The sequence below is a fragment of the Vulpes vulpes genome, chromosome 3 (assembly GCF_048418805.1).
Source record: "Vulpes vulpes isolate BD-2025 chromosome 3, VulVul3, whole genome shotgun sequence".
NCBI lineage: Eukaryota > Metazoa > Chordata > Mammalia > Carnivora > Canidae > Vulpes > Vulpes vulpes.
The window spans coordinates 61,460,178-61,604,356 of record NC_132782.1 but is presented as its reverse complement, the minus strand read 5'-3'; the positions used below and the strand labels follow the sequence as shown (position 1 = coordinate 61,604,356).

The following is a 144,179-nucleotide window of genomic DNA, read 5'->3' as shown; positions in this document are numbered from 1 at the left end:
CATCCCTGTCATGTTCCTGATCTTAGGGGAAGGGCTCCCAGTGTTTCCAATCATTGAGATGATATTTGCTGTGGGCTTTTCATAGATGACTTTTAAGGTGGTGAGGAATATTCCCTCCTCTTTACACTCTGAAGAGTTTTGATCAGGAATGGATGCTGTATTTTGTCAAATGCTTTCTCTGTGACCCCCCTGGGTGGATCAGTGGTTTAGCGCCACCTACAGCCCAGGGCCTGATCCTGGAGTCCCAGGATTGAGTCCATCTTGGGCTCCTTCAGTGGAGCCTCCTTCTCCCTCTGCCTGTGTCTCTGCCTCTCTCTCTCTGTGTGTATGTGTGTGTGTCTCCTGAAGAAATAAAATCTTTTAAAAAATGTTTTCTGCATCTATTGAGAGGATCATATCGTTCTTGTTTTTTCTCTTGTTGATATGATCTATCACATTGATAGCTTTACGAGTGTTGAACCAGCCTTGCATTCCAGGGATAAATCCTGCTTGGTCATGGTGAATAATCTTCTTTATGTACTGTTGGATCCTATTGGCTAGTATATTCATGAGAATTTTTGCAGCTGTGTTAATCAGGGATATTGGTCTATAATTCTCCTTTTTGGTGGGATCTTTGGTTTTGGAATTAAGGTGATGCCGCCTTCATAAAATGAGTCTGGAAGTATTCCGTCCCTTTCTATCTTTCAGAACAGCTTTAGTAGAATAGGTTTTGTTTCTTCTTTAAATATTTGATAGAATTCCCCTGGGAAGCCATCTGGCCCTGGACTTTTGTGTCTTGGGAGGTTTTTGATGACTGCTTCAATTTCCTCCCTGGTTATTGGCCTGTTCAGGTTTTCTGTTTCTTCCTGTTCCAGGTTTCGTACTTTGTGGTTTTCCAGAAATGTGTCTGTTTCCTCTAGATTGCCTAATTTATTGGTGTATATCTGCTTATAATATTTTTTTAAATTTTTAATTTTGCATTTCATTGGTATTGATTGTGATTTCTCCACTTTCATTCATAATTTTATAATTTGAGTCCTTTCTCCTTTCTTTTCAATAAGGCTGACTAATGGTTTATCTCTCTTACAAATTCTTTCAAAGAACCAACTCCTGGTTTTGTTGATCTGTTCTACCGTTCTTCTGGTCTCTACTTCATTGAGTTCTGCTCGAATCTTTATTAACTCTCTTCTTCTACTTGGTATAGGTTTATTTGCTGTCCTTTCTGCAATTCCTTTAGGTGCAAGGTTAGCTTGTGTATTTGATTTTTCCAAGTTTTTGAGGGATACTTATATTGTGATGTATTTCCCTCTCAGGACTCCTTTTGCTGTATCCCAAAGATTTTGAATGGTTGTATCTTCATTCTCATTAGTTTCCATGAATCTTTTTTAATTCTTCTCTAATTTCCTGGTTGACCCTTTCATCTTTTAGCAGGCTGCTCTTTAACCTCCATGTGTTTGAGTTTCTTCCAGATTTCTTCTTGTGATTGAGGTCAAGTTTCAAAGCATCGTGGTTTGAAAATATGCAGGGAACAATCCCAATCTTTTGATATTGGCTGAGACCTGATTTGTGACCCAATATATGGTCTATTCCAGAGAAAGTCCCCTGTGCACTTGAAAAGAATGTGTATTCAGTTGTGTTTGGATGTAAAGTTCTGTAGATATCTGTGAAATCCATCTGGTCCAGTGTATCATATAAGCTCTTGTTTCTTTGGTGATGTTGTGCTTAGAATATCTGTCATTTGCTGCAAGTGCCAGGTTGAAGTCTCCTACTATTGGTGTATTATAATTTAATATGTCTTTACTTTGGTTATTAATTGTTTGATATACTTGGCAGCTCCCACATTAGGGGCGTAAATATTCATGATTGTTAGGTCTTCTTGTTCGATAGACCCTTTGAGTATGACATAGTGTCCCTCTTCATCTCTTACTACAGTCTTTGGGATAAACTTTATCTGATAGGAGGATTGCCACCCCAGCTTTCTTTTGAGGACCATTTGAATGTTAATGGTTCTCCACCCTTTAATTTTCAGGTTGGAGGTGTCCTTAGGTCTCAAATGAGTCTCTTGTAGACAGCAAATGGATGGGCCTTGCTTTTTTATCCAGCATGAAACCCTGTGTCTTTTCATGGGATCATTTAGCCCATTCATGTTCAGAGTAACTATTGATAGATATGAACTTAGTGTCATCATAATACCTATTCAGTCCTTGTTTTTGTGGGTTAGTTCTTTGGGCTTCCTATTTATTTTACAGGGTCCCCCTTAATATTTCTTGCAGAGCTAGTTTAGTGGTCACATATTCTTCCAGTTTCTGCATCTCTTGGAAGCTCTTTATTTCTCCTTCTATTATGAATGAGAGCCTTGCTGGATAGAGTATTCTCAGCTGTGTGTTCTTCTCATTTAGGACCCTGAATGTATCCTGCCAGCCCTTTCTGGCCTCCCAGGTCTTTGTGGAGAGGTCTGCTGTTAATCTGATATTTTTCCCCATATAAGATAGGGATCTCTTGTCTCTTACCACCTTAAGGATTTTCTCTTTATCTTTGAAATTTGCAAGTTTCACTATTAAATATTGAGGTGTTTATTGGTTTTTATTGATTTTTTTTGGGGGGGGGAGGATATCTCTGTCTCCTGGATCTGAATGCCTGTTTCCCTCCCCAAATTAGGGAAGTTCTCAGTTTTGATTTGTTCAATATGTAGATTTTTCCTTCTGAGGCTATCATTTATTTCCCTTAACCTTTCCTCATGGTCTTTTAATTGTTTTTCTCTTTTTTCCTCAGCTTCCTCCTTGCCATAAACTTGTGTTGTATATCTCTCACTCTTTCTTCCACCTCATTAACCCTCATCATTAGGACCTCCAGTTTGGATTGCATTTCATTTAATTGATTTTTAATATCATCCTTTTTAGATCTAATTTCTGCAGTTATGAAGTCTCTTGAATCCTTCATGCTTTTTTTCCAGAGCCACTAGTAGCTTTATAATTGTGCTTCTGAATTGACTTTCTGATACTGAATTGTAATCTAAATTCTGTAACTCTGGCAGAGAGTACTGTTTCTGATTCTTTCTTTTGTGTTGAATTCTTCTAGTCATTTTGCTCAGTACAGAGTGGCTGTATGAGTGGGCTGAGTCAAGAATATCAACCATGACCTAAGTAAATTTCACCCTAGATGATTCTGACAAGGTCAAAGACCAGAAGTTGAAAAAATATGGAATGCTGCATGTTATCCTTGTGCAAGGGCCATGCTAATCTTCTCTGTATCGTTCTGATTTTAGTATATTTACTGCTGAAGTGAGCACCATCACTTTGGTTCTCCAAATGGCTCTCACTCTGGCTCTTAGCTAAGAGCTCTGTTCAGGTACTTACACTCCCCAAACCACAGCTTACCATGATCCCTGCCTTAATTGCTATGAGCTCCTTTCCCCCTCTCCATCTCTGATACTTGAAAGTTTATGCTATTTATTTCTCCAGTGGACCCTGTGAGATGAGACTGAAGTGTAGGCATCCTTAGAAGCACTCATAACAGTGGAGAAGCTGGATACCCTCCCTTGGGCTTTTTCACACTGGAGAAATCAGAGGTTTCTGGGAGTATATCTTTGTGCTGTACTGCACTGGTTTTGGGAAAGGGTGATTAGGTCAAAGTAAAACTGCTCCCTTTACCCTTCAAATGCATTATTTTATTATTATTATTTTTCTGAGTCAAGTAGATACTCCAGCCTCATCCTTGGTTCTGGGACTTTCACAAAGATGCCTTGACTATGGATACCCCAGTTGGTGTTTCTCTGAGGGAACTGGAGAAGATCATTTTTCTTGCCATCTTGGTGATATCATTATGACTTTTATGATTAAAAAGGCTTTCTCTATCCATGTTCATATAAAATTCACATATGTTGTCTACTATATGTCAGTAGTTTCATTGTTTCACATTTATGCCTTTAATTCATCTGGGAATTTATTTTGATAAATGTTATGAGAAAAAACCCTTTTTTCTTTAATAACTAATCACTTTAACACTTTTTTATATAGACATACCTTATTTTATCATGCTTCACACGTATCTTCTTTTTTTGTTTTTGTTGTTGTTGTTGTTGTTGTTTTTTACAAATTGAAGTTTGTGGCAACCGTGCATTGAGCAAGTCTTTTAGTGTTATTTTTATTTCTACAGGACTTCTCACTTCATGTCTCTGTGTCCTTCTTGCAGTTCAAACTTACTCATTATTACTTCATTTGTTACGTGGATCTATGATCAGTGATTGCAATCAACTGAAAGTTCACAAGATGGTTAGCATTTGTTAGTAATAAAAGTATTTTTATTTTTTAAAGATTTTAATTATTTATTCATGAGAGATGCAGAAAGAGAACGAGGCATAGACCTAGGCATAGGGAGAAGCAGATTCCCTGTGGGGAACCCCATGTGGGACTCCATCCTGGGACTCCAAGATCATGCCCTGAGCTGAAGGCAGACGCTCAACCACTGGACCACCCATGCATCCCAGTAATAAAGTATTTTTAAATTTAAGTTATATACATTGTGTTTTTTGGACATAATGCTATTGCACACTTTTAATAGACTTCAATGTTGTATACACATAACCTTTATATGCAGCGCAAAACCAAAAAAAAAAATTCAATTGATTCACTTTACTGAGATACTTGCTTCATTTTGGTGGTCTGGAATTGAAGACACAATATCTCCAAGGTGTGCCTATAAATGCAATCTGGTTTAATTTACTATAATTTGTCACTGAATGATGTGTAGCCCTAGGTGATGAAATCTGCCTCTTGATCCTGGTGTCTTTCTGTTGCTAGCACTTAATGATGTACATGTTGAGTAGAATCAGTCAAAGCCCAAACTTTTACATATACCCAGGGATCTGATTTTATGCTGCCACGTCATTAAACCATGCACCTACTTGGAGCTCTTCACCCAACAATGAATACATGTGACTACATTCATTAAACCTACCTTACTAGTTTGTTCTTACATGGGAATCTCTCCCTTTAGAAACAACCAGCTCTTTCCATCTTGCAGGATTAGGACTGACAAGTTCAAGAACCAACTTTTTTGTCAGTATAACAACTAAAGGAAGCTAACATCATTATTTAGGGTTGCTCTTGGCCTATGTCTTCTGTGATGCTTCTCTAATTCTAATTTGATGCCTTTTTTTTTTGAAGAGTATCCCTGGACTCTGGGTACCTCATTTCCTTCATGTTTGGGTTATCTGACTTTTCTACCCAGGTATTTATTACTACAGACTTGGAAGTAATGCCCCTGTATCCAGATCTGTGGCCATTACTCTAATTCCTACTGAGATGATTCTGATTTGGGAACCAGAGAATTTGCCTATAGGTGGCAGCGTAGAACAGAGTTTCTGTTCTTGTGTTAGTTTCCCGTGGCTGCTGTAACAAAATATCACAAACTTGGAGGCTTTAAACAATAGAAAACAATTTTTCCAAGTTCCAGAGGCCAAAAGTCTGAAATAAATATCACTGAGCCAAAAGCAAGGTATTGTTTCCCTCTGAAGGCTCTGGTAGCTGCTGCCATTTCTTGGTTTGTAGTCACATCACTCCCATCTTCTGCCCCCTGGTCACATTGCCCCCTCCTCTAGTGTCTGTGTCAAGGTGAGGAGGACGGGGAGTGGGGGTGATGGGGTTGTGGGCACTGAGGGGGGCACGTGACGGGATGAGCACTGGGTGTTATTCTGTATGTTGGCAAATTGAACACCAATAAAAAATAGAATTTTATTAGAAAAAATGAAAAAGAAAGAAAGAAAGAAAGAAAGAAAGAAAGAAAGAAGAAAGAAAGAAAAGAAGAAAAAGAAGAAAGAAAGAAAGAAAGAAAGAAGAAGAAAAAGAAGAAAGAAGAAAAGAAAGAAAGAAAGAAAGAAAGAAAGAAAGAAAGAAAGAAAGAAAGAAAATGAAAAGACCTGGAAAGAACAGGTATATGTCGCTTTGCCCCCTCAAATTCCCCTTGGTCTTTTAGACTCAGCAAAAATCAGAACCACTGAAATAATCCTTAAAGTTTCCAGAAGTGTGTGAGCGTGTTATGTGTGTGAGAGATAAATGAAAACTGATTCATTGAATTTGCTGATGAAATTCAGTGAGATCTGGCTAGAGAGCTGGGAAGGAAAATTGAGTAATTAGGTAGAGAATCCAAACATTGGGTGATTATGAGACTTCTCCCTGGAAGAGTTGGGAAGTGAGTGGATTTTTAGGTACAAGTGTATGGGTGAAGTTAGAGAAAGAAAACAAAAACAAAAACACCTCCCTTTTAAGATTAAGTTGGGAGAAAATGGTCATGCCGTGAGCCTGTGACATGACTGTCTTGTATCACTGGGACAAGAATGAGTATGAAGGAAGCCCTCACATGAGGCTCAGGACGGGAGAAACAGTATCTTCAGGGTGCCCCACACTTCTGCAAGTAATGGTAGGTCTGGTGGAATGTGCATACTTATAGGTACATGGATTCTTTAAGAGACACATGTATTCAAGAGAAGTGATTCTGGGTAAATAACCATGGACACTGAGGAACACAAGGAGGTGGCCGTTTTAATACATGCAACGAATCCATGACCCAATTTACAAACAGAAGAATTTAGAAAGATTATGCCATAAAGTACATATCATGCCATTGACTTGCCTCCTGCCTCTACCCCTAAGCTGGAAGTGCAGGGAAACACCTGTTACATTCGAGGTCTTTTTTCTTCTTCTTCTCAATTGGTGGTAAACAATTCCACCAATTGCACAATGAAAAAATTCTGTGAGCCTGGAACCCAGATCTGGATCTCTCAGTTGCTCTTGCTGCCAAAGGTCAATCCAATGTGTCTGCTTTTGACATATTTTAGCCAAAGAATGCTAATGACATTTTCCAAAACGCTGTGCTGTTCCACCTTGCGTCCCGCCCCGGAAATTTGGGATTTCTAAAACGCAGAGATATCTTCAATGCCAAAAAAGCCACAATAGGTAGAGATATGGCCAGCTTTTCAAGCTTTCTGACCATTTTAGGAACCCACTAAAACACTGACAAGATGACAAGAACGCACTGCCTCCAAACCAAAGAGAAAACAGTGAAACTAAAAGCGATAAACGTTTGTTTGCATATCAACAAAACATAACTCACTGTCAACTTTACTCATCGTTCTATTTAGTCCCTTGATAATCTTTGTACCTCAAGAAATGCTGTGGATTAGATTTTTTTCACATTGCAATGACACCCTCACGTGCAAGATGATGGCCCAAAATTCACAGGCACAGATAAATGAATTTACTTGCACTCGAAGAGTTTGGGCAGCAAAATTATAAAAGCTCTTTAGCTTTCTGTTGCCAGAAAAAAATTTTAATTCGATGTGCAAGATGAATGCATATTAATATCTTTGGTAGTTTGTGGGATGGGAGCTACTAAGACAAAAATATGAAGGTTTTAAAATGACTCATCACTACTCCCGTTGCTAAAGAAAGTCACTAAACTTGTAGAGAAATTCTTCCATGTTCATTGACCTATCTCTTCCGATTTCTTTTCCTTATCTTTTTCCAGCTTATTAACAAAGTTAAACACAAGAACAAGAACAAGCCAGGAAGGGAAAATCTGCCATTGTTAACACGAAGTCTAGTTGTCCTAATAATAATAATGTTTAAAAGCAGTGGTTAAAAAAAAAAAAAAGCAGTGGTTAATTTTTTGGAATAACTTTTAAAAAGGACATCAGAATTTTATGCTTTTTCAGAATTTCCTGCCTTATTCTGAAACACAACATCCTTATTTCTAATGGTTCGGTTTGAATTGGTATGCACAGCAAGGGACAAGAGGCCTAGGGGCTGAAAGCCAAGGCTGAGGGTAATTCAGGAGTGTCACAACCCTTCCAGGGACGAGTACCAAGTCAAAAAAAAAAAAGTTTTTCTCATCACTTGAGAAGAGGTGAAGAAATGAAACATCGTAAGTATGTCAGATGGGTTTTTTGTATGATACACTAGAAAACAATCTCTGAAATTTTATTCCAAGCTTTGTACACACTCCTTCTTATCCACTCGAAACTAGCTAAGAGCTTAAAAGTATATTTGCTTGAATGCTGAGTCACCTCAACAGGAGCTATAGTCAGGGTGCCACCACCCAATTTATGTGAGTGATAAGTTTTAAAAGGGGCAATATGAGAGTTTACAGACATCGATAATAGCTTCAAATGTGACTCACATATGTAAGGAAACCTTTTAAGGTATCTTAACTGGTTCCAGAAACCCAGATAGTTAGTATTCTGTTTTCCATTTTCCTTTTCATTAAATCGTCAACAATCAGCAATGTGACTAAGATAAATAGCAGTACATGAGATAAAAATGGGAAGGCTTCTCAAAAACTCCTTAAATTCTATGCATGATTCATATTCAGCTTGAAAACCATTAGTTAAGAATGAAATAGCCAAAGATTCTAGCATATGAAGTGTGATGTATACCAACTTCTTAACCCTACAATATAATGGTAGGAAAGCTAACTCTGAAACAAAAACTCCATACCTAAAATAATTAGTACCAATACTTAGAATATAGCAAGATTTATTTTTCTTCCATTGTCTCTTACTTTCCACACAATAAGACAGGACATTACCAGGGTTGCCTGAATATGTATGTAGTCAAGTCTATTTTTTCTATCTGGCTATCATTCATAAAAACAAAATTCAAGGTTCTATTTACTTTATTTTCAAAAATACATTTTATTTATTTATTCATGAGAGACACTGAGACAGAGAGGCAGAGACGTAGGCAGAGAGTGAAGCAAACTTTGTGCAGGGAGCCTGACGTGGGACTGGATCCCGGGACTCCAGGATAATTCCCTGAGCTGAAGGCGGACGCTCAACCGCTGAGCCACCCAGGTGTCCCTCTATTTACTTTCATTAATTCGGCTAATAGGAGCTTTTGGGGGAATAAGAAGGGTACTCAGTGAGAAAAAGAGAGAAAGATAACGGTTGTGCTTATGTGTCCCGGAGAAGTAATTCTCTTCCTCCTCGTACTCCATATACTATAGTTACTATAGTATTCTTTTCTCATGTTTTAAAGGCTACTATTCAGCAATTTAGGGATTTTAAGGATTTATAACCTCCAGTCAAAATAGTATTTCATCTATCAATTGTCATTTCCATATTGGCACTAGCTCCTAGTTTCATTCACAAAACTAGGGTTGTCAGGGCCTTAAGGAGGCAATCCTTCTGCCTCCATCACCCCACTGGTTAGGCCACACACATGCCTACCCATTCAGTTCTGAAACCACCTGCAGAGAGGAAGTTAAATGAAGAAAAGGAAAGCATCACACTGTCACCATCTTTGGATAAGCTCTAATTTTACCCAAAGGAGAAAACTTTAACCACAATAACAAAGCTGGCAATGACCATGATTAAATGATGCCTGTCATTCTGTCCTACCCCTGGGAGCTGCTCTCCACCCACTCCCAGGTGATGGATGTGTTTCTCTTGGGACACTGGGTTTAAATTGGCAAAGGAAGCAGACAGTTAAATTCATCAATCACCAGAGTGGGCAAAGCAGTATTTGATCTGCTCTGGAGAAAGGATGGGGACCTGAACAAAACTCATTGACAGCACAAAACCAAGGTCATCTCCCAGTACCACGAATACATCAAAGCAGGCTCATTTAGTCTCAAAGTGTGAGTCACAAATACTAAGCATGGAAGAGATCTTAGAGAACCTGAAACCAATCCATTGACACACAAATCAGAGAATTCCCTCCCTCCACAAAAATAAAACAAAACCAGAATCCATGTGTCAGCATTTATTATCCATACTCTTGAAATTTGTGATCTATTAGATGTCGATGTTCTGAATTCCAAAGCTATATCCAGTTACTGATCCCACATGGTATATACTTCCTGACCAGTAAATCTACACGAAAAAAAAAAGTTTAAATGTGAACAAATTTGCTGCTTATATCAACATGAAAAACAAAACAAAAGAATCCAACTTATCTCTGTCAACCCCCTCTTTTTTTTTCCTTTTCCAAATTGCTTTTTAATGTCTGAAATTTGAAAACCAACAGCTACTTCTATAGGCTTTTTCAAGACCCTGAAAACAGTGACTTACTAGTAAATCTCTTATTAGTATCCTATAGATTCACAAGCTCAAGAAAACTCAAGATGACAGGTTTCATGAAGATTTTCTTTCAAAAACTTTATAGTTTAAGCATCCCATGAAAAATAAATCTCTTTATTATGATATCCTGCTAAAGAGATAGACCCAAAAGTGTGTCCCTTTGTACAAGTATGTACTTCTTAACAGTGGCCACAAAGGAACAATAGGCATGCAAAACCAAATACTATATTTCCAAATATCTGAAAAAAAAAAAAGAATCATACCACCACCTATTTTGTTTTCCTCATTACCTATCACTCTTTTTTAGGGATAAATGGCCTGATGATTTTCTTACAATAGTTCCACAGCTTAAAGCAGCAAAAAACATTTAAAATTTTTTTTTTAAAAAGCAAAAAAGTTATGATTTCAAAACAGAAATGAGAAATTCACTTTTGTTATTTGAATGTGTGCTGCATGGAAAATCATTATGATCCTTCCACTTGCAAATGTTTCGGACCCTTCGGTAAATATGTTTTCTAATTAAACAGTAACTCTGTTTAAAATAAAAATTGGTATGATAGGTCCATGTCCATTTTCAAAAAGTGTATTTTTCAATGGCATCCAAGATAGGTCAGCATTTTCCCACTACTGCAAAAAACAGCAATGTGTATCCTCAACGCAGGTATTACAACACATAAATACACTGTTGCCCTGGCTCTCCCTCTGGTTCCATCTGCTCTCTTGCTGTGCAACAGCTATAGCATAAAAAAGCCTATTCTCACACGCTTTTGATATTACACTATTTAATCACATACAGCTGTGGCTTACGAGACTGTTACAAAACACAATTTTAATGTAGTACTCGAAGCCAATTGTGGATAAACATCAACCATTTACTCCGAATAAGAAGTCAGACACTAAAAAGATTTTCTTTTAAAGGAAAAGACTGGTTTTCTTAGAATTTGGCATGGACGTAATTGTGACTGAGCCCTCTCTCTGCCAAAAAGACTGATAATGTCAAAAAGGATTGTGCAAAATCATATTAGTGCAATAATGAAGCTTTCCAGAATTCCTGGAGCCAGAAAGACCTGAAATGAACTTACATCCTACTTCTCTTCTTTTGCTTCCCTCCCTGCAAATCACCCCTACCTCCAACCCTCTAATAGATTTAATTACTTCAGAGAAATAATTTTGATTTATAATTCTATTGTTCTTTTCCCAAACTGAGAGAAAGCGAAAGGAAGCTGTTAGGAAGATACTGTTAGAACAAATTGACATGAGGTTTCTTTTGAATTAAGAATGATTCTGGAGAGAAAGACAACAACAACATGAACTTTTTACATATCTCCTCCTTTTAGCTAGGCACTAAACTTAGTACTGTGAAAACAATGACTGCATTATAGAAAAGACAATTCCAAAGATAATTTAACATGGGGGGGGGGGTAAAGAAAACAGGACAACTAGAAAGGGAGAGTGGCCCCTTGTTACTATTTTTCTCTTATTCAAAACCAATTAAAATTGTGTACATTCTCAAATGAGACAAACAAGATTTATCATAGTTTCATGCTATCATATTACCGCCTGAGGCAAAAGAAATATTTGGAGTTGTACCTCAAAGTTCTCTTGCTGGACAATTTTTAGAAAACCAGTTTTGTATGTTTCAGCCTTTCAAAGGAAAACAGAACTTGGGAGTTCTCAAGGCTGTTTTCAAACTGTCAAGTTACCAACTCTGGCTATCAATGCAAATCTGAGGCAGGAAGTACTAAGGAAATTCTAAACTCTTTCCCTCCCTCTGCAAGATTTTCAACATTTTCATGTGCAAGAAGTGTGTTAAGGGGTTGTCCTGTTTTGCTTTTGAAGGATCTGTACAGTCACATCTTTGAGAATATCCCTTGCCCCATAGGAGCCTCTCTCTTCCTTTCCCTACTCCTTAGTCCTTCGTGTTTCAAGTGTTTGCTCTTTCTATGGCACAATCACTCGGGCTCTAGCTAGACTTTGAGAGATGGGCAGCTGTCCAGGCTGCAGATGGTTGGAAACTCAGCCTGAAGTCAGTGTGCAGTTGATGAGTTACTCCCTATACCTGACCCCATCTTCACACCAGGTTCTGAATACGATCTGAGTACCACCAGCCAGAAAAACTCTGTTGGGTCCCACAGATCTTTCTGCAAGATCTTCAGGGGCAGCAGATGGTCAAAGGCGGGAAAGCAGTAGGCTGATGGAAAAGCAGCGTGAGTAGAAACCATGCCCTGGATCGGTAGAAACATCATGACCTGCTCAGGGTAAGGAAATGGAAGGAAGGACTAGCTGCTGTGTGCGTTTGGATGCATTTTAAAGTTTTGGGAAGATGATAAAGTTTTCCAGGTACCACACATGAGGGAAATATCTTTCTCAGCAACAAAGTATCAATTCACCAGGCTGTGACCATGTTTTACTCTTTTTAGCTTTCCTAGTTACGATTAAGTTGCTTTTCCAAGAAACCCCCCACAAAATAACTCAGATTGCCATTCACCCTGGGTCTCACAAGGCAATAGCAACAGGTTGCTTGCTTTGAATGGGCTATAACAAAATTGCTGAGAAATATTAGGTTATGACTCAATCAAATGTGATTATGGATATTATCATCAAGCTAACGAGCTATTTTTTGGTCCCCTTTCTCTAAAGTTTGCTGATTATTCTGGTGGCCTTCAAACAGCAAATTCGTTTTGATGAAGATTTTTTTTTTTTAAATCTGGCTATGGCTCTTATGTAAATATTAAAACATTTCATCAAGATTGCTTCTTTTCTGCTCTATCACAAACAATGTTTCTTTTTTAAATTGCTTCTTTTAATAGGGGGGAAATGGCCAAAAGAAAACTGACAAATGACAGCTTTTAATGCGAGGTCTTGGAAAGCATGCCTACTAGAACAATACCGCTACAAGATAGCTATCAGCGAGTCATTGGGTTTTCATTTTACTTCTATGTACATTTATCTAATATAATAATTTAAGCATTTGGAAAATTATTCAAAGGGAGGAAAGCATAAGTAACTTATTTCTAATTTCTTTTTCTTTTTAAGCAACAAAGGTAGTGAATTAGTTCTAAAGTAATGGGAAAATAAGAGGAGCAGAGAAAGCAGGGAAGTGCCCCAAGTTTTTCTAAAACTTTAATTGCATTTGAGGAAAGGGAAACCTTTCCATTTGTTTAAACATCCTACTCTCATTTTGTTTTATCATAAGAAAACAGCAGCTGTAGCTAACACACACATTTAAGTAGAAAGAAAAGGTTCAGTATTTTGTACTGTCTGAATAAATGCAATAATACACCTTTGAGTTCTTTAAGAACCCCATAAAGACTTTTCACCCCAAACTAATGTCAGTAAGTGGCTTTTGTTGATTAGTTAAAAACACCTGGTTTTACAGGACAGCTTAAGTTATGATGTCACCAGAATATGACTTTTATAGTCAACCACAGAGCTCTATTTTTATCAACCATAAATATTCTTTATGTATCAGTATCATTTTAAATAGCTCTGATTTTTAAAATAGATTATAACTATAAGGCAAGTCTAGGACTAGATTTTGTGAATTCCACCAAGGCTTGCTTACCAAATAAACATGAGCAGCATGTATTCCCCTCAGAATTATTATAGGTAATATTTTAAGATAAAAATATAAAAGGAGCAAAAAGACAACACTGAAATACCCAGTTGTTTTCATGCTGTACTGGGTCATGATAGTACTTTCTTACATAGTATTCATGCTGCCAGAAATTCCCCACATTTTAAAGTATGACTGACCCTTATTCTCATTCCCTGTGTGCCCAAGTTTCAAACCAGGGCACGTCTTCACATGTTCAGCTTCCAGGAATGTTATTAATGTCTATCATTTCAGAGCCACCGAAACAGTATTCGACAACTTCACAGCTTTGTTGAAAGTTTACAACATAATAATCAATATGAACTACCATGATACCCAAAGTAGCTGATCCTATATTCCCCACCACCCTAATCTGATTACCCGAATATCAGTTGAGGTCACCTAATGGATCTAGCTTCTTTAAAAATGTTCCAGAAGTTGATGGCTTTGACTAGCTTGAAAGTAACAAGATCCAGATGCCGCCTGTCTACACAACACTAAACTACACAGGACCCCAAAACAGATTTTTTTTAAATTCCCTCTATGTTTTTCAGGCTCTCCTCTTTTCCCTCACCACTGCACTTTCTCTCTTTACCTCAATCTCTCTCTCTCTCTCTCTCTCTCTCTCTCTCCCGGTCTCTCTCTTTCACACACCCACGCACACGCACACACACACTTCCCATCAGTGTAGCTCATCCAACATCCTGTCCTTAATATAATGTGCACGACATTATTTCCTGCTAGCAATAAGGTAAAAGAAATCTCAGGCAGGAAAGCAATTATTCCATTCATTTTAATCTAAAGTTTCCTTTCTGAATACACTTCATAGTCAAAAACAAGAACCAAAAAGAAAGCATGAATTTTGAAACATTTGGAAAAATTTAGCCAAATGAGTAAAAGGGATGGAATGTCTGATATTTTTCTTTTCTTTTTATTTATGATAGCCACACAGAGAGAGAGAGAGACAGGCAGAGACACAGGCAGAGGGTGAAGCAGGCTCCATGTACCGGGAGCCCAACGTGGGATTCGAGCCCGGGTCTCCAGGATCGCACCCTGGGCCAAAGGCAGGCGCCAAACCGCTGCGCCACCCAGGGATCCCTGTCTGATATTTTTCTTGGAACCCTTGGGTTTGTTGTTTTTATTTCTTGGGGGGGGGGGGGGATGAGGAATGACTATAATTTCCTCTTTTAGACTTGCCCTTGCTTTGCCATTTCCTTGAGGAAGGTAGTCAGCATTCTCCACCCAATCCCCCAAAGAGTTAAAACTCACCGCACTGCACGGGAGCAGGAGGGCTGGTCTACTAAAGCAGCAGCCCCACAAACTCAATGCTCACAAGGGCAAAAAGCAATGTGAGTAGACCTTGCAGGGGCAGGGCGAGTCATGGAGCGATTGAAAAAGAAAGAAAAAAAGCACAATTTTTAATAGAATTCTGAAAGTCTGCTGCCTCGTCTGGTTTACAAATAGGCATTGTTGGAGGAGACAGAATAAATAAGAGCTAACTACAGCATGAATTACCAAACACTAATCCCATCAACGAGCCCCGGTGGCAGCACAGATCACTCAGGCACGCCTTGTTCACTCTCCGCATATTTATTTATGAAGAAGACAGTGAGTCCCGCTAATGCGATACAAAATTAATATCACCTGTAAAGAAACACAAGCCATATATTCGAAGCGGTAACTACCGACACCCCCCCACCCCCAGCTCAATCAAGTCCAATTTAACTGACAAATTGAAGCAGTGATTTCACACCTGGGAGCCTTTCATGTCTGAACTGCAGGATCAAGTTCATGGTCGGCACTGCCCACTGCTTAGTTACGTGGGCTTTCCACTGGCCCCGTAATGATCATTCGCGCACACGCATAAAGACTAAAGTATTTAACCAATTCGTGTCCAATTATCATCAGTTATATTTCATCCCGTTTCAAGACCCACAGGCCTCCTGATGGCAGCCAGCACAGAAAAACAGAGCTTCGAAAAGTAAAGAACATCTATTGTAAAGCTCCAAACTTCAGTCTCTAGAGTCTTGATCACCCTCCATATAAGATAAAATATGTAAGGCAAATACACAAAAACAAAAGCACACCCAAACAAACTCTAAGGGACGTCAGTTAGTCGTACTATGCCTTCCCACACCCTTCTTTCATTCTATACTCCGTGATTAAAAGTTTGAGTTGCCCCTACGCTGGTGCATCCTATCCAGTGAGAAAAACCCTTTAAGAGCCACAAAGAACAGCTCACCCGAAAAGCCTCTGAAATTGTATTGTTGTTCCTGATAATCACTGTCACAATCTCCTTTCTAACAACCCTGTCCATCTGCAAAGCACTTTACTACGGATATCAGGAACATTTTTATGTTGCCAAATAACAACAAAGGAACACGAGCGAAACTATTATCTCTGCTGAAAGAGAAAAACCACAATCCCAGGGCTTGCTTTCTTCTCATATTCTCCTCTGCCTCATTAACTCCATTGGTATGTTCCTAATTTTAAAGAAGCAGGAAGAGGTGATGGGAAAGGGGAGGTAAATAATAATCCACATGCCTGTTTCCCATCCCAAGTGCAGGATACCACACTGCTTGCCAGACTGTGGGTCGAGCCATACCTTGGTTTAGAGACAGTGAGGATAGTAATAAGTGTACTGGGGGTACATTTGTGGCTGATCCAGGCGTTTGCCCATGTAGCTGGAATCTTTATGTCCGAGGCAGGGAACTCGATGACAGGGTATAGTGCCCCAGGCCGAGCGTCCTCTTAAACCACTATTCCTGATGGTCCTGATGACTGATGAGGCTTCAGAGATCCTTCGTCTTCCACCACTCGCTAGTTCCAAGATGGCAGGAATTTAAAAAAGAAACACACCCCCCCCAAAAAAAGAAAGAAAGAAAGAAAGAAAGAAAGAAAGAAAGAAAAAGAGAAAAAAGGAAAGGTATTGGTAGAACAACACTCACACACACACGCACACACACACACAGCCTTCCCAGATCGTGCCTTCCTTCCTGCAGCTGCCAGGGTCCACTTGGGATGAGGCACTTTGTTCTTTACCCAGGCTGTCTGTAGTCATGTCAATTGCCAGCGTTTGTAAAGAGAGAGAAAAGAAAAAAATCATAGTCTTTTTAGCACAACTCTGAATCCTTGCAGATCAGCTTCCTGTCTCCTGTTTGTCTCTTTCCCCACCTTAAAGAAAAAGGAAAAAAAAGAAAGAAATAAAGAAAGAAAGAAGAAACAAAGAAAGAAAGAAAGAAAGAAAGAAGAAAGAAGGAAGAAGAAGAAAGAAAGAAAGAAAGAAAGAAAGAAAGGAAGAAAGAAAGAAAGAAAACAAAAAGAAAAAGAAAAAGAAAGAGAAAGGGGAAAAGAAAAAAAAAAAACAAAACAACCTTGCACAGCCTGGTTGCTGCTGTCTCCCTTCCAGAGTGACAAGGTGTTCTGGCTCATCCTGTCCTTTCATTCCTTCCTCTCCTTCCAGCTGGTGGGTGGAACCTCTCCAGGGAGCAGGGTATGCAGTCCAGAAGGCTGCAGGATTTCCTCCAAGAAAAAAAAAAAAAAAAAAAGCCTGCTTCAACCCCTGCTGCAAGCAAAGTTCTGATTCCCTCTGCTGGCTACCTCGAATGGCAAAGCAATTTTTGCAGCAAAGCTGCTGCCACTGGAACTGAACCCAGGGAACTCAAATTCGGGCAGTGGATTCTCATCCTTCCCTCCATCCACCCCACACAAGAGCTGCCTTTTTTTTTCTTGCCAAGTTGCAAGGTAAGCCACACTGCTAAACCAAACACAGAAGACCACGGGAGGGAAGAGAGGACGAAGGGAGGAGGAAGAGAAAGACAAAAATAAAAGCAGACGGACGACCCGTGCTGGTTAAAATGGAACAAGTGTGTCCCAGATGCTTTCAAAAGCTGTTAACATACGAAAGCCACATGAATCCAAGACCCGGTTCAGAAACTAACCTTTTACTTCTCGGAGGACACGGAGGATGCTAAGTATTGAAGAAATTTGAGAGTCTGTGCCAGGACTACTATTAGCAAGCCCTGCATCATCAGCTCACAATGACCAACTTACCATAGCCGAAATGATCATTCTTATCCTTACATCCATTTTGTAAGCATCCAAGGAGGTATCCCATTAGGTTTACAGGCGTCTTTATAAATAAAATCACTGGTTCTCTCACTGTGTATCTATGATGATTTTGATTCAGGGATGCTTTAATCACTTTCCCGATGTCATCACAAAAAAAAGCACAATTACTTGACAGAGTTTTTCCCCACCTATAGTAAGTAATATTCTGACATGTCTATCAGCTATTACATTATAATACAAATGGTTTCAGCGAAAATATATTTCCTTTAAGGGTCCCTTTTCAAGGCAGTCAAGGCTAAAATTGGACATGCCAGCTGTGTTTTGCTGTGAGTGCTCACGCATGCCCAAAGCGTGGGCTGACCAATATTGAGCGCCTCTCCACTTCGTCAAACCAGCTCTGTTCTCCACAGCAAAGAGTTACCTTTTCAGATAAGAGGTTCCTGGTACAAATCCAGCTTCCTAGTGAAGAAGAACAGAGAATTCCAGCCCAGTGCACAATATGGTATCCATCCACATACAAGCCCTGCCACCCGTGAGGTCACTGGCTTCCACTCAGGGGGCTGGTTATTAGAAGCTGTGTGAGTGCATGGATATTCCTTGGAAAAAGTTAAGGATGGTGGATAAATAGCTTTATGTTTGACAAGAATAACACCAGAAAGAAGGAAGGAGAGAGGGTGGGAGGGTAGGAGTTAGAAGCCCTGATATCCCTGTCATGAAGAGAATTAAATCAACTCCACCAACATTGAAATGTGTTCTTCTGGGCCTTTTTCGTCCCATCCAGAGAGTGGAAATGCTGCCAACTTATCTGGCTGAAGGTGGTAAACGGAATCAGATACTAAATCAAAACTACATTTATTTAAAAATCATTCAGTGGCATCTCAATGCTCAGACAATAAAGTCTTGACTCCTTGGAATAGTTTTCAAAACCCTTGAAAACCCAACTTTATTCTCCAGCCTCAGACAGTAAAGTCTGGTCCTCGTAGTCTATATCTGAGTCACAGTGAACTGCTTTTAAAGTGGAATGTGCGGGGGATCCCTGGGTGGCTCAGCAGTTTAGCCCAGGGCCTGAATCCGGAGTTCTGGGATCTAGTCCCACGCCGGGCTCCTTGCATGGAGCCTGCTTCTCCCTCTGCCTGTGTCTCTCTGCCCCTCTCTCTGTGTCTCTATGTCTCTCATGAATAAATAAGTAAAATCTTTAAAAAAATAATAAACTGGAATGTGCTCTCTCAGGGACTTCTGTCATCTGCTCTGCCCCAGAATGGTCTTGCATCCCCATTCAGCCCATCCTTCAGCTCTCAACATGGATATCACCCCTCGGAATAGCTTTCCCTAAAGCCTCCCTTCCCTGCTGCACCTTATATTTGCCCTAAAAGGACGCTTATCCTGGGCAACTGTCTGTTAATTGCACGCTCGTTTCTTCTAGGATGCCGGAAAAGCATCAGGAAAAGCAGAAAAGGAGGAGTCCCCATCATTCTCATTCACGTTCCTATTTCCACAAACTGTCATGGAATCTGACACAACATGGTGCTCTGCAAGTGTTTGAAGAGTAAGATACCTTAAACCCGATAAAACTTCTAACTCAATTCATATCCTCTCTCAGTACATTTCAGTACATTTCTGAAAGATTTATTTGTTCATAGATTTTACCTAAAAAACAGATACATTATATACTTATATATATTTAAGTAACTCCCTAAGTAGTCTTTATTTATCCATGTGATAAATTTTGAGGTTAAAAATAGAACATTTGCAAATCTCATCTTTGAGAACCAAGCTTCCTTTTCTATCTACCTGTCCATCTATGCTGGGCATAGAGCCCAGTGCTTTTATCTTTTATAAATAGAAATGAATAGATTTCACAGTTTTTTTTAAGGCATATCCTTTTTTTTTCTTATTTATGGTTTTTGCTTCTCCTAAGTTTTCTGCTTCTAAGATACCTGCTTTTCCATTTCAGGACTCATATGAACGAGCAAAACATATCTTGAAGACTCATGCAAAAGAGCATAAGAATCTAGCAGAAGCTTTACTAACCTATGAGACTTTGGATGCCAAAGAGATTCAAATTGTTCTTGAGGGAAAGAAATTGGAAGTGAGATGATAATTCTTAAAATGGATGCATTGCTGGTTTTACTGCAAGAATATATAAGTAGCATTTCAGTAGTCTCCTTTTGCAATGCTTTTCTTTCATTCTTGACTTGATATCACTCAAGGGTGTGAAACACTTTGTCTCTTGTCACGTTTAGTCTAGTTTTGGTTAGTCTCATGATGACACCTATTGCAAGTTATCAACTCAGCAAATATGTTAAAGAAAATAAAGGACTGTTAGGATTGAAAATAGCTTGTTAGAGACATGTCAGTTATTCAGTTGAAAATAAGTAATGATTTCATGGTTGGTTCCTCTACTAGATGCGAATAAAAATTGTGCTTTTAGCACTTGGAAAGTATTTTTACTTGGCAAAGTAAAATTGTTGAAGGAGTGTCTTTGTTTTTAGATAGTACCATTTGTTGGTGAACCATACTTCTATTCATGTCAGTGGAAACGTCATTAAGATGCACTTAATTATGTTCCAGGTTGTCCGTAATATAAAATAGTTCTGCTTTTGTTTTTGTCTATCTAAAAGTAGAGAACTGTAAATGTAAAGATATAATCATAATTTAAATGATTATAACCTTTTAGAGATGCAGCTTGCATTTTCATTGTCTTTTTTTAACATCATCATCATTCTTACTAATGAAATTTATTTCAGAGCAGCAAGTATTTCATTAAATAAAAAGTGAGTCGCTTCAAAATCTGAATTATTATATAATTATGCTTGGTATTGAAAAAAATTAACCCCAAATCCCAGTCCCTTCAAAGTGAACTTTGAATTACCACGTTAGAAATGGAAAGTTGTTTGCTTTTCATTCAGATTTTGTGAATATGAACATATTACAGGATTTACAGATGACTTTATTAACTGAACAAAAAAATTTTTAGAGCTCATTGTATTGGTTTTACAACCAAATTATATTCTTGAAGTTATTTTATTAAAGTTACCTACAGTTTTCTAATAATTCTTAAGCTGTATATGGTCTTCATTGAAGAAGTTGATGGAGTTTGCTATATAATATCTTTGCCTTTTTTTTTTAAATTTTACAGTTTGATCTGATTTCAAACTTACAGAAATATTACTGGAATAATACAAGGAAGTCCCGTATACCTTGGTCCAGATTCATTATCTCACTTTTTAATTGCCCACCTCTCTTTCCCCTTTTGTTTCTCCTTCGTCCTTCTTTCCCTCCTTCCCTCTCCCTGTGTGTATACATGTCATTGTGTGGATATATGTTTTCATTTTTCTTGGATAGACTTCTAGGATTGAAATTGCTGGGTTGCGTAGTAAGTTTCTGCTTACTTTTTAAAGAACCTGATGCATCATTCTCTACATCTGTTACAGTATGTTTTTATGGCCTTTTTGATAAAGTCATTTTAGTGTGAGTGAAATAATATCTCATGGATTAATATACATTTATCTACACTAGTGATACCTCCCCTGTTTTATGACCATTTGTATATTTTCTTTGGAGAAATGTTCATTCAGACGACCCTCACCATCACTTTTGGGTTGTCTTATATGTTGTAAGAGATTGTATATTCTGAATACAAGTGCTTTATTGAAGGATCGTACTTTTTTCTTTTTTTAAAGATTTTATTTATGTATTCATAAGAGAGAGAGACACAGGCAGAGGGAGAAGCAGGCTCCATGCATGGAGCCCGATGTGGGACTCAATCCCAGGACTCTAGGATCATGCCCTGGGCTGAAGGCAGGCACTAAACCTCTGAGCCACCAGGGATCCCCGGATCTTGTTTTTTTTTATCCAGTCCAACCATCTCTATTCATTGTAGTGTTTAGTTAATTCAAATTTAGTATTGATATAATTGTTTTTGCACCTCCTATTTTGCTTTTTTTTCCCTGTTTTTCTCATATATAAATAGATCCTTCTCTTCCTTTTTGAATTACATCTTAGTGGTTGATCTAGGGATGGCCATAGGCATTAAAGTAGACCATCAGTCTACTTTAATTCTGGTTAAATGTAGGAACTTTGTTTCAGTCTATCTCATCTTCTTCTCTGTGCTCTTAGTGTCATGTTATATCTGTGCATGTTACAGCAGTTCAACAATACAGTGACAAAACTTGTGCTTTATATAATCTTATTTCCTCAGTCTTTCTCTGGGAATGTCTTTTATTTTTCCTTTTTGTAAGTATAGTGTTGCTGGATATAGAATACATGATTGCCTCTTTTTTTAAAATTTTATTCATGAGAGACACAGAGAGAGGGAGAGAGGGAGTCAGAGACACCGAGAGAGAAGCAGGTTCCATGCAGGGACAGGGACCCTGATGTGGGACTTGATCCTGGGTCTCCAGGATCACACCTGGGCCGAAGGCAGGAACTAAACCACTGAGCCATCCAGGGATCCTGACTTTTTTTTTTTCTTTAATCATTTTGAATATGTTATCCCATAGACTCCTGGCTTTTTTATTTTATTTTTGTGTGTGTGTGTGTGTGTGTGTGAGGAGTCAGCTGTTAATCATAATTTTGGTTTCCTTTTCTGATAGGTTGTTTTTTTTTTCTCTTGATGATTTCAAAGTTTTGTTTTGTTTTTGTTTGCTTATCCTTATCTTTTACCAGTTTGACTATGATGATGTGTTGAGGTGTGGATGTCCCTGTGTTTTTACTGTTTGGGATTTATTGGGTTTCATGGATCTGTAGAGTAGCTTTTTATCAAATTTAAGCAGTTTTTGGCAGTTATTTCTTCAGATACATTTATCTGTCTTTTTCTGTCTTGTCCTTCTGGGAGTCTCCTTACATGTGTGTTGGTACAGTTAATGTTGATATGGTCTCTGAGGCTTTGTTCATTTTCTTCATTGTTTTTTCTCCCTCTCTACTTAAGATTGAATAATTTCTATTGATTATTGAAGTTCACTGATACTTCTGTCATCTCAAATCAGTTGAATTTTCATTTCAGGTACTGTATTTTTTAGCTCTAAGTTGCTATTCAATTCTTTAATTTACTTTGTATATTATTTATTTATTTATTTATTTATTTATTTATTTATTTTTATGATAGTCACACACACACACACACACACACACACACGCACACAGAGGCAGAGACATAGGCAGATGGAGAAGCAGGCTCCATGCACCGGAAGCCCGATGTGGGATTCGATCCCGGGTCTCCAGGATTGCGCCCTGGGGCAAAGGCAGGTGCTAAACTGTTGCGCCACCCAGAGATCCCTACCTTGTATCTTTTTTATTGAGATTCTTCTTGCATTGCATCATTTTCATCATGGTTTTCATTAATTCATTAAACATGACTTCCATTACTTTTTTGACCATGTCCATATAGCTGCTTTTAAATCTTTACTAAATCTACCATCTGGAAATGGACAGTTTCTACTTAATGCTTTTTTTCGTTAGTAAGGGAAAGTATTTCTTCCCCAGAGGATTTTCTTGTTATGTTTAGTAACTTGCCTCCAATAAATTTATGAAGTCATCTCTACTACAGTATGTAGCCATTGATGTCTCTGTTCATTTTTAAAATGTTTTAATCTTGCTTCCTAAGGATTGCTTTGTCTGCAGACCTTAACATTTAGCCAAAGATTGGGCAGAGTTTGTGTTCCGACCCCATCATTCTTGCCTTCTACTCTGCTGATGGATCTGTGTGGGATTGCAAGTCCATTCAACATTTGGGTCATTTTCAGGTCTTCCCTGGTTTTTGTTTTTTTGCTACTCCTTTGTGTGGATGTGTACACCTTGGCAACAGTGGGATGTGGGTGGCTTGAACCAATTTCAGTTTCTGTTCTGCATGCCTCTGGTAAATCTGAAGTGTATGGAGTGCTTATCAAATCCAGATGGCTGTCTTACCTCTCAGAACTTCCAGTTAAATACCTTTCTACTCTTACCGTGTTTGCCCTTAACAGGATTGCAGCCTCAGGCGAGAGAACCCTGTGTGCTTAGCATAGAGGTCACCCTTTGACTTACTCTGCATCAGGTCAAGCAAGTCCCTTCTGGCAGTGACAAGTTCTGGCATGGGAAGTGAGAGCACAGCACCACAGACTTAATGCAGCTCTCACCAAACTTACGTGGTTTTCATGAAGAAACAGTTTGCTGTAGGTCTTGGGTAGATTTCCAGAGTGCTGAAGTGGTTGTTTTTAAAATAATTTTATTCAACTTTATAGTTGCCTTTTTAAAAATGGGAATGATTTGTCTGCCTCCATTCATCATTGTACTGAAAGTGAATCTCTCTCACTTATTTTGAATCATACTCCAACCAAAGCAGTTTAATAAGAATAGACCTACAGAGGACTGGTAAACTTTTCAGAGCTATCCATTCAAAGCTACCAGAGTGCCAGAGTTTGACATGTAACCTTTATTTATTTATTATTTTTGGTCACGGATACATGTTTTATGTTTGGATATTACTTTTATTTGTTTATATTCATTTTTAAGTAAATACCAAGTCACTTCAGTCCAGCTGGTTATGAGTATGTTTCTTAAGTATGCAGCATTTCAGTAAAATATGTTGGAATGTAGACTTGGTCTTTGGATTGAAAAAATAACACCTAGCTGTGGACATAAGAATTGGGAGAGTTGGGTAGCACTGGTGGTGCAGCGGTTTAGCGCCGCCTGCAGCTCAGGGTGTGATCCTGGAGACCTGGGATGGAGTCCCATATCAGGCTCCCTGCATGGAGCCTGCTTCTCCCTCTGCTTGTGTCTCTGCCCCCCCCCCTCTGTCTCTCATGAATACATAAATAAAATTAAAAAAAAAAAGAATCGGGAGAGTTGATATATATATGAACTGAGGACTTTATTTCTGTGCAAATTCTCTCTTGCCCTCTTCCTATTACAGGTGAATACACATCCTTTTAGACAAGAATGTGGATCCCCAACTCCATTTAGGCGATGGGCTTAATTTAGTTATATGTAAATGCTGTGTTGTCTTCAGTCTTGCATCATATGGTAGTATGATGAGTAGATAATCTTATGAATTTAAGAATGCATTTAATGAGAAAGAAAATTACAAAGCTAATTACAAAGCTGCCTGAGTGGGAGGGTGAGCAGGTACGTATTTCTCAAAACTAGTTTGGAGAGCTTGATAGGAATCTCTTGCCATTCTGGAAGTATGACTGTTTCCTTATATTCAGGAAACCTGGAATCTGAGAGGGCTGGTAAGGTGCTTTGGCTAATGAAGGGAGATTAAGCTGTTCTGCACTCTCAGCATTTGGTTTGACAAAAACTGCTTGAGTGCTTATGAAGGGCCAGATACTAAGTGTGGAGAGTGAGCCCTCATGGGGACTCTATTTTAGATACTGTATAAAAGGGTTGCTTGGAGGTGCAGAGGCTTCAGAAGACGACAGTCCAGGATGGATATGTGGATTCCTTAAGAGCTAAGAAGAAAGAAAGCCTGACCGAATGAACTGTATTCACTCAGGTCAAGGGAATTGCAGATCAGATCAGCTGTGGGTACCAAAGTGGCCCTGAGAGAGTCAGCTTTAAAATAATTGCTGAGCACCTGGCTGGCTCTGTCAGTAGAGCATGTGACTCTTCATCTTGGGGTCATGAGTGTAAGCCCCATATTGGGCGTGGAGCCTGCTTTAAAACAAAAACCTAGGGATGCCTGGGTGGCTCAGTGGTTGAGTGCTTCCCTTCAGCCCAGGGCATGATCCTGGAGTCCCGGGATCGAGTCCTGCATCGGCCTCCCTGCATGGAGCCTGCTTCTCTCTCTGTCTCTGCATCTCTCTCTGTCTCTCATGAATAAATAAAATTAAAAAAAAAACTAAAAAAAAAAACCCTGCCAAATCCAGCCTGCTTAAAACCATCTTACAGCCAGGAGAGCCTGGGTGGCTCAGTCTGTTAAGTGGCTGCATTTGGCTCAGGTCTTGATCGCAGGGTCCTGGGATGGAGACCCTGTGTGAGACTCCCTGCTCAGTGGGAAGCCTGCTTCTCCCTCATTCTGCTTATGCTCTCTTGTGCAATCTCTCTCTCTCTCTCTCTCTCTTTCTCTCTGTCTCTCTCAAATAAATCTTTCAAAGAAACCAAACAGTAGCATCAGCCAGATAAGAACTCAACCACTCCCTAGTTTTGACCCTGGCAAAGTCAGACCAGAAAGCCAGCTGTGAGAGGAGAGATGGAATTAAGCAGGAAAGAAGAAAAGGCCATGCCAGCCTTCTCCCCCTACCCTAATCACCTACTGCAGGTGGTTAACCTGTAGCCTGGCCTGGCTAATTAACTCTTGCCTTTGGGTGTTTCAATACTGACATGGGGCTGGACATTCTGTTTCAGTGCCATTTTAAGTAAAGTTTTTCAACCTGGATTGAGAGAAAAATACCTGAATATTTAAAAGACTACCAGGAGATGATTTTGCTGTGTGATAATATCCTATGAATCAAAAATAGTGGTTACAGGGATGCCTGGGTGGCTCAGCAGTTTAGTGCCTACCTTCAGCCCTGGGCATGATTCTGGAGACCTGGGATCGAGTCCCACGTCAGGCTCCCTGCATGGAGCCTGCTTCTCCCTCTGCCTGTGTCTTGGCCTCTCTCTCTCCCCATGTCTCTCGTGAATAAATAAAAAAATCTTTTTTTAAAAAAATAGTGGTTACATATATTAAGATTTTTGGGGTGCCTGGCTGGCTCAGTCTAAAGAGTGTGACTCCTGTCTTGAGGTTGTGAGTTCAAGCCCCATATTGGGTTGTAGAGATTACTAAGAAAAAATAAGTTTAAAGAAATTTGAACTTTTTTTGTGGTATAATTTCATTTGTATGATTTTTCAAAATCTGAAATAGTTCTGTCATAATATTCACATAAATGTGAATATATGTCATCTTTAACTTTTTAAACAAAATATTATTGCTAAATTAATAAGCAAGAGAAATCCCTTCTGATGACTGCTTTTAGTTGGCTGCAGCTCTTATTTCCCCTTTCATCCTGTTGATAACATTTCTATGATTATGTTAAAACTCAGAAATTATCTTGTGAGGTCCTTCTTTACTCTTTCATATTGGTAAACTTAAGGTTATTTCTTTGGTTCTTTAGGCTTCTATTTTCTTCTGTTGTCTGTATGCCTGTGATTTCTTAGTCTTTCTCTCCAGCCCTTCTGTTAAGGGTTGGCTACATGGCCAACCGTTTTCTCTGTTTCTCCTTTTTTTCTAAAGGTTGACAAAAATTACCTGGGGAAAAATTTTTTCACAAACCTCCAGACTATTCCCTATGTACCTAATAATATTAGCATGAAGTAATCCATATAATCAGTAACCATGGTGATCTGTAAGGTAGTAAGTATATCAAAATTCCTGTGGATTAATATGACAGAACTGAAGAGCAGGGGCACCTGGGTGGCTCAGTGGTTGAACCATCTGCCTTTGGATATTCGTTTATATTTCCTTGGTATTGGTGGTGATCTCTTCTTTTTCATTCGTGATTTTATTAGTGTATTTTCTCTTTTGCTTTTAATAAGACTGGCTAATGGTTTATCTACCCTACTGATTCTTTCAAAGAACCAACTCCTAGTTTTGTTTATTTCTTCCACAGTACTTTTGCTAGTTCATGGAGTTCTGCTCAAATCTGTATTAACTCTCTTCTTCTGCTGGGTGTAGGTTTTTTGCTGTCCTTTCTCCAGTTCCTTTAGGAGCAAGTTTAGCTTGTGTATTTGAGGGTTCTTTTTTCCATTTTTTTGAGGGATGCTTGCATTGCGATGTATTTCCCTCTTACGACTGCTTTTGCTGTATCCCAAAGATTTTGAACGGTTGTATCTTCATTTTCACTAGTTTCCATGAAACGTTTTCATTCTTCTCTAATTTACTGGTTTTCCCATTCATCTTTTAGCAGGGTGCTCTTTCACCTTCATGTGTTTGAGTTTCTTCCAAATATCTTCTTGTGATTTAGTTCTAGTTTCAAAGCATTATGGTCTGAAAATAAGCAGGTGAAAATCCCAATCTTTTGGTATCGGTTAAGACCTGATTTGTGACCCAGTATGTGGTCTATTCTGGAGAAAGTTCCATGTACACTTGAGAAGAATGTGTATTTGGTTGCGTTTAGATGTAAAGTTCTGTAAATATCTGTGAAATCATCTGGTGCAGTGTATCATTTAAAGCTCTTGTTTCTTTGGAAATGTTGTGCTTAGAAGATGTGTCATTTGCACAAAGCTCTGTGTTGAAGTCTCCCAGTATTAGTGTATTATTATCTAAGTATGTTGAAACTTTGGTTATTCATTGATTGACCAGCTCCCATATTAGGTACATAAATATTCATGATTGTTAGGTCCTCTTGTTGGATAGATCCTTTTAGTGTGATATAGTGTCCCTCTTAATCTCTCACTACAGTCTTCAGGGTAGATTTTAGTTTATCTGATATAAGGATGGCTACCCCTGCTTTCTTTTGAGGACCGTTTGAATGGTAAATGGTTCTCCAACCTTTTATTTTCAGGCTGTGATGTCCTTACGTCTAAAATGAGTCTCTTGTAGACAGCAAATAGATGGGTCTTGCTTTTTTTTGGGGGGGGGGCAGGTTGCTTTTTTGTCCAGTCTGAAACCCTGCACCTTTTGTTGGGGTCATTAAGGCCATTCACGTTCAGAGTTACTACTGAAAGATATGTATTTAGTGTCATCATAATACCTATTCAGACCCTGTTATTGTGGATTGTTTCCTTGGACTTCCTCTTTCTGTTACAGAGTCCCCCTTAATATTTTTGCAGAGCTGGTTTGGTGGTCATGTATTCTTTCAGTTTCTGCCTATCTTGGAAGCTCTTTATCTCTCCTTCCATTCTGAATGAGAGCCTTGTTGGATAAAGTATTCTTGGCTGCAGATTCTTCTCATTTAGGACCCTGAATGTATCCTGCCAGCCCTTTGTGTCCTGCCAGGTGTCTGTGGAGAGGTCTGCTGTTACCCTAATACTCCTCCCCATAAAAGTTAGGGATTTTTGTCTCTTGCTGCTTTAAGGATCTTCTCTTTATCTTTGGAATTTGCAAGTTCACTATTAAATGTCAGGGTGTTGAATGTTGTTTATTGATTTTGGGGGGAATCTCTCTACCTCCTGAATCTGAATGCCTGTTTCCCTTCCCAAGTTAAGGAAGGTCTCACCTATAATTTTTCAAATACACTTTCTGGTCCTCTGTCCCTCTCAGCACCCTCTGGAACCCCAATTAAATGTAGATTTTTCCTTCTGAGGCTGTCATTTATTTCCCTTAACCTTTCCTCATGATATTTATTTATTTATTTATTTATTTATTTATTTATTTATTTATGATAGTCACAGAGAGAGAGAGGCAGAGACACAGGCAGAGGGAGAAGCAGGCTCCATGCACCGGGAGCCAGACGTGGAATTCGATCCCGGGTCTCCAGGATCGTGCCCTGGGCCAAAGGCAGGCGCCAAACCACTGCGCCACCCAGGGATCCCAACCTCAATGTTTATAGTAGCAATGTCCACAATACCCAAACTGTGGAAGGAGCCAAGATGTCCTTCAACAGAGGAATGGATAAAGAAGTTGTGGTATGGGACCCCTGGGTGGCTCAGTGGTTGAGCGTCTGCCTTTGGCTCAGGGCATGATGCTGGGATCCGGGAAGAGTCCCATGTCCCGCTCCCTGCATGGAGCCTGCTTCTCCCCCTGCCTGTGTCTCTGCCTCTCTCTCTCATGAGTAAATAGATGAATTCTTTTTAAAAAAAGATGTGGTATACATACAAAATGGAATATTACTCAGACATCAGAAAGGATGAATACCTACCACTTACATCAATGGGCATGGAACTAGAGGATACCAGGCTGAAACAAGTCAACTGGAGAAAGACAATGATCATATGGTCTCCCTCATAGGTGGAATATAAGAAATGGTGCAAGGAGGGGAAACTGAATGGGGAAAAATCAGAGAGGAAGACAAACCATGAGAGACTCAACTCCAGAAAACATACTGAAGGTTGTTGAAAGGGAAGTGAATGGGGGGATGGGGTAAATCGGTGATGGTCATGAAGGAGGGCATGTGACGTGATGAGCAACTGATGAATTATCAAAAACTCTATCTGAAAATGATGATCCTTCTAAATGATGGCAACTTGAATTTACATTTAAAAACATAATGTATCCTTAACATAGTTTGAATGGGTGTACTTATATGCCAATTTTTAAAAAACACAGTACTGTATTTTCTCTTCCTTCTGATTTTTCTTAATAACAATTTTCTCTAGCTTACTTTATAAGGAGAATATAGTATGCAATACATATAACACACAAAACATAGGTTAATTGACTGTTTTGGTACAATAAATATTCTGGTCAACAGCAGATTAGTAGTAGTTAAGTGCCAGGGAGTCAAAAGTTCACAGATTTTCACACAGAGGATCAGAGCCCCTAAGCTCCACATTATTCAAGGGACAATTGTATTAGTGTTGATTTTCTGATTGGCAGGGTTGTACGGTAGCTATGTGGAATGTACTGACTTGCAGGATATAGGAGCCACAGGAATTGGACACAATTTAACAATTTACTTCCAAACCATTCTGGAGGGAAAAGGTCATTTTCTCTATTTTTTTCTTTTCTCTAATTTTAAGACTCTTCTCAAAAAGTAAATTAAAAAAAAAGAAAAGAAAAGATAAAAAGCCTTAGGCATATCTTTTTCACCATGAGGAAAGAGCTATGAATAATAAGTATTTAAAATTAAAATTATCAGGTTTTATGGCACTATAAAAATTGAAATACATACAAACATTGGTGATAGCTTTAGCAGCAGTATATCAAAATGATATGTGTCTAAATCCGTATGTCTAGTAATAAAACATGGAAAATAAAAAAAAACTATCAATTACCATCCCCCAAACATTATTGACAACTTGGTCTGATCTACTTGGGCAGATTGGAGCCTATAAAACTCAATAATGCTGGTTTCCATGTACAAAATATGCTTAAAAGTTAATCAGATGCAAGAAACATAGCTTAAAATAATATATAAACTTTCATTACACATGATATAACAAAATTTCCTTTAATAAAGATTTTTTGTACATCAGACATTTACTGGGAAACAATTCAAATGTTATGTTAAACATCTAGGTAATAAACTTTTACTATGTATCTTTCAGATCATATACTTTCTCTTGAAAATCTCTACATATTCTTGTGATGCTTGCAGTACTAGATCTTGATTTACATTTGATTCATCAGTAGGTCCTAAAGGAGAGGATCTACAGAATCCTGATTGTAATTCACGAGCAACTGAAAAAGAGAAAGAATAATATTCTTTATCTGAAACACTTTGTAGTTAACTAGAAGTTAGTAAAAAAAAGTTGGAATCTTCTGAGTGTTAAAAGAATGAAAAATATCTACATATAGCTACAATATAAAATACAAGATTACTATTAAATCAAGTTTGCTCACGATTGCCCATTGAATTAATTACTACTGTGGAAAAATACTAGAGCTTCTGGTTTTCTCATTACAAGATGAGATTGCAAGCTGATGGCACAGTCCACCCCTGAACAATCATATACTATCAACTGAAAAATCAAAGAGGCAATACCTGGAGTCAAATATACCATGACAGGTTTAAGAAAATACATTATAAGAACACACAGAAGGGACATCCTGGTTTTCTATCAATATTGTCTGCTTTTCGGTGGAGGGAATAGGAAGGCTGATCCCTGAAAGATTACTCTCTGCAAAGCACAGAGAAGGCTCACCAATGTGGCAAGAACCAAATTGATTTGGGTGTTTGTATTCCATGCTAAGAAACCTGGAATTTTACCCTATGGCAAAACCAGTGGCTGGAGATTGAAATGTCACCTGTCAAGGGACAGCTATATGAACTATATAATTGCTTAACTAAGTATTGCTAAGACAAGTCTGGTCTGTTTGGTCTTTTTTTTTTTTTTTTTTTTTTGATTTTTTTTTTTTGTTGTTTGGTCTTCTACCACTAGCAGAAACAAGAATTTGAGAACGCCCACATTTTCAGATTGACAGTTCCATAGCCATGGCACAAGTGAAGGAAGATTACAGCCAAAAGTGCTAAGAGGCACACAGGCTGCAGATTTTTAAAAAAGGTATGAAACACGATGACCAAATGAGGAATAAGTCTGTTATTCATTATGTTTGTTTTACATTTTTATTAGATATATCTAGACAAAATTTTAACAAGGGGAAGGGATGCCAGTTACTATTTGTGGTTTATTTCAGAAATTAATGACCATCTAAATTTGTACATTTGGCAACATACCTTCTTTTAGTTCTCCGGTTATACTGTCTTCCAATTCCTGCAGCATCTGAAATAAGTCAAACGTTACTTACAATGTTCAAGTTAAACAAGAGACATTACTGTAGGAATTTTATTTTGCTTATGAAACGTGGTCTGGAAATGATACTTTTAGAGAGTAAAAGTTACAATTTGCTTAAATGGAAAGGTAATCACATAAATAAAATTAATCCCTACTTATTTTAATCTGGATAACTGAGAAGAAACCTAAAATGCTGTTTAGAGGAGTCTAATGAAAAGTACATTTAATATTGATCAATCGAATATACAGAATTTCTGGAAGAAGAGGACGATGGTGGAGGAGTAGGAGACCCTAGTTTTGTCTGGTGTCTGGGATTCAGCTACATAGGTATCAAATCATTCTGAACACCTGTGGACTCAGACAGAGATCCATGAAAAGATTTGTTGCAATTCTACTAATAGAACAGTGACCGCTTTCTGCAAGGTAGGAGCTGTGGAGAAATGAATCACAGGCATATATCAGAAGATTAAACCAGGGGGGCAGGGAGCCTCTGGAAGCCAGAAGGCAAGTCCTGCGAAGTGATATAGCAGCAGAGTGCACAACCAGAACTTTTAAGAGGTCTGTTCCAGTGAGGACATCCCTGTCTGAAAGGTGCTCAGGTGGCAACGGGGGGCAGCATCCTAAGTGGGGCGGACAGTGTGGTCTCAGGATCCCGGGGGGGGGGGGTGTCACAGAAGGAATGGGGGCGGTGCCTGAGTATGGCAGTTGCCAAGGCATTTGGCAGGGAAGCCAGTTGCAATCAGTGAGCCCAGGAGTGGGCATTCAGTTCAGCGTTGCCATAAACCCCAAACCGAGGAACAGTCAGGTGACCACTTTCCAAGCAGGGGTACAGCAAGTGGCAAAACTGGGCAAGACCTCCTCCTTCCCCCTGGAGGCACAGTGTGAATGGGGGCTACAGGGGTCTGCAAAGTTTGGAAAATCGAAAGGGGTCTGTGCTGGAGATAAAAATGCTTGGTCACAGGCTGGGTGAATACAGAGTGCAGACAGAAACCAGGGAGACACAGTAGGGAGTGAGATCTTTCTATTCCAGGGCTGGAGATTAGGAGGCCATCCTCTAAAGCTGCCCAGAAAGCCTTCAGGGAACAAAAGCCACAGAGAGCAATCTGGAGCTGCTTACCTGGCCTGGCCCCCTGGCAAGGGTGGTGCAATCCCACCCTAAGCAAAGACACCTAAGAATCAGTGCAACAGGCCTCTCCTTCAGGAGGTCAGCAACAACATCCTGCTAAGGCCAACTTTACTCATCATACAGAGCTGCAGAACTCCAGTGCTAGGGGCAAACAGTATATAGAACTCATGGCTATTTCTCATGACTCCTTAGTCTTTCTATTTTAAATTTCTTTTTGCTTTCAACCAATTTCTTCATTTATCAACTCTTACAATTTACCTTTTTAAACTTGCATTCAATCCTTTCACTGCTCTTAATATTATTCCTATATATATTGAACTTTTTCTTTCTATAACATTTCGGGAAGTAGTTCCTTCTAAGAAATAGACTAAAGTACAACCAGAATCTACTATACTGCTCTATTCTCTTCATCTGTCTGATTATATTATTTTTAAAATCTATCTTAATTTTCATCTTTACATTCTATCTCCTTTCATTGCATTTAATTTTATTTTTGCATATAATGAAGTTTTTCATCCTTTACAATTTTGCGATGTAGTCTCTTCTAACAAACACACAAACCAAAATATACTTAGGATATAGTATATTGCTCTGTTGTGTTCAACTGGCTGATAATATCCTTTTTATTTTGACTTTTAATTTCCATTTTTATACTTACATTATATCCATTCATTGTATTTAATTATATTTTTGTATATATACAAGGTTTTCTCTTAACCATTTGGGGATGCAATTTCCTAACAAAAAGACCAAAATTCACATAGGATCCAGTGTACTGCTCTGCTCTCTTCAGATATCTAATTCTATTATCTCCTTTGTTAACCTTTAAACTGGCTTCAGGTCTCTTCTGATTTCTTTAGTATATTTATGTGGGGTCATTCTTGATATTTTTATATTTTGTTCTCTCATTCATTTATTCTTCTCTGGACAGAATGACAAGATGAAAATATCACCACAAAGAACGAGAGGTAGTACTGACTGCCCGGAACCTAATCAGCATGGATAGAAGGAAGAGGCTGGAGCGAGAGTTCAGAATAATGACCATCAAGATAATAGCTGGGCTTAAAAGACACACAGAGGACACTAGAGAATGCCTTTCTGGAGAAATAAAACAACTGATATCTAATCAAGTTGAAATAAAAAAGGTTAATCTTAGTGAGATGCAATAAAAAATGAAGGTTCTAACTGCTAGGATGAATGAGGCTTCACAGAGAAGTAGTGATATAGAAGACAAAACAATGGAGAATAAAGAAGCTGAGGAAAAGCGAGAGAAACAACCACTGGAGTCTGACAGGAGAATTTGAGAGATGAGTCTTACCACACAGCAAAACAATGTTAGAATAATGGGGATCCCAGAGAAAGAGGGGAAGGAGGGGGCAGAAGGCATATTTGAGCAAATTATAGCAGAAATCTTCCCTCATCTGGGGAAAGAAACAGGCACTCAAGTGCCAGGAGGCACAGAGAACCTTCCTCAAAATCAATAAAAAACAGGTCAATATCTCAACATATAATAGCAAAGCTTGCAAATTTCAGACACAAAGAGAAAATCCTGAAAGCAGCTTGGAACACGAGGCCCTGAACCAAGAAGGAGAGAAATATTCAACTGGCAGCAGATCTATCCAGAGAGACCTACCTAGCAGGCCAGAGAGAGCTGGCATGATATACTCAGGGTGCTCAATGAGAGGAATCTACAGCCAAGAATTTTATCCAGCAAGGCTCTCATTCAAAATACAAGGGGAGATAAAAAGCTTCCAGGACAAACAGAAACTAAAAGAATTTGTGATCCCTAAAACAGCCCTGCAAGAAGTGGTAAAGGGGAATCTTTAAGCAAACACAGAGCCCAAAAGTAACACAGACCAGAAAGGAACAGACACAATACACCAAAACACGGACTTTACACGTAATACAATGGCCCTACATCCATATCTTTCAATCGTTACTCTGAATGTAAACAAGCCAAATGCCCCAACCAAAACACACAGGGTATCCCAGTGGATTAAAAAAAAAAAAAAAAAAGCAAGACCCATCGATATGCTGTCTGCAAGAGACTCATTTTAGACACAAAGAGAACCCAGATTGAAGGTGAGGGGGTGGAAAACCATTTTGTCATATTAAAGGAGATTTAAAAAAACTGGATTGGCAATCTTGGTATCAGACAATTGTATTTTAAACCAAAGACTGCATTAGGAGATGAAGAAAGACACTATGCCATAATTAAAGGGTCTATCCAAAGAGAAAATTGAACAACTATAAGTTTTAATGCCTCTAAGGTAGGAGCAGCCAACGATACAAACCAATTTTCTGTTAAGATTTCATTTATTTATTTATTTGACACAGAGAGAGAACAGAAGCACGGGCAGCAGGAGAGGGAGAAGCAGACTCCCCACTGAACAGGGAGCCTGATGAGGGCTTGATCCCAGGACCCTGAGAACATGACCTGACCAAAGGCAAGGGCTTAACTGACTGAGCCACCCAGGCCTCCCTTATGAACCAATTAATATCAAAATTAAAGGAACACAATGATAGTCATACAATAATAGTAGGCACTTTAACACACCACTCACTGTAACGGCCAGATCATCTAAGCAGAAGATCCACAAGGGCACAAGGGCTTTGAATGACACACTGCACAAAATGGACTTCACAGATAACTTCAGAGCATTCCATCCTACAGCAACAGAATACACATTCTTCTCGGGTGCACATGGAACATGTTCCACACTAGATCACGTACTGGGTCATCAATGAGGTCTCAACTGATACCAAAAGATTGGGATCATTCCCTGCATACTTTCAGACCACAATGCTTTGAAACTAGAACTTGATCACAAGAGGAAATTTGGAAAGAATTCAAATACACGGAGGTTAAAGAAGCCAGGGAATTAAAGCACGGTTTTAAAGACCTCATAGAAACGAACGAAAATGGATACACAACTGCTCAAAACATCTGGGATGCAGCAAAGGTCATCCTAAGAGGGAAGTATATAGCAATACAAGCCTTTCTCAAGAAACGAGAAAGGTCCTAAGTACACAACCTAACCTTACACCTACATATGGCCAACAGACACATGAAAACATGCTCAATATCAGTTGGCCCCAGAGAAATACAAATCAAAACCACGGTGAGTTTCCCCCTCACGCCTTTCATAATGGAAATGACAGATTTTGGTGGGAATGCAGAGAAAGGGGGAATTCTCTTATGATGTTGGTGGGAATGCAACCTGGTGCAGCCACTCTGGAAATCAGTACAAGAGGTTTCTCAAAAAGTTGAAAAAGGAGCTACCTATGTAACACCCAGCAATTGCGCTAGAAGTTATGAATCCCAAAGATCACTTTGGTCAGGATCCAGAGGGGCACCTGCACCCATATGTTTATACCAGTAATAGCCAAACTGAGAGGTATGGATGTTCTTTGAAACATCCCATAAAGCATAAAGAAGATGTAATGTAGAAATAAATAAATAAATAAATAAATAAATAAATAAATAAATAATCATATTTATTTATTAGAGAGAGGGAGGGAGAATGAGAACAGAATATTACTCAGCCAATAAATAATGAAATTTTTGGACCTTTGGGTGGTTCAGTGGCTGAGAGTAGGCCTCTGTCTCAGGGCATGATATAATATATATATATATATATATATCATAACATTATAAGCTAATTAATTGAATTTAAATAAAAAATAGTATAGAAACCAATGGAGCTAGGAATGTCAAATAAAAGAATATACATAACTTCTGAAGGATCCTGTTTGATCTTACTGTTACAAAAAGTGTAACAAGAGTCAACTTAAATACTTTGTGATTTTCAGAAAAAGTGCCCTTTATGAGAGTTTGATCAGTTGTTTAATAAATTATTCCTCCAAATGAGCTTTCCACTTTTGCACTTTTAGAAAAACAAAATCTTAAGGTATGTTGTATGCTCTATTTTTCAGCACAGACTCTTAAATACATAAAACAATGGAAGTGGGACTACAAAAAGTTATGTGGAAATTCTGCTGGCAATACTGAGTAAAAATATTTTGTTATCTATATGATGACTGATGTACTTCTTTTCATGTGAACACAGAGATTTCAGAAAATCTGCTTCAGGAAAGGAAAAAATATAAGCTAGCACCAGTTTTCCAACTTAGTTTCACATTGATAAGTTTCTAGAATTAGAAACAAGGAAAAGAAATTTTTACTGTAACTTTGTTTCGTTTCTATGAATTAGGACCAATTTTTGAAACACCTGACTTACTATAGTTATCATAATCTGCTTAATTATGAAATATTTGGGAATATTTCAAACTACAGTTGACCTTTGAGCAACACAGTGGTTAGGTGCACTTAAACCGTGCAGTCAAAACTATAATTTCTGATTCTCCCAAAATTTAATGACTAATAGCCTACTGGTGATGGGAAGCCTTACCAATAACACAGTCCATTAACACATGGTTTGTACATTACATGTGTTATATAATATATTCTTTTTTTAAATTTTTTTTTAATTTTTTAAATTTATTTATGATAGTCACAGAGAGAGAGAGAGTTGAGAGAGAGAGAGAGGCAGAGACACAGGCAGAGGGAGAAGCAGCCTCCATGCACTGGGAGCCCGACGTGGGACTCGATCCTGGGTCTCCAGGATCGTGCCCTGGGCCAAAGGCAGGCGCCAAACCGCTGCGCCACCCAGGGTTCCCTATATAATATATTCTTAAAATAAAGTAAGCTAGAGAAAAAAAAAAGGTTATTGAGAAAAACATAAGAGAAAATACAGTACAACACAACAGCCAAGAAAGTCCATGTGTAGGCAAACTAGACCTGCAGCTTCAATTCCATGTTGGTCAAGGATCAAATGTGCATTACAAATATTCCCATCTAGAACGCTCTTATTTCTTATAAAAGGTATCCTCTCATTGAATTCCCAAAATAGGGTCTAAATACGGTACTAAGGGGTGCCAGGGTGGCCCAGTCACTTAAGTGCCTGCCTTCATTTCCTTAAGGAACGATCAACGTAATGTAATTATCTTTTCCCCAAAAGTCTTTTCCTAAATACTTGCTTCTGTGACCCTGGTTTATTTCCAGGTGAGAATTGAGTTAGATGGTAGAAATAGCTTGCAATCCATTGATAAAGAGAACATATTTGCGATTGTATTTATACTTTTCCATTTATCAAAAACATAGGAGGGTAAGAAAATTATACACATAAAAACAACGTATCAGCAAATTTTAATTCGAAGACTCATTAATTAGAAGGATTTTCTCAAAACAGTTTGTTTCCAAACTACCAATCATAGAAATCTAAGGTTCCATTGGGGATACTGTAGGATTGAGGGACAAAAGTCTACAGCTGTAGTCTCATCTCTCTTTTAGCTACACAGCTCCACTTGTCTCGGTTCTGTATAATATAGTTTAATGCAAAAACAGAAACAAACAAACAAAAAAAAACAAAACAAAAACAAATTAAGTTCCATTCTTTGAAAAACATATTTTTTCCCAAAAGGTATCAAAGTCACTAATTTAGTCAAAGTCCCTACTTTTACATAAGAGACAAGAAGGCCTCAGAAAGATGGCAGTTTGCTTCAGGTCAAAAGACCAAAGAGTTGCAGGCCAGGAATGTGCTTTAGGTCCTCCTGAGCTGAGAGTTTTTATGCCAGTTACTTCATCATCTTCAGGAAAAATACCTACATTTTTTTAATACCTACATTTTTAACTAAAACTGACTGAAAATGAACACATAAAAGTTTGTCATGTGGCTCAATAACGACTGAGGCACAAAACAGCTTTCTAATTAAATTATAAATTTTAAACTCTAAAGTGTAATTTACATTACAAATTGTAATGCTTTATGGGTAAAAATACAGGAATGGAAATGATCTTTACTCCTATTAGGAACAGTTAATAGACTGCATTTATAAGCACAAATTTTTTAAACCACAAGACATGGAATTTGAAGGAGAAAATCTTTAGTTGAACCAAAGAGGCTGAAATGGAGGAAACTCTTCCTGGAAAGAATTATTCTTTTCCTCCAGATAAAACTTGGTTTACCAAAATCAATCAACAAATGAGTTACCTATGTTGTGGATTATTAAACACACAACAGATTTCTCTTTACCACCTAGTATGCTCTGTCCAACCTCTCATCATTATGAGAGTTGGTATGTACAAAAGGCAGGACTAACTTTAATTTAAATCCAGCCAGAAATTAGAGGTAAACCATCATTACCCACAAGTGGATTTATCTCTACCTCCCTCACAGCAGGAAGGGAGATTTACCTCATGAGTGAATTGGGGAGAAGGCACTAGGCAGTGCTTATGAGATTCCAAATCTCTTTTTTGAAAAGATGTGCTCACCCATGGTAACATGAATTCAGGTCCGCTCTCATCTTCGTGGGATGGGCATCAAACATTTGTTTCCTCCATTTACAACTGTGTGGGGAAGTGCCTAATTTGGGATAAAGAACTGGGAAGCCCACTGTGGCTACATACCCACCCAAACCACATCCTCCGATCCGTTAGCATGTATTAGTAACAAAGCTACTAAGTTTAACTCCATCTGCCTGACTCCTGTGCTCTTAACTCAGAAAAAGAAGAGCACTGTCATCTGCCACCTACACCACCACAGCTCCAATGAGAGAAATGACCAGACAATACTTTGAAAAATGTTTCTTCTTGCTTGACTTTATAACTAACATTCATTGTTCAGAGCAACATATTTTGAAGAGGGAAAAGTTGGAAAGAACAATTTTAGAAACAAACAGAGAAAGTCAGACAAAACGAGGAGACAGAGGAGTATGTTCCAAATGAAAGAATAAGGCCACGAGACAGAGCCTCAGAAAAATAACGAAATGAAACAGAGATAAGGAGTCAGCCTGATAAAGAGTTCAAAGTAATGGTCACAGAGATGCTCAGCAAACTTGGAAGAATGGACGGATTCAGTGAGAACTTCAACAAAGAGAAAATATACAAAAGAACCAATTAGGGCTGCAGAATACAATAACTGAAATGAAAAATACACCAGACACAATCGACAGCAGATTAAAAGATGTGAAGAACAGATCAGCAATCTGCAAGAAAGGGTAGTAAAAATCATCCAAGCTGAAAAGCAAAAAGAAGAAAGAATTTGAAAAATTAAGATACACGGACCTCTGGAACAGCATCAAGTGTAATAAAACTCACATTAGAGAGGTCCCAGAAAAAGAAGAGAGAAAAGGGTGAAGAACTTATTTGAAGAAAGAATACCTAAAAACTTCCCTAACCTGGGGAAGAAAACAGACCTCCAGGCCCAGGAAGCATTGCCAGTCTCAAATAAAAGGAACCCAAAGACTTTCACACCAAGACACATAATAACAAGTCAAAATTGAAAGAGAAAAGGAGAATCTTACAAGCAGAAAAGAAAAGAAAAGAAAAGAAAAGAAAAGAAAAGAAAAGCAATTAGTTATATAAAAGCGAACCACTACAGGGATATCAGTGGATTTTTCAGCCGAAATTGTGGCATGCACTCTGGAAAACTGTGTGGAGGTTCCTCAAAGCATTAAAAATAGACCTGCCCTACCACCCAGCAATTGCACTGCTGGGGATTTACCTCAAAGATACAGATGCAGTGAAAGGGCAGGACACCTGCACCCTGATGTTTATAGCAGCAATGTCCATAATAGCCAAACTGTGGAAGGAGCCTCGGTGTCCATCGAAAGATGAATGGATAAAGATGTGGTCTATGTATACAATGGAATATTACTCAGCCATTAGAAATGACAAATACCCACCGTTTGCTTTGACGTGGAGGGACCTCAAGGCGATTGTGCTGAGTGAAATAAGTCCATCGGAGAAGGACAAACATTATAATGGTCTCATTCAATTGGGGAATATAAAATTTAGTGAAAGGGAATAAAGGGAAAGGAGAGAAAATGAGTGAAAATATCGGTGAGGGTGACAAAACATGAGAGACACCTACCTCTGGGAAGTGAACAAGGTGTAGTGTAAGGGGAGGTGGGCGGAGGGTTGGGGTGACTGGGTGATAGGCACTGAGCGGGGCATTTGGGATGAGCACTGGGTGTCATGCTAAATGTTGGCAAATTGAACTCCAATTAAAATCAGAGAAGGACAAACATTATATGGTCTCATTCATTTGGGGAATACAAATAATAGTGAAAGGGAATAGAAGGGAAGGGAGAAGAAATGGGTAGGAAATATCAGAAAGGGAGACAGAACGTGAAGACTCCTACCCCGGGGAAACGAACTAGGGGTGGTGGAAGGGGAGGAGGGCAGGGGATGGGGGTGAATGGGTGATGGGCACTGAGGGGGGCACTTGACGGGATGAGCATTGGGTGTTATTCTGTATGTTGGCAAATTGAACACCAATAAAAAATAAATTTATTATATAAAAAGAAAGTTAAAAAAAAAAGAAAAGAAATTATGGCATGATATTTTCCAAGTGCTAAGAGGAAAAAACCTAGGATATTTTTGGCAGGTTTATAATTCAGAACTGAAAGAAAGATAAAGAGTTTCCCACACAAAAGTTAAAGAAGTTCATCACCACTAAATAGGTCTTATAAGAGATGTTAAAAGGACTTCTTTAATCAGAAAAGGCCGGGGTACTTGGATGGCTGTCAGTGAACAGTCTCCCAGAACCCTGGGATCAAGCTCTGCAAGGGACTCTCTGTTTGTTCCCTGCTCAGAGAGGAGCCTGCTTCTCCCTCTCCCTCTGCCCCTCCCTCCCCTTCACTTTGGTTCTCACTCACTCTGCTTCTGAAAGAAAGAAAGAAAGAAAGAAAGAAAGAAAGAAAGAAAGAGAAAGAAAGAAAGACCATAACTAGAAATAAGAAAATAATGAGACAGTTTTATCGTAAAAGCAAACATACAGTAAAGGTAATAGACCAATCATTTTTATAAAGCCAGTATGAGGGTTACAAGACAAAAGGAATAATATCCATTAGATCTACAGTAACTAGTTAAGGGATACACAAAATACAAAGGTGTAAACTAGGACATCAAATTTATAAAATAAGGCAGGGTGTAAAAATGCAGTGTTTTTAAAGTCTGTTTGAACTGAAGTAACCATCAACTTAAAAGAGATTGCTATACATACACAGGATGTTATATATGAACTTCATGGTAATCAAAAACCAAATATTTATAACGGATACACAAAAGGAAGAAAAGCATCCAAACGTAATACTGAAAGTCATCGAATCAGAAGAGAATAGAGCAAGAAAACAAGGAAGTCAAATGAAAGAACAAGACTAAGGCTTCATTTAACATGAGTCTATGCTACATTTTTCTACATTAATAAAACCATGAATATACTATCAAAATCATAAGCCTATGTGCATTGATTGAAATGGGTATTTTAACAGCAATGATACACAATGGAAATGAGTTGTTATTAAAGGCTCCCTATCACTGCCATCTTAGTCATCAATCATTCAAGTGATGGCATCAAGGTAAATATATGTGAATTTCATTTGAAATATCCAATTATTTGTGGGGTGCCTGGGTGGCTCAGTCAGTTAAGTGTCAGAATCTTGATTTTGGCCCAGGTCATGATCTTAGAGTCATGAGATCCGGCTCCACTCAGAGCATGGAGCCTGCCCAATAGTCTCTCTTCTCTCTTTCCCATTGCCCTTTACCACTGCTTGCTTTCCTTCATTTTCTCTCTCTCTCTCACTCTCTCTCTCTCTCTCTCTTTCTCTCTCTATCTCTAAAAAAAAGAATCAAATATTTCCTTGACTTATTTAGAAAATGTCTACAGTTGCTCAGCAAGCCATTTTATAAAAATTGAAATAGAAGTAATATAAGTTAAAAAAAGTGTTATAAGAAAGCAATTAGGGATGTGCTCTTATGTAAGAAAATGCCAAAACTTACAACTTTTTAAAAACTGTTTTATTTATTTATTCATAAAAAGTACAGAGAGAGAAGCACAGACATAGGCAGAGGGAGAAGCAGGCTCCCTATTGGGATCCTGTTGCGCGACTCAATCCCAGGACCCCTGGATCATGACCTGAGCCAAAGGCAGATACATGCTAAACCACTGAGTCACACAGGTGCCCCCAAAACATAGAACTATCAATTTAGTGTTACAAGTTTATTTAATTCATAAAAAGGAATTACTGTGGAATCGTTAAAATAATAAATATCCCTACAGGGTTAAGCGTTTGGATTCTAATCATTCACTTATGCATAGGGGTGGAAAATTGGGTTACAGCAAACTTTAAACATATTATAAACTATTGCTAATCAGAGAATAAGTCAAAGCATCTAAGTGTACTTTGGGTTCGTAGGTAATAATATTTACTTTCCAAAATCCAATTTAACATAGCTTTTCAAGGAAATGGGTCTGTTTGGGGGTGCCTTGGTAACTCAGTTGGTTAAGCATCCAACTCTTGATTCCAGCTCAGATCATCATCTCGGAGTCATGGGATCAAGCCCTGAGTCAGGCTCCACACTCAGTGGGGAGCCTGCTTGAGATTCTCCCCCTCTCTCTGCCTCTCTCCCCACTAGTGGGCACACTCTCTTCTCTCTCAGATACATAAAATCTTTAAAAAATAAGAAGAAAAAATGTGACAGTTTCGTTGTATTTATTGAATAAAGGTAATAATAGGTATCTCTTGACAATAAGCGCTCCAGGAGCTTAAAAAAAATACCATAAAATTTCTGTCCCATTTCCTTATTAGCACAAAGCAGTATAACTTTTACTTAATGAGTATTATTCAGTTAACTCAGAATTTCACCAAATTAAAAACAAAAATTTTATTGGAAATCTGAAACACAAGAGAAGAAAGATAATATAACTAACCTTGATCAAGTGAGTTTCAATGCTGCGAACTGAAGTCTGCGGCCTTGAGGTAGGAATCATTACATTTTCTCTTGGAGTAACATTTCTATCCAGCAGTAAACTACTAGTCAAATTTCCAACATAAGGCCCTTCCAAGACTGGTCCCATAGTAGGAGTGCTGTGGAAAGGTCTGTTCTGCTGTCTCTCCACCAGATATTTGGTAGTGGTATCTTCCAGCCTCTCGTTAGTCCTGTGAAGATTACGCAACACAAGTGCTTAGTATTTCATTTCTACCCAAATCATTCCTGCACGACCTGCATTTTTTTAAGTTTCCATAATAGCAAACAGACTGCCAGTAAACAGTGTTTTAACACTGAAAATGTGACAGAGCAGAGCTACTCTATATACTTATAGGTTTAAAATTATTCCAAAGGAGTATATATGATTCCAGGGATAACTAACTAACAAATTAGGGGAGGGAAAGAAATGGCTGACAGTGATGTACATAGATTGACAGGTAATACTTGCTACCTTCTGGAATGGCTGTAATTACAAGATTCTGGAGAATGCCGTTACACATATTTGTATTTAGTAAACCAGGTCAGAACATAAAAATAAACCATCCCTCAAAGACATTTTCAAGGATGTGCTTTCACCACTCTTGTACATTTTACTCATTGCCTCAGAGAAATTGAGGGTTTCGCACTGAGGAATACCTCAGACCAACAACCTCTAGGGGCCAGGTAGATGGCAGAGCAGTGATCAGAAGGACTGAACCAGCTCCAGAGGCAATTAGCTGATAACACACTTACCAAGGCCCTGGAAGTAGAATCTGCCCTTTTTGTCTTCCACACACCTCCTCATGCCCACCATGATGCTATTTTTAGCCACGTTGGGATTTATACTGCCTTTCACCCCAATGTGAATCTTTCTCTATTTCACAGGTATACTTTTTTTTTTTTTAAAGCTATTGCATGAATAGCCTAGCTTTTATTTTTTTTATTTATGATAGTCACACAGAGAGAGAGAGAGAGAGATAGGCAGAGACATAGGCCGAGGGAGAAGCAGGCTCCATGCACCAGGAGCCCGACGTGGGATTCGATCCCGGGTCTCCAGGATCGCGCCCTGAGCCAAAGGCAGGCGCTAAACCGCTGCGCCACCCAGGGATCCCGACAGGTATACTTTTATATAAAGTAGAAAACCTACAAAGGTTTCCCCCACCCTCAGGCTCTCTAGTGATAATACCAAAGACACAATCAAGAAAGTTAATTTACCAACCTGCCAGGATGTATAGAATTGGCACTTGATCTTTTGGGTTAAAGGTGTAATCTTCCAAAAATGAACTCATTAATATTTCTATTTAGGGTAATTCTGACAAAAAACTTTACAGTAATATGCTGTCTAAATACACACTACTTGCTTCGACGTGATTGGAACTGGAGGGTATTATGCTGAGTGAAATAAATCAATCGGAAAAGGACAAACATTATATGGTCTCATTCATTTAGGGAATATAAAAATTAGTGAAAGGGAATAAAGGGAAAGGAGAGAAAATGAGTGAAAATATCAGTGACGGTGACAAAACACGAGACACACCTAACTTGGGAAACAAACAAGGGATGGTGGAAAGGGAGGTGGGCAGGGGGTTGGGGTGACTGGGTGATGGGCACTGACGGGGGCACTTGGGCGGGATGAGCACTGGTTGTTATGCAATATGTTGGCAAATTGTTATGCAGCATGTTGGCAAATTGAACTCCCCCCCCCAAAATTTAAAAAAACAACAACTTTTAAGTAGGGTTGTAAAGATGCAGGTATGTGAATCTGCTTTTTCCACTATAAGTTTTATGAAGTTTAAATATAGACACGTATTCCCAATGAAAATTTAGTGTTCTAATTGAAATATACCATAATTGTAAAATACATGCTGGATTTTTAAGACTTCGAATGAAAAAAAATATGAAATATCTCAGTAATAATTTTATATTGATCACAAGTTGAAAGGATATTTTTTGATGTATTGTGTTAAATAAAATATATCAACTTTAAAAAACTAATATGCTGTCTAAATTATAAAGTTTTAAACAATTAGTTTGTAAAGACAACAAGATAGAGTAACTGAAAATATTAACGGGAAAAAGTAAAATCATATAAACCACCCCCCCTCCAAAAAAAGAGGAGAGAGGCAAACTATCCTGGATGAACATAAAATGGTAAGTTTATTTACAAAAGTTATTTTTCAAAATTATACTATCCAGTTGGCTTTCACTTCCTACTAATCTCATGAACCCATCTCCATAAAAATTATGCTTTAGAGGCAAATCAATAAGCTAAATCTATTTTCATTGATTCTGTTTTAACTTACTTGCTCAGTTTTTTTGTCAATGACATTCGCATTTCTGATTCTTCTAGGTAGAGTTGCCTGTACTTTTCCAATTCTATTTTAAGTTCCTGAGAATTTCTTATTTTGGATTGAAGTTCAGATTCCAGCTCTTCAATTCTGAGTGCCACTTGACTTCTTATTGAAGCATCATGACTTGCTCTTAACTGCTCTAAGTTTTCTTGAGATGCTGCTTGTCTCTAAAGCAAATTAAAAGCACAGTTTTAAAACAGCTAAAACTTGAGTAATTATAGTATATTTCTTTCCTTTAGTTGGGAGTCAATGATTCAGAGAGCAATTTTAAATGTGTAAAAAAAGCTGAAGTGTAAAATATTTATCACCAATGTCACCTGAATTAAATCTGAATGATAAAAATAAAGTTTAATCATTCTTATATTAGTACTCATGCAATCTGATACTTCAAAGAACAAGAGAATCAATTAAAAATTTTAAAAAGTGCATAATACAACTTGAGAATAACCCGCTTCTTGATTTCTGCTCAGAGCATGTTCTCAGTCAGAGGTCCTGAGGCCAAGCCCTGTGTCGCACCCAGTATAGAGTCTACCCAGGATTCATTCTCTGTCTCTGTCTCTCGGTCTCTCTCTCTCTCTCTCTCTCTCTCTCTCTCTCTCTCTCTCCTCTGCCAATCCCCCTGCTCATGTTCAATAAATAAATAAGGAAATAAATAAATAAATGAAATCTTCAAAAAGGAAGAATAACCCAGGAATGGAACATGGAGCCCAATGCAGGGTTTGATTTCACAAACCTGAGACCAAGACCTGAGCTGAGATCAAGAGTCTGCTGCTTAACCAACTGAGCCACCCAGATACTCCATGGTAAAAGTTTTATTTTTTTTAATTTATTTATTTTTAAAGATTTTATTTTATTTATTCATGAGAGCCAGAGAGAGAGAGAGAGAGAGGCAGAGACACGGGCAGAGAAGAAGGAGGCTCCACACTGGGAGCCCAATGTGGGACTCGATCCCGGGACTCCAGGATCATGCCCTGGGCCAAAGGCAGGTGCTAAAACCACTGGGCCACCCAGGAATCCCCATGGTAAAAGTTGTATTTTATTTTATTTTTTTCCCCATGGTAAAAGTTTTAAATCACAATTTTTTCTTTTCCTCTTAATAGTCTTGTTTCAGGGGATCCCTGGGTGGCTCAGCGGTTTACCACCTGCCTGCGGCCCAGGGTGTGATCCTGGAGTCCCGGGATCAAGTCCCACATCAGGCTCCCTGCATGGAGCCTGCTTCTCCCTCTGCCTGCGTCTCTGCTTCTCTCTCCCTCTCTATGTGTATCTACTGAATACATAAATAAAATCTTAGAAAAATAGTCTTGTTTCATACATACTGGTCATAAAAATAAAAATGATTCTCTCCTGAGAATCATTCTGAAAGATCAATTTAGTGAGAATAATGATGAAAACTGAAATCTTTATAGGGAGGAATGAATGCCTCCAGAAATATACCAAACAGATTGCTGTAAAGGAAGCAGAGGAAACATACACAATGCATATAACCAAAGTGTAATTTGTAATGAAATAAATGAAAGCATATCACAGATCAATAAACTAACTTGTAAAAATAGATTGACTTCTTTTAATCTTTCTTCTGCAATCAATCTTGCTCTCTGGTCAATCTCCCACTTATAATACTTTTCTACTTGAATGCCTTCTACCACATTGACTTCTGCATGACTTCTGAGGTTTACTACTTTTTCTTCCAAGTTCTTTTTAATCCGTTTTAGTTTTTCACATTCCCTCTCTGTTGCTATCATAGATAATAACTCCTGTTGAAGAACTTGATTTTTTGCATCCAGGTGTAGACATCTTGAAGATTCAGTTTCCAATCTTCCTCTAAGATCACCAATCTGCATGAATAGAACAATACAGTTTGGAAATGGAATGAAATTAGTTTAACTCAAAACTATAACCAACATTTTAAAAAAACATTTTATGTTTAAGTCTCTGCACTGAACCGTAGGCTCGAATTCATAACATCAAGATCAAGAGTCATATGCTCTACTGACTGAGTCAGCCAGGTGCTCCCATTTTAAAATAAATTCATTTGCAATAAAATATAATCTATATTGTAGTAGTCTTAGAATGTGGAACCCTGAAGCACTTCGAAAATTAAGAGCAAAGTTAAAACCACTAGGAGTTAACTAAAAAAAGATCTCTGCTCTCATTGTCTTTGCCATACAACATTTGTACTTCATTTTATGCTTTTATTTTTCTATGACTGCTTCAGATCTTTCCTCCATAAAATAACTGTAAGTCACCTCTTAGTATAAAGTCTCTTATATAGGCAAATTGAATTCAAATAAAATTTTAAAAAAGAAAAGAAAGTCTCTGGCCCCTTCCCCCATCCTAACACACCATAATTTTTAAAAATTATTTATTCATGAGACACATAGAGAGAGGCAGAGATATAGGCAGAGGGACAAGCTCCACAGGGAGCCCAATGAAGGACTCGATCCCAAGGCCCTAGGATCATGCCCTGAACCAAAGACAGATACGCAAACCACTGAGCCACTCGAGTGTCCCAATGAATACTCCCATTAATTTTTAAAAAGTTTTAGTAATATCATATTGACTTATGTAGGTCTGAACCAATAAATGCTTCCTAAGAGAAGACTTTGAAAATAAGACTCTAATTATTGAATCTATAAATACTGATTCTAAGCCACAAGCCTTTTTCTGAATTACAAATGATTTCCATTAATTTGAATTGCATTCCCAGGAGAAATGATTCTCAGGATTAAGAAACCACACCTCTCAGTATAAGTGAGATGAACCATATGCTTTTGAACAACAACAACAACAAGAAAACCCCCACCTAATTGAATAGTATTATCTTATAATACTCTGTTACTTCCCACAAAACAAGGGAACATACTAAGCACCAAAAACCACCACCGAAAAACCTGACAGGGTTTCAGTGATGATGAGTTGGGAAGAACTTCTTTCTTCTGGATATGACTGATAAGACAGGGTAAGTGGATGTGGTGGTTTTATAAATTCTTTGACACTTCTCCCATGATAATCTCACCCCTTAAAATGTGCTGACCTTAGTAATTGGTTTCCAGTGAATAGAATTCGGCAGAACTGCTGCATGATTTTTTAAGGCTAGGTTAAAAAATGTGATATAGCTTCCATTGACATTCTTCTTCTAGGGAAATTAACCCTTAGAATCTAGCTGCTGTGGGGAAGCCCAGGCCACCTGGTGTGTCTTCATGTAGACATTTCAGCTGAGACTGACCCAGCTAACGTCCTTGCCAAAAGCCAGCCTCAACAGCCAAACATTTGCATGAACATGATTTTAGATGATTCTAGTCCCCAGCTTCCAGTCATCTCAGCTGACACCAAATGAAGAAGAAATGAGTTGGCTTTACTCGGCTTTGCCTAAACTAAACACTTGTGAACCAAATAAATGCTGTTTTGAGCAACTAGGTTTTGAGGTGGTTTATTATGCCACAATAAATAACTGGCACAGGTACTGATATTAAACATGGGGTGCTGCCATTAAAATATTTAAACCTGAACCTCCTTTGAACTGAGAGGTAGGTAGTAACGGAAAGGATGTAGGGGAGAGTAAGAATGAAAACCAAAAGGGCTTCTAACAGACTGTTAATGGAAACCTGATGGCCCTTGAAGAGGCTGACAGCAAAGGTTCCAGGCGAGTGAAGAAAATGACACTAGCGGAAAAGGAACTCGCGCCACAAACCACTTGAAAGTAAAACGGGACACAAAAGATAAACTAAACAAGGTCTATGCAGTATGAAAGACCCGGACTAACTGGGTGCAAATATTTTTTCCACATTTGTACCCTTTCCATATGCTGAAATGTCAAATAATGCTAAAATAAAGAAATGCATTCTGGGTCAAGAGCAAATCTGGGAAAACATGGCCTATGGATGAAGCCAAGATTATAAAACCTTTTGTTAAGGCCTCAGAAGGATTTCAGGTATGCCTCAAACTTATTTAAGGATCTTAGGAGTATGAGCTTCATAGGAGAGGCCAGTTGAAAAGTTTATCTCAAAAAGACCCAGGAGAGTGGCTTTTCTACTGACATAAAATCAATCCACTGATTTTCACAGAAAAACTCAAGAAGTTAAGAAAATTATAGCATCAAAAACACTGTTTGCGAGCTTGGACTAAAAGAGACCTAGATAGCACAGACTGAAAATAGGCTTTTGGGTCTTAGAAGTCCCCACAGGGAGGTAGCAGGCTGAAAACATAGCTGCAAACACAGGTCATTTCTTGAAGGACAGAACCAAGAGCTCAGAGACGATAGACAGCAAAGAGCCATGGAGAAGAATTTCCATGGTTTCAGACTGAGTCTGACTGAAAAATGGACACATGCATCAGGCTGCATCTCAAACCTGCTATGGACTAGTGTGATTTCCATCTTCTTTCTGAATGGAAGAGTCTTTAGCAAGTTACCAGAATGTTGTGTTTTCAATAGTAGAGAACTGTTCTCTTTAATTCTCAAGTCTTCATTCCTATTGAGAGAACCTGCACTCAAGGGACTAAAATTTAGGCAACATAACCCTGGCACCTTATCCCCGCTGCATCTGATTAAGATGGCAAGATCTTGGACTCCATCCTGAACCCGATGCCATGATAACTGAGATTTGTCGGAGGTACTGGGAGGAGGTGAGTGCATTTTTCATGTGAAAGGAATATAGAACACTGTGGCCGGTGGGTAAATTACACTAAAAATTGCATTCTTCATGTGTTCATAGGTGTTCCAGTATTCCACTAAAACAAAACAAAACAAAAAGACTGTGGGCTAACCTTAGTGACTTGCTACTAACGAACAGAATATGGTCAATGTGATGTTGTGTGTATTCCAAGGCTAGGCTACGAAAGGCAACACAGCTTCTGCCCTGTTCTGTATCTCAGCCTGCTTACTTGGAATTTAGCCCCTCCTTTTGTGAGGAGGCTCAGGCCACAAAGAGAGTCCAGGTGTGCCAGTGTAAGCATTTTGGCTGCCTGCCCTAACTATAAATCTAGGCAACAGCCAGCATCAACAACACCAGACATGAACTTTTTCTCTTGGTTTTTCCCCATTTAGGAGGATATTATCTGTGCATTTTTTCATATATTCCCTTTATTATGTTGAGCTATGTTCCCTCTTAAACCTACTTTGTGGAGGGTTTTTATCATGCATGGATATTGTACTTCATCAAATGCTTTTCCTACATCTATGGAAATTATGATGATTCTCCTTTCTTTTATTAATATGGTGCATCACACTGATTGATTTGCAGATACTGAATCACCCGTGTAACCCAGGAATAAATCCCATTTGATCATGGCGGTGATTTTCTTAATGTATTGTTAGATTCAGTTTGCTACTATTTTGTTAAGGATTTTTGCACTAAAAATTGGCCTGTAATTCTCTTTGTGGTGTCTTTATCTGGTCTTGGTATCAGGGTAATGCTGGCCTCATCAAATGAATTTGGAAGTTTTCCTTCCTCTTCTGTTTTTTTTTTTTGGGACAGTTTGAGAAGAACGCATACTAACTCTTTCTTTAAAGGCTTGGTAGAATTTGCCTCTGAAGCCATCTGGTCCTGGACTTGCGTTTGTTCCAGGTTTTTGGAGGAGTGATTCAATTTCTTGGCTGGTTAGCGTTCTGTTCTACTTCCTTCCTGCTTCAGTTTTGGTAATTTATATGTTTCTAGGAACTTATCCATTTCTTCTAGGTTGTCCAATTTGTTGACATATATTTTTCCTAATATTCTTTTATAATTGTTTGGATTTCTGCAGTGTTGGTTATTCTCCTCTGTCATGTGTGATTTTATTTGGGTCCTTTCCCTTTTCTTTTTGAGAACTATGGCTAGAGCCTTATCAATTTTATTAAATTTTTCAAAGAACCAGCTACTGTTGATCTGTTCTATTTTTATTTGTGTTTAGTTTCTATATCATTTATTTCCACTCTAATGTTTTTTTAAAGATTTATTTATTGGGGCAGGGGGGAGGGGCAAAGGAAAAGGGAGAGAGAGAATCCTCCAGTAGACTGAGGTTGGAGGCTGAAGCAGGCCTCAATCCCAGGACCCTGAGGACGTGACCTTAGCGAAAATCAAAGAGTTGGCCAGTTAACCAACTCAGCCACCCAGGACCCCTATTTTTCCTCTAATTTTTATCATCTCCTTCCTTCTGCTGGCTTTAGGTTTCATTTGTTGTTCTTTTTCTAGCTTCTTTAGGTGTAAGGTCAGGTTGTGTTGAGATTTTGTTTTTGCTTCTTGAGGTAGGCCTGTGTTGCTATATATACTTCCCTCTTAGAGTCACTTTGGCTGCATCTCAAAGGTTTTGGACAATTGTGTTTTCATTTTCATTTGTTTCCATGTATTTTGAAATTTCTTCATTTATTTTCTGGTTGGCCCACACATTGATAGTACGATGTTATTTCACCTCCATGTATTTGTGGTCTTTTCAGACGGTTTTTTGTAGTCCACTTCTAGTTTCATAGTATTGTGGTCAGGAACGGTGCATGGTAGGACTTCAATCTTTGTACTTCCTAAGGCCGGTTTTGTGGCCTAATGTATGATCTAGTCTAGAGAATATTCCAGATCTGTATTCTAATTTCATTTATTGCACTCTTCATCTCAGATTCTTTTTTAACTCTTCTATCTCTGTTGTAAGGGTCTCACTAATGTCTTCCATTATTACTCAAGTCCACTGAACATCCTTATGGTCACTGCTTTAAATCCTCCACCAGGCACGTTATTTCTCTCTCTCTCTCACTTAGATCTCTGGCCCTGTGGCATTATCCTGTTCTTTCATTTGAGATAAATTCCTCTGTCTTCTCATTTTGTCTAGGTCTCTGACAGTTTCTCTGGGTTAGAAAAGCCAGTTATGTCACTTGTTCCTGAAAGTAATGGACCACTGAAAATGGTCCCGTAGTGCCCAGGGACTGGTGCTTCAGGGAGGGTCTCCAGGGTGTGGGGAATGCACTCTGCTACTGGGTTCTGGCTCCTCTATCCCTCAGGCCAGTCATCTGAGAGATAGGCTCTCAGTATCTGCTGCGGGCAGTGTTTGGTACTTGGCCTGAATCTAGCAGGGTTTAACTAGCTTGCGAAATGAGACCTGTCACACTCCACTAGAACTGAGACCCTGCAAAACTCTGGTCGGGACACATGGTGTCCGCAGGGGTTTGTACTGGTCTTCTGGGGGAAGGGCTTGCTGTGCTGGAACTGAGGCAAGCATGATTGAAAAGGGCAGTTCCCCTGGAGTGCAAACGGGTGGTGGCTGGTGTAAGCAAGTTAGGCAGGTGGTGTCAGAGTGGCACTGATTCCCACAGGTGGCTCTGTGTTTGTGCTCAGGGCCAGGGGAGGGAAATGGCACCAGCCAGCTGGTTCCATGCTGTGTGCCTCTCTCCAAGTATAGTGCCCTACAGATTCTACTGCAGCCAAGCCCAATAACCTTTAAAATTCCAGGCTTTAAGCCCCCCGTAGTTGCAAGAACTCAGGAAATTCAGCCCCTCTCCTTTTCCAAGCCAGCAGCTATGTGCATTCCCATGTATTCTTCTCTCCTGCCCTTCGCTGGGGCCACTACTCCCTCCCATCTGCTGCAGATAGGATCTCTTTCTCTTCTAAACTATGTCTCTGTACTTCTGACTTTCTTTGAAGTGGCCTCTTCTCTCTCTTTAATTGTGACCTTCATTCTGTCAGTATTCAGGTAGATTTCTGGGGTATGTAGGATGAGTTGATAGGTATCTAGTTGTATTCGTGGGACGAGGTGAGTCTAGACTCCTCCTCCCCTGCCACCATCTTCCTTTCTCTAAGACATTTTTCTAAAGAATCCCTTCAATTACAAATTATTGAAACTAGGCAAGAACTCCTCTTTTAAATTTCCCCTCAAGTTAGGGGAGAAAAACGACTGGCAAGCAGAGAGACACGTGATTTGAAGTATAACAGCTGAACAACTAGTAAAAGTTTAATAAGCAAAACGGAACCTTTTATCTGAATTCAATTAACTGCAATTCTGAAAGAAAGAGGCAGCATCGAGTGCTTTTGAATCAATAATCTTCATTCTCCCTTCATCAGTGATGAAATAAGGAGAACGTTATGGAATAATTTCTAATCTTTTCATTAGCGAAACAAATGTATTGTCCTTTGGCACACTTAAATTAAATATAATTTCTCCTTTATCTTACTGCAAGCTTATTTTTCAGGGGAGGTAAGTAAGACTATCTCATCTTTATATCGTACTAGAATGCTTCTCCATATCATACAGGTTCACTTTGAAATTTTTTTGTGATTCAAATTGCTTGCCTACTATTTGTCTCTGATAATTTGATTATTTTTAAAATTTTTTAATTTATTCATTCATGAGAGACACACACAGAGAGACAGAGGCAGAGACACAGGCAGCGAGAGAAGCAGGCTCCTTGAAAGGAGCTTGATGTGGGACTCAATCCTGGGTCTCCAGGATCACACCCTGGGCTGAAGGCAGTGCTAAACCACTGAGGCACCCGGGCTTCCCTGATAATTCAATTAAATGCAACAGGATATTTTACAGGTGTATTCTTGACATAATGTAATGAAATGTTTATTCCATTAATTATGTATTGACCTATCAAAGTACAGCTATGCACATCTTTCTATTTCAGTAAAAGAAGATGGATACAGGCAACTCTGTTTTCCAAGAATGTACGATCTGTGCCAAGAACGGGATCGGTGCCAGTCTTGTGTGCACAAGAACCAGGTCAAAAGAGTATCTAATTGTGAACTTTAAGATGATGTATCAGCAAGACTTCCAAACAGGAAGGCTGATAACCCAGAGTTAATCCTTTATATCCTAGATGGTGAAATCTATGGGTGAGTCTATGCATTATAACAAGTTAATAAAACACAACGAAGTACATAGTAGACAGTGGATCCTACAACCAAGATTTGACGGAAATGGATGCGGGAGGCACTGAGTGAGAAACTACAGGTATTACTGGAGAAGAGAAACGGGACTCTATCTTTTTGAGTCTGGCTTCTCATTGTGTCAGGTAGTCAGCAAGGCATAAGCTGGCAAAAGGCTCCTTCAAAAAGTATAAGTCTTTACAGGAGTAAAGTTAGGTTCTACTACATTGACTTATTACATAATTGTAATATAAATGAGTGGCAATTTGCAAGAGGACTAGGAAAGAATTCTCATAAAATCTGATTTGGTAGTGGCATAAGGATAAACATATAGGTCAATGTATTAGAATTGAGAATCTAAAAGTTTCTAGAATTTAAATTGCCAAAATTTACTTGGGAAATACAGACAGAGGTTTTTAATCCATATTAATGAAAAAATCTTTAACGTGGCTATACTTACATTTGAGTTTCTAGAGATGTCCTAGAAGCAGTTTCACCAATATATTAAGATACTCTGGGTTTTGTGAGATCACAGCTTATTAAGATACAGTCTCTGAAAAATTCCCATACCGTTCCCATTATAATTTTGATGATTATCTGACTTTGGGATGAGATACTCTCCTTCTCTGCAAGCATTTCAAACATTTCTCTGCAAGATTTCAATTTCTTCTTTTCTATTGACCACTTTTCTCTCTAAATAAAATTCAAGCCTTCCCACTATTCTATCAAAACGTTTCCTTACTCTTGCAGCATTTTCGATCATCTTGCTTTTCCCCTTTCACTGGACTCGAACATTCTTTCATGTGTCATCTCAGGCACAGATTCATCTTTTCATCGCGTCTTTTACACTAAAATCTGACTTTCAATCCTGGAATTCCACTGAAAATTTTTGACAATCATCAAGGATCTGTTTTTACAAGTCCTGATCCTGCTTTACTTCTCAGCAGCAGCTGAAAACAATGCCACATCTTCCCTCTGCTCCTCTAATCCCATTTCATTTCTAAATGACAGCAAACGCTGACATTCAGTCCTTGGACCCTTGCTATTCCTCTTTTTCACATCCTCTCAGAGTTCTCCAAATCAGAAAAAAACAGCATCCGATTGAACACTTTGTCTGGTCGGATTAAATGCTTTCAGTTTTACACTTAACTGCTTAAAATACATTTAGAATACAGCTTTGTTATGTCAATGTGTTTCAATCAGAAATTACTGCTATGGTATAAAGTACTTAATTTTATCCTAAAAACTGTTAAGATATTCTCAAATTTAGGCAAGGACAGGTACCATACACATAAAATATTTTCCCTCTTAGATGCATTTGTACATAGGAAGACAGAATCATCGCTCATGAAAAAAAAATAAAAACAATGTAAAATAAAGGACTAAACTGGTCTGCACAGACTAGATAATACGGGTGAAGAAAGTAAGTTCACGGGGGAGTTAGAATAATCAGAAAAGCCTCATGGAGAATGAGAGACAATGAGCCAGGACTCAATAGTGTACGATTAGGCAAGAGGAAGGGAAACTAAAAAGACAGAAGGGTAGAATGAGTAAAAAAAAAAAAAAAAAGGGTGAGAGATGGTAAAATCACCCCAATTAACTTAAAGGATAAAACCTGATGGCAGAGAAATACAAACAGATGCCAGACAACAACTAAATCAATGTTCACAGCAGCATTATTAATGGCCACAAAGTGGAAATAACCCAAAGGTGCATTAAATGATGAATGAACAAGGGCGTTAGCCCACAATGGAGGACTGTCTAACCAGAAAAATAAATGAAGCACTGACATATGCTAGAACACAGGCGAACCCTGAAAACAGGAAGTGAAAGAAGCGAGTCACAAAGGACCACACATGGTGTGACTCCCTTTATGTGAAACATTCACAATAGGCAACTCTATGGAGACAAGAAGTAGACTTCTGGTTGCCGGAGGTCAAGGGCAACAGCTGAGGGGTTTTTTTCAGGGTGATGAAAATGTTCTGATGGCAGTGATAGTTGCAAAACCCTATAAATATACTCAGCGACAACAACACATGTTAAATGGGTCAACTGTATGGTAGGTGTATTTATAGCTCAATAAAGCTTTTAAAAAGAGTCAATGGCAGGACCTAGATAATTTTCTTAATTCTCGCTTTTGGCTGTATATACATCATCTGAGTATTTCCATGCATTTTTAATATATAAATATTAAAAATATAAATATTTTCTAATATTTATAAATAAATATGTTAAAAATAAATACATTAAAGGAAAAGAAAATGAAGGAAATGCCTCAGTTCCACTAGTCGTAACCTTTCTTTACAAGTTTTCCTGAAATCAGTACAGAGTGTATATCCATCAATAAAAGTGAAGATGAGAAGTGACATTGTCTTTCAGACAAACCTTATCTTCTGATTTTATCTAGCTCGCCTCATCATGGTAATAGAGATCTCATTAGAAAACATTGTTTTTAGGGCATCTGGGTAGCTCAGTTGGTTTAGGCGTCCAACTCATGATTTCAGCTCAGGTCATGATCTCATTGGTGGTGGGTTTAAGCTGGCATGGGGCTCTGTACTCAGCAGGGAATCTCCTGGAGATTCTTTCTCTCTCCCTGTGCCCCTCCCCCTACTCATGAGTGTGCATGGACATGCATTCTCTCTCTCTCTCTCTCTCTCTCTCTCAAATAAATAAATAAATCATTAAAAAAAGTGTATAGCAGGGAAAAAAAAGTCGCTCAATTTCTGTGAATGGGTAAATGCTATAAGAAAAAACATATCACACAGAGAGCAGAATGAAAAGTCAGAATTTAATAAAAAAAAGTGCATGGTGAAGACACTAAAATTATGCTAAACTGAAACGAAAATACAAAAGAAAGTGGCCCATGGAAACTAGCATCCTAAAACACTTTATATTATTTAACCAGCTACAGATGAACTGTTGACATGTTATATGTAATACATACCTGACTTTCGATTTGATCCAATGTTTTTAAATCCTGTACTTCATCTTCTAAATTAATACGATAATGTGATAACTCCGGTGAAGCCTGTGACATAGATTGCTTTTTTAGGGCATCAGCCAGTTCTTGTTGAAGTTCTCTCATAACTACCTAATAAGACCTCCTGTTACTGATTTTAGAAATCATCCTATTATTATGTTAATAATATATACTTCTAATGTATGTACTTTATCACCACATACATCAACTCACCTTTTATTCCTAGAGTGTACACACTGCTGTTAAGTGAATTCAGTTAAAGACACAAAAAGTGTCATCCTCCTGCCTAGTCAGTATTATGTTACATAGATAATTATTTCAGCCCCACTCTCCATTCCTTGTTGATGAATTTGCAAAGCTTCCTAGCCAGCTGAAGTCTCAAAAAGATATGGGTATTATATAGGTGAGGCTAGCAGTGGTAAATCCTACATTAATGAAATGTTTTCTCTCTTTTTTATTAGAGGCTAAAATTAACTTCCGAGTTCTTCACATACTCAATCCTCTGCTCAAATCCTTCCAATAGGTTACTATCTCAGGACAAAAGTGAAGTCATACTAATGGCCCTCAAGCCCCCTACATAACCTGGCCTCTGCCTCCCTCCTGGCCTCAGCTCCTAGAGCTCCCTCCCCTGTTCATGCTCACTCCACTCCTGCTATACAAGAATCCTGCCATCCCTCCCTCAGTAGCCTGAAAATAGAGATCCAGTGTCAAATTAATAAATCACAAAGATACAATTCTATTGGAAAATTTTAAGCCCAAATGGTAGTTACTTGAGTTTTGAAATGAGCAAATTATTTGAAAAATGCTTAAATTATAAACCGTAGTGGGAAGATGAAATCAAATACAGCTTTGCTAAGTCACCAGTTATCCCAAATTATGATTTAGTGAAAAGTAGATGCCTTCAAAGAGTTAAAAGGTCACAAGAATAAATGATTTGAGACTAAACATTTAAATTTACATAAATAAAAATAAAAGTATGCTAACTTAAAATGCTTAAAAAGCTATCAAAAAAAAGTACTGAGATACAGCACCTACACTTCAGTTCATGTGACAAATCTGGAGTTAGTTGTCAAGTTAATCCACTTATTTGAACCTCAAGGTCAAAACACTCAGGTATGAGCATTTCCACTTATCTGTTCATAATGGTATTAAAACGTGATGACAAGAATTAAAACTATTTTAGTAGTACTAACAATAAATTATTAATATCAGACTCCTTTCTTTAACAATGTATAACTTAACCTCTTGAGGTTTCTCATAGATGACGCACATTTTTATTCAAATTAAAGCACCTTTCAGGTCTAATTTTTATTTGCTGGATACAAGTTATGCTGACTCACAGGTCTATATTTTTTTATATTCATCTAGATTCAAAACTGACCCATAATCATTCAGGTCGTGATCTCAGGGTAATGAAGTGGAGCTCTGCACTGGGCATAGAGCCCACTTTGGATTCTCTCTCCCTCTCCATCTGCCCCACTCCCATTTAAGTGCAGGTGCACTATTTCTCTCCAAAAAAAAAAAAATAGTACTAATAAGCCATAACCAAACATTACTTTGAATTTTCTAACAGGAAGCTTGACAAATATTTGTCTTTCTGATTACTTACTTCTCTTTCTTCTTTCTCCTTTTCATACGTAAATACTCTTTCCATTAAATGTTTACATTCATTGATTAACTCCTTATTTCTTTCTTGCAGTAAAAGACTTCGTTTTTCACTTTCGGCTTGAAGACTTCTTACAATAAGGTGAACCTGGTCTTCGAGATCAATTCTAGTCTTTTCTTTACACTCCACTCTGCTGTAGGCATCATCTAGTTGCTCTCGGAGCAACATATTTTCACTTTGTAGTTGAGATAATTTGCCTTCTAAGGATTCGTGCTTTCCAATGTATTCATTCACTTTGCCTTGTTCGTTTTGATATTTCTGCTCAATTTCCTTCTTCTGACCCTCTGTTTGTTTTGGGTTTCTTTGTACATGTTCTAAAGCCAAAGTCTTTTCTCTGAGAGCATCTCTTGTGTACTGGAGCTCACTTTCTAGGGCGTTGAGTTTACTTTCGGCTTCAGAAAGTTGCTGAGAAAGCACCTCATTGTTTTCTTTTAGGTTAGACATCTCAAAGTTCATTTTGGCGTGTAAATGACACCACTCATCTTTTGCTCTCTGAAATGCAAGTTCTAGGTCTCTTTTTGATGCCTGACTTTGATCGTGATCCTGTATAGCTGTAGCGAGTCTAGCTTGGTATGACTGAAGTTTTGCTTCCAGTCTTTCTCTGTTTAGCTTTTCATCCTGCAGTTTAGAGTTCAGCATGTTATTCTCAGTTGTCACAACATTCAGCCGCCCACTAGATTGGAATACTGTATTTGTTAATGTTACCTCATTCAGTTTTATGGAGTTTTGAAGACTGTCATTCTTTTCTTTTTTAATTTCAGTGTCTTCATGATACCTCTTTTCCTTTTCCTGTTTCTGATTCCTAATTGTGTCTATTTCCAGTCTTAGCGTGGCAATTTCATCTTGCAACGTGCGGTTTTCGTGTAACAGACCTTTCTCTTTTTCATGAGGAGGAGAAACCTAAGTAAAACAAGAGTCTTTTAGCTGGAACTCAATAAAATGACATTATCATGATTTTCTCTGAAATCAAAGAATATCCTATGTTTATACAAGGAATAGGTTGCAGTTAAGTGGATATCCAACTGGAAAAACACAAAGTTGGATCCAAGCCTCAAACTTTTATACAAGCATAAATTCCCCAAAGTTCAAAAGTTTAATTGAAAGCAATGAATGCATGAAAGGAAAAAGAAATCATGACAAAATCCTAAGAATCTCAGAATTGGAAAGGTCTTTCTCTGGTTTACAACAAACGCAGAAGGCTTGAAAGAAAAGACTAATACATCTGACTACACTAAAATTGAGTTTATAGTCTCATGTCTAACACAGTCCACAGGAAAACCCTTAGCTCTGCATATATTTGGACAGATTCAATTTCCTAACCTCACTTTGTTCTGAGAATATTGCATATGTATTCTACTTTTCTAACATTTGTATACTCAGTTATAAGAATTGTATCTACTGATAACTAATAAATCTAGGCATTGTACTACAAACATGTCTGCATACATTAATTATCTCTTTTAGTTATCACAATTCCAGAATGGAGAGGTTAAAAATACTAAGTGAGCTGCAGGACATTCCCCAGGTCTTTGTACCCACTACCGCTGTTCTGGCACCAAACTGCAGCTACTTCTCTAGCGTGAATCTTAAATACAAAAGAAGCCTTGTATTTCGGGAGTGGCTGGGTGGCTCAGTCAGTTAAGCCTCTGCCTTCGGCTGAGGTCATGGTCCCCGGATCCTGAGAGCAAGTCCCGTGTCAGGCTCCCTGCTCCGCAAAAAGCCTGCTTTCTCTCTCCCTCTGCCTCCACTCCCCCTGCTTGTGCTCTGTCAAATGAATCCAGAAAGTCTTTTAAAAAGAAAAAAAAAAGCCTTATATTTCAAAATACCAATACTAACTAAGGTAAAATTTATGTAGCTCCTAGAAAAATCATGAGATTATTTGTGGCTACAACTAATTTTATTTCCTCTTCAGATGTTTAAAATGGCAATAGATGCAGAAGAGGGGAAAATACACTGAGCTATTTTATTAGCAACAAAAGACTTATCAATAATTACCAGTAAGTATATATTACAGCATATGATTATTTATAAAGCTCCTTGTAGGGATCCCTGGGTGGCGCAGCGGTTTGGCGCCTGCCTTTGGCCCAGGGCACGATCCTGAAGACCCGGGATCGAATCCCACATCGGGCTCCCGGTGCATGGAGCCTGCTTCTCCCTCTGCCTATGTCTCTGCCTCTCTCTCTCTGTGACTATCATAACTAAATGAAAAAATTTTTTTTTAAAAAAAGCTCCTTGTAATGAAATCAGATGCTAGTTGGAGCAAATTGTTACTCTTCTCAAAAGTAGGAGACTAACATCTGAAGTAAGGTCTTAAGATGGGCTACACTTTTCCTCCTGTTCATCAAGTGTGAAACTAACCTCTCTATGAATATAGAGGTGGTGAAGGAATTGCCAAAAACTAAAGCATATGTTGTTAGTAGCAAGAGTTTTGTGCTTATGGAAAGCTCATAAATTCCATACTATTTCCCAAAATAATAAAAACTTCTCCTTCAGATAAGGGCATTATGAATGTCACTATTTGACACCACAGACAAATGTATTTAAATTAATGAATGGACTACAAACTTCACTCCCCCCCATATAGACCCGTATGTGTCTGTATGTATGTATCTATGTATATATGTATATATATACACACACACACTCACACACACATATATATGTATTCTTTTAAAATCCTCTGTACTTTCCATAATGTACAGGGTTGGTTTTTTTAGAAATATACACATGCATGGAGAAAAATAATAATTCCAAAAAATAAAATATACATACGTACAAATACATACACACGTACTTCAAAATAACTAAAGAAAATACCTCAGAATTCATTTTAGTATGAGGCATTTCTGTCTCATTTCGTTTGCAAAGGTGATTGTTTAGAATTCCATCTTGGGTGGGACGGGGGCAAGGTGAGGGAGGAGTAGGGATCCTCAAGCACCTGGCCCCACCAACTTACCTTGATAACTTTCAAATCACCCTGAACACCTACGAATTCGACCTGAGATTGATTGATTGATTGATTTTTATTTATTTATTTTTTTACTGGAGTTCGATTTGCCAACATATAGTATAACACGCAGTGCTCAACCCGTCAAGTGCCCCCCCTCCCGGGGCAAGTGCCCAACCTGAGTTGTTTTTTTTTTTTTTAAGATTTATTTATTTATTTATGATAGAGAAAGAGACATGGGGCAGAGACACCGGAGGAGGGAGAAGCAGGCTCCATGCCGGAAGCCCGACGTGGGACTCGATCCCGGAACTCCAGGATCTGCCCTGGGCCAAAGGCAGGCGCCAAACCGCTGCGCCACCCAGGGATCCCCCTGACCTGAGATTTAAAGAGAGAACAGTCAGAACGGTACAGAGCGAAGGGTTTTCGCTTCTAACAAGGTAGGAAGGCGGAAAAAAATAAAACAGAATCAAGGGTGGGGGGGCACCGGAGGAGCCTGGCTAAGGCCTGCGGCGGGGAAAGCCTCCCAGGCGGGAAAGCCCAGTCCCGGAGGAGCGGACGAGTGGGAGCTTTACAATCCGCCCCGGATTCCTCCGGGATGGAAAGGCGCTCAGCAGGGACCTCGGGCAGGAAGGGGGGGACCTCCAGTCTTGGGGTCACTGACAGAGGAAGTGCGCCGGGGGAGAGCGCCCCCCACTCCGGCCCAGCTCCCTAAAGGGCTGGAGCGCGCTGCGCCGGGCCCAGGGAGAAGCCGGTGGGTCGGGAGGGGCTCCGGGAGCCAGACTCCAGCAGCGCAGGCACCGGACCCCAGGGGACACAGCCGGGATCCTGCGCTCCTCCCGGGACAGGCCGAGGCGGGGAGGGCCCAGGACAGCGAGGACCCTCCTGCCCCGGGAGCAGCCAGGCCCCTGTGGCCTGGGAGATGGCAGGAGTCACGGCGGGGGGCGCCCTCCAGGGCCAGGGAGACCTGGCCGCCGCCGGTGTGGTTGTCCCTCCTGGTGCCACCCGGTGCCCGGAAGAGGGGCCGCCGGGGACACGGGCCTCACGGGAGGTCGGCTCCCCATGACCCTGCACCCAGCAGGGGGCGGGACAGCTCCCCAAGGTGCACACACCTGCCCCTCCCCCAGAAGACCAGCTGGAAGGACAGGGGGAGTTCCCGACCCAGCAGCGCTGGAAAGCTCCAGGGGAAGTGGAGGGATCTACAGTATATAGAACTAGAGGGTACCCCTCTTCCCCCCCGCATGTTCCAGTACAACTCATTTTTTATCAGACTGTAAGTTTCCAATTTTCTTTCTCCTTTTCCACCTTAACTACAATATTTTGCCACCTTTTCAAGTTTCTTCCTTTTTGACTCTCATATGTTTACAATTACATGTCTCAGATATATTTTCCACTTCTAGATTCCCTTCAACATACTCAACGTAATTTTGGGAGCTAGACGAGATATGTTTTGTGTGTGTGTGCTTTTTTGTTTTCTGTGCCTCATTTTGTTCTACAATGGCACAATACCTTCTAAAACAGGACCAGCATGCACCCAGAACCAAGTGGTATACCGTGCTGGTTCATTCTGTGAGACTATATTCTCTCTTCATTCCCAATCTGCCCCCCTTTTTATCTCATTTATGTTTTGGGGAACAATGTTGGGGCTCTCTACAAGTATTTCTGGTTTATAGAAATTTGGGACTCAGTATCTTCTAACATACAGAACTTAATACACCCAGGACCAAGAGGATCACCCCCTAGCACCCCTCAGGTAGACTACATTCTCTCTCCACTACAACTGCATCACCACCACCATGTCCCAGTCCCCCCAACATTTTATTTTTCTACTTCTTTTTTTTTCCCCCTCTTTACCTTTGCTTTTTTTCTCTTTTTTTCTTCCTTGGCATTTTTGGCCTTTTATTTTCTACTACTTTGTTTTAAAATTTGTTTTTCACTTTAGTGGTCATTTTGTGTTACTTTGTTCTTCTCTTCGTTTTAAATTTCATGTCATGGACCTTGCCAGAATCATCGAAGGATAAGAAACCTTGGGTGGCTCAGTGGTTTAGTGCCTGCCTTCAGCTCAGGGCATGATCCTGGAGTCCCAGGATCAAGTCCCACATCAGGCTCCCTGCATGGAGCCTGCTTCTCCCTCTGCCTGTGTCTCTGCCCCTCTCTCTGTGTCTCTCAAAAATACATAAATGAAATGTTTAAAAACAATCATCTAAGGTGAAATTGACTTAGATTGTGGTTGATAGTCTTGACTCAGCCCGTTCATACAGCCACTCTGCAGTGAGCAAAATGACTAGAAGGAAGATCTCACCACAAAAGAAAGAATCAGAAACAGTACTGTCTTCCACAGACTTACAAAATTTGAATTACAATTCGATGTCAGAAAGCCAATTCAAAAGCACAATTATAAAGCTAGTGGTAGCTCTGTAAAAAAGCAGAGAGTATTAAAGAAACTTCATGACTGCAGAATTTTGATCTAATTAGTCAAAATTAAAAATTAATTAAATGAGATGCAATCCAAACTGAAGGTCCTAACAATGAGGGTTAATGAGTTACAGGAAAGAGTGAGTGCCACAGAAGACAAGTTGATGGCAAAGAGGAAAGCTGAAGAGAAAACAGAAAAACAATTAAAGGACCATGAGGAAAAGTTAAGGGAAATAACTGAGAACCTCAGAAGGAAAACATCTATGCATAATTGGGGTTCCACAGGAGGGCGAGAGGGCCAGAGGGCCAGAAAGGATATTTGAACAAATCATACCTGTGAACTTCCCATATTTGGGGAGGGAAAAAGGCATTCAGGTCCAGGAGATAGAGAGGTCCCCCACCAAGGGGAGGGGGGGAAGCAGAACTCGACATTTAATGGTGAAACAAGCAAATTCCAAAGAAAAAGAAAGTCCTTAAAACAGCAAGAGACAAGAGATTTCTAACTTATATGGGGAGAAATATTAGATTAACTGCAGACCTCTCCACAGAGATCTGGCAGGCCAGAAACAGCTGGCAGGAAATATTCAGGGTTCTACATGACAAGAACATCCAGCCAAGAATACTCTATCCAGCAAGCCTTTCATTCAGAATAGGATAAAGAGCTTCTAAGATAGGCAGAAGCTGAAAGAATATGTGACCACCAAATGAGCTCTGCAAGTAATATTAATGGGGACCCTGTAAAAGAAAGAGGAAGCCCAAAGAAATAATCCACAAAAACAGGGACTGAATAGACATTACAATGATAGTAAATTAATATCTTTCAATAGGTACTCTGAATGTGAATGGGCTAAATGATCCCATCAAAAGACGCAGGGTTTCAGACTGGATAAAAAAATCAAGACCCATCTATTTGCTGTCTACAAGAGACTCATTTTAGATAGAAGGACACCTACAGCATGAAAATAAAAGGTTGAAGAACCATTTACATGGTTCTTCAAAAGAACCATTCACATGGTCTTCAAAAGAAAGCAGGGGTAGCCATCCTTATATCAGATAAATTAAAGTTTATCCCAAAGACTGTAGTAAGAGATGAAGAGGGACACTATATCATACTTTAAGGGTCTATCCAACAAGAAGATCTAACAATCATGAATATTTATGCTTCTAATGTGGGAGCTTCCAAGTATATCAATGAATTAATAACCAAAGTAGCGGCATACTTAGATAATAATACACTAGTAGTAGGAGACTTAAACACGGCACGTTCTGCAAATGACAGATCTTCTAAGCACAACATCTCCAAAGAAACAAGAGCTTTAAACGATACACTGCACCACATGGATTTCACAGATATTTACAGAACTTTACATCTGAAAGCAACTGAATACACAGTCTTCTCATGGAACTTTCTCAGAATAGGCCACCCAATACCAAAACATTGGGATTGTCCCCTGCATATTTTCAGACCACAGTGCTTTGAAACTAGAACTCAATCACAAGAAGAAATCTGGAAGAAACTCAAACACATGGAGGAGAAAGGCCATCCTGCAGAAAGATGAATGGGTCAACCAGAAAATTAGAGAAGAAATAAAAAGATCCATGGAAATAATGAAAATGAAGATACAACCATTCAAAATCCTTGGGATACAGCCAAAGCAATCCTAAGCGGGAAATGCATCGCAATACAAGCATCCCTCAAAAGACTGGAAAAAAACCTCAAAGACACAAGCTAACCTTGCACCTAAAGGAATTGGAGAAAGAACAGTAAATAAAACCTACACCAAGCAGAACAGAGAGAGTGAAGATTTGAGCAGAACTCAATGAAATAGAGACCAGAAGAACTGTGGAACAGATCAACAAAACCAGGAGTTGGTTCTTTGAAAGGAAGAATAAGATACATAAACCATTAGCCAGCCTTTTAAAAAACAAAGGAGAAAAGACTCTAATTAATAAAATCACGAATGTAAAAGGAGAGATCACCACCAATACCAAGGAAAACCTAACCAAAGAAATAAAGGATTTATACCCTAACAACTACAGAACACTTCTGAAAGAAATCCAGGAAGACACAAAGAGATGGAAAAATATTCCATGCTCAAGGATTGGAAGAATTAATATTGTCAAAATGTCTATGCTAACCCAGGGCGATTTACATTCAATGCATTCCTGTCCATATACCATGGACTTTCTTCACTTTCTTCAGAAAGTTGGAATATATAATCTTAAGATTTGTGTGGAATCAGAAAAAACCCCAAACAGCTAGGGTAATATTGAAAAAGAAAACCAGAGCTGGGGACATCACAATGCCGGATTTCAAGTTGTATTACAAAGCTTTGATCATCAAGACAGTGTGGTACTGGCACAAAACCAGACACATAGATCAATAGAACAGAATAGAGAATCCAGAAACGGGCCCTCGACTCCATGGTCAAGTTATATTCGACAAAGCAGGAAAAGACTATCCACTGGATAAAGGACACTCTCTTCAATAAATGGTGCTGGGAAAACTGAACAGCCACGTGCAGAAGAATGAGACTAGACCATTCTCTTGTACCATACGCAAAGATAAACTCAAAATGGATGAAAGATCTAAACGTGAGACAGGAAACCATCAGAATCCTAGAGGAGAACACAGGCAACAGCCTTTGTGAACTCGGCCACTGCAACTTCTTTGCAGATGAAGGCAAAGGGAAATAATAGCAAAAATAAACCATTGGGACCTCATCAAGATAAAAATCTTCTGCACGGCAAAAGAAACAGTCAACAAAACTAAAAGATAACCTACAGACTGGGAGAAGTTATTTGCAAATGACCTATCAGGTAAAGGGCTAGTATCCACGATCTATAAAGAACTTAGTAAACTCAACAGCAAAGAAACAATCCAATCATGAAATGGGCAAAAGACATGAGCAGAAATTTCACCAAAAAAGACATACAAATGGCCAACGAGCACATGGGAAAACACTCCACATCACTTGCCATCAGGGAAATACAAATCAAAATCACAATGAGATACCATATCACACCAGTGAGAATGGGGAAAATTAACAAGACAGGAAACAACAAATGTTGGAGAGGAGGTGGAGAAAGATACCATATCACACCAGTGAGAATGGGGAAAATTAACAAGACAGGAAACAACAAATGTTGGAGAGGAGGTGGAGAAAGGGGAACCCTCTTGTACTGTTGGTGGGAATGTGAACTGGTACAGCCACTCTGGAAAACTGTGTGGAGGTTCCTCAAAGAGTTAAAAATAGAGCTACCCTATGACCCAACAATAGCACCACTCGGGATTTACCCCAAAGATAGAGATGCAGTGAAAAATCACGACACCTGCACCCCAATGTTTATAGCAGCATTTTCCAGAATAGCCAGACTGTGGATGCAGCCTGAGTATCCATCAAATGATGAATGGATATAGAAGATGTGGTCTGTATATATAATGGAATATTACTCAGTCCCTAGAAACGACAAATAACCAGCATTTGCTTCAATGTGCATGGAACTGGAGGGTATTATGCTGAGTGAAGTAAGTCAATCATAGATGGACAAACATCATATGGTTTCACTCCATGGGGAATATAAAAATACTGAAAAGGATTATAGGGGAAAGGAGAGAAAATCAGTGGGAAAAAGTAGAGAGGGTGACAACGCATTAGAGACTCCTAACTCTGAGAAAGGAACGAGGGATAGTGGAAGGGGAGGTGGGTGGAGGGGTGGGGAGACTGGGTGATGGGCACTGAGGGGGCATTTGACAGGTGAGCACTGGGTGTTATGCTATATGCTGGCAAATCGAACTCCAATAAAAAAATATACAAAAAATAGTATTCTATCATGTAATACTCTGGGCATTCTGTTCTCAAGAAAGTTGTCTCTGAACATCATTTTACTCTTCTATAACCTAGAGACACATTTTCATTAGGATTTTGGATCTTATCATTAAAAAAAAAAAGTCAAAAGGCTTAAGAGAACTTAAAAAAATGTTCAAAAGTGGTCTTTTTTTATAACAAGGCTTTTCATCCTCAATGAATAATTCAAATTTTAAATTAAATGACAGCAAAATGTGCCATAGAGTAAAAATACAAATAGACATAGTATTGTGAAATAAGATTTCTGTATAAAACATTTAACTAGTTTTATCAGCATCTCAAGGAAATCTAGCTCATATTTCAACATTAAAAAATTCAAAACTGGGACACCTGGGGGCTCAGTGGGTTAAGTGTCCGACTCTTTTTATGGCTCAGGTCATGATCTCATGATCACGAGACTCAGAACCAGGTGAGGCTGGAGACTCAGATCATGAGACTCAAGAACCAGAGTCTGCTGGAGATTCATTTCCCTCCCTCTCCCTCTACTCCTTTCCCCCCAGCCCATGCTCTGTGTAAAAATAAACACAATTCCATATATCAATATAACATTTATCTCCTTTTACCTTCCATCCCTTCATTCAAAATATATACATAGGGCATATGTAGGAGGCCAAGAATTCCAATAAGGTAGTAATTGTAGCTACAAAGATCATGGTTGCTATTAAGTTAAAATGAAATGTTTAATCTATTTGAAGCCTAATAATATGTATTATATCAAAGGGATACTATAAATAATATTGATGGAAATATACAATTACTGCCAAAAATTTACCTGATTCAAATTATTTTTTACACCCTTCAATTCCAAGTTTCGTCTTCTAAGATTAAGTTGAAGTTGTTGTTTCATTTCAATTTCTTTACTATATTGCTCTTCTTTACTTCTTGTTTTTTATAATAAAGTTATTTTTTATTGGTGTTCAATTTACCAACATACAGAAGAACACCCAGTGCTCATCCCGTCAAGTGCCCACCTCAGTGCCCATCACCCATTCACCCCCACCCCCCGCCCTCCTCCCCTTCCACCACCCCTAGTTTGTTTCCCAGAGTTAGGAGTCTTTATGTTCTGTCTCCCTTTCTGATATTTCCCACACATTTCTTCTCCCTTCCCTTACATTCCCTTTTACTATCATTTATATTCCCCAAATGAATGAGAACATATAATGTTTGTCCTTCTCCGATTGACTTACTTCACTCAGCTCTTCTTTACTTCTTAATTGCTCTTTAATTTTTATATATAACATTTCAGCACTTCTTCTTTTTTCTTTTTCTTGTTTTAAGGTCAATCTGCAAATGCATGTGTTCATTTTAAAATTTGTCTTGTTAGCAATAAAAATTTTATTTTATGATCTGGTTCCACATATGTTGGTTCATTATCCAAAGGAAATTTTTCTGTTCTCAATTTTTTTTCCCTTTCTAGGGCTCATGTTTTTTAATTTTTCACTTCAATCTCTTCAAAAAGATATATAGTTTAAAAGAAGCAATGAGAAAGCATTTTGCAACTTAGTAAGTTTTAGTCAGTAATAACTCTGGGAGATGTTGTAGGCAAAGGAATTCTGAAATTATTCAATAAAGTTAGAGTTCAAAATTGCCATTTTTCCCCACAGAGTCATAATTACACTTCAATTAAGACAAATCATTTCATTACTAATTAAAAAGAGAAGTTGTTGTTTATCAACAACTTTATAAATTCACTAGAAATACATTTTTATTTCACAAAACATCACAGGTACCTCTAAAAATGATCTTCAGTGTAAGACAGCATCAGCAGATGTCGTTTACACAACACACACCTGCAGATGACACTGAACCAGCACTAGACTAGGGAGTCTAATATCTATTGCCCATGTTTTTTATGTTTCTTATTCTGTAATATTGTCAACCTTGTTGATCATTATGTATTTTATAAATCATTTGAAAACTCCTTTGAAAACACCACAGGATCCATATTAATTAAGTAAGGAATAAAGAGTAAGATGTGCTTTCAGCATAGACTTTGGAATTAATTTTCTTTATATATGTGAGAAATGTTGGAAAAACTTAACCATTAATCATTTTTTCCATTTTACTTTTTAACCCCTGCATATGTTAAGAATAAACCAATTTTTCTGTCTTGAGAAAAATTGGCCATTTCACACTCTGTTGGGGGGCATTTAATATAAAATTTCCTGAGAACAATTTAAAAATATGGATCAGAGACCTCTACTAAATATTTTTATACGTTAACACAATGCTACATTAGAGAATTTATTCCAATTAACCAAGAATGTAGAAACAGAATTAAATAAAAGACATTCCTTATAGCATTAATTAAAATAGAGGAAAATGGAAAACAACCAAAATTCAATTTCTTAAATAATGAGGTTTACATATGATGGACTTCTACATGGTCATTAAAATTATGCTTTAGAATATACATTAAATTATTAGAAGTATTCACTGTTAAAACCTTGCTGTATTATTTCAATGAATCTCACACTTTACATCTTTTTTTTTTTAATTGGAGTTCAAATTGCCAACATACAGCATATCACCCAGTGCTCACCCCGTCAAGTGCCCCCTCTCAGTGCCCATCAGCCAGTCACCCCAGCCTCCACTCACCTCCCTTTCCACTACACCTTGTTCGTTTCCCAGAGTTAGGTGTCTCTCATGTTCTGTCACCCTCACTGATATTTCCCTCTCATTTTCTCTCCTTTCCCCTTTATTCCCTTTCATTAAATTTTATATTCCCCAAATGAATGAGACCATATAATGTTTGTCCTTCTCTGATGGACTTATTTCACTCAGCATAATACCTTCCAGTTCCATCCACGTGGAAGCAAATGGTGGGTATTTGTCGTTTCTAATGGCTGAGGAATATTCCATTGTATACATAGACCACTGTTTCTTTACCTATTCGTCTTTTGATACTTCACATTTCTAACGGCGTTTCCTTCCCTATAAAATCCCAGAAGGCAAATTAGCAATTATAAAACTTCTCCTACACATCTGCAGCATAAAAGTAAGTATTTCAAGGGGTTCCTGGCTGGCTCAGTTGACAGAGCATGTGACTCTTGATCTCATAGCTGTGAGTTCAAGCCCCACGCTGAGTGTGGATTCTATTAAAAAAAAAAAAGTAAATAGTTGAAATATTTCCTTAAAACCAAGATGTCATACCTTAAACTGTAGAGTTCTCGTTCCCATTCCACTTTTTGATGCTCTAACTGAGATTTCATTTCTTTTGTTTCTGATAGCAACTTTTCTAGTCCATTGATCTTACATTCCACTTTTAAAATTTTTCTTTTAAGTCGTTCACACTCTTTTTTTTTAAATTCTATTGATCTTTCGTATTTAAGAATTGCATCCCGCAATGTCAATATGCTAACAGAATCTACACCAGAGGAAACACAAAGACAGAAATAAAATACAGGAGGCATCAGATTGGGTCAGTTGGTAAAGCATCCAACTATTGGTTTTGGCTGAGGTCATGATCTCACAGTTGTGGGATTGAACCTGGCATTGGGTGCTGCATTCAGCACAGAGTCTGCTTAAGATTCTTTACCCCCTCGTTCCCTCCCTCTCTGTTCCTCTCCCCATCTCCTGCTCATGCTCTCTCAAAAATTTATTCTTAAAAAAAGTAAAATAAAAGAATATGAGTACTTTTTGCACATGAGGGACCGAGCATGTTCACATTAACTCATTCATACATGAAATAAATATTGAGTAACTTCAACGTAAAGATATTATATCAGGTGCCTGGGTGGCTCAATCAGTGGGTGTCTGCCTTCGGCTCAGGTCATGATCTTGGTGTCCTGGGATCAAGCCACATGGTGGGCTCCCTGCTTAGTAGGGAGTCTGCTTCTCCCTCTCCCTCTGCCTCCCTCCCTGCTCATGCTCTCTCTCTCAAATAAATGAATAAAATCTTATTATCAATAGAACTTTAAAATCTTTTAAAAAGAAGAGAAAACATGACCGAAACCTTTCTAAACTGAATGAAAACTATAATCCCACAGACCAACAAAGGATCTGGCTAGGAGAGAAGAAATGGAAGTAAACTCTTGTAATTTAAAAAAAAAGATTTTATTTATTTATTCATGAGAGACATGGAGAGAGAGAGAGGGGCAGAGACACAGGCAGAGGGAGAAGCAGGTTCCCTGAGATAGCCTGATGCGGGACTTGATACAAGGACCCTGGGATCACATCCTGAGCCAAAGGTAGATGCTCAACCACTAAGCTACTCACGTGTTCCCTATTGTAATTTTCTTAAACTACATATGATGTGGTATATCACTACAAGAAGGTGGACTGTGATGCTTGAGTCATAGGCTTTAAACCCTAAAGCAATCACTAAAATAGCAAATCTTAAGAGTTATAGTAATAAACAAAGCACATACATACACATATATGTGTATGTTTATATATATGTATAAATGGAACTCGTAAAAATTAGTTGATTAATCTAAAAGAAAGCAGAAAGCAAAGAAAATGGGAACAAAGCAGGTCAAACGGAAAGCAAACAGGATGAGAGATTTATATCAACTGTATCAATAATCAGAGTAAATGAAAATTGTCAAAAAATAAAAGAAAGAAAGAAAATGGTCTAAAAGCCTCAATTAAAAGGCAGACTGTCAGAATGGATAAAAATGTAAGTGACAACCATAGGCTGCCTATAAAAAATTCACTTTAAATGTAAAGACACACACACACAAAAATAAATAAAATAAAAAAATAAATGTAAAGACACAAATTTGTGAAAAGGACAAAAATAAGGATATACCACACTCACACTTGACAAAAGAAGGCTGAGCTTGAGTAGCAATATTAATGCCAGGCAAAATAGATTTCAAAGCAATCCATATTCTCGTGATGTATAAGGTCATTTGTTAATGATGAAAGGGTCGATAAATAAGCATAACAAACCTAAATGCTTATGAGTCTATTAATAACATCAAAATATGTAAGGCAAAAATCAACAGAACTGCAAAGAGAAACAGGCAAATTTACAATTTTAGTCTGAGATTTTAATAGGCAGAAAATCATCAAGGATATAGAAGACTTGACCACCACCATCTTTCTCAAGTATCCATGGAGCATTTACCAAAAGATATTATATTCTGGGTCATAAAATAAACCTTAATAAAGGGAGTTAAGTCCAAAGGATTGAAGTCATGAAAGTGTGTTCTGTGACCACAAAGTGATCAAATTAGAAATGAAGAACAAACCTACCTCTGGAAAATACTCAAATACTTGCAAACTGATTAATAATGCACATCTTAAATAACCCCTGGGTCGGGGTACCTAGGTGGCTCAATTGATTAAGTGTCTGCCTTTAGCCCAGGTCATGATTTCAGGGTCCTGGGACTGAGCCCCATGTTGGGCTTCCCACTCAGAGAGAAGGACGCTTACCCCTCTGGACCTCCCTTCGCCTATGCTCTCTCTCGCTCTCTCGCTCTCTCTCTCTCCTTCTCTCTCAAATACATAAAATCTTTAAAAAGCCCTTGGAATAAAGAAGTAATGAAAAAAGAAATTACAAAGTATCACATATTGAATGAAAATAAAAACATAATATGTTAAAAATTTCTGGAATCCTCCAAGAGTAGCATTCATCTCACCATGTATAGCACTGAGGTATATATTAAAAAGAGAAGGAGGCGGGGCAAGATGGCAGAAAAGTAGGGTCCTGAAGTCACCAGTCCCCACCAACTTACCTAGATAACTTACAAATCATCCTGAAAACCTATAAATTTGGCCTGAGATTTAAAAAGAGAAGAGCTGGAATGTTACAGTCAGAAGAGTTCACACTTCTATCAAGGTAGGAAGACGGAAAAACATAAAGAAATAAAAAAGCATCCAAGGGGGAGGAGCCCCCGCGAGGAGCCAGGCAAAGGCCATGCAGCTAGTGCCCCCAGGACAGGAAAGCCCAGTCCTGGAGAAGCAGAAACTTTACCAATCTTCCTGGGAGGAAAGGCACTCACAGGGAGCTCGGGCAGGATCCCAGAAGGGGTACGGATGCCCTCAGGCTCCCAGGGGCACGAAAAGAGCAACTGAACTCTGGAGGAGATCCCTCCACACACTACAGGCTGAGCTCCCTAAAGGGCTGGACACCGCGCCCAGCAGGGCCCCGGGAGCAGCTCAGGTGGTAGCCACTGCGCAGCCCCGGGAATGTGATTCCAGTGGTACAGGCCCCAGAGCCCAGGGCACCGGGGACACAGCCCAGGATCCGGCACTCCCCCCGGGACAGGTAGAGGCCGGGAGGACACAGGGCAGCAAGGACGCTCCTGCTGCCAGGTGGCCCCGAGCTGTGCAGATCTACGCCCCCTGCCCCCGGACCACCCAGGCCCCTGCACACTGGGAGCTGCGGTAGTCACTGCGGGAGCTGACTCAAGAGATGGGAGAGCTGGCTGCAGCCACTGTTGTTGTTCCTCCTGCCGTCACCTTGTAGCTGGGACTGAACAGGAGCTTCACAGGATAAACAGCTTGCACTGAGCCTGCACCTGCCAAGGGGCTGGGCAGCTCCCCCAGGTGCACACACCTGAGAATCACCGCAGCGGGGCCCTCCCCCAGAAAACCAGCTGGAAGGACAGGGGAAAAAGCAAGTCATTGACCAAGCAGCGCTGGAAACTCCCGGGGAAGTCAAGGGATTTACAGTATATAGAATCAGAGGATACCTCCTCTTGCTTTTTGTTTTCTGTTTGTCCTCCCCCTTGCCCCCCTTTTCTCTCTTTTTCTCCTTTTTCCAGTACAACTTGTTTTTGGCCACTCTGCATTGAACAAAATGACTAGAAGGAAAAACTCACCTCAAAAGAAAGAATCAGAAACTGTCCTCTCTCCCACAGAGTTACAAAATCTGGATTACAATTCAATGTCAGAAAGCGAATTCAGAAACACAATTATAAAGCTACTGGTGGCTCTAGAAAAAAGCATAAAGGACTCAAGAGACTTTATGACTGCAGAATTTAGATCTCATCAGGCAGAAATTAAAAATCAATTAAATAAGATGCAATCCAAACTGGAGGTCCTAACAATGAGGGTTCAAGAGGTAGAAGAACCAGTGAGTGATATAGAAGACAATTTGATGGCAAGGAAGGAAGCTGAGGAAAAATAGAGAAAAACAATTAAAAGGCCATGAGGAAAGGTTAAGGGAAACAAATGACAGCCTCAGAAGGAAAAATCTAATTTAATTTAGGGTTAATAGGGGTTCCAGAGGCCGCCAAAAGAGAGGACCAGAAAGCGTATTTGAACAAATCAAAGCTGGGAACTTCTCTAATGTGGGAAAGGAAACAGGCAACCACATCCAGGAGATAGAGAAATCGCCCCCGGAAATCAATAAAAACCACTCAACACCTCCACATTTAACAGTGAAACTTGCAAATTCCAAAGACAAAGAAAAGATCCTTAAAGCAGCAAGAGACAAGAGATTCCTAACCTTTATGGGGAGAAGTATTAGGATAACAGAAGACCTCTCCACAGAGACCTGGCAGGCCAGAAAGGGCTGGCAGGATATAGTGAGGGTCCTAAATGAGAAGAACCTGCAGCCAAGAATACTTTATCCAGCAAGGCTCTCATTCAAAATAGAAGGAGAGAGAAAGAACTTCCAAGACAGGCAGGAACTGAAAGAATATGTGACCACTAAACCACTTCTGAAAGAAATATAAAGGGGGACTCTGTAAAAGAAAGAGGAAGTCCAAGGAAACAATCCACAAAAACAGGGACTGAATAGGTATCATGATGGCATTAAATCCGTATCTTTCAAGAGTAACTCTCAACATGAATGGGCTTACTGACCCCATCAAAAGGTGCAGGGTTTCAGACTGGATAAAAAGAGCAAGACCCATCTATTTGCTGTCTACAAGAGACTCATTTTATTTTTTTTTTTAAATTATTTTTTTTTTATTTTTTATTTATTTATGATAGTCACAGAGAGACCGAGAGAGAGGCAGAGACATAGGCAGAGGGAGAAACAGGCTCCATGCACCGGGAGCCCGATGTGGGATTCGATCCCGGGTCTCCAGGATCGCGCCCTGGGCCAAAGGCAAGCGCCAAACCACTGCGCCACCCAGGGATCCCAAGAGACTCATTTTAGACCTAAGAACACCTACAGCCTGAAAATAAAAGGTTGGAGAACCCTTTACCATTCAAATGGTCCTCAAAGAAACCAGGGATACCTATCCTTATATCATCTAAATTAAAGTTTATCCCAAAGACTGTAGTGAGAGATGAAGAGGGACACTATATCATACTTAAAGGATCTCTCCAACAAGAGGACCTAACAATCATGAATATTTATGACCCGAATGTGGGAGATGCCAAGTATAACAGTCAATTAATAACCAAAATTAAGACATACTTACCTAATAGTACACTAAAAAGGGGAGATTTTAACATGGCGCTTTCTGTAAATAACACATCTTCTAAACCCAATATCTCCAAAGAAACAAGAGATTTATTATTTTTTAAAATTTGTATTTATTTATGATAGTCACAGAGAGAGAGAGAGAGGCAGAGACACAGGCAGAGGGAGAAGCAGGCTCCATGCACCGGGAGCCCGATGTGGGACTCGATCCCTGTTCTCCAGGATCGCGCCCTGGGCCAAAGGCAGGCGCTAAACCGCTGAGCCACCCAGGGATCCCGAAACAAGAGATTTAAATGATGCACTGCACCAGATGGATTTCACAGATTTTTATAGAACTTTACAGACAAATGCAACTGAAAACATGTTCTTCTCAAGTGCACAAGGAACTTTCTCCAGAGTAGACCACATACTGGGTCACAAATCAGGTCTCAACCGATAACAAAAATCTGAGATTGTCCCCAGCATATTTTCAGACCATAATGCTTTGAAACAGGACTAAATCACAAGAAGAATATTGGAAGAAATGGAAACATGTGGAGGTTAACTACCATCATGGTAAAAGATGAAAGGGTCAACCAGGAAATTCAGGAAGAATTAAAAAGGATCATGGAAACTAATGAGAATGAAGATACGATGGGGATGCCTGGGTGGCGCAGCGGTTTAGCACCTGCCTTTGGCCCAGGGCACGATCCTGGATACCCGGGATCGAATCCCACGTCGGGCGCCCAGTGCATGGAGCCTGCTTCTCCCTCTGCCTATGTCTCTGCCTCTCTCTCTCTCTCTCACTGTGTGCCTATCATAAATAAATAAAAATAAAATTAAATTTAAAAAAAAGAGAATGAAGATACGACTGTTCAAAATCTTGGGATACAGCAATAGCAGTCCTGAGGGGGAAATATATCGCAATATAAGCATCCCTCAAAAAACTGGAAAGAACTCATATGTAAAAGCTAATCTTGTATCTAAAGTTGCTTGAGAAAGAACAGCAAATATAACCTACACCCGGCAGAAAAACACAATTAATAAAGATTCGAGCAGAACTCAATGAAATAGAGTCGAAAAACTGTGAAACAGAACAACAAAACCAGGAGTTGGTTCTTTGAAAGAATAAGATACATGAACCATTAGCCAGCCTTATTAAAAACAAGAGAGAAAAGACTCAAATTAGTCACAAATGAAAATGGAGAGATCACCACCAATACCATGGAAATACAAACGATTTCAAACACTTAGTATGAGCAGCTATACACCAATAAATTAGGCAATCTAGAAGAAATGGACTCATTTCTGGAAAACCACAAACTAGCAAAACTGGAACAAGAAGAAATCGAAAGTCCAAAAAGGCCAAACACCAGGGAGGAAATTGAAGATATCATCAAAAACCTCCCAAGACACAAAAGTCCAGGGCCAGATGGCTTCCCAGGGGAATTCTATCAAACATTTGTAGAAGAAACAATACCTAGTCTACTAAAGCTGCTTCAAAAGATAGAAAGAGATGGAGTACTTCCAAACTCATTCTATGAGGCCAGCATCCCCTTAATTTCAAAACCCAAGACCCCGCCAAAAAGGAGAGGTAGAGAGAATAACCCTGATGAACACAGATGCAAAAATGCTCAACAAGATAGTAGCCAATAGGATCCAACAATACGTTAGGAAGATTATTCACCATAACCCAGTAGGACTTATTCCCGGGATGCAAGGCTTGTTTAACACTCGTAAAGCAATCAATGTGACTGATTATATCAAGAAGAGAAAAAACAAGAACCACATGACCCTCTCAATAGAGGCAGAGAAAGCATTTGACAAACTACAGCATCCATTCCTGATCAAAACCCTTCAGGGTGTAGGGATAGAGGGAACATTCCTCAGCATTTTAAAAGCCATCTATGAAAACCCCACAGCAAATATTATTCTCAGTGGGGAAGCACTGGGAGCCTTACCCCTAAGATCAGGAACAAGACACGGATGTCCACTCTCACCACTGCTATTCAACATAGTACTAGATGTCCTAGCCTCAGCAATCAGACAACAAAAAGAAATAAAATGCATTCACACTGGCAAAGAAGAAGTCAAACGCTCCCTCTTTGTGGATGACATGATACTGTACATAGAAAACCCAAAAGACTCCACCCCAAGACTGCTAGAACTCATACAGCAATTCAGCAGTGTGGCAGGATACCAAATCAATGTCCAGAAATCAGGGGCATTTCTATACACTAACAATGAGACTGAAGAAAGAGAAATTAAGGGGTCAATCCAATTGACAATTGCACCCAAAACTATGAGATGCCTAGGAATAAACCTAACCAAAGAGGTAAAGGATCTATACCCTCAAAAGTACAGAACACTTCTGAAGGAAATTGAGGAAGACGCAAAGAGATGGAAAAACATGCCATGCTCATGGATTGGAAGAATGAATATTGGGAAAACGTCAATGTTACCCAGGGCAATTTATACATTTAATGCAATCCCTATCAAAATACCATGGACTTTCTTCAGAGAGTTGGAACAAATCATCAGAAGAGTTGTATGGAATCAGAAAAGATACCGAATAGCCAGGGGAATATTAACAAAGAAAACCAGAGCTGGGGGCATCAAAGTGCCAGATTTCAGGGTGTACCACAAAGCTGTGATCATCAAGATAGTGTGGTACTGGCACAAAACCAGACACCTAGGTCAATGAAAAAGAATAGAGAATCCAGAAATGGGCCCTCGACTCTATGGTCAAGTTATATTCGACAAAGCAGGAAAGACTATCCACTGGAAAAAAGACATTCTCTTCAATAAATGATGCTGGGAAAACTGGACAGTCATGTGCATAACAATGAAACTAGACCATTCTCTTAAACTATACACAAAGAAAAACTCAAAATGGATGAAAGATCTAAATGTGAGACAGGAATCCATCAGATTCCTAGAGGAGAACACAGGCAACACCCTTTTTGAACTTGGCCACAGCAACTTCTTGCAAGATACATCCATGAAGGCAAGAGAAACCAAAGCAAAAATGAACTATTGGGACTTCAAGATAAAAATCTTCTGCACAGCAAAAGAAACAGTCAACAAAACTAAAAGACAGCCTCCAGAATGGAGAAGATATTTGCAAATGACGTATCAGATAAAGGGCTAGTATCCAAGATCTATAAAGAACTTAGTAAATTCAACAGCAAAGAAACAAACAATCCAATCATGAAATGGGCGAAAGACATGAATGGAATTTTCACAGAGGAAGACATAGACATGGCCAACAAGCACATGAGGAAATGCTCCGAATCACTGGCCATCAGGGAAAGAAAAAACAACAACCACAATGAGATACCACCTCACACCAGTGAGAATGGGGAAAATTAACAAAACAGGAAACAACAAATGTTGGAGCAGATATGAAAAAAAGGGAAACCTTCTTGCACTGTTGGTGGGAATGTGAACTGGCACAGCCACTCTGGAGAACTGTGTGAAGATTCCTCAAAGACTTAAAAATAGATCTACCCTACGACCCAGCAGTGCAACTGCTGGATTTACCGAAAGATACAGATGCAGTGAAATGCCGGGACACCTGCACCCCAATGTTTCTAGCAGCAATGTATAGTAGCCAAACTGTGGAAAGAGCCTCGGTGTCCTTCGAAAGATTTAAGGATACAGAAGATGTGGCCTATGTATACGATGGAATATTACTCAGCCATTAGAAAAGACAAATACCAACCATTTACTTCGACATGGATGGAACTGCAGGGTATTATGCTGCGTGAAGTAAGTCAGTCGGAGAAGGACAAACATTATATGGTCTTATTCATTTGGGGAATATAAAAAATAGCGAAAGGGAATAAAGTGGAAAGGAGAGAAAATGAGTGAAAATATCAGGGTGGGTGACAGAACATGAGAGACTCCTAACGCTTGGAAACAAACATGGCATGTTGGAAAGGGAGGTGGGAGAGGGGTTGGGGTGACTGGGTGATGGGCACTGGGGGGGGCACTTGATGGGATGAGCACTGGGTGTTATGCTATCTGCTGGCAAACTGAACTCCAATTTAGAAAATAATATGATATCAAAAACAAAAGAAAGATTGATCAACACTCGACAAATAAGAAATAAACATAACTTTTTAAATGACAAAAATTTTGACAGCTCAATGAAGATACACAGATGTTAAATAAGCTCAACATTATCAGTTATTAGGGAAATGTATATTACAACCATAAATGTATATATTTATACACATATATATGTATTTGTGTGTGTGTGTTTGTGTGTGTGTGTGTGTATACACCATACCCATCCACGGCTACGATTAAAAAACTGATAATACTAAGTACTCATAAATATATATGGAGGAGTTAGAAACCCTCACATACTGCTGGTGGGTTTAGAAAATAGTACAATTACTTTAGAAATCAATTTGGCAGTTTCATAATAAGGCAATATGAAGAGACAGGAGACTTAAGAGTGATGGCTATGTTAACTGTCTAAATTACAGTTATGGTTTCATATGTGTATATATATGACAAAACTATCAAATTATATGCTTCATACACATGCAGTTTACCTAACTAAAGCTGTTGGAGAAAGAAAGCCTCTATTATATGAAAAACCATCTAAGACAGTGGCTGAGACACGGATGGAAAGATGGATATGAAACCATACGAGATGAAGCTAGTGGACTATGGTCTTTCACCTCATAGCATTAAGAAGTAACAGCTAAGCTTTAAGCAAGGGGGTAACGTGATGAAATGTAAACTTTTAAAAATGTATAGTAAGTATGGTTGCAGTGTAGACCAAGATCCCGAGAGGTGGAATGGCAGGGAAAACAGTCCTGAGGTTAGCTCAGTAATCTAGGAGAAAAATAATGGTAAGGCACAGAAGAGAAGCAGAGTTCACAAACACATCAAGTGTGCCATTCCCACATGGACAACCACAATGGAAATTATAGTTCTTTGGATGAGAGCATTCAATAGTTCTCTATTTTAATATAAAACATATTTCTGAGATGAGTAGCTCTATAACACCTCAGTGTTGTGTGGCGCAGTGCTAGACGAGATGTGCACATATTACTACAATCATATATATACAGAAAAAGGCTTTATATTTATACGACGGCCCTACCTTTACAATCCATGCCAAGTTCAATGAGCAACAGGGAACTCTTATAATCAGAGTATTGCAACTTGCAATCCTCTGAAGCTGCTTCAGATGACTGAGTTAAGTCATCAAGATGCTCCACAGACTTCACTTGCTTTTTGACCTACAAATAAATAATACTATTTCAAAATGTCATCCAAATATTTATAAAATATACTAAGTGTAGAAAGATGATAAATATCCATCTTTTTAAAAAAGCAAAAACATAGGTACTTTTTAAAACAACTGATTTTTATCAAAAAGACCTTTATCAATAATTGGTGTTTCTGAATAAATTTTTCACAGCAGATGTCTATTCAACAAAGGAAAATTTTCATTTTTTCACTATGCGTTTCATAAAGTAATTTTTTTACCATGGAATATTTCTGATAAATATGAAATATCAAAATAATATAATAAAAATATATCATGAATGAAATAGAATAATATAATAAAAATATATCATAAATGAAATAGAATTACATATTTTGTTTGTTTGTCTACCTTGTTCTTGTCCTTAGATGTTTTCTTTGCAGGTCTCAGAAGAGGGGATCCCTGGGTGGCACAGCGGTTTGGCGCCTGCCTTTGGCCCAGGGCGCAATCCTGGAGACCCGGGATCGAATCCCACGTCGGGCTCCCGGTGCATGGAGCCTGCTTCTCCCTCTGCCTGTGTCTCTGCTTCTCTCTCTCTCTCTGTGTGTGACTATCATAAATAAATTTTAAAAAAATTTAAAAAGAGGAAGGATTCTTTTCAGGAAAATATTAAATACTTAAAATACAAGAATATTTAAAGCATATCTAAGCAATATTAATAGCAATATTAACAAAGTATTAAATTTAGATCAAAATTGCAAAAGTAAAGGAAAATCCTAATGTTACTTACATTATTTGATAGGGGTAAATATACCACATTTTTTGTTGTCATTTTCAATAAAAACAAGTTTTCACTAAATCAATTTGGAAAGTGCAAACTAAGTTTTTTTAATGACATAAGCCCTTTTGAAATAATCGTGATTTTAGTGTTTTGAAGTTTTACTGTGCAACTACTATGCATTATTTGGAACAGTTTACATATCCTAAAGGGTTTTTAGGCCTTACACAAACCGTATGAAGTAGGCAATTATACTGGGTATCTTTTCACGGGAAGCAAATGAGGCACAAAAATCTAAGGAACTTCCCCAAGCCCATACAGCTGGTAGGAGCAGACCACCCAGAACTCAAGTCCAGGAAATGTCCCTTCCAAACATGTGTTTTAAAATATGTGGTAAAAGTAAGTTAAGTATTTCTAAGTAATGTGATAGCAATTGAATCTATAGTATTATTCCATTTCTAGCTATACTTATTCTAGAAATAATTTCTGAATCTTACATACATTTTTAATTTTTTTATTTTTTTAAAAGATTTTATTTATTTATCCATTCACTAGAGAGACACACAGAGAGAGACAGGCAGAGACATAGGCAGAGACATAGGCAGAGGGAGAAACAGGCTCCCCCACAAGAAGCCTGGTGTGGGACCCAAGGATCACGCTCTGAGCCCAAGGCAAGACACTCAACTGCTGTGCGACCCCGGGATCCCACACACATTTTTTAAATTAAAACACTTCATACCTAAGCAGTATTGAAAATCTACTTTCAATAAACTAAATATTTAATTCTTCTAAAGAAGTTCATTAATGGGCATTCCTTTACTCATTCAAATGTTTATTCATGGATTCAACAATTACTCATGAAGCACACAATATGTGTCAATGACGCTGCTGGTACAGTAACCGTGGCTCTTGTAATTTAGAACTTTATAATCCAAAAGTAAAAATCTATGATAGATGAATAGTTTTTCGATTGTAAATAAACATATTGTAAATAAACAAAACCATTCCCCTTTCCCCCAGAACCTAAACAAATATTAACTTAATATAATCAGATACTCCAAAGCCCCTCACAAAATCATAGCTATTCATGATACTGTCAAAGGTACTGAATACCTTAAAACCTATCAAGAAATGATTAGTTCTATTCAGAATCGCCTATGTGTCTGTATATTTACTATTATAAATATATATATATATATTTTTTCAATCGATGAAGGATAGTATCTGAATATTCAATGATATGAGAATACTGCACGGTGGAACCGATTCTAAATAAACAATCTCTTACCACAAAACTCATATCCTGATCTGGGGGTCCTGGGATCGAGTTCTGCTTTGGGCTCCCCAGAGGGAACCTGCTTCTCCCTCTGCCCATGTCTCTGCCTCACTCTCTGTGTCTCTCACAAATAAATAAATGAAATCTTAAAAAAAAAGTCACTCCTCCTCATCCTAACCTTTCAAGTGGTCTTTTTGATATACTTGAGTATTTCTTCCCTCAGCCTGTAACAACAGGCTGTATATTACAGTGTTTTACTTACATAATAATCATAGTTAACATTCCTTCAGAGGGAAATAAAGAATTTATGGGATTTTACCTTCTTTCATCCTGATCCATTTCACTTAGACTGTTGTCATTACTCACTCGTAGTAGACTACCAGTTAGGGAATCGGCCTCCTCAAAGCCTGGTGTAATCACAGATGCTTTTGATGCCCACTTTACATTTTTATCTTTCTTTATTTCCATGGTAGACAAACCAGGATCATTACTTAAAACAAAAATCCAGTTAAAAGATCCATTAGAAAGCCAATATTTTCTAATAATTTTACTGGTAAGGAATAAAAAATTTTTTGGTAAACATCTGTTACCCATCTGAATTCATTTATTAATTCATAGAACAGTTATGAAGCGCAACCATATGCAAGGAAATACACATATACAATTATGATACAATGTCATTTGTGGGGACAAAACTGCCTGTGTAGGACCTGTGGAATCAAGTGCCATTCACCAAGGCACGGCGGAAAAGTCTCATCTGCCCATGCATCGGGTAACAGGCATACGCACTACACTCCCAGCTATGGATCCGGCAAAAGCCCATAAATTGGCACCACCCTCACCCTCACAGCCACCATCTGGGAGTCCCTGGAAAACACTTAGATAATCACCCATGGGGGTAGAGAGTCTTCGTGGAAAACCAGCTTTCCTGCAGAGAAGTTCTAGGACACCACCAGAGCAAAACAATCAGGTTTGGACACATGGGAGCAGTAGTCATTAAAGACTGGAGGAGGTGACTGCTACTTCAAAGGCAAAGACAGCAATGCAAAAGGATATGACAAAATCAAGGAAATATGACACCAACAAAGGATTACAATAATCTTCCTGTAATCAATCTCAGACATGTGAAGATCTGTAATTTATCCAAGAAAGATTTCAAAATCTCAGTCTTAAGGAAATTCAAGGAGCTACCAGAAAACACAAAAAGCCAATTCAGGAGTGCCTGGGTGGGTCAGGCAATTAAGTGTCTGATGCTTGATTTCATCTCAGGCTATGATCTCAGGGTCATGAGATTGAGCCCTGCATCAGGCTTACACTCAGCACAGTGTCCCTCTCCCTCTGCTACTCCCCCCTAGGTCACACACTCTTTCTCTCGCTAAAATAAATGAATACAATCTTTAAAAAACAGTTAATTCAATAAAATGAGGAATACACTACATAAGCAAAAAAAAGAAGTTTAATGAACAACTGCAAGGGCTTAGTCAGTTTAAGTGTCTGACTTGGTTTTGGCTCAGGTCATGATCTGAAGGTCGTGGAATCACCCCCAGGTCTGCTTGATATCCTCTCTCCATCTCATTCTCTCTCTCCCCACTTGCTCTTTCTTTCTTTTCTTTCTTTCTTTCTTTCTTTCTTTCTTTCTTTCTTTCTTTCTTTCTTTCTCTCTCTCTCTCTCTCTCTCAAATGAATAAATTTTTAAAAATAATTTTAAAGGGACAAAGAAAAAGAATTAGTTTTGGTAACTTGTGCATACTTTTAGCTTAGTATCTAATCCTAATACAAAAAGCTAGATTTACCAACAGAAAATTATATATTTTTTTCATGGACTAAATGCATGCAAGAAAATATTATGAGCATATAGCTATGTAAATTTACAAAAAGACTGAATTTTCCCATAGGAGATTATCAATTGAGTAACTTTAGGGCACTGAAAACAAAAAAACAAAACCAGCCATTACTGTTTTAAAACTGCCATACACAGTTTTCCAGAGTGGCTGCACCAGTTCACATTCCCACCAACAGTGTAAGAGGGTTCCCTTTTCTCCGCATCCTCTCCAACATTTGTGGTTTCCTGCCTTGTTAATTTTCCCCATTCTCACTGGTGTGAGGTGGTATCTCATTGTGGTTTTGATTTGTATTTCCCTGATGGCAAGTGATGCAGAGCATTTTCTCATGTGCATGTTGGCCATGTCCATGTCTTCCTCTGTGAGATTTCTCTTCATGTCTTTTGCCCATTTCATGATTGGATTGTTTGTTTCTTCATTTGGGGAATATAAATAATAGTGAAAGGGAATATAAAGGAAGGGAAAAGAAATGTTGGGAAATATCAGGAAGGGAGACAGAACATAAAGACTCCTAACTCTGGGAAACGAACTAGGGGTGGTGGAAGGGGAGGAGGGTGGGTGTTGGAGGGGGATGGGTGACGGGCACTGAGGTGGGCACTTGACGGGATGAGCACTGGGTGTTTTTCTGTATATTGGTAAATTGAACACCAATAAAAATTAATTAAAAAATAAAAAAAAATAAAACTGCCATACAGCTAACTCTTCTAGTTAAATTAAACATCCAAAAAAAAAAAACATCCAAAAAAGATGGATCTTCCTGAAAGCAATTATTAAACAATTCTTCTCGACCCAAATTTCAGAAGTAAATCTGTAATTATGGATATGAAATAGCTTTCATTTTGAAAACAGTTGATAGAAGCAACTTTTTTTTTTTTTTAGAAGCAACTTGTAAATAGAAAACAACTGGTTAAAGACACCTCAAAGTTATGTTGGTGGGGGAATGCTAACATGCAGCCATGGTAACGAGAACCCATCAGAACCAGTTTTAAATGTTTGTAATGATCAATGCCATCTGTCCTCACTCACCAGCCAACCAATGTCAGCTTCTCCCTCCTGAGGTATAGCCAATGTGGGACAAAATCACTCCAATACGCATGCCTTGAGTGCCAACCAATCAACAACAGTCTTACCCAAATTACCATGGTGCTTCAGATGATGACAAACCACTTAATTCTCTGAAAGTCTCCCAAGTCTTAAACTCCACTTTTCCTGAAACTGTATATAGAAAGTGAAGACTACTCTGTCAGAAAAGACTGTAAGTGGCCAGCATAGCTCCCTCTTATTAGTCAGCAGTAAATTCCAACTTCACCTTTATATTTCAGATATTGAGGGCTCATATCCTCTGGCAAAAATGTTTAAAGTCCTATAATAATTTACCACCACATTTCATTCTCCTTAATGAAACATAAATGAAGTTTGCTCTTCCTTTGTTCCATTCTACTATAATTAAAACTAACATAAATACCAGTAAAAGAATAAGTAGCAAGTAACCACAATATTAGGCCCAAATAATCCACAAAATGCAGATAACGGACAGGTTAAATCGTCAGAATGGACCCATGCCAACCATTCTTTCTGTTTAAGTGAGAATTGGTATTATGTTAAAAACAATACACACGGTTTAGTTAAACTCCATTCACTCAACAAACATTTATTGCATAGCACTATATATGCTAGAATGCTCTCTAAGCACTGAGGACATGGCCATGAACAGAAAAAAAACCCTACTCATGAGGAAAGTAAACACAGTAACAATAAACTACCTAGGCAAACTACACAGTATGAGAGGAGAAAAACTAAAGCAGAGAAATCAAATTTTGACGTGTTGTAGCAAAAGGAGTAGTCGAAATACTAATCAGGATAAACCAAGAAGGGCCTTGCTGAGAAAATGACCTTGAAGCAAAAACCAGGGAGAAAAAGAGGGAGCAAGGAGTAAGCCATGAGGATACCTGAGAGAAAAGCACTGCACAGAGAGTTTATAGCAAGTACAGAGGTATGCCTGAAGTGTTTATAATGAGGGTGGGGGTGAGAATAGTGAGAAATTCAAGTGTGGCTGAACAGAAGGTAAGGGATAGAAAATAGTTCAAATCAGAGAGACAGAAGGAGGAAAGGATAGGGAGGGACCCGAGATGAACAAGTCACATAAGGCCTTGTAGGTATTAGAAAGAACTTGAGTGAATGGGAGGCCATTAGGTTTTGAGCAGAGGAGGACATAATCTGACTTATGTTTTAATAGATCCACTGTGTTTAGAATTAATGGAAAGTGAATTTTCGAAGATTATATAATATGAAGTCACTATTGAAAAATTTGATGTGGTGCATGTTGAAATATATGCTCTTTAAAAAGGAAGAATAAGGGGCACTTGGTTGGCTCAGTCGGTAAAGCGTCTGCTTTCGGCTCAGGTCATAACCCTGGAGTCCTGGGATCAGCCCCACTTCAGGCTCCCCGCTTCTCCCTCTGCCTCTGCCGCTCCCTGCACTCACACACTCTCTCTCTCTCTCTCAAATAAATAATCTTCATGCAAAGTGCATGAAAAAGAAGATTCACTGCATTAACAACCTCTTGGTTTATAGCATAGGGATCAAATGTTTATACAGAATATGGGACAAGTTGCCATGTGAAATCTCTTCATAATAATATTCAGATCAATTTGAGAGTCCAACATTTGAGCACTCTAAGGTAGAGTGCCAGTGTAGCAGGTAACTTCCTTTTGCAACTCAGCAGATATTAAAAGTATTCTAAAGTTTCTGTAAGACATCAAACCAAACATTTTAAATATACTTTGGGGGATCCCTGGGTGGCTCAGCGGTTTAGCACCTGCCTCCAGCCCAGGGTGTGATCCTGGAGTCCTGGGATCGAGTCCCACATCAGGCTCCCTGCATGGAGCCTGCTTCTCCCTCTCCCTCTGCCTGTGTCTCTGCCTCTCTCTCTCTCTCTATCTCTCTCTCTGTGTGTCTCTCATGAATAAATAAAAATAAAATTTAAATATATATATATATATACTTTGTTAAACAATCAAAACCCTGCAGACCTTAATTCATTTTCTCAGATAGTTACACGCTGCATTATTTTATAGGTGTGAAAACTTACTTCCTTAGGGATGGAGAGTTAGACTCCCTCCAAGTTTTTGATAGATAATCTTAACATATATATGTAACATGTTTATGTAAGTATTCTTAATATATCTGTCATATTTTATATATATAATAATATATAATAAATGTTCTTATAATATGTGTGTCTAAGTGTTCACACAAGTCATGTTTTCCTATAGGATCTACTCCTGGCAATGAAGCCGTTGGAATATAGGGACAGCATATGTGAAATTTGAAATGCACTGCTACATCACTCTTCAGAGAGGATTTGTCAATTTTCTTTCTCTCTCTCTCTTTTAAAGATTTTTATTTATTCATTCAGGAGAGACACAGAGTGAGGCAGAGACATGGGCAGACGGAGAAGCAGGCTCCTCATGGGAAGCCTGATGCAGGACTTGATCCCACGACCCTGAGATCACAACCTGAGCCAAAGGCAGACGTTCAACCACTGAGCCACTCAGGTGCAACGGATTTGACAATTTTCACCTAACAAGTGTATGAGAATGACTTTTGCCTCACATTTGCTAACCTAGGTTATTTTTTTTAATTAAATATTTATCACTATGCCTGCAAAAAAAAATTGATACCTTACCGGTCTTTGCCTTTTTCTGTTTAGCACCCTGGGTGGAATATCTCTACTAAAAATATAAAATGTGTTAATCATGAACATTAGCTCCAAACAATTTGTTTTATAGAAAAATAATAATTATCTATTGTTTAAATATTGCTACAGGCTTACCTATCAGAATCTTCATTCTGCGTAGTAGGAAACAGGTGGTAATCAGTTTTTCCACTCTTTCTTTGTTGAATTAGTCCAGCAGCAGGAACAGGAACAGGAACAGCAGCAGCAGCAGCAGCAGCAGGAGCAGCAGCAGCAGCAGCATATATGTTTTCTGCTCCTTCCATTTCACTACTCATGTGCTGCTTCCTTTCTTTTCCAGTCTTGAATGGAAATTTGATACTGTTACAACTTTATTCACTAAAAAGGACTTTTTTCATTAATTGTATCATTTGACTCTTAGTTTATCATAATTTTAATCAATAAAACTATCTTGCGCTTAACTTTATCATTGCATGTAATTGCAATTTTTGGAAATTCTGCTTCATTTCTGTTGGAATAGAACAACATAACTTTCCAGAATTCCAAAAAGGACTTTCTTAATTTTGTGTTCATATCCACCTAACATTCCCAACTTCACCCCATCTGACCAGCAGATACAAAGGAATAAAAAGACACAAAAATCTGTCCTCTTCTGTCTTTACCATCTGGATTTTGCTTACACTGACAGATTTAAAGGATGTGACATTGTGATGCTCCAGGAACAAAGAGGAAGCTTTCCATTTCTGCACTGAGCTATTCTTTCTCCAACTGCCTTTTATAATTCTTTTTTCATTTGGATCCCAGGGCTATCAAAAAAGTCACAGTGTTCATTAAAATATGTGAACCAAAGTTCACCACAACATAAAAGGAGCAGAGCAAAACTGAGATTAGCGTAGAATTTTGGGAAATGAGTAATGCTCCCCAAATTTCACATTCCATAACCACAAAATTTTATAGCTAGAGGGTATAAAAGTAATTATCAACTTTAATCCAATTTTCTATTGATAATGGGAATAAAACCAAAAAAGGTTACATGATTTGTCCAAAGTTCCTAAAGTGGCATTACCTAGCATCAAAGAGATGATACAATTCCTTAATGCTGAATCAAATAAATGACCCAACAAGTTTATTAATCAGCTATGCTAAAAGTGTGACTTTGGCACAGTAATTTAATACCTTAATTGGGCATGAGGCGCTTAGCTAATTTTTATTTGAAAGGAGGACATCTCTAGATTTTGTTTATTTTTCACCTCAAACATCAGTTTTCTCCCTTAGAGTCAAATACTGAAGGTTTGCTGAAAATCTATGCTACCTACATGATAAAAGTCGTATGTGTCAAAATATATCATACTTTATTAAACAAGATGTAAAGATTTGACTCAACAAAAACATCTGAGAATGGTGATTAAACAAACACATATATGTGTATACACACACACACACACACACGCACGCACACACGTGGGCACCTGGGTGGCTTGGTCAGTTAAACATCTGCCTTTGGCTCAGGTCATGATCCCCGGGATCTGGGATCAAGACCCGTGCATCAGGCTTCCTGCTCCGCCGGGAGCATACTTCTCCCTTTCCCTCCTACAGCTGCTCCCCTGTTTGTGTTCTCTCTCTCAGTGTGAAATAAAATCTAAAAAAAATAATTTTTTTTTTTAACGTGGAGGAGATGCCTGAGTGGCACAGTTAGTTGGGCCTCCAGCTCTTGATTGCAGTTCAGGTCATGATCATGGGATTGAGCCCGCTTCAGGCTCCACACTCACTGGGGAGTCTGCTTCTCTCCCTTTCTCTCTCCCTCTACCCTTCACCCTGATCACACACTCAAATAAATAAGTAAATAAGTAAGTAAGTAAGTAAATAAATAAATAAATAAATAAATAAATAAATAAATCCTAAAAGAAAAAAGGAGTCTGTTTTTAAAACATGGGAGAAAAAAACTGGTGATAATGCAAATATTTGTTCTTAAAAATATCTCAAAAAGTGGTCGTGTTGGAATTTGAAGTTCCAAGAGTTTGAGGATAGCAGAGAAGACTACACATACTGAAGCAATAAACAGAAGCAATAAATAGATTGGTTTAGATGAAATATTTGTTTATATCCCTTCCCTTAGTTATTGCTTCTTTTCCATTTTATGTATTCATTTATTTTAAAGACGTTATTTATTTATTCATCAGGGACACACACACAGAGAAGCAGAGACACAGGCAGAGGGGGAAGCAGGCTCCATGCAGGGAACCTGATGTGGGACTCAATCCCAGATCCCGGGATCATACCCTGAGCCAAAGGCAGACACTCAACAGGTGAGCCACCCACCCAGGCATCCCAACTTCTTTTCCATTTTATTGTTTATGGAAGTGCAACTTATATTTAAGCCAATAGATAAAAATCTTAGATATTATGATACATTTTTTAAAGATCTATGTATTTTAGAGAACAAGACTGATAGCATGAGAGAGGCACAGCGAGAGAGAGAAACTCAAGCAGACTCCATTCCATGCTGAGCACAGAGCCTGACGTGGGGCTCCTCTTCACAACCCTGACATTACAACCCAAGCCAAAAACAAGACTAGGACTCTCAACTGACCGTGCCCCCCAGGCACCCCAAGATAATCGCATTTTAAACCAATTTTCTCTACGGTTATTCTGGTTCATGAGGTCACAGGGTGCATAGCGAAAAGAGCTTTCCAGTTCACACGCCACTTGGGAAACTGAAAGAAACTTAAGGAACACAAATCTTAGGTTTTCCTGCATTCCTATCATTTAGATAGCAGAAATAATCTATTTCCGAACACAATTATATATTGAGATGACCCCATTTTATACATGAGCTTTTTTCTTAAGTGGAAAATCAAAATGGCTCAGATAATTGACAAAGACAAAAAAGTCAAAAGAGCAGCAGCAAAGTGAATCTCTCTACCTCTTTTTGAAGTTCAACTTTCTCTTTTTCCAAAGCCAGTTTTTCTTGTAACATGCCTTTCTCATTCTTAAACCTTTGCAGATTTTGCATATCTTGCTGTAATTCTTCTTTTTGATATACTTTTGATGTTCTGAAAGGACGTGGTGAAGAACTCACATTTTCTAATGCAGGTTCCGTACTTTTATAGTTATCAGTACTGTCATTATCTGCATATAATGGCTTCTGGAAAGAGTCTCGTATTGGTTTTGTTTTCTTGTAAGTGTTTGTAATAGCAGAAGTATCATGCCTTTTCTTCTGAATCATTTGTTTCGCCACATTGGAGTGGGCAAGCCGCAAATCAAAAAGGCTTTCTGGGTCACTATACGGAGGGATATAGCCAGTGTCTAATTTACTATTGGTGGTATTTTGGTTCAAACTTTTGGCCATCTGCATGTCAAACTCTTGGTCTTCTTTCACTTCAAATGTAACTAGTGGGTTCCTTACTTTATTTTCTGGATCGCTATCAAGACTCTCATTTTTGTTAAAAACATGCTCACCTGGTTTGTTATCATTTTCATGGGAAGAAAGCTTAGAAGATGACTGGCAAGCATAGTCCAGGGACCCAGAGTATGAATGAGAGAGAATAGCATTTTCGAGACTAGGCTCTTTTTGTTCAGGAAAGGCCTGAGGTACTACAGAGACAGACACTCCAAATTCATCTTTTTCCTCACAATCAAGTGTAACTTTTGTCACATTAGGAGGTATTTCCTTTAAGTCTGCTTCTTTAGAATTACCACGTAGTGGTTCTAACTTAGGATGAGTAATAATTCCGTACTTTTTACAAGTTTTACCAATCTTCTGCTTTAACTCTCTGCTCATGCGTTTCACATTTTTCCAATCTAATTTGCCTTGTTTCATCTGTATCTCCTCATACTCCTCGTGCACACGATGATGTTCTGAATGTACAGATCTATCACCCTGTCTACCACATTCCATATTCATTTCTGGTTCTCGAGCCATATTTTGCAGTTGCACAAGTGGAATGTTAACTTGCTTGGTTTGGCTTTCAGATGTCTTTTCAGCCAGGATACATGTTTGTAAAATAACTTTATCCTTAGGTAATCAAATACGGACAAAGAAAAATAGAAAATAATTAAAATTTAGTTATTAGCTGTTCCTAAGTCACTGGATTATAACTAAGAAGTGAGGACAGAAGAAAAGCATAAATCCATTCACTTATATTTTGTCAGGTTTTTCTTAACTAAACAACTCAATACAGTTACATCTACCAAAAAATGAATCGGATGATTTTTAATGTTACAAACTTAAAAACACTTTATTCCCTTGTATCTTAAACAGTGAGCCCCAACAATGCATTTCAGGAGTTTTTACAAGTTTGAAACCTAGATAATAGGCAAACTACATTTTTGGGGGGCAAATATCAATTAACATCAATCAAAGAAAAATAAATTCCTATATTTTAATTTAAATTATATACTATGATAGTGTTAGACATCGCTATAGATTATCTGCTTGTATCCAGCTCTAATATATTGTAATGTCCACTGAGAGTGCATGAGAAAAATATTAATAATATGGATTTCCTGTGCTGAAATAACTGAAAGAGTTATTGTTTAAATCCAACTACAAAGGTCCCATCCTGGAAGGTGTGATTCTACAATAGGCGATCGTGCTGATTTCATGACCCCATTCTCTCAAGTCAACTACACAGAGATCACAAAGCAGAATAAATCTTTAATCTTGGCATTTGTAACTGGAAATAGAGAACTGGACACTTTGAACCACTGAGAATAATCACTCCTTGTACATGAGTCTAAGTCAGTAGTCATCATTGTTATACTGCTCATAATTTCAACTGCTTAAACATGACTCAATATTTGATGCTACCTTCTTTATCATGTAAAGAAGTTACAAAAATGGAAGAAGCAAAGAATATTTAGAATTATTTTTGTCTCAAAAGAATTTTTTTGCCTAAATTCCAAGGATGAAGTTTAGCTAAACTTAGTTACTAAAAATTACAACATTTTAAGTTTTGTAACTCGTAAAATTTTATAAAAACTGAATATTAAATTATACTCTATTGACTTCAATATATCCACTCAAAGAGTTTCACTTGAACCATGTAGTATTAGAAAAGCAGGGAAAACAATATGAAATCAGAAATTTAAAGTTTTACATACCTGGGGGTGGTTATTTTCACTTTTATCAGGCCTTTCTTGCTCTTGCTTTTGCTCTGATGCCACTTCTAAGTCTGGTTCTGACGAAAAATCTATATATTTAGTTAAAATGGACTACTTAGAAAGGTTAGATAAAAGCTATTACCTCTATAGAAATAGAAAATATCATTTATCACTGAAGAGTTTAAATTCATCTTTAGCTGAATATTTAAGAAATACTTCTAATTATCTAAAATTTCAACAAACCATTTGAGAAATACTAAACGTCACCAGGTTAAAGGCACACAAACATCTCCAAGATTCATTCACAAATTCATCCACTAACATCCATGAACAAAACAATCAGAAACAAAACAAAAGTTTAAAATCCAGTAGAAACATATAAAATCACAAGAGATTATTCTCTACTTTGTAACAGTACCTCTTAAACAACACCTTAAGCTTCAACCACAACGTTATTCATCATTTCCAAAATTATTAGTACTTTTCATGTCTGTATCAGTGTATATCCTCTGGGATACACTGGACATACATCCTGTGGGTGTATGTGCCCAATAAGTAAATGTTTCTGAAATTATTTTCCTCTACTACTTGACAAATTTCCTTGCATCTTTTAGGACTCAGACTGCTGTGTAAAGTCATCCTTGATTATGGCTATTCTTTCTCAGATAAAAATGTATCTCTTTCTTTGGGGTTACCTTAATACCTTACAGCTTTTTCTAGTGCACCTTCACCACCTGAACTGTAAACTACTTCTTTATGTATCTAGTTCTTTTGCTCCTACACTGTAGGGGACAATCTCGATGAGATAGAGAGAGAGAGAGAGAGAGAATCTTGAGTGGGCTCCACCCCCAGTGCTGAGCTCCACCCGGGGCTCCATCTCACAAGTCTGAGATAAGACCGGAACTGAAATCAAGAGCTGGACACTCAACCGAATGAACCGCCCAGGCATCCCTGTAGGGGACAATCTCTTAAATCATCTTTCAGTCTTTATGTTACTTAGTACTTATAAAAGCAAACAGTCTTTATGTCACTTAGTATTACTCACTGAGTTCCCACTAAGTGATGGATAGGGGACCGGGTTTAAAGAAGCATAGAGATGTAAGGTGTCAGGAATAGCTTTCATAGACCTAAGGCCTAAACTGAGACTGTAACAGTGACGTCAGACAGATTCAAAGGGATTAAAGGGCAGAAAATGGGGAGAGCATGCAAGGCTGTAGTAAGACAAGGGAGAGAAGCACACAACAGGGTAAATATTTGTCTAAAATAGAGAGATCACAGAGGAAGACATCACTAGCAGTTCAGGATACCAGAGATAAGGGCGGACGGTATAAAGGGCTAAAGATGAAGACTTAGGCAGAAGTCAAGATTATGAAAGCTTTGTATGTAATTTTAAGATGCCTGGATATAAATATGTTTTCAACAGTGGTTCACGGTCGTATATGCATTTGAGACAGATCACTCTACATACTGTGGGGAGGGATGAGTGTGAGGGGCACTGTGATCAAAGACAGGAGATGAATTAGAAGGTAGTAATGCAAAACAAAGATGATACACACCTCAACTGACTGAATGGTTCCAGAAATATCCAGAATATAAAATCATCAGGGCTCAGTACAGAATAAATCTGTATTAAGTGAATCAACAACAATGCTGGCATCAAGGGAAAAGAGATATAATTTTACATGAACTGTTTTATGTTGCTTGCATGTACTTTGTAACTGGTTTTGTTTTACATTTTCCTGTGGTACAGGAGCCTACAGGTGTTTTCTTTTTAAAGTCCTGTTTCTTGGATCTACCAAGCTCACAAAGAAGTAACAGCAAACAAGTCACTTGTATAGATCAATAAATTTGGATTTACAGCCTATACTCACTACTCCTGGAGATAACTGAAAATCTTTAGAAAATGAGTTGATTCTAGAAGAAAGAAAATAACAAAACTACAGGAGTGAAAAAATATTATATGATATGTTAGTACAGACGTGACCATATGACTGATAAAGGACACTGGATTAACTGATACATTAAGTAGAACACATGTTAGATGTGGTTAATCAACTGAACATCTTAGTAGAATTAGAACTGACTTTCCATATATTCTTTTTAAATGATATTTGATACTTAAAACCAATATTCCTTAGGAACTCTTTACTCATTTAAAATAATAAAGCAGCACCTGGGTTGTTCAGCCAGGTAAGTATCCAACTCTTGATTTCAGCTTGGGTCATGATCTCAGGGTTGTGCGAGACTGAGTCCTGCAGTGGGCTCCGTGCTTAGTGTGGATCCTGCTTGGGATTCTCTTTCTCCTTCTGCCCACCCCCCTCCCTCCTTACTTTCTGACACTCTCTAAAAAAGTAAAATAAAAATAATCAAACAAGGAGATGGACTATGCCTACATAGCTGAGAAGAGGACACTATGTAGTAAATTCTCAATGATTCCAATTACTGCTGGGAAAGTCAACTCCAAAATAAAGTCATAGAGAATATAGGAAATATTTTAATATTCTGTTTGGGAAGGTGCTTTTGTTTGTTACAGTGAATATAGTGTGACCAATACTTATGAATTTAGAGCTATAAAAATAAAGCTAAGAAACTATGTTGTGAGTAAACAATCTTTACATCTCTACCTAGTTTTCCCAACTGGTCCCCAAATTCTAAATCTAATCCCACTACCCACTCTCAAGTGAAAGCTGAACACGAGCCTAAAAGAAATTATTTTCTCCTAATTCTCTTTCTTATTTATATGTGGCTTTGATTAGAGGAAGAATGCAAAAATGTCTTGCTGAAAGATGCTCTGTTTGGTGGCAGGTTGCATGAAAGGAGTAAACACAAAGTAAATTTTACCACAAAATTATTTTTGAAAAATCAGAACTATGGTGAAATCATGAGGACGCTGAACTCTCTCTGATTCTTTACCTTTTTTGCTCTGTTTTCTAGTAGCAGTGATTTGCACAGGCCATGGAGCACAGAATTCTCTAACTGAAACACAGCTCCAATATTAATATTTTATCTATTAAGGTCGTCTGTCCAAATTCTGTGGATGCTGACTCATTTTTGATCATTGGTTGTGATACAAATGGGCATTTATTATCAACTTTCAAATCCCCAGTTCTTTGACAAGTCTCATTACTGAGGGACAAACTAGAATCACAATCAGAAAAATCTGAAAACAAAGTTTCCTTTATTATAATGTAAATAACAATACAAACTTAACAAAATTGTACAAATTCTTTTGTTAGAGAAACAGCCACAAGTCCTGCTCCTCTCCCAGACGCACTACTTACTACTCATTCGTAGCTAATTATATTTTACGTGTCCTATACTTGGCATTCACACAGATGAATTTAACTCTCTCATTTTCTCTTTTTTATTCTCTAGTATTACACAGTTTAATTCACTCACCAAGCTCTATTACATATTCTGTATTCCATAAAAGCTCTGTCCATTAATAATAAAGAGTCTTCAAGGTCTGAATGTTTTTAGTAACAAAACTGATGTCTAATCATTTATTTTATGTTTAAATATGCATTTTGTGTTCTAAAGACGTGAGTTTTAAAAACTTGTGATGAATGGTACTATTTTAATAATAATGAGATGGTCTCTCCTCAATGCACCAACATCCTCAGAATTTAATTTTTGGACAAATATCATATTTATATGAGAAATCAAAGACTTGGGTAATATAATCCTTTCCATGTAAAAACAAAATAAGTCTCAGTCCACACTGAGATCCAAAAACTACAGCGCCATGAAACAGAAAATGAATATATAACAAAACTATTGTCCCTTTATAAACAAGATTGGTCTGATTTAAACCTCTTTAAGACAAGGGAAACAAAAAAGGAAGAAATGCAGAAATGAAACTTTAATGCCCATTTCATCACAAGGGCCCCTTTGTCATTTGCATCCATGAACCCTGTACATCAGAGAAATCAGTTCTCCCATGTCATCTGAGAATCCCCAGAGTCCCAAGATCCATCGATTCACAAAATCCAAGAGGTGAAAACTATCTTCACAATCGTACTAAATGCTATTTGACATTTTCACTCTCATTTTCTTATTAAGTGTACAATAAAGTTTTCTAAAGATAAAATGTGTGATAGCATTGCAACTCGCATGATCAGTGGATCACAGCTCTAATGGCTAACAACATGAGATTGTGTATCCTTGTGTTTTAAATGTTTTAATTTCTAAGATTGTAAATATCAACAGATATAACCCACTTAAGCAGACGTTCTTTGGAATTCTCAATAATTTTTGAACAGTAGAAAAGGACCCTAGGCTGAAAAGGTTCAGAATTACTTTTTTAAAAGATTGTGTCTACCAAATATTAAGATACAACTAATTCCGTCCCACATTTCTAATAATCAAAGTCACCACACACACACACAATCAGAACAAGTGTTTGGCTTAAAATGATCAATATAACAACACAAAGATGAAATGAAGTTTTAACTTCATTTAACACAACTGACATGTTAGCAAGTGAAGCTTTACTCTGGGTAAAAGTCAGAATTCAAATAAGTATGGTGAACACCAGAAAAATCTTAGAGTCTAATAATTAACTTCTGGGAACCCCTTAGACGTAAAGGAATTCCAAAAAAAAAAAAAAAAAAAAGAAGAAGAAGTAAAGGAATTCCAAACCGGGGACATTAGGATTTCAAAACTTAAAAGCAGAAACTTAACTAAAGCTTACATTTTTAAAATCTCTTTTTCTTATGCTTGGAAATATCTTTTGTTCAAACGTGGATATCAGCAATGACATCTACCTTATTTATGTCACATCCTTCGATTAAATTTGTCTCACATAACACACACAAAGAAGAATTTGGTATAAGACGATGGGCATTTCAATAGTTTAGTGCACATCTTTCCACTTTCCAAATTTTCCAATTACCAAGCTTTCCAAATTTGTACTGTAAAATTTACCTGATCTGGGTGTTTGTTTATCACTCGTTGCGACTGCTTCAGTAGGAACAGAATCTTTCACTTTAGTGGGAGACTGGATGGGTATTGAAACAATATGATTAGAACAATGTACATTTCATACAATCTGTAGTTAAAAATTCAAAATAAAAATACAAAAGCTTTACCTCCCAGTGACGAAGATCTTTTCTAGGAGAATCTAAAACACAAAAGGGACATGTAGTTAATTATACGTAAATATGAAAGCCAACTATACATTCATGCAGTTAGGATTAAGCTGAATCCTCATGCTTGGCTTTCAAAGTGATTACATTAGGCTTTGGTCTTGATTCTAGAGACAGGAAGGTGGATTAAGACAGCAACAAGACAGAAATAGGAACCCGTTATAAATACTATAAAAAATAGAAATATATGTTCAACATAAAATGCAGTTAGGATTCCAAAAGTAAGATGATGTTTCAAATGAAATGACTAAAACAGAAATCACTAAATGTTGCACATATACTAACGTGAACATGCTGATTGATGGGGGAGAAAAGCAATCTTTAATCAGAGGAACAAATGATGACTCTGAGAGGATCAACGTGAAAGCTGATGGCAGAATGCAACAGCACATCCTGATTGCAGTACAGCAGAATCATCGATACCATTCTACTACAAGTATTTGCCATGTTCTTCAATTTGTCCCGTAATTTAGGCAGTACGCAGTTATGATGAATGCATAATTTATTGAATGCGTAATTTATTTGTCACCAAAAACAGTGTTATGAATTGATCAGCCTGGATATACTTGTAGGGTAATAGTCAATAAAAGTATTCATTTTTGTCTATACCCATGTGGGCCACTGGTATGCCTACATTTCTTGTATCCTCTAGTTTAGCCATGTTAAAGTTTCTTGACCCACGCACGCAAGAAGGTATATAAAACACGTCTAAGAAATAATGTATAATAAGCTTTCAATATGGAACCATGACTACTACCAAAATGAAAAAAATCAATTTAATTGCCACCGAATTTTTAGATACTAAAAATCTTTTGTATTTCAAAATCAGTGTCATATTTATTGATAGTAACAATTTTAGCATTTAAGGAATGGACCCTATGATTTCTTTATTTTCCAAAATTAGTTTGATTGGTAGACTATGTCAGTCTTGAAAAGGTTTCTCTGAAACAGCTATCATCCCCCAAAATGAGCTATCTGAAAAAAAGAACACCCATGCTTCCATATTCAAATTAGTCTCATTTGAATAATGAATATCAAAGCAACATATATCTTTGAGGTCCAATAGATTTGAGGAAGATGAATGGTGGCTATGTTTTATCCCAAGTCTAGCACTCCATTTGCTCTCAGTATTCTTGGTGGAGCAGCTGTGATCTAATCTGTTTCAGTAGAAATAAACTCAAGGTATCTAAAAAGTGAGTTCTCGGGCAGCCCCGGTGGACCAAGGGTTGGTGCCACCATCGGCCCAGGGTGTGATGCTGGAGACCCAGGATCTGGTCCCACATCGGGATCCCTGTATGGAGCCTGCTTCTGCCTCTGCCTGTGTCTCTGCCTCTCTCTTTCTATGTCTCTCATAAAAAAAAAAAAAGTGAATTCTCTAGAGTTTCCTCACCAACTCCAAAATTTCCTAGCTAAGGCTTCTTTCATTTTTCCCTCTTTCCCTTCACTATCCCCTGTCTTCAAAAGTAATTTCTGGGGGCACCTGGGTAGCCCCAGTCAGTTAGGAGTCTAGCTCTTGATTTCAGCTCAGGTCATGATCTTGGGGTCCTGGGATTAAGTCCCATGGTGGGCTCCTCACTCAGCAGGGAGTCTGCTTAAGGCCTCTCTCTCTCTCTCTCCCTTTGCCCCCTCCCTGCTCGCTCACTCTCTAACATAAATAAATCTTTTTAAAAAGTAATTTGTGATCTATGGTCTTGATTTTTTTTTTTGCTTTTACAACCGTTTTATGGATTTTCTCCACCACTTCTTTCCTCTTTGTTTAGCAATAGTATCTTACATCTATACCTTCTATTTCTGTATCTCCTTGCTCCCCTCTGGTTATAAACATGTTCAGAAATAAAAACAAAATAATTCTTTTTCTTGACCTTGTTATGTCTTGAACTATTCAACAGATCTTCCAGATTTCTCTACAGGAAAGTCTATACCCATGCTACTGAGCACATGACCCAAGGACCACAGACACTGCCATGACCTGAGAGGTCAAAATGCAGATTCCAGACCTGATGTTCAGTGTGCATTGTTAACAAGGTCTCAGGCGATTCCCTATAATTTGAGAAATCCTGGGTCATACTGAACGCTGCCGCTGTATTCCTTTACCTTAACCTTCTAGGATCAAGCCTCAAATTCATCACTATCCATTCTGAAAGTGAAGACGTATTAAAAGTCATAAATGTTCTAACGGACTTTTTATCAGGGCTAAAGCTTCCCTGATCTCCACCTAATTGACCCTGCTCTCTTTTTCCTTCCAATTCTTTTTTTTTTTTTTTTTGCACGAAATGATACTAACTTAGGAAGTACCACCATTTTATATGACATAGAGGTACACATATTTATTTATTTAAAAGATGTTTTCATTTATTTGACACAGAGAGAGCGTGCACAAGCAGGCAGAGCAGCAGACAAAGGGAGAGGGAAAAGCAGGCTCCCAGCTCAGCATGGCTCCATCCCAGGTCCCGGGGATCATGGCCCAAGCCAAAAGCAGACCTTCAATTGACTGAGCCACCCAGGCACCCGTAACATACATACATTTATAGCTGACTAGGACATAGCTCTGCATAATCAGCTAGGTCAATCCATAATGTCTCCCCAACAGCGAGAAAAACTGTTAAGAGTGGGAAAATTTTGGTACACTACTCTGACAAGTTTGGGTACTGGAAGCTCACCTGATATCCCCACATTTCAAATAATTTGCTCCTCCTTTTATTTTTTTAAAGATTTTATTTATTTATTCATGAGAGACACAGAAAGACACACAGAGAGAGAGAGAGAGACAGAGAGAGGCAGAGACACAGGCAGAAGGAGAAGCAGGCTCCATGCAGGGAACCTGATGTGGGACTTGATCCCGGAACTCCAGGATCATGCCCTGGGCTGAAGGCAGGCACCAAAACTGAACTACCCAGGGATCCCCTGCTCTTCCTCCTAAAAAAATTCTTTCATTTGACCACCTTCCACTATAAAGCGTTGCTTATTTTCCTCCATTTACTCCCTGCACTCTCAGCCATTCTCATCATTCCCTCTTTGCTCTTTTCCAGCTATTTCCAGGCATTCCTTAGGTCTTGGAATACCTGGAAATGGAACCAGTAATTTAGGTCCTCTAGCCATACTCTCAATTTAATCTGCAGCTGACACCTGATAAAATATAGAACTCACCTCCTTTTCTCACCTTTCTCCTTTCTATGCATGTAATCGGTGATTTTCTTTGGAAATTAGGATACATGAGAATTTCTGTTTTAAATCAACATTCTGTCAAACGACTTTTTATAAAATACAATTCGTACCTTCTACTTGTTCATTGAATATACTTTGCCCTTGTTGATCTGCAGCTCCAGGTAAACAATCAACAGATTTCTTTGGAAGTCTTGCAGAAATACTCTGTTAAAATTAACATCAATAATGAGTTGCATAAAGATTTCCAAATCCTTTTCTAAGAAAATATTCAAATGTTCTACTTTAATCGCAATCAGACATACAAATAAGAAAAGCATGTATTGAAAATCAACACATTTAAAAACCTCATCTATGCTCTCTCAATTAAGTGCACCTTTTCATCTTCATTTGGCCATCAACTCTAACTGAACATGGAAGGCCAGAGTAAATATTTTCACAGACAAGAAGACTGACTTATACATACATTTCAACAAGGAAATAACAAAACACCTAACTCTACTTTGTATTCTCCACCAGGATACAAGGACAGTAAAACTATTGAAACAAATTCTTTAATAAGTACATTTGCTATAAATTTAAACTGTTCCTAATGGCAGAAAGATTTTTAGCCTTAAAATAAGATACTTGGCATGATAAGAAACCTCGGAGTACATCATGTTGAGTACAAACAGAACACTGTGGTAGCTGCTGCTTCATTTAGATAAACAAAGGCTTGGAATTTTCATTGGTAGGAAAAAATGGTTGAATGAAATGGCAAAGTAGGAAGAAAAACTTTTTTTGAAATTATGTTTAAATAATAGCAAAAGATTTTAGATATAGGTATGAAATGCTTCAAAAAGTATAGTAAGCTTTCAGAAGGGAAGAATAAGAACATTCATTGATCCCTGGGTGGTGCAGCGGTTTGGCACCTGCCTTTGGCCCAGGGCGCGATCCTGGAGACCCAGGGCAACCCTGCTGGGACCCCTCTGACTCCTAAGAGCTTTCTCTGTATCTTTACTGAATAAACCTCTTTCATTTTACTCACACACACAAAAAGAACATTTACTGATTAATCACCTAAAAGGTACCAGGCATTTGTTTTAGTACACACAGTTTCTTTTCTACACACAAAAATAACAATGATTATAACAATGGAGTGGGTCTTCCTGCTTCCTGGTCATTTCTAAGACATTAGAGTAAAAGGAACAGATGTGCCCCATGGTCTCTCTGTCCAGAATGTCCTTCTCCATCCAAGACATTCTTGCGACTGGTCCTTCCCACCCTTCACTTGGCAGCTCTGGCCACACTCAGAGAGATCGTTTCTCACTACCAAAATTCCACTCCCATTCTCATCCCCATCCTAACTACAAACGCCTCCAAAATTCCCTAAACTAACATTTCCTTTTTTCTTTTTTTTTTTTTTACATGAAATGCTTACAGTGACTTATAATGGATCAGATTTTCCTTATTTTTCTGCTCTTACCACTACAACCTGTACAGCCTGGTCATAGTTAGTATTCAGTAACATAAATGTATTTAAGGTCAAAACACTGAAAATCCTCTCACTGAGGGGGTGCCTGGGTGGCTCAGTGAGTTGAGCATCTAAATCTTGATTTCAACTCAGGTCATGGGTCTCAGGGTCGTGAGATCGAACCCCACATTGGGCTCTGTGTTGAGCATGAAGCAAAGTTAGGATTCTCTCTCTCCCTCTCCCTCCGCCCCTGCTCCTCTCCACCCGCTCACATGTGTGTGCACTCTCTCTCTCTCTCTCTAAAACATAATCATCATCCTCATCTCACTGAGAAGGTCTAAGTACCAAATCACTATAATGTCAGCCCTTGAAGAATGCAAGGGTTGTTGATGGGTGTTGATGGTGTTGATGGCCACACAGTCAAATATCTACAAATGACTTTCGATTCCCCCAAAACTTAGCTACTCATCTCTTATTTCCTACTTTAAGAACAATTAGACTTAAAAATAGGAAACGTATATATGAAAAATCAAAACATTTCAATAAAAGACTCATATATATGCTCTCTAGATCTAAGCTACTTCTTAACCCTCATTTGGCCACTGACTGTAAACTGAGCATGGAAAGTCAAGTAAATTATCACCTGATGTTGACCTTACCAATAACGTAAAGGCAATGAACAAGCTTTGTATATTATATGTACTATACACTGTATCCTTAAAATATAAAGAAAAGGTTATTAAGAAAATCATAAGGAAGATAAAATATACTAAGAAAATACTTATCGAGAAGCATCTGTAAGTGGACACACAGTTCAAGCCCATCATGCTCAAGGGCCAACTGTACACCTACACAATGTCTCTAATCACAGGCTACTGAAACTTAACATCCCCCAAATTAGAAATCCACCTGTCCACTCTAACTTTCCCATTCTTTTCTTAACACTTGCCATTTTACTGTCCTTCAGAAATCTTCACATTTAAAAACCATGCCCTTGGGATCCCTGGGTGGCGCAACGGTTTGGCGCCTGCCTTTGGCCCAGGGCGCGATCCCGGAGACCCGGGATCGAATCCCACATAGGGCTCCCGGTGCATGGAGCCTGCTTCTCCCTCTGCCTGTGTCTCTGCCTCTCTCTCTCTCTCTCTCTCTCTCTCTCTCTCTGTGACTATCATAAATTAAAAAAAAATTTAAAAACCATGCCCTCTATATTTAGTAAGTCACTCAAATACTGCTATGATCATTTTTTGTCTCAAGACAAAAATTTCTAGAGCATTCTTTACAGCTCACAAAGTGGGTGATCACCTTTGTTACCACATTTGGTCATGACACACACCCGAGATGTAGGTATTAGTATCATTTTTATGAATGAGGTCACTGACATTCAAACAGGTTGACCAAGTTTTTCTGAGATCCCACAGCAAGTAAGTGACAGAACCAGGATGGTAGCCCATCTTTTGACTTCAAATACAGTGCCCACACCATTGTAGAACAGCTGCCTCTACTAAGACATAGGACCTTTTTACCTTCTTCCATAGGTGTCACCGTAGAATAGGTCATCATTACTTTATACTATGTTACTATAAGTAGGGCAGCCACAAAGATACTCAATGCATGCTATTTTAACTATCCAAAATGTTTTTACCTTTTAAAGTCCCACTAAATCATGGGGGCCTCGATGGCTGAGTCCGTTCTGGGATCAAGCCCCAAGTCATCAGCCTCCCTGCTCAGTGGGGAGCCTGCTTCTTCCTCTCCCTTTGCCCCTTTCCCCGCTCATGCACATGCACTCTCTCTCAAATAAATAAATAAATAAATAAATAAATAAATAAATAAATGAAAAAAAATAAATAAATAATAAATAAATAAATTCTTTACAATAACAAATGAACAACATACCACTAAACCACATTGTTATTATACTCCCACTGCTCCTTGTAGATCTACCTGACAATCCAAATATAATACTTCTAGGGTGCCTGGATGTCTCCGCTGGTTGAGCATCCAATACTTGGTATCACCTCATGTCATGATCTCATGGTCATGGAATCAAGCCCTGTGATGGGCTCTACTCTCAGACTGGAGTCTGCTTCAGATTCTGTCTCCGCTCCCTCCCACTTAACTCTCTCAATAAATAAATAAATACACAAAAGCTTTTAATAAATCTTTATATATAGTTAATATATAAATTATGATACTATACATTATGCATAATACACAAACACTATATAAATGTGTTTTATATATAAAATAGAATATGGAAATTATAATCTATAAGATACACATATATGCTAATAAATTTAATGTATAAACATAATATATATGATTTATATTCTAAAAAACTATAATCCAAACTCTGTCTAGAACACATTAGAAGTTTTGCACATCCATACACACCACAGAATCATACATTTCACCATAGGTTGACCTAGAGTTTTTCTTTAGCTTTTTAGATAACTTTAAAACCCAAACTTGGGATATCTGGGTGGCTCAGTGATTGAGCATCTGTCTTCAGCTCCGGACGTGATCCCAGAGTCCTGGGATCGGGTTCCGCGTGGGGCTCCCCGTGCGGATCCTGCTTCTCCCTCTGCCTGTGTCTCTGCCTCTCTGTGTGTCTCTCATGAGTAATGGATGAAATATAGAAAAAAAAAAGATTCCTTAACACAATTTTAAAAAAGATTTTATTTATTCATGAGAAACACACACACACAGAGGCAGAGACACAGGCAGAGGGAGAAGCAGGCTCCCCACAGGGACCCCAATGTGGGACTCAATCCCTGGACCCTGGGACTGTGCCCGGAGCAGAAAGCAGATGCTCAACCACTGAGCCAAATCAAAGAGGGAGTCTGCCTTATATGCTACTAGGGGGACAGATGGACAAAAATAAATAAGAACAGAAGAGGATCATTCTCTAGTTCTAGAAGTGAAGTGAATGAAGTTCAGTGAAGGCACAAGGAGGAAAAAGTTGCATATGGGAAGCTCAGGAAATGCTGCAAAGATAAGGCTTGTATCTTGAAAGACAAAGTATACAAGAAGTGTGTGAAGGGCATTCTAGCAAAGGTAGAATAATCAAAAGGATGAAGTAGGAAATAACATAGTAAGTGACAATAGCTCAGAATGTGGCAAAGCTAGGACACAATTATTGGGAATGGGATAAAGAGATATAATTGGAAAATCAGGACTGAACTGCAAAAGACAGGAGTCATGCTAAGATATGAACTTTCTCCGTCAGGTATTGGGGAATTCACTAAATAAGCAGAGGAGTTACATCATCACATAGATATTTTAGAAACGTCACTCTAGTACCAATGTAAAGATGAACATAAAGGAACCAAAAGAGAAGAGTATTTCAAAATGATAGATGAGAAAGTGAATTATGGTAATAAGATGTGAAAAATTGTAAGCAGGTAAAGATACTGTATGTGGTGGAGTGACTGGATGTGGTTTTTAAGATTTATTTATTTACCTTTGGAGAGAATGAGAGTGTGTGTGCCCATGCAGAGGGAGGGACAGAGGAAGAGGAAGAGGAAGAGAATCCTCAAGCAGCTCTTGAGGATTCTGCACAGAGCCAGACACAGGGCTCAATACCGGGACCATGAGATCATGACCTGAGCCAACATTAAGAGTCAGATGCTTAACCAAGGGAGCCACCCCAGTCACCTGGATGTGATGTCACCTAATTTTAGGGAAGTTTAGAGTCCAGGATTGTTTTTCTGCTGCAGTGTTCCAATGGTGCTTTATATTAGGGTGGGGAAAACAAATGACAAAGCAGATTTACAAGTCAGGAACAGGAAAGAGTCAGAAATAATGTCTTCAGTCTGGGACTTCGTCAAATCCGAAGCACCCAGGGGACTTATTAAGAAAGTTTTAGATAAATACATTTGGAGTAGAAAAAAATGACAATACTCAGGAAAACCACATGATGTTAAAAAGTCATCTATAAAACATACTAACCTGATATAATTAATGTCAACCTACACAAAAGTCTGAAACTTTCAAAATATAAATAAAAGAAGGGGGGGGGACCATGGGATTCAGTACTTCACTTATATACTTCAACATTACTTCTAGAACAGAAAAAATACTTTTTTTTAAAACTTTTTTAGAAAAAATACTTTTATTAATATACACAAGTAATGAGCACCTGGATGGCTCAGTTGGCTAAGCATCCAACTCTTGATTTCGGCTCAGGTCATGATGTCAGGATTGTGACATTGAGATTTACATCAGACTCCACGCTCAGCAGGGATTCTGCTTCTCTCCTTCTCTCTGCCCCTCCCCCCACTTCTGAGATAAATAAATCTTTAGAAAAATGCATATATACGTGGGCATGTATTCATTTCTGCAATGAATAGCACTTTTAAGATAAATACTGAATCCCAGGTCTCCAGGATCAGGTCCTGGACTGAAGGTGGCGCTAAACCACTGAGCCACCCAGGCTGCCACACTATTCCTTATTAAAAATGAAACTTAAAAGCTAAGACTAAGTTGTAGAAGAGAAATATTTTAGGGATTACAGAATTTTAAGGCACTTTGTGAGAAAAACATAAAACCCACTTTAAAATTCACATGGTTTCTTATTCCACTGTGAATAGCATACTAATAGCTTTAATTTCCTATCTACACATATAGGATGGTACTTAAAGGCTGGAGAAAGAATCTAGTATTAAAATATTAATAATCTTGATCATCCAAATTAAAGGTTTAAAGTCTCCAAAGTCATGAATGATTATCAAGCAGGACACAATATTCCATATTCACGGGAGAGAAGAAAAGGCCTTAAACAATCAAATCACCTGTATTTCTAGGTTTCAGATAGGAAAGAATTCACAGGTTAAATTTAACAATTTTTGGCAGCACCGGGCTGGCTCACTCACAAGAGTGTGTGACTCGTGATCTCAGCATCTGAGTTTAAGCCCAGCATTGGGTATAGAGATTACTTAAAAAAAATTTAATCTAAAAAATACAAAACAGCGAGTGAAGCCGAGGGGAGCTCACAGCTCCCGAGAAGGCGAGGGGTGTGCGTGCGTCCGCCTCTCCCCGCGCGGCCTCTCCTCGCGGCCTGCGACACCTGGGCCGGGTCCGCCACCGCCTGCCTGGGTGGCCTGGCGGGAGCTCGCGCCCTGCCCTCGGGGTCGGCGCCGCCGCCCCTCCCCCTCGTCCCATCCGGGCGCCGCGGTCAGGCCCGCCCCTCCGGCGCCCACAGCCGCGGCCCATATGCGGCGGCAGAGGAGGCGGGGGCGGGGATCGCTTGGGAGTCCCCTTCACCGGGTGGGCGTCCCCGCCGCCTCCCCGCCCCAGGAAGCAGAACGTGATGAACACGGTGAAGGGAAAGGCACTGGAAGTGGCTGAGTACCTGCCCCAGGTCCTCAAGGAATCAAAATTTAAGGAAACCGGTGTTATCACCCCAGAAGAGATAACTTTCAAATAATCCTGAAAACCCACCAATTCGGTCGGAGATTTAAAGAGAGAACTAAAGTGACACAGTGAGAAACCTCTGCCCTTCTATCAAGTACAACTTGTTTAGGGCCACTCTGCACTGAGCAAAATGACTAGAAGGAAAAACTCACCTAAAAAGAAAGAATCAGAAACATTCCTCTCCCCCACAGTGTTACAAAATTTGAATTACAATTCAATGTCAGAAAGCCAATAAAGAAGCACAATTATAAACCTACTGGTGGCTCAAGAAAAAAAGCATAAAGGATTCAAGAGACTTCATGACTGCAGAATTTCGATCTCATCAGGCCGAAATTCAAAATCAATTAAATGAGATGCAATCCAAACTGGAGGTCCTAACGACGGATAACGATATAGAAGAATGTGTGAGTGACAGAGAAGACAAGTTGATGGGATCCCTGGGTGACGCAGAGGTTTGGCGCCTGCCTTTGGCCCAGGGCGAGATCCTGGAGACCCGGGATCGAATCCCACGTCGGGCTCCTGGTGTGTGGAGCCTGCTTCTCCCTCTGCCTGTGTCTCTGCCCCCCTCTCTCTCTCTCTCTGTGTGACTATCATAAATAAATAAAAATTAAAAAAAGAAAAGACAAGTTGATGCCAAGGAAGGAAATGCAGGAAAAAAGAGTAAAACAAAAGATCATGAGGACAGGTTAAGGAAAATAAATGACAGCCACAGAAGGAAAAATCTACATGTAATTGGGGTTCCAGAGGGTGCAAAAGGGACAGAGGTCTAGAAAGTGTGTTTGAACAAAACCTAGCTGAGAAGTTCCCTACCTTGGGGAGGGAAACAGGCATTCAGATCCAGGAGATAGAGAGATCACCACCTAAAATCAATAAAACCTGCACAACACATTGACATTTAATAGTGAAGCTTGCAAATTCCAAAGATAAAGAGAAGATCCTTAAAGCAGCAAGACACAAGAGATCCCTAACCTGTATGGGGAGAAGTATTAGTAGTAACAGCAGACCTCTCCACAGAGACCTGGCAGGCCAGAAAGGGCTGGCAGGATACAGTCATGGTCCTAAATGAGAAGAACATGCAGCCTAGAATACTCTATCCCCATCAAGGCTCCCATTCACAAGAGAAGGAGAGATAAAGAGCTTCCAAGATAGGCAGGAACTGAAAGAATATGTGACCAGGAAAGCAGCTCTGCAAGAAATATTAAGGAGGATTCTGTACAAGAAAGAGTAAGTCCAAGGAAACAATCCATAAAAGCAGAGACTGAACAGGTATCATGATGACACTAAACTTGCATCTTTCAATAGTAACTCTGAAGGTGAATGGGCTTAATAACCCCATCAAAAGATGCAGGGTTTCAGACTGGAAAAAAGAGCAAGACCAATCGATTTGCTGTCTACGAGAGATTCATTTTAGACCTAAGGACACCTACAGCCTGAAAATAAAAGGTTGAACAACCATTTAACATTCAAATGGTCCTCAAAAGAAAGCAGGGGTAGCCATCCTTATATCAGCTAAATTAAAGTTTATCCCAAAGACTGTAGTGAGAGATGAAGAGGGACACTATATCATACTGAAAGGATCTCTCCAAAAAGAGGACCTAACAATCATGATATTTATGCCCTGAATGCGGGAGCTGCCAAGTATATCACTCAATTAATAACGAAAGTTCAGACATACTTAGATATTAATACACTTATGTATGGAGACTTGATATAGTGGTTTCTGCAATCGACAGATCTTCTAAGAACAACATCTCCAAAGAAACAAGCGCTTTAAATGATACACCAGACCAGATGGATTTCACAGATATTTACAGAACTTGACATCCAGACGCAACTGAATACACATTCTTCTAAAGTGCACATGGAACTTTCTCCAGAATAGGCCACATACTGGGTCACAAATCAGGTCTTAACTGATACCAAAAGATTGGGATTGTCCCCTGCATATTTTCAGACCATAATGCTTTGAAATTAGAACTAAACCACAAGAAGAAGTATGGAAGGATTTCAAAAACATGGAGGTTAACGACCATCCTGCTAAACGATGAAAAGGTCAACCAGGAAATTAGAGAAGAATTAAAAAGATTCCTGGACACTAATGAGAATGAAGATACAACCGTTCAAAATCTTTGGGATACAGCAAAAGCAGTCCTGAGGGGGAAATACATCGCAAGACCAGCAGCATCCGCCCCAAAACCGGAAAGAACTCAAATACAAAAGCTAACCTTGCACCTAAAGGAGCTGGAGCAGGAACAGCAACTGAAACCTTCACCCAGCAGAAGAAGACAATAAAGATTCAAGCAGAACTCAATGAGGCAGAGACCAGAAGAACTGTGGAACACATCAACAAAACCAGGAGTTGGTTCTCTGAAAGAATTAATAAGACAGAGAAACCATTAGCCAAACTTATTAAAAAGAAGAGAGAGAAGACTCAAATTAATAAAATCATGAATGAGAGAGGAGGGATCACCACCAACACCAAGGAAATACAAAAGAATTTGAAAACTTAGTATGAGCAGCTTTACGCCAATAAATTAGACAATCGAGAAGAAATGGTGCATTTCTGGAAAACCACAAACTACCAAAACTGCAACAGGAAGACATAGAAAACCTGAACAGGCCAATAACGAGGGAGGAAACTGAAGGAGTCATCAAAAACCTACCAAGAAACAAAAGTCCGGGGCTAGATGGCTTCCCAGGGGAATTCTATCAAACGTTTAAAGAACAAACCATACCTATTCCACTAAAGCTGTTATGAAAGATCGAAAGGGATGGAGCATTTCCAAACTCGTTCTATGAGGCCAGCATCACCTTAATTGCAAAACCAGACACAGATCCCACCAAAAAGGAGAATTAAAGACCAATAGCCCTGATGAACACGGACGCAAAAATTCTCAACAACATACTAGCCAACAGGATCCAACAATACATTAAGAAGATGATTCACCATGACCCAGTGGGATTTATCCCCAGGATAAAGGCTGGTTCAACACTTGTAAAGCAATCAATGTGATTCATCATATCAGCAAGAGAAAAAACCAAGAACCACATGATCCTCCCAATAGATGCAGAGAAAGCATTTGACAAAATACAGCATCCATTCCTGATCAAAACTCTTCAGGGTGTAAGGATAGAGGGAACATTCCTCAGCATCTTAAAAGCCATCTACGAAAAGCCCACAGCAAATATCGTTCTCAATGTGGAAACACTGGGAGCCTGTCCCCGAAGAACAGGAACAAGACAGGGATGTCCACTCACACCATTGCTATTCAACATGGCACCAGAAGTCCTAGCCTCGGCAATCAGGCAACAACAACAACAAAAAATAAATAAAAGACATTCAAACTGACAAAGAGGAAGTCAAACTCTCCCTCTTTGCAGATGACATGATAATGTAGCTAGAAAACCCAAGAGACTCCACCCCAAGATTGCTAGAACTCACAGCCATTTGGCAGTGTGGCAGGATACAATATCAATGCCCAGAAAAACAGTGGCATTTCTATACACTAACAATGAGACTGTAGAAAGAGAAATGAAAGAGTCAATCCCAATTACAATTGCACCCAAAAGCATAAGATAACAAGGAATATACGTAACCAAAGAGGTAAAGGGTTCTACCCTCAAAACTACAGAACACTTCTGAAGGAAACTGAGGAAGACACAAAGAGATGGAAAAATATACCATGCTCATGGATTGGCAGAATGAATATTTGGAAAATGTCAATGTTACCCAGGGCAATTTACACACTTAATGCAATCCCTATCAACATACTATGGACTTTCTCCACAAAGTTGGGACAAATCATCTTAAGATTTCTGTGAAATCAGAAAAGACCCCAAATAGCTAGGGGAATATTAAAAAAGAAAACCAGGGCTGGGGGCATCACAATGCCAGATTTCAGGTTGTACTACAAAGCTGTAGTCATCAAGACAGTGTGGTACTGGCACAAATACAGACACACAGATCAATGGAAACAGAATGGAGAATCCAGAAGTGGGCCCTCAACTCTAGGCTCATATAATAGTCAACAAAGCAGGAAAGACTATCCACTGGAAAAAAGAGAGTCTCTTCAATAAATGGTGCTGGGAAAATTGGACAGCCACATGCAGAAGAATGAAACTGGACCACTTTGTTACACCATACACAAAGATAATCTCAAAATGGATGAAACATCTAAATGTGAGACAGGAATCCATCAGAATCCTAGAGGAGAACACAGGCAACACACTTGTTGAACTTGGCCACAGCAACTTCTTGCAAGATACGTCCCTGAAGGGAAGAGAAACCAAAACAAAAATGAATTATTGGGACTTCATCAAGGTAAGAAGCTTCTGCACAGCAAAAGAAACAGTCAACATAACAACCTACAGAATGGGAGAAGGTATTTGCAAATGACCTATCAGATAAAGGGCTAGTATCCAAGATCTATAAAGAACTTAGTAAACTCAAAGAAACAAACAATCCAATCATGATATGGGCAAAATACATGAACAGAAATTTCACAGAGGAAGACACAGACATGGCCAACAAGCACATGAGAAAATGCTCCGCATCACTGACCATCAGGGAAGTACAAATCAAAACCACAATGAGATACCACCTCCCACCAGTGAGAATGGGCACAAATCAACAAGGCAGGAAACAACAAATTTGGAGAGGATGTGGAGAAAGGGGAACCCTCTTGCACTGTTGCTGGGATTGTGAACTGGCACAGCCGCTCTGGAGAACTGTGTGGAGGTTCCTCAAAGAGTTAACAATAGATTTGTCCTATGACCCAGCAATTGCACTGTTGGGGATTACCCCAAAGATACAGATGCAGTGAAATGCCAGGACACCCGCACCCTAACGTTTCTTGCAGCAATGTCCACAACAGACTAACTGTGGAAGGAGCCTCGGTGTCCATCGAAAGACGAATGGATAAAGAAGATGTGGTCTATGTATACAATGGAATATTACTCAGCCATTAGAAACGACAAATACCCACCATTTGCTCTGACATGGAGGGACCTGGAGGGTATTATGCTGAGTGAAATGTGTCAGTCTTTAAAGGACAAACATTATATGGTCTCATTCATTTGGGGAATATAAAAATTAGTGAAAGGGCATAAAGGGAAAGTAGATAAATTGAGTGAAAATATCAGTGAGAGTGACAAAACATGAGAGACACCTAAACTTGGGAAAAGACCAAGGCGTAGCGGAAGGGGAAGCGGGCAGGGCGTTGGGGTGAGTGGGTGATGGGCACTGAGGGGGTCACTTGGCAGGATGAGCACTGGGTGTTATGGTATATGTTGACAAATTGAACTCCAATAAAAAAATTACAAATAAAATACAAAATATAACAACTATGAAGACTAAAGTTTCCCGAGATAATGTAAAATGTATCCACTGTTTGAATCTTTGAGAAAGTAAAGATCATCCTTCTGGAAATAATATTGTATACTCTACGGGCAACTTTTCCTTCCTTACGATTCTATAATGATAAATCATCTTATAAAAAATGATAAATCATGAGGTTATTCATTTGACATGTGTCTCTATTCTAAGCTTATATTTAAAAAAAGATGCATCAGAATCCAGAAAATAGTTTTCATATTTTTTAAGAATCTTGCAGCTTAAAATTTATTTTTTTCATTTAATGGATAGAGATTAAGAACCTCACTTACCTAAGAAAAAAATTCAGTTTTAATTAATGAAAAAACTAAAATGTTTATGTCGTCTCTATTCTCAAAAGATATAAAGTCGACCAAGATTATACCACACAGTAAGTTTAATTAGAAACCACAAGAAAGACAACAGCCAAAATTCAAAACTCATAATAAATCTGATTACGGCTTAAAACAGACTTCACTTTGCACTATGTATAAACACAACTCTTGCTAAATTAAATATAGGCTATCATACTTTATTAAACTTAAAAGGATAAAATTTCCTTCCAGTTCTTCATAAAAACGAGCTGTCATTCTGAAGAATCTGAGCATTTTTTGTATTGCCTTTTATTAACTTGCATTTAAAATAATTTCTACCGTATTTTATAATATACAGCATCTGTTCTACCTTAGCCTCACTACTGCTGTGTTTTTAATAATAATCTCTCTAACTCTCCTATCTTTACATTCATCTCATCCTTATTAAATGAATTCTTACCCCACAACCCCTCCCTCATCTTCACATCCATCGAGCTATTCTTTCCAGTTGCTTTCTAATTCTTTCCTTCCATAATGATAATACCTAAGATTTGTTTATTCCCACCAACCATAATAAATCTCAACCCAGTACTTACTTCTCTGTTGTTATTCCACTGTTTTCTCTTATATTCTTGAGGGCTTCGATTTCTCCCTTAGATTCTTTTCATTATAAGGATATCAAGAGGATGGTATGTGAAAAAACATGGGGGACAAAGTTCAAAACAACTTACCTTTGTAACACCAAGCACTGCTAAAGACTTTTGAGGAGTTTCAGGTGATACAAAAGCAAGAGGAGAATAGTCCGAGACACTGACTGATGGTTTACAAAGAGTTTCAGTCTTATCTTCCCTTGCAAAATTGTTGTCAGCAAATAAAGGTCTATCTTCTTGGCTCACAAGACCACATTTTGCTCCTATTTAGTGAAAAACAAAGTAAAGAGTACATGAAGATATCTGTAACTATGAATTACTAAAGAACACAAAAATGGACAAAACTCAGGGAATAACACAAATCTTCAAATAGCTTACTCTTGGGTCGCCGAAAACCAGCCACTAGCTTTCTTAAGTTTAGTTTCGGGACAGTCTAGAAAAAAATTGATAGTTTTCAGAATTACAAGTATCACATTTCGTAAAAATAATTGTAATATTCAGCATTACCAAATGAACACCATTACAAAAAGAACACGGGTTTTGGAGATCATTCAAATATAGATTCAAATCTCAGTTCCGCCATTTACTAACCTACATTTTCTCATGGAGGTGAAGATTATAAGAGATTTAATAGTCCCAAAATGTTACTTTTCTTACCCCTGATTATTATACAAAGTCTTCCTCAAAAAGTTAAATAAAAATAGAGCTATCCGGGATCCCTGGGTGGCACAGCAGTTTAGCGCCTGCCTTTGGCCTAGGGCGCGATCCTGGAGACCCGGGATCGAATCCCACGTCGGGCTCCCAGTGCATGGAGCCTGCTTCTCCCTCTGCCTATGTCTCTGCCTCTCTCTCTCTCTCTCTGTGACTATCATAAGTAAATAAAAATTTAGGGAAAAAAATAGAGCTATCCTATGACCCAGCAATCGCAGTACTCAGTATTTATCCAAAGGATACAAACATAGTGATTTGAAAGGGTACCGGCACCCCAACGTTTAAAGCAGCAATGACCACAATAGCCAAACTACAGAAAAAGCCAGATGCCCATTGACAGATGAATGGATAAAGAAGATGCGGTGTGTATAAATACAATGGAATATTACTCAGCCATCCTAAAGAATGAAATCTTGCCATTTGCAATAACATAGATGGGACTTAAGAGTATTATCCTAAGTGAAATAAGTTAGAGAAAGACAAATACCATATGATTTCAATCCTATGTGGAATTTAAGAAACAAAATGGAGATGCATAGCAGAAGAGAGGGAAAAATAAGATAAAAATCAGAGAGAGAGACAAACCGTAAGAGACTCTTAATCATAGGAAATAAACTGAGGGTTGTTGGAGGGGAGAGGGTTGGGCAATGGGGTAATTGGGTGATGGGCATTAAGGAGGGCCCCTGAAGCACTGGGTGATGTATGCAACTGATGGATCACTGAATTCTACCTCTGAAACTAATAATACGCTATATGTTAATTAATTTGAATTAAAAATTTTTAAAAAGGGGATCCCTGGGTACCTCAGTGGTTTAGCGCCTGCCTTTGGCCCAGGGTGTGATTCCTGGAGACCCGGGATCGAGTCCCATATCAGGCTCCCTGTATGGAGCCTGCTTCTCCCTCTGCCTGTGTCTCTCTCTGCCTCTTTCTCCCTATGTCTATCATGAATCAATAAAAAAACTTAAAAGAAATTTTAAATACTTTCTTTACCAAAATGTTGTAAAATAAAAATTTATCACTATGTAATTTAAATTCAAAAAACTAACAATAAGGGCAGCCCCGGTGGCGCAGCGGTTTAGCACCGCCTGCAGCCCAGCGCGTGATCCTGGGGACCCGGGATCGAGTCCTACATGAGGCTCTCTGTATGATGCCTGCTTCTCCCTCTGCCTGTGTCTCTGCCTCTCTCTCTGTCTCTATGAATAAATAAATAAAATCTTTTAAAAAAACTAACAATAAGAAATGTCTTTATTGGGACGCCTGTGTGGCTCAGTGGTTGAGCATCTGCCTTTGGCTCAGGGTGTGATCCCAGGGTCTCACATCAGGCTCCCTGCATGGAGCTTACTTCTCCTCCCTCTGCTTCTGTCTCTACCTCTCTCATGAATAAATGAATACAATATTTTTAAAAATTAATTATTTTATTATATTTAAATTTTTTAAATGTGATTGCATTATTTATAATGGCATGACGATCTCTTATAATTGAAAATATTAAAATTTAGTTTTTAGTGGTATTTATTTGGGCAAGTTGGCATTACAAGCAGTTTAAGTTGCTTTTGTTTGTCAAAATGCTAAGGACAAATGATTGTCTAACATCAGCTCCTTCCAGGAAAGTGAGAAAAATAATAAGGCTTGTGGGGTAATGCTTCAGGAATGAAAACCACAGACACACACAGACAACAGAAAGGCATAATCAAAAATATTGACAATAAACATAGAAAGAGATGGACTGAAAGAACAGACACTAAAGAAACGTGTTTTGTTTTTTTTCCCCCATGTAAGCAAAACTTAGGGTACGGGAAAGTCATGTACAAAAAAATGCAGGGGGGACAGCCATGGTTGCTCAGTGGTTGGGTGTCTGCATTCAGCCCAGGGCGAGATCCGGGAGCCCCAGGATTGAGTCCCACATCAGGCTCCCTGTATGGAGCCTGCTTCTCCCTCTGCCTGTGTCTCTACCTCTCTCTCTCTCTCTCTCTCTCTCTCTCTCTGTGTCTGTCATGAATAAATAAAACCTTTAAAAAACGCAGGAAGGAGAAGAAAAAAAGAAAAACATAAGACGTGACCAATCAAGTTTGAGTTTAAGGCAAGGAAAAATGTAAGTTAAAAAAGGCCTGTGGAAAAAATGGTCAGGTTAGTATTAACTTATTAGTTAATACTAATTAACTATTAATTAGTATTAATACTAACCTGACCATTTTTGCCACAGGCCACACTGTGTGTGTATGTGTGTGTGTGTGTGTGTGTGTGTGTGTGTATGTATAGTGAGGAATATACAATGAACAGCCGCTTCTGTTTTATATATACATATAACATTTATATAATAGATATATTTATAAAATGTAATTGAAAAAAGATTAAGAGACTTTTGTTTATACTATATCCCAAATAATACTGACTTTTCTTATTCTACAGTTGTTTAAAAATATTGTAAATAAGGAATTTAGTTTTGGGATGCCTGGGTGGCTCAGTGGTTGGGTGTCTGCATTCGGCTCAGGGCATGATCCTGGAGTCTCGGGATCGAGTCCCACATCACTGTGTGTGTCTCTCATAAATAAAAAATAAAATCTAAAAAGTAAGAATTTACTTTTTTCACCATAAAGTAAATTTTTCAGATAGTGGTTTTCTCTCACAACCAGGAAGGTATAAATTATCACTAGAGAGAGAAAAAAATTGAAAAAGAAATGTTTCAAACACATCAACTTTCCATGTGGAATAAGAACTGGTAATGAGAATTCTAAGAAGAAATGTATACCTTGAAAGCCTGTATCTAATGTAATATATAGATGGGCTTAAAAAAACAAAAGGTGAGGAATTTTTATCTAAAATTCTAAGTTGACAATTGAAGGATACTAAAAAACATAACTTTCTTTCTTATTTTTTTCTTTATTTCCTCAACATAATTCATTTGAGCTTGTAAATCCTAAATGGGAAAAGGAAATATAAATTTGAACTTTACTTTTAAATGTATATATTTATGACATATTATGCATAATACTTATAACATTCCATTTTACAGAATTCCATCTGTCGGCTCACTTATTCACATTCGAAAAATATTAAATTGCTTCTTCCAAGCAAGATCTTATTTTAGGTGTTCCAGGAGAAGCACGACTGTTTCCTAACATAATCTACTACCTTAAATTAAGCAGGGTCTTTAAAATGAATATGTAAATAATTATAAAATATCTAAAATTTTAAATTTGAACATCGGACACAAGGACTATGAGTAGATATTTTTAGCACTTTACTATAAAAGAATTCTGAGAATGGACATTTTACCATGGGGTGAGGAAGAGCCTCCGCTTCTAGAGCTGATTATTGTTTTAGGCAATACTTGTATTCTTCACTTAGATAAAGAGTGTTAACTATACTCTTAATGGAATAATTTCAAAAACACAGTGGAATACCATAGCAATATAAATTGTGAGAAACAATCCCTGATTTTCCACAATTTCTATTATTTTAGTCTAAATGTAACAAAAAGGATAGAAATAGAGAACCGAGTCCTCTTTGGTAAAACTATATGCTAACAAGATAAAAAAAAAAATGTCCAACAAAGAAAAGTATCCAAGAAAAAAAACCTACAATAATTGGATCCACTAAAGATTTCAGTTAGGCATGAGTATTATAAAAGTCATGATAGCAATAAATAAATTAATTCATTAAATGAATCAATAAATTAACTGTTAGTATAATTTAAAAATCACAACAGTAAGAATTCTGATCCCTGACCAAATGTCATGTTCCCTCCAACATGGGAAAGCTTTTCCCAATAAAAGTTTGCTGTCATTATATATGTTCCTACCTATTTTTTCTGCCGATTTACCAAAGTAAAAAAGAAAAAAATTTCAACTTGCCATATGTCTCTAAAATGTACTGACCAACCTTCCATTACAAACATAAAATGACATCATGTAAGTTAAACTTTATCCCAAAGATGGTAGTAGGAGATGAAGAGGGACACTATATCATACTAAAGGATCTCTCCAAAAAGAGGACCTAACAATCATTAATATGTATGCCCCAAATGCAGGAGCTGCCAAGTATAACAAAAATTAATAACCAAAGTTAGGACATACTTAGATAATAATACACATATACTTGGTGCCTTCAATCTAGTGCTTTCTACACTCGATAGGTCTTCTAAGGACAACATCTCCAAAGAAATAAGCGCTTTAAATGATACATTGGACCAGATGGATTTCACAGATATTTACAGAACTTGACATCAAGACGCAACTGAATACACATTCTTCTAAAGTGCACATGGAACTTTCTCCAGAATAGGCCACATACTGGGTCACAAATCAGGTCTTAACCGATACCAAAAGACTGGGATTGTCCCCTACATATTTTCAGACCAAAATGCTTTGAAATTAGAACTAAACCACAAGAAGAAATATGGAAGGATTTCAAACATGTGGAAGGAAACGACTATCCTGCTAAACGATGAAAGGGTCAACCAGGAAATTAGAGAAGAATTAAAAAGATTCCTGGACACTAATGAGAATGAAGATACAACCGTTCAAAATCTTTGGGATACAGCAAAAGCAGTCCTGAGGGGGAAATACATCGCAAGACCAGCAGCATCCGCACCAAAACCGGAAAGAACTCAAATACAAAAGCTAACCTTGCACCTAAAGGAGCTGGAGCAGGAACAGCAACTGAAAACTTCACCCAGCAGAAGACAATTAATAAAGATTCGAGCAGAACTCAATAGGGAGACACCAGAAGAACTGTGGAACAGATCAACAAAACCAGGAGTTGGTTCTCTGAAATAATTAATAAGACAGAGAAACCATTCGCCAAACTTATTAAAAGGAAGAGAGAGAAGACTCAAATTAATAAAATCATGAACGAGAGAGGAGGGATCACCACCAACACCAAGGAAATACAAATGAATTTGAAAACTTAGTATGAGCAGCTTTACGCCAATAAACTAGACAATCGAGAAGAAATGGGTGCATTTCTGGAAAACCACAAACTACCAAAACTGCAACAGGAAGACATAGAAAAAACATGAACAGGCCAAACTAGGAAGGAAACTGAAGCAGTCATCAAAAACCTACCAAGACACAAGAGTCCAGGGCCAGATGGCTTCCCAGGGGAATTCTATCAAAGATTTAAAGAACAAACCATACCTATTCTACTAAAGCTGTTATGAAAGATAGAAAGGGATGGAGCACTTCAAAACTCGTTCTATGAGGCCAGCATCACCTTAATTGCAAACCAGACACATACTCCACCAAAAAGGAGAATTATAGACCAATATCCCTAATGAACACGGACGCAAAAATTCTCAACAAGATACTAGCCAACAGGACCCAACAATACATTAAGAAGATGATTCACCATGACCCAGTGAGATTTATCCCCGGGATGCAAGGCTGCGTCAACACTCTTAAAGCAATCAATGTGATTCATCATATCAGCAAGAGAAAAAACCAAGAACCACATGATCCTCCCAATAGATGCAGAGAAAGCATTTGACAAAATACAGCATCCATTCCTGATCAAAAGTCTTCAGGGCGTAGGGAAAGAGGGAACATTCCTCAGCATCTTAAAAGCCATCTACGAAAAGCCCACAGCAAATATCGTTCTCAATGGGGAAACGCTGGGAGCCTGTCCCCGAAGATCAGGAACAAGACAGGGATGTCCAGTCTCACCACTGCTATTCAACATGGTACTAGAAGTCCTAGCCTCAGCAATCAGGCAACAAAAAGAAACAAAAGGCATTCAAACTGGCAAAGAGGAAGTCAAACTCTCCCTCTTTGCAGATGACATGATACTGTGCATAGAAAACCCAAAAGAGGGCAGCCTGGGTGGCTCAGAGGTTTAGCGCCTTCTTCGGCCCAGCACCTGATCCTGGGGACCCGGGATCGAGTCCCCCGTCGGGCTCCCTCCGTGGAGCCTGCTTCTCCCTCTGCCTGTGTCTCTGCCTCTCTCTCTCACTGTATCTCATAAATAAATAAAATCTTTTAAAAAAAGAAAGAAAAGAAAACCCAAAAGACTCCACCCCAAGATTGCTAGAACTCATACAGCAATTCGGCATTGTAGCACGATATAAAATCAATGCCCAGAAATCAGGGGCATTTCTATACACGAACAATGAGACTGAAGAAAGAGAAATTAAGGAGTCAATCTCAATTACAATTGCACCCAGAAGCATAAGATACCTAGGAATATACATAACCAAAGAGGTAAAATGTCTCCACCCTCAAAACTACAGAACACTTCTGAAGGAAACTGAGGAAGACACAAAGAGATGGAAAAATATGCCATGCTCATGGATTGGAAAAATTTCAATGCTACCCAGGGCAATTGACACATTTAATGCAATCCCTATCAACATACTATGGACCTTCTTCAGAGAGTTGGAACAAATCATCTTAAGATTTGTGTGGAATCAGAAAATACCCCAAATAGCTAGGGGAATATTAAAAAAGAAACCAGAGCTGGGGGCATCACAATGCCAGATTTCAGGTTGTACTACAAAGCTGTGGTCATCAAGACAGTGTGGTACTGGCAGAAATACAGACACACAGATCAATGGAAACAGAATGGAGAATCCAGAAGTGGGCCCTCAACTCTAGGCTCATATAATAGTCAACAAAGCAGGAAAGACTATCCACTGGAAAAAAGAGAGTCTCTTCAATAAATGGTGCTGGGAAAATTGGACAGCCACATGCAGAAGAATGAAACTGGACCACTTTGTTACACCATACACAAAGATAATCTCAAAATGGATGAAACATCTAAATGTGAGACAGGAATCCATCAGAATCCTAGAGGAGAACACAGGCAACACACTTGTTGAACTTGGCCACAGCAACTTCTTGCAAGATACGTCCCTGAAGGGAAGAGAAACCAAAACAAAAATGAATTATTGGGACTTCATCAAGGTAAGAAGCTTCTGCACAGCAAAAGAAACAGTCAACATAACAACCTACAGAATGGGAGAAGGTATTTGCAAATGACCTATCAGATAAAGGGCTAGTATCCAAGATCTATAAAGAACTTAGTAAACTCAAAGAAACAAACAATCCAATCATGATATGGGCAAAATACATGAACAGAAATTTCACAGAGGAAGACACAGACATGGCCAACAAGCACATGAGAAAATGCTCCACATCACTGACCATCAGGGAAGTACAAATCAAAACCACAATGAGATACCACCTCCCACCAGTGAGAATGGGCACAAATCAACAAGGCAGGAAACAACAAATTTGGAGAGGATGTGGAGAAAGGGGAACCCTCTTGCACTGTTGCTGGGAATGTGAACTGGCACAGCCGCTCTGGAGAACTGTGTGGAGGTTCCTCAAAGAGTTAAAAATAGATTTGCCCTATGACCCAGCAATTGCACTGTTGGGGATTACCCCAAAGATACAGATGCAGTGAAATGCCAGGACACCCGCACCCTAACGTTTCTTGCAGCAATGTCCACAACAGACTAACTGTGGAAGGAGCCTCGGTGTCCATCGAAAGACGAATGGATAAAGAAGATGTGGTCTATGTATACAATGGAATATTACTCAGCCATTAGAAACGACAAATACCCACCATTTGCTCTGACGTGGAGGGACCTGGAGGGTATTATGCTGAGTGAAATGTGTCAGTCTTTAAAGGACAAACATTATATGGTCTCATTCATTTGGGGAATATAAAAATTAGTGAAAGGGCATAAAGGGAAAGTAGACAAATTGAGTGAAAATATCAGTGAGAGTGACAAAACATGAGAGATACCTAACCTTGGGAAAAGACCAAGACGTAGCGGAAGGGGAAGCGGGCAGGGCGTTGGGGTGAGTGGGTGATGGGCACTGAGGGGGTCACTTGGCAGGATGAGCACTGGGTGTTATGGTATATGTTGACAAATTGAACTCCAATAAAAAAAATTACAAATAAAATACAAAATTTAAAATTACAAAATATAACAACTATGAAGACTAAAGTTTCCCGAGATAATGTAAAATGTATCCACTGTTTGAATCTTTGGGAAAGTAAAGATCCTCCTTCTGGAAATAATATTGTATACTCTACGGGCAACTTTTCCTTCCTTACGATTCTATAATGATAAATCATCTTATAAAAAATGATAAATCATGAGGTTATTCATTTGACATGTGTCTCTATTCTAAGCTTATATTTAAAAAAAGATGCATCAGAATCCAGAAAATAGTTTTCATATTTTTTAAGAATTTTGCAGCTTAAAATTTATTTTTTTCATTTAATGGATAGAGATTAAGAACCTCACTTACCTAAGAAAAAAATTCAGTTTTTTTTTAAATTTTTTTTTAATTTATTATTTATGATGGTCACACAGAGAGAGAGAGAGAGAGAGAGAGGCTGAGACACAGGCAGAGGGAGAAGCAGGCTCCATGCACCGGGAGCCCTATGTGGGATTCGATCCCGGGTCTCCGGGATCGCGCCCTGGGCCAAAGGCAGGCGCCAAACCGTTGCGCCACCCAGGGATCCCAAAATTCAGTTTTAATTAATGAAAAAACTAAAATGTTTATGTCGTCTCTATTCTCAAAAGATATAAAGTCGACCAAGATTATACCACACAGTAAGTTTAATTAGAAACCACAAGAAAGACAACAGCCAAAATTCAAAACTCATAATAAATCTGATTACGGCTTAAAACAGACTTCACTTTGCACTATGTATAAACACAACTCTTGCTAAATTAAATATAGGCTATCATACTTTATTAAACTTAAAAGGATAAAATTTCCTTCCAGTTCTTCATAAAAACGAGCTGTCATTCTGAAGAATCTGAGCATTTTTTGTATTGCCTTTTATTAACTTGCATTTAAAATAATTTCTACCGCATTTTATAATATACAGCATCTGTTCTACCTTAGCCTCACTACTGTTGTGTTTTTAATAATAATCTCTCTAAACTCTCCTATCTTTACATTCATCTCATCCTTATTAAATGAATTCTTACCCCACAACCCCTCCCTCATCTTCACATCCATCGAGCTATTCTTTCCAGTTGCTTTCTAATTCTTTCCTTCCATAATGACATACCTAAGATTTGTTTATTCCCACCAACCATAATAAATCTCAACCCAGTACTTACTTCTCTGTTGTTATTCCACTGTTTTCTCTTATATTCTTGAGGGCTTCGATTTCTCCCTTAGATTCTTTTCATTTTAAGGATATCAAGAGGATGGTATGTGAAAAAACATGGGGGACAAAGTTCAAAACAACTTACCTTTGTAACACCAAGCATTGCTAAAGACTTTTGAGGAGTGTCAGGTGATACAAAAGCAAGAGGAGAATAGTCAGAGACACGGACTGATGGTTTACAAAGAGTTTCAGTCTTATCTTCCCTTGCAAAATTGTTGTCAGCAAATAAAGGTCTATCTTCTTGGCTCACAAGACCACATTTTGCTCCTATTTAGTGAAAAACAAAGTAAAGAGCACATGAAGATATCTGTAACTATGAATTACTAAATAACACAAAAATGGACAAAACTCAGGGAATAACACAAATCTTCAAATAGCTTACTCTTGGGTCGCCGAAAACCAGCCACTAGCTTTCTTAAGTTTAGTTCCGGGACAGTCTAGAAAAAAAATTGATAGTTTTCAGAATTACAAGTATCACATTTCGTAAAAATAATTGTAATATTCAGCATTACCAAATGAACGCCATTACAAAAAGAACACAGGTTTTGGAGATCATTCAAATATAGATTCAAATCTCAGTTCCGCCATTTACTAACCTACATTTTCTCATGGAGGTGAAGATTATAAGAGATTTAATAGTCCCAAAATGTTACTTTTCTTACCCCTGATTATTATACAGTCTTCCTCAAAAAGTTAAATAAAAATTCCCAGCTATCCGGGATCCCTGGGTGGCACAGCAGTTTAGCGCCTGCCTTTGGCCTAGGGCGCGATCCTGGAGACCCGGGATCGAATCCCACGTCGGGCCCCGGTGCGTGGAGCCTGCTTCTCCCTCTGCCTATGTCTCTGCCTGTCTCTCTCTCTCTGTGACTATCATAAGTAAATAAAAATTTAGGGAAAAAAATAGAGCTATCCTATGACCCAGCAATCGCAGTACTCAGTATTTATCCAAAGGATACAAACATAGTGATTTGAAAGGGTACCGGCACCCCAACGTTTAAAGCAGCAATGACCACAATAGCCAAACTACAGAAAAAGCCAGATGCCCATTGACAGATGAATGGATAAAGAAGATGCGGTGTGTATAAATACAATGGAATATTACTCAGCCATCCTAAAGAATGAAATCTTGCCATTTGCAATAACATAGATGGGACTTAAGAGTATTATCCTAAGTGAAATAAGTTAGAGAAAGACAAATACCATATGATTTCAATCCTATGTGGAATTTAAGAAACAAAATGGAGATGCATAGCAGAAGAGAGGGAAAAATAAGATAAAAATCAGAGAGAGAGACAAACCGTAAGAGACTCTTAATCATAGGAAATAAACTGAGGGTTGTTGGAGGGGAGAGGGTTGGGCAATGGGGTAATTGGGTGATGGGCATTAAGGAGGGCCCTTGAAGCACTGGGTGATGTATGCAACTGATGGATCACTGAATTCTACCTCTGAAACTAATAATACGCTATATGTTAATTAATTTGAATTAAAAAATTTTAAAAAGGGGATCCCTGGGTACCTCAGTGGTTTAGCGCCTGCCTTTGGCCCAGAGTGTGATTCCTGGAGACCCGGGATCGAGTCCGAAGTCAGGCTCCCTGTATGGAGCCTGCTTCTCCCTCTGCCTGTGTCTCTCTCTGCCTCTTTCTCCCTATGTCTATCATGAATCAATAAAAAAACTTAAAAGAAATTTTAAATACTTTCTTTACCAAAATGTCGTAAAATAAAAATTTATCACTAGGTAATTTAAATTCAAAAAACTAACAATAAGGGCAGCCCCAGTGGCGCAGCGGTTTAGCACTGCCTGCAGCCCAGCGCGTGATCCTGGGGACCCGGGATTGAGACCCACATGAGCCTCTCTGTATGATGCCTGCTTCTCCCTCTGCCTGTGTCTCTGCCTCTCTCTCTCTGTCTCTATGAATAAATAAATAAAATCTTAAAAAAAAAACTAACAATAAGAAATGTCTTTATTGGGACGCCTGTGTGGCTCAGTGGTTGAGCATCTGCCTTTGGCTCAGGGTGTGATCCCAGGGTCCCACATCAGGCTCCCTGCATGGAGCTTGCTTCTCCTCCCTCTGCCTCTGTCTCTACCTCTCTCATGAATAAATGAATACAATATTTTTTAAAATTAATTATTTTATTATATTTAAATTTTTAAATGTGTTTGCATTATTTATAATGGCATGACGATCGCTTATAAGAGAAAATATTAAAATTTAGTTTTTAGTGGTATTTATTTGGGCAAGTTGGCATTACAAGCAGTTTAAGTTGCTTTTGTTTGTCAAAATGCTAAGGACAAATGATTGTCTAACATCAGCTCCTTCCCGGAAAGTGAGAAAAAATAATAAGGCTTGTGGGGTAATGCTTCAGGAATGAAAACCACAGACACACACAGACAACAGAAAGGCATAATAAAAAATATTGACAATAAACATAGAAAGAGATGGACTGAAAGAACAGACACTAAAGAAACGTGTTTTGTTTTTTTCCCCCATGTAAGGAAAACTTAGGATACGGGAAAGTCATGTACAAAAAAATGCAGGGGGGACAGCCATGGTTGCTCAGTGGTTGAGTGTCTGCATTCGGCCCAGGGCGAGATCCGGGAGCCCCAGGATCGAGTCCCACGTCAGGCTCCCTATATGGAGCCTGCTTCTCCCTCTGCCTGTGTCTCTACCTCTCTCTCTCTCTTTCTCTCTCTCTCTCTCTCTCTCTCTCTCTCTGTGTGTCTGTCATGAATAAATGAAACCTTTAAAAAACGCAGGAAGGAGAAGAAAAAAAGAAAAACATAAGACGTGACCAGTCAAGGATGAGTTTAAGGCAGGGAAAAATGTAAGTTAAAAAAGGCCTGTGGAAAAAATGGTCAGGTTAGTATTAACTTATTAGTTAATACTAATTAACTATTAATTAGTATTAATACTAACCTGACCATTTTTTCCACAGGCCACACTGTGTGTGTATGTGTGTGTGTGTGTGTGTGTGTGTGTGTGTGTGTGTGGGTGTGTGTATGTATTTATAGTGAGGAATATGCAATGAACAGCCGCCTCTGTTTTATATATACATATAACATTTATATAATAGATATATTTATAAAATGTAATTGAAAAATGATTAAGAGACTTTTGTTTATACTATATCCCTAATAATACTGACTTTTCTTATTCTACAGTTGTTTATAAATATTGTAAATAAGGAATTTAGTTTTGGGATGCCTGGGTGGCTCAGTGGTTGGGTGTCTGCATTCGGCTCAGGGCATGATCCTGGAGTCTCGGGATCGAGTCCCACATCACTCTGTGTGTCTCTCATAAATAAAAAGTAAAATCTAAAAAGTAAGAATTTACTTTTTTCACCATAAAGTAAATTTTTCAGATAGTGGTCATCTCTCACAACCAGGAAGGTATAAATTATCACTAGAGAGAGAAAAAGATTGAAAAAGAAATGTTTCAAACTCATCAACTTTCCATGTGGAATAAGAACTGGTAATGAGAATTCTAAGAAGAAATGTATACCTTGAAAGCCTGTATCTAATGTAATATATAGATGGGCTTAAAAAAACAAAAGGTGAGGAATTTTTATCTAAAATTCTAAGTTGACAATTGAAGGATACTAAAAAACATAACTTTCTTTCTTATTTTTTTCTTTATTTCCTCAACATAATTCATTTGAGCTTGTAAATCCTAAATGGGAAAAGGAAATATAAATTTGAACTTTACTTTTAAATGTATATATTTATGACATATTATGCATAATACTTATAACATTCCATTTTACAGAATTCCATCTGTCGGCTCACTTATTCACATTCGAAAAATATTAAATTGCTTCTTCCAAGCAAGATCTTATTTTAGGTGTTCCAGGAGAAGCACGACTGTTTCCTAACATAATCTACTACCTTAAATTAAGCAGGGTCTTTAAAATGAATATGTAAATAATTATAAAATATCTAAAATTTTAAATTTGAACATCGGACACAAGGACTATGAGTAGATATTTTTAGCACTTTACTATAAAAGAATTCTGAGAATGGACATTTTACCATGGGGTGAGGAAGAGCCTCCGCTTCTAGAGCTGATTATTGTTTTAGGCAATACTTGTATTCTTCACTTAGATAAAGAGTGTTAACTATACTCTTAATGGAATAATTTCAAAAACACAGTGGAATACCACAGCATTATAAATTGTGAGAAACAATCCCTGATTTTCCACAATTTCTATTATTTTAGTCTAAATGTAACAAAAAGGATAGAAATAGAGAACCGAGTCCTCTTTGGTAAAACTATATGCTAACAAGATAAAAAAAAATGTCCAACATAGCAAAGTATCCAAAAAAAAAAAAAAAAAACCTACAATAATTGGATCCACTAAAGATTTCAGTTAGGCATGAGTATTATAAAAGTCATGATAGCAATAAATAAATTAATTCATTAAATGAATCAATAAATTAACTGTTAGTATAATTTAAAAATCACAACAGTAAGAATTCTGATCCCTGACCAAATGTCATGTTCCCTCCAACATGGGAAAGCTTTTCCCAATAAAAGTTTGCTGTCATTATATATGTTCCTACCTATTTTTTCTGCCGATTTACCAAAGTAAAAAAAAAAGAAAAATTTCAACTTGCCATATGTCTCTAAAATGTACTGACCAACCTTCCATTACAAACATAAAATGACATCATATAAGTTAAACTTTATCCCAAATATGGTAGTAGGAGATGAAGAGGGACACTATATCATACTAAAGGATCTCTCCAAAAAGAGGACCTAACAATCATGAATATGTATGCCCCAAATGCAGGAGCGGCCAAGTATAACAAAAATTAATAACCAAAGTTAGGACATAATTAGATAATAATACACATATACTTGGTGCCTTCAATCTAGTGCTTTCCACACTCGATAGGTCTTCTAAGGACAACATCTCCAAAGAAACAAGCGCTTTAAATGATACACTGGACCAGATGGATTTCACAGATATTTACAGAACTTGACATCCAGACGCAACTGAATACACATTCTTCTAAAGTGCACATGGAACTTTCTCCAGAATAGGCCACATACTGGGTCACAAATCAGGTCTTTACTGATACCAAAAGATTGGGATTGTCCCCTGCATATTTTCAGACCATAATGCTTTGAAATTAGAACTAAACCACAAGAAGAAATATGGAAGGATTTCAAACATGTGGAAGGAAACGACCATCCTGCTAAATGATGAAAGGGTCAACCAGGAAATTAGAGAAGAATTAAAAAGATTCCTGGACACTAATGAGAATGAAGATACAACCGTTCAAAATCTTTGGGATACAGCAAAAGCAGTCCTGAGGGGGAAATACATCGCAAGACCAGCAGCATCCGCGCCAAAACCAGAAAGAACTCAAATACAAAAGCTAACTTTGCACCTAAAGGAGCTGGAGCAGGAACAGCAACTGAAACCTTCACCCAGCAGAAGAAGACAATTAATAAAGATTCGAGCAGAACTCAATAGGGAGACACCAGAAGAACTGTGGAACAGATCAACAAAACCAGGAGTTGGTTCTCTGAAAGAATTAATAAGACAGAGAAACCATTCGCCAAACTTATTAAAAAGAAGAGAGAGAAGACTCAAATTAATAAAATCATGAACGAGAGAGGAGGGATCACCACCAACACCAAGGAAATACAAATGAATTTGAAAACTTAATATGAGCAGCTTTACGCCAATAAATTAGACAATCGAGAAGAAATGGTGCATTTCTGGAAAACCACAAACTACCAAAACTGCAACAGGAAGACATAGAAAAAACATGAACAGGCCAAACTAGGAAGGAAACTGAAGCAGTCATCAAAAACCTACCAAGACACAAGAGTCCAGGGCCAGATGGCTTCCCAGGGGAATTCTATCAAAGGTTTAAAGAACAAACCATACCTATTCTACTAAAGCTGTTATGAAAGATAGAAAGGGATGGAGCACTTCAAAACTCGTTCTATGAGGCCAGCATCACCTTAATTGCAAACCAGACACATACTCCACCAAAAAGGAGAATTATAGACCAATATCCCTAATGAACACGGACGCAAAAATTCTCAACAAGATACTAGCCAACAGGACCCAACAATACATTAAGAAGATGATTCACCATGACCCAGTGGGATTTATCCCCGGGATGCAAGGCTGCATCAACACTCTTAAAGCAATCAATGTGATTCATCATGTCAGCGAGAGAAAAAACCAAGAACCACATGATCCTCCCAATAGATGCAGAGAAACCATTTGACAAAATACAGCATCCATTCCTGATCAAAAGTCTTCAGGGCGTAGGGAAAGAGGGAACATTCCTCAGCATCTTAAAAGCCATCTATGAAAAGCCCACAGCAAATATCGTTCTCAATGGGGAAACGCTGGGAGCCTGTTCCCGAAGATCAGGAACAAGAGAGGGATGTCCAGTCTCACCACTGCTATTCAACATGGTACTAGAAGTCCTAGCCTCAGCAATCAGGCAGCAAAAAGAAACAAAAGGCATTCAAACTGGCAAAGAGGAAGTCAAACTCTCCCTCTTTGCAGATGACATGATACTGTGCATAGAAAACCCAAAAGAGGGCAGCCTGGGTGGCTCAGAGGTTTAGCGCCTTCTTCGGCCCAGCACCTGATCCTGGGGACCCGGGATCGAGTCCCCCGTCGGGCTCCCTCCGTGGAGCCTGCTTCTCCCTCTGCCTCTGTCTCTGCCTCTCTCTCTCACTGTATCTCATAAATAAATAAAATCTTTTAAAAAAAGAAAGAAAAAGAAAACCCAAAAGACTCCACCCCAAGATTGCTAGAACTCATACAGCAATTCGGCATTGTAGCACGATATAAAATCAATGCCCAGAAATCAGGGGCATTTCTATACACGAACAATGAGACTGAAGAAAGAGAAATTAAGGAGTCAATCTCAATTACAATTGCACCCAGAAGCATAAGATACCTAGGAATATACATAACCAAAGAGGTAAAATGTCTCCACCCTCAAAACTACAGAACACTTCTGAAGGAAATTGAGGAAGACACAAAGAGATGGAAAAATATGTCATGCTCATGGATTGGAAAAATTTCAATGCTACCCAGGGCAATTGACACATTTAATGCAATCCCTATCAACATACTATGGACCTTCTTCAGAGAGTTGGAACAAATCATCTTAAGACTTGTGTGGAATCAGAAAATACCCCAAATAGCTAGGGGAATATTAAAAAAGAAACCAGAGCTGGGGGCATCACAATGCCAGATTTCAGGTTGTACTACAAAGCTGTGGTCATCAAGACAGTGTGGTACTGGCACAAAAGCAGACACATAGATCAATGGAACAGAATGCAGAATCCGGAAGTGGACTCTCAACCTTATGGTTAACTAATATTCGACAAAGCAGGAAAGACTATCCACTGGAAAAAAGAGAGTCTCTTCAATAAATGGTGCTGGGAAAATTGGACAGCCACATGCAGAAGAATGAAACTGGACCACTTTGTTACACCATACACAAAGATAATCACAAAATGGATGAAACATCTAAATGTGAGACAGGAATCCATCAGAAATCTAGAGGAGAACACAGGCAACACACTTTTTGACATAACATAACAACCTACAGAATGGGAGAAGGTATTTGCAAATGACCTATCAGATAAAGGGCTAGTATCCAAGATCTATAAAGAACTTAGTAAACTCAACAGCAAAGAAACAAACAATCCAATCATGATATGGGCAAAAGACATGAACAGAAATTTCACAGAGGAAGACAGAGACATGTCCAACAAGCACATGAGAAAATGCTCCGCATCACTGGCCATCAGGGAAATACAAATCAAAACCAGAATGAGGTATCACCATCCACCAGTGAGAATGGGGAAAATTAACAAGGCAGGAAACAACAAATTTGCAGAGGATGTGGAGAAAGGGGAACTCTCTTGCACTATTGGTAGCGATCTGAATGGGTACAGCCACCCTGGAAAACTGTGTGTAGGTTCCTCAAAGAGTTAACAATAGAATTGCCCTATGACCCAGCAATTGCACTTCTGAGGATTTACCCAAAGATACAGACGCAGTGAAACACCAGGACACCTGCACCCCGATGTTTCTAGCAGCAATGTCCACAATAGCCAAACTGTGGAAGGACCCTCGGTGTCCATTGAAAGATGAATGGATAAAGAAGATGTGGTCTATGTGTACAATGGAATATTACTCAGCCATTAGAAATGACAAATACCCACCATTTGCTTTGACGTGGATGGAGCTGGAGGGTATTATGCTGACTGAAATAAGTCAATTTGAGAAGGACAAACATTATATGTTCTCATTCATTTGGGGAATATAAGAATTAGTGAAAGGGAATATAGGGAGAGGAGAAAAAATGAGTGAAAATATCAGTGAGAGTGACAGAATATGAGAGACACCTAACTCTGGGAAATGAATAAGGGGTAGTGGAAAGGGAGGTGGGGGGCGTTGGGGTGACTGGGTGATGGGCACTGAGGGAGTCACTTGGCGGGATGAGCATTGGGTGTTATGCTAAATGTTGGCAAATTGAACTCCAATAAAAAAACAAAGTTAAAAAAACATAAAATGACAGGAGGCAAGCCACTTTATATTTTAAGAGTAAATAATACACAACACTAAACTCAGAGCAGGAAAATTAATTTTACAAGAGAGTACTTTACCTTGGTACCAGAACTTAAGTCTTCATGTTTTGAAGGCCTTGAATCATCAGTATCAGCTTTGCGGGTAAGACTTTACAGCAAAAATAGAAAACAAAGACAAGTTCATTTTTTTAAAAGAAAAATCGAGGAAAAGGTCAGCTGTTTATTAATGAAGTTTCTTGAAATACGAAAATTTAGCTTCGTTTTGGTTAAGATTTTACTTTTAATTCCAGTATCTTTAACATACAGTGTTACATTAGTTTCATATATACAATTTAATGATTTGGTAATTCCACACATCACCCAGTGCTCATCATGACTAGTGCATTCCTTAATTCCCATCTCCTATTTCACCCATCCCCCTACCAACATCCCCCCTGGTAACCATCAGTTTGTTCTCTATAGCAGTCTTCTTCTTGGTAAATCTATCTTTTCTGTCTCCTTCACTCATTTTTATTTTGTTTCTTACATGTTACTTAGGAGTGAAATCATATTTGTCTTTCTCTGACTTACACTGCTTAGCGTAATACACTCTAGGTCTCACCATGCAAATGACAAGATGTCATTCTTTTCAATGGCTGAAGAATATTCCATTGTGTGTGTGTGTGTATATTGGTGTGTGTGTATATATATATGTGTGTGTATATATATAAACATATACACACCACTTTTTATTCACTAATCCATCAACAAGCACACTTAGGCTGATGATTTCAAATAATGCTGTAGTAAAAACATGAGGTGCATGTATCCCTTTGAATTGGTGGGTTTGTCATATCTGGGTAAATACGCAGGAGTGCAACTCTTGGATTGTTAGTAGTTCTGTTTTTAACTTTTTAAGGAACCTCCATATGGTTTCCCATGGTGGCTGTCCCAGTTTGCACTTCCACCAAAAGCGCAACAGGGTTCCTTTTTCTCCACATCCTCACCTACACTTGTTTCTTGTGGTTTTGATTTTAGCCATTCTGACAGGTGTGCAGCGCTATCTCATTGTAGTTTTGTTTGCATTTCCCTGATGACGTGTGATGCTGATCATCTTTTATATGTCTGTTGGCCAACTGGACATCTTCTTTGGAAAAATGTCTGATATATTCTGATCGTTCTTGACCTGGATTGTGTTTTGGGTGTTGAGATGTATCAGTTCTTTATATTCTTATACTAACCTTTATCAGATATGTCATATGCAAATGTCTTCTCCCATTCTGTAAGGTTGCCTTTTAGTTTTGTGGATTGATTCCTTCACTGCAAAAGCTTTTGATTTTGATGTAGCCCCAACAGTTTATTTTGCTTTTATTGCTCTTGCCTCAGGAGACATTAAAAAAAAAAAAAACCTGGCTACAGCTAATACCAGAGAGATCATTGTCTGTGCTCTCTTCAAGGATAAAATGGTTTCATGTGATATATTTATATCTTTAAACCATTTTGAATTTATTTTTGTAAATAGTGAAAGAAAGTGGTCCTGTTTCAATTTTTTATATACCCATTCAGTTTTCCTGGCATCATTTATTGAAGAGACTGCCTTTTCAAACCATTGGATATTCTTTCTTCCTTTGTCAAAGATTAATTGACCATATCATTATAGTTTATTTCTGGATTTTCTATACTATTCTACTGATTTTTGTATCCATTTAATGCCAATACTATGCTGTTTTGATTACTACAGCTTTGTAATATAACTTGAAATCTAGCATAGAGATATCTCCAGTTATGTTTTTCTTTTTCCAATATTGCTTTGGCTATTTGAGGTCTTCAGTGGTTCTATATAAATTTAGGGTTGTTTGCTCTAATTCTGTGAAACATGTCGATGGAATTTAGTAGGCATTGCACTAAATTTGTAGTTTGCTTTGGGTCCTATACACAGTTTAACAATAGGTGCTCTTCCAATCTAGGAGATGGAATTCTTTCCACATCTTTGTGTCATCCTCAATTGCTTTCACCAATGTTTTCAGAATGCAGGTCTTTCAAAATTTGGCCTCTGTGTTATTTTTTTAAGATGTTATTTATTTATTTATTTATTTATTTATTTATTTATTTGAGAGAGAGGGAGAGAGTGAGAGCACAGTAGGCAGAGAGGCAGGTGGAGGGAGGGGAAAGAAGCAGGGCCCCTGCTGAGCAGAGAGCCCTATATGTGGCTCTATCTCAGTACCCTGACATCATGACCCAAGCCAAAGGCAGTCGCTTAACCGACTGAGCCAGCCAGAGGCCCCTTGGCCTCTGTTTTTAAAAAGGGTTTAGTTATCTATTTTGCTTTCACCTCTCCTAACCTGTGAAATGCCCAGTAAAGGCCCATTTTTAGTTCCCATAACTAAGTGTGACAGGTAAGGAATTCTCTGAAATGTCTGACAGCTAACTGAACAAAAGTTAACCACCATGAATTATCACCTTCCACCTGTCAAAATGGCTAGAATCAAAAACACACACACAACAATATTGGTGAGGATGCAGAGAATAAGGAATACTCGTGAGCTGGTGATGGGGATAGAAATTGGGGCAGCCACTGTAAAAAACAAAATGGAGTTTCCTTGAAGAAGTACAAATAGAAATACCACATGATCCAGTAATCCACTACTGGGTACTTACTTACCCCCCAAAAAAGAAAACACTAATTTGAAAAGACATATGTACCCCAATGTTTATTGCAGCATTATTTACAACAGCCAAGATATGAAAGTAACCCGTGTCCATCAACAAATGTATAACACACACACACACACACACACACAGAGAGAGCAATATTACTCAGCCATAAAAAAGAATGAAACCTTACCATTTGCAACAATGTGGATTACCTGGAGGGTATTAAGCCAAGTGAAATATGTCAGAGCAAAATAGACAAATACTATATGATTTCATTTATATGTAGAATCGAAAAAGCAGAACAAATGAACAAACAACCAAAAAGCAGAACCGGACCCATAAGTACAGAGAATTCTGTATTGCCAGAAGGGAAGTGGGTGGGGGACAGACAAAAATGGTGAAGGGAAGTGGGAGTTCAGCATTCCAGTTATAGTAAGTCACAGGGATAAAAGTACAGCATAGGGAATATAGTCAATAGTATTGTAATAGCAATATGCAGTAACACATGGTAGCTACACTTGTGGTAAGCATGGGGTAACAACATAGACCTGCTGAATCACTATGTTGTACATATGAAACCAACATAACGTTGTGTCAACTATACTTAAATTTTGAAAAGGAACTATCTACAGATGTTAAAGAACAAATTTATATGTTATTAGTGGGAATACTATTCCTGAAGAGATTAAAAGATTAAAAACTATAATATCCAAGTTTCACAAGTCCTGCCATATTTACATCCACATAAACTAGCAAGGCCTTAAAAATCATCAAGGGCACTCAGATACCCAAGAAGAGAGACTGCTATAAAAATAGTCCTGATATCTGTGCCTCTATTGCCCCACACACTGCCTAATATTTTCTTTTTGTGAGCTCCCACTCCTGGATTACTCCTCTGCAGGGCTCAGTGGCACTCTCCAACGTTTAAGTTTTTAGCCTGTCAAGGCATAGATTCCCAAAACAAGGAAAGGCTCAAATGACCAAGAATAGGAGCCATTTCCTGCTCCTGGAGAACCAGCTAAATGGAGTCTGAGTCATCCATGCAGTCGTCTCAATGTAGGCACCTTACCAACTACCCAAATGAAGCTCCGTTATTGATCTGACAGCTAGTCCTACCCCACCAAACCCTACACATACACAGGAAGGGCATCAGAGAATTACGAAAAGAGGTGGAGTGATCACAAGACCTTGTGACCTTGGGCCATACATTTACATAGTTCAGAATCTCCATTCCCCCCTTATTTGAGAGGATCTAACCCGCCTGCTGTAAGGTGGGGTAGAAGTCGATGATATCCCATTCCTATTTGCTGTAAATACTCTTGCCAGTGGCTCAACTGATTTTAATGTTTCTCAACAGAAACTCTGAAGTAGGGCAGCTGGGTAGCCCAGCGGTTTAGTGCCACCTTCAGCCGAGGGCATGATCCTGGAGACCCAGGTTCGAGTCCCAAGTCAGGCTCCCTGCATGGAGCCTGCTTCCCCCTCTGCCTGTGTCTCTGCCTCTCTCTCTCTCTCTCTCTCTCTGTGTGTGTGTAACTATCATAAATAAATAAAAATTAAAATAAATAAATAAATAAATAAATAAATAAATAAATAAATAAACCAACAAAAAGAAATGCTGCTCAGGACTCTCTTGAACGCTCTATTTTAATATGCTTTTATAAACAACACCCAATATCTTGTGTTCTTTCTTTTTGTAATTGATCTTTGTCTATCTTGTCATAAACCCCAATATTCTGACATCATTTCTTTTTTTTTTTTTTAATTTTTTATTTTTTTTTTAATTAACTTTTATTGGTGTTCAATTTACCAACATACAGAAAAACACCCAGTGCTCATCCCATCAAGTGTCCCAAGTGTCCTGACATCATTTCTAAAACTCTTTTCCTATTCAACCCAGTGTGGTTCTTCTTGAAACATGCCCTCTCCTGCTAATTCCCGTCTCGTGTACACTAGACCCACTCCCTCTCTTTATTTTATTAAATCACTTACCTACAAGATGAGAGAAAAGGGAAAAAATCTAAATTTAAATCTCATTTCTCTCAGTTATCAAATTCAAGTAAGTCACTTTAATCCCTTTTGAGTTTCAAATTCTCCACTTCAACAACCACGTGGTAAGGATGTTAAACATGGGTTACAGCATCAGAGAGTATTTTGATTAACACATCTCTAAGATTCTTTAAAGCCCTGAAATTCTATCTGCTTTTCATTTTGTCTTTAGAAAAATGGAGAATCCTTAGCTGCAGAAATGATAAAACGTAATGGAATAAAAGAAACAGCAAGAAAATTGGAGAAGAAAGTTACCAAAAAATCAAGAAAAGAGTATAGAAAGGACATGGAGAAAAGCAAAAAAGTCTACAAAAAAAAGAAAAAGCTTCACAGAACTTATCAAGGGTGCCAGCCTAAAGGGAAAATTAGACTCAGAATTCAGTCAATAGACAACTGTTTAGAAATACCCTCTAAATAGATGATAAATTTAATTAACGTTACATGGTCTATACCTAGATTACATAACCTTCACTTTCAGAAAAATCATTCATCTCAAGGAGAGCAGACGTCACTATATCTAAGAGCTTGCCAGATTAGGGCTTGCTTATGTAAAAGCTATGGTACTGTGGCCATAGGTAACTGAGATCCACTCCAAAATCTTTGACAGTAAAAACAAGAAACTAGTTACCACTGCAATAATTACCTCTAGCTATCACTAGTTGTGTCAAATATATTAGGAAAATGCTTGGACTTGCCTGGTTCTTAAGAAAACATGTAATGAAATTTGACATTCTGGGATGATCTAAGATCTGTATCTTAATTCCAGTGCTGCTGAGGGGCACAACATGTATGTGGGAGCCACACAGGCTAACATTCAAATCATGGGTCTGCTACTCATTAACTATGGAATCCTGGGTCAATTTATCCATCTCCCTGAACTACAGCTGACTAGTTAATAAAAAGTAGGCTATAACAACACAGCTCCTTGGTGAAACTATTGCAATGACTAATAAGTAATAAGTAATACGTATTAAGCACATAATATAGTGTCTAGCCCAGAAGACAACACTCAACAAATCCTTTCCTCTCCACTTCCTTAGTTAACACGTCATTTTAAAAAAATCCATAAAAGTCCTACCTGCTTAAAGCGACTTCTTCAGACTTCTTAGCCACTAGTAAAGAAAGCAGGAAAATACATTTTAAGTCAACAATAGAAAAATACAGAATATTAAAAGTGTAAGACAGATGATGACTTGTTAAAAAGTATTCCTTTGGGACCACACCTGGAAACCACACTACAGTGGATATTAATTGTACTATTGGTAGGCAGTTAATGTTTTAATAAATCTCATTTTCTCCTCTGTAATTAGCAATGCAAGAAAAGAATTCTAGTTATCAGAATGTGGTACATACAAGTGGATGTTTCTAATGACCATTATTGTAACCAAACCCTATGAGACTGACAGGAAATGGTATCATCAGCAGAATCATTATCATAAAGTGACAATGGCAAACTTAAATAGCATGATTTTCCTGGACTTCCACTACTAGGAGCAGTTAAAACAGACTAGACATATTTGGCTGGAACACGACGGAACCTCTCCAGCTCCTCAGTGGAGACTGCTAAGTTCAGGATGAAACACCTCATCACAAAGTTCGGCTCGGCTCCGGTCACAATCTTGGGGTCCTGGGTGGAGACCCTCAGGGAGTCTGCTTTTCTCTCTCCCTCTGTCCTTCCACCTCGCTTGTGCTATCTTTCAAATAAATAAATAAACTCTTCTCAAAACCTTTTCTAGAGAAAGACATAAGGCCGAGAAAAAGAACAACATTTTAAATGGAATGAATTGAGCCTCCTGACTTGTTCAGTAGAGAGGGCTGAAAATTTCAAAATGGAATGATACTTGGCTAAGGAAATAAAAGCTTCCTTTGTCTTCCAGTATCTTTAACTTGGTATTCTTCAATCTATCCTCCACAGGAAATGCCTGCAAACTATGGCCACAGGCCAAATCCAACCTGCCATCTGGTTCTGTAAATAAAGTTGGAATGGAGCACAGTCACATCTATTTCAATACATATTGCTATGGCTACTTTCACACGACAATGGCAGAGTATGAGACCCCAGGGCCTAAAATATTCACTATCTGGCCCTTTTAAGAAAAACTTGGTGATCCCCATTTTATGCCATAACCAAAGGGCCCTAATTCAAATCTAATCTGATTACTCTTCTATTTGAAATTCTCCTATCAATCCCTGCTGGCTCCCTCCCCAACAGCCATTCCATAGTCTTCATTCTTGCTGGAGAACCACAGCTTTATTTGGATATTTAGTGTCCCAATACACAAAGAATGTGGTCTTGCCCCAGCTGCAAAAGGAGAAAGGATTATTCTAAGCTAATCACAGTACCTGACTTACCAGTGACTGGTTTAGGAACAAGCAAGTCATGTTACCTAGCCTATAAAATGTTAGTTTTATAGGCTGAGTTTTCTTCCTATATAAACGAAACACAGAGACAAACACAGTCCTTCTGGTCATGGATATTGTCATGTGAAAATATGCCTGAAGCTGTTGCTAATTAGCCAAGCAGGAAAGGAGACAGGGACTCCTGGGTGACTCAGCGGTTGAGTGTCTGCCTTTGGCTGAGGCCCTGATCCCCAACTTCCCGGATCAAGTCCCATGTCGGGCTCCCTGCCTGGAGCCTGCTTCTCCCTCTGCCTATATCTCTGCCTCTCTCTCTCTCTGTCTCTCATGAATAAATAAATTAAAATCTTAAAAAAAAAAACACACACAACACAAAGACAGCTCTATTCTATTATGAGCACCTTGAAAGACCAAAACTCTATTCCATCTTTGCTTCCTATAACTTGCAAAACCAAAGCCAACCTAAAGAATTTCTGTGATAGAGATCCACTAAGTTAAAGGTTTCTTCCTACATTTCAGACCATGCAACGCACTAGGTGCCACCTCTGGGGAGCAACGATAACATCTTTGTTACTGCGAACATTTTTGTGCTTTTATTATAATTTGTTGAGCCCAAGTTGCCCTTTTTGAATATTTATTATGATCATATTTTGACTAATGATAACAGAGTATCTTATTTCCAAAAAACTACAGTATTATGCAACAAACAGGAGAGAACATTGTCCTAATGAAGTCAACATATCACATTCTGACTTAAGAGAAGTGAAGTCACTAATAGTGAGATTGCGTTGATGCAACAGCATCTAAAATAACCTGTGCTCCTCAACAGGCTTCCTACGGAAGTAGGATAGGTCATCACCTAAGAAATCAAGCAATCTCCTTGGTATTGCTGCACACTAGCTAAGTTTCGCAGTTCTCATTGTTTGCCATTTGTGTAAAGGACCAGCAAGGTATTGCAGAGTTCCAGTTTTAAAGATAATGAGACAAATCACACTATAATAATATTTACTAAATGAAATCCACTTGTAAAAGTCAAAATGCCATTTGTATAACCAGTATAATTTTTATAACATGTTTATAGAGGAAACATAAAACATACTAACTTGAACATCTTTTTTCCTTGTTTACACAAAGATATCCCATGGGATTTTAAGTATCATAACTAATAATGAGGGCACCTGGATGGCTCACTGGTTGAGGTTGTGATCCCAGGGTTCTGGGATTGAGTCCCACATCAGGCATCCGTATGGAGCCTGCTTCTCCCTCTGCCTCTCTCTTTGCCTCTCTCTCTGTGTCTCTGAGGAATAAAGAAATAAAATCTAAAAAATAATAAGATAACGAATTTATTTTCAGACAATACTGCCTCATATTTTAAATTACCAAAAAGAACTTCTCAAATTCTGAATCCTAGACTATTAAGAAAGAAATTAAGAAACCAAACACCCATGCAATTTACACATTGGATTTGTTTCATTTTGTTTTCATTGCTCTTTCATTATCAAAACTGCCTTATTCTGACTTCATCTATGTTAGGACCACCATAAGTAATTCACTCTAAAAAATCGTACCTAGATCATGATTCTGTGAAGAATTTTCAGGTTTCATTTCTTCTTTATGTTCAGAAATTAGTTGGTCACTGCTACGTATAAGAAAGAGTGATAAACAATGAGACTTTTTAAATACTGATATGAAAAATATTTACCAGATATATCAAATTCTTAAGATTTTTCAAAGAATATCAGGGTTAACATCAAAACTTAAATTACCCAAATAGGTACTTCAAATTTGTTAGTTCTAAAAACTTTTATCAAGTATGCAATTAAAATTAAAGGAGAAACAAAAGTAAGGTGAACCAGTCATGAGTTGAAGGCATTTTGCTCAGTAAACTAAGAGTTAGAATGCCATAATGGAAAGTGTCTCAAATCCCAAAGTCCCAGCTCGAAAAACCAGCAGTTTTTTTGTTCTTAGAC

General features: G+C 38.5%; 2 protein-coding genes, 1 long non-coding RNA gene and 1 pseudogene across 4 annotated transcripts; all 4 read right to left on the bottom strand.

Moving 5' to 3' along the window:
• Positions 1-3,171: 3,171 nt before the first annotated feature.
• On the bottom strand, positions 3,172-3,264 carry LOC140598411 (U6 spliceosomal RNA; annotated as a pseudogene).
• Positions 3,265-15,223: 11,959 nt separating this feature from the next.
• LOC140598239 (uncharacterized) lies at positions 15,224-18,143 on the bottom strand. 2 transcript variants are annotated; one of them, XR_012000455.1, is made up of 3 exons: positions 17,703-18,143; positions 17,024-17,171; positions 15,224-16,823 (listed from the first exon to the last, which is right to left on the bottom strand). It is a non-coding gene; the product is annotated as an uncharacterized lncRNA (long non-coding RNA). The 2 variants fall into 2 exon arrangements; XR_012000456.1 differs by having other exon boundaries at positions 17,591-18,017.
• A 12,573-nt stretch (positions 18,144-30,716) lies between these two features.
• Positions 30,717-83,231, bottom strand: LOC140598056 (ankyrin repeat domain-containing protein 26-like). The gene is made up of 12 exons (XM_072751270.1): positions 82,954-83,231; positions 82,435-82,573; positions 72,158-72,371; positions 60,482-60,676; positions 59,720-60,394; positions 58,037-58,158; positions 50,831-50,918; positions 47,847-48,140; positions 46,258-46,472; positions 43,917-44,145; positions 31,958-32,003; positions 30,717-30,960 (listed from the first exon to the last, which is right to left on the bottom strand). Exons 3-12 carry the CDS (start codon positions 72,182-72,184, stop codon positions 30,824-30,826), a joined length of 2,028 nt encoding a protein of 675 aa, XP_072607371.1. The 5' UTR covers positions 72,185-72,371; positions 82,435-82,573; positions 82,954-83,231; the 3' UTR covers positions 30,717-30,823.
• A 606-nt stretch (positions 83,232-83,837) lies between these two features.
• Positions 83,838-116,892, bottom strand: LOC140598238 (putative coiled-coil domain-containing protein 144B). The gene is made up of 8 exons (XM_072752647.1): positions 116,828-116,892; positions 103,660-103,753; positions 100,328-100,359; positions 100,164-100,236; positions 95,238-95,326; positions 93,058-94,149; positions 90,273-90,475; positions 83,838-85,086 (listed from the first exon to the last, which is right to left on the bottom strand). Exons 6-8 carry the CDS (start codon positions 94,054-94,056, stop codon positions 84,912-84,914), a joined length of 1,377 nt encoding a protein of 458 aa, XP_072608748.1. The 5' UTR covers positions 94,057-94,149; positions 95,238-95,326; positions 100,164-100,236; positions 100,328-100,359; positions 103,660-103,753; positions 116,828-116,892; the 3' UTR covers positions 83,838-84,911.
• Positions 116,893-144,179: the final 27,287 nt, after the last annotated feature.

What these genes read in the sequence shown, in the direction of transcription:
- LOC140598056 (XM_072751270.1), bottom strand. Translation starts at nt 72,184, where the DNA reads ATGGGAACGAGAACTCTACAGTTTAAG. An exon ending in TCAGATGCAGCGGGGATAAG is followed by an intron (nt 48,141 to 50,830) that starts GTGCCAGGGTTA and finishes CTATTCATGCAG; the next exon opens with ATTGGTGATCTTAGAGGAAG. An exon ending in AACCGGAGAACTAAAAGAAG is followed by an intron (nt 30,961 to 31,957) that starts GTATGTTGCCAA and finishes TCTCTTTTTCAG; the next exon opens with TTGCTCGTGAATTACAATCA.
- LOC140598238 (XM_072752647.1), bottom strand. Translation starts at nt 94,056, where the DNA reads ATGGCTCGAGAACCAGAAATGAATATGGAATGTGGTAGACAGGGTGAT. An exon ending in AAGTTGAACTTCAAAAAGAG is followed by an intron (nt 90,476 to 93,057) that starts GTAGAGAGATTC and finishes TTTCCATTCAAG; the next exon opens with ACTGGAAAAGAAAGGAAGCA. An exon ending in CAGAATGAAGATTCTGATAG is followed by an intron (nt 85,087 to 90,272) that starts GTAAGCCTGTAG and finishes TTTTGTTTTAAG; the next exon opens with TAATGATCCTGGTTTGTCTA.